The sequence below is a fragment of the Aquarana catesbeiana genome, linkage group LG09 (genome assembly GCF_042186555.1).
Source record: "Aquarana catesbeiana isolate 2022-GZ linkage group LG09, ASM4218655v1, whole genome shotgun sequence".
Classification (NCBI taxonomy): domain Eukaryota; kingdom Metazoa; phylum Chordata; class Amphibia; order Anura; family Ranidae; genus Aquarana; species Aquarana catesbeiana.
Window position 1 is genome coordinate 92300683 of NC_133332.1, and position 144179 is coordinate 92444861.

Consider the following 144179-nt stretch of genomic DNA (forward strand, 5'->3'; position numbering starts at 1 on the left):
GTAGATGAATGTACTCTCTTTTTGGAGCTGAATCTTTGCCCGCCTGGATATGTTTCTCTCACTAACCTAGCAGCCAGTACGCAGCACGAACAAAAGTCTCTGCCACAGACTTGAATGGAATAGAAACCCGTACGATCCTCTGCCACAGGACGTAATGGTTTACGATGAATAGCAAACACAGCACTAGAACCTTTAAGCCGACCCGGTAGTACTATGCGATAGGATTACTTTAGGATATGTCCTCCAACTGAGTCACCAGGCCCCTCTCTAGACCAGCACTCTGCATGATCCTTCCATGACGGGTCCTCCCCTGGGATCTTCTCAGTTGTCCAGCTTCTTCCCTCTAGGACAGACAGCCCAGGACCATTCCCTTGCCGCTGTGGTAGGCCCCAGACAGGCTTCTGGGCCCACCCACATGCTGCAGCAACGTGGGCCTCCACGGTCAGAGGACCACGAGGTAGTACTCCTAGCACATACCTGTCGGCCAGGAGGGCCAGCAGGTGGAAAGAAAACGAACCCTAAAACATGGCGTCTGTCCCATAAATACCCTCTCCCAGAATGCAACTCGGAGGACCACCTCCACCGAGTTATCTCCGGGACAGAGGAGCACTCATACGCTTTAATGTGTTGCCTTTCCAACACCGACCCATAGTGACAATGACACCCACAGGCACAGTGTGAAACTACACGCAACTCAGCCAAGCTGGAACAGAGGCAAATCTGACTATGTATAAACAGATAACCCACTAAATTTACCTATAAGCAGTAGATTGAAAATCTACCAGCGCTACACACATATATATATATATATATATATATATATATATAGCAGTCTGACTGTATATATATATGAAATACACTGCAGCTAACTGAATCTACTGCCTGCCTGAAGTAGATTAGACATAGTACAGCAGGAACGGTCTGCAGTGAGATCTAGCTAAAATGGATCAACTGCCTGCCTGAAGTAGATTAGAAACAGTACAGCATGAACGGTCTGCAGTGAGATCTAGCTAAACTGGATCAACTGCCTGTCTGAAATAGATTAGAAATAGTACAGCAGGAACGGTCTGCAGTGAGATCTAGCTAAACTGGATCAACTGCATGCCTGAAGTAAATTCCTGAAGTAGATTAGAAGTAGAACAGCAGGAACGGTCTGCAGTGAGATCTAGCTAAACTGAATCAACTGCCTGCCTGAAGTAGATTAGAAATAGTACAGCAGGAACAGTCTGCAGTGAGAACTAGCTAACTGAATAAACTGCCTGCTTAAAGTAAATGAAATGACACACTCTCTCTCTATCTATCTCTCTATAACTCCAGCAACACACTACACAGGGCTGATGTGCAGGTGGCCTTATATAGTGTGGGGCGTGTACTTAACCCCCTGAGCCATAATTGGCCAAAGGCACCCTGCCTTTGGCCAATTATGGCTCTGTTTGCTAACAGCGCTGTGATTGGCCAAAGCATGCGGGTCATAGTGCATGCTTGGTCAATCATCAGCCAGCAAACCACTGCGATGATGCAGTGCATTATGGGCCGTGACACACCGCTCGAATTTGGCGCGAATGGCCCATAATGTTCCATCTTCAGCGAATGATCGAACAGCCGATGTTCGAGTCGAACTCATGTTCGACTCGAACAGTCAGCCCATCCCTAGCGCAGAGTATCATTTTAACAGTAAGCATAGAAATGGGAATAAAATAAATAACATGAGGTCGATTTACTAAAGGTGTTGAGAACCTTCAGTCGAACAAATGTGTGATATTCACTTCAATAATCATGTCATGTTCTAAAAAAATTTAAGGCACATTCACAGAATGGTTTTTGAAGTTAAAAGTCGATCTAAGTAAATAAGCCCACTTTTGTCTTCTTTGGTAAAATTCACCAAAGTGGCCTTTTAGTTGCACAGAAAACTAAAACATTTTCTCTTTTCTAAAGCTGAAAAATATTTTTATTAATTATAAAAAATATTAAAACAGAAATAATTGTGGAATTCAGACCAAGTTTCAGCAAAAGAGTTTGAGGTCTATATTAAAATATTGTTGTTAAAACCTAAAGCAATTTTGTCTGTTCTTATACTGAATTGTGGTTTGAACTGTTATGAGCATCTGCCTTGCTGTTTCCTATATATGTGCCATCTTTGCCACTTGTCTTTGTGTAAGAGGCTGAAAAAAAAATTGCATGTATTATTGGAAGTTGCTATTCATCTTTGCTGCAAAGTAATGTGCTATATGTTCTAGAGTAATAGATCTAGTGGTGAGCCTAGTGGCAAGGTTTGATGGCTTACCCTACTCACTTGAAAAACCTCATGGAAAATGTGGTTTTTCAAGTGCAATGGACTAAGGTAGAAGGGGTGGTGCTAAGATAATAGCTCTAAGAGGCAGAAATCTACCATCGATTAAATCATTTTACCTTCGCCTCTCTGCCCAAGACAATGATGATCTGCAAAGCCTCTTTATTTCTAATACTTCTTCGTGCAGTTCCACCAACTGGTAGGACAATAATTAGGGAATTTTTCATTTTAGGAATATTTTACTTTAAAATTGTAGGCTAGATTGACATAGTTTTTCTGAATGTCACTGAATTATTTCATTATGTGTTTTAATTTATTTTATTTTTTTGTTTGCCTAAATATTAGATATTTCAGATGTATTTAATTTTTAGTCCAAGCTAATTTTATTTTATAACAAACACATTTTATTACTTAATGGTCTTTACTGAGTATATATACACATGCTAAACAAATGTTTCTGATTTACTAATGGAGTAGAGAAAGTTAATCTAGCTTAAAAATTTAAATTAATCTCTGTTCACTTCAATTCTCTAATCATGTGCAAGGTAAGATTCTGTATTGTTCAAATTCCCCTGCATATGATTGGGTACTCAAAGTGAAAATAGTGTAACTAAGATAAGTAAAAATCTATTTTTCTAAGTGCACATTCTCTCATACGAATTAACCTCTTTGTTTTGGAAGCCTATATAAAAATAAAGCTCCAGATGCTGTGCTAGATTTGAGTCATGAAATTGTCTAAAAAACAACATTGTTTAATAAACTTAACTAATGGATTAATTCTGGCAATGATAATAGCATACAACACTATACATTTTTAGTAAATAATTTTATACTAAATGATAACAATATCCAAAAATAGAATTCAGAGAAAAAATCTAAACAATACATGTGAGACTGAATCGTTTTTAAGCGTGGTTGTGTTAACATGACTATCAAAAATGTTTTTTTTATAAACCCTATAATTGTTACTGATTCTGAGAAGTCATTTAGGAACTAGAAATAAAATAAGTGCCTGCTTTTGAAATTTTCTTTTCCCTAGGATAAGCTGAGATTTTTTTAAAATATTTTTTAAAAATGTGTCCTTTGGAGGAAAAAGATAATTATATTAAGTAAACACTTTGACATTTGATCCTTTCTGCTCGTGTTTGTCAAATATCAGGGACATTTTTATTGTACTGGACAGTTTTGAATTCTGAACATCTTTTAAATGCACAGCTATTAATGTGCTGTGCCGAAATTATCAAATGGAAATTAGCCCAAAATCCCAATGTTTTTTCACTAGAGAATTAAACTTATATATACCCTGGTATAACCCACATTTAAATACTACTGTTATTACTTTCAGAACAAATTGCTACATTTTATTTTTGTACAGAAATAGTTAAGTTCAGATGTTTAAAAAAAGGTCAGAAAATAAATTGTAGGTGTGCATGCTTTTTTTTACAAGTCCGCAAAATGTTATATATCAGTGTTTAGGTGATTCTAAAATTAAATAACCAAAGACTATAATTTATCACTTCTTTCACTACTACTAATTATTTTATATTTCATCTGACTTTTTTAATTTACTTACATCTACCCTAAAAAAAACACTGTTCTCTTCAAAGTAGACACTTACACATAGTGAATTCTTGTTTCTGTGTGAATATAAAAAATATTTTAACAAGCTAAGGAAAAATACCTCCTTTTACAAATTGCAGCTTAAATACTAACACTAAGGATTTGCTTTGGTGTGTAAAATGTGTTTGTGTATGTTGTTGTTTATTATTTCTATATTGCTCTTATTGCTCATCCACTGTACATAGTATTAGATGTAACAGGGGTGGTGGGTATTATACGAGTACATAAAATACAGAATTGTACATTGTGTAGAAAAATGCAGTAGTGGCAAACATATCAATCTATCTCTTCTCACATTACTATAATTATAATTTATCATTTTCTTTTAATATATCACTTATACTTATGTTTAATTACAGTGAAACTAGCAACCTAGTTGCCAAGAATGGTCACAAATGTGTTGGGGATATATTTGAATACATTTTTAATTGTTATATACTATGTTATTGCCTAAAACCTAAAAAAGATCAAATATACATTTTTAAGTGATTTACATAAGACAAGACAAATGATTATCTAATGATTATTATGCGTGAGATTGTATATATGATAGGATGACCTCCTTAGATTAAGAAAAATAGCACACAAAAAGTTTCCATTTATCTTGACATACAAACATGTACATGGATGTCCCTTTCTGTCATTTCTATGTTTAAAGTGTATTTTGTATGATTATTATTATTATTCAGGATATATATAGCACTAACAGTTGGTGAAGAGCTTTACAAAATAAAGGGTCACAGTATAGTTACAATATAATGCAAGACAAGACAGGAGAGCCTTGCTTGTGGAAGCTTAAAATCTAAAACAAAATTAAAGCCCAAACTTTTTTTTCCTTCTAGATAGAGCAGGGAAGAGTTTAAAAAAAGCCTTCCAATGGGTGCTCAGGTTCGAGTAAGAACTTTTCCAAATTAAAGAGACACTGAGGAGTTGATTTACCAAAACCGGGAAGTGCAAAATCTGGTGCAGCTGTGCAAAGAATCCAATCAGCTTCCAGGTTTTATTGTCAAAGTTTAATTGAACATGCTGAAGTTAGAAACCGATTGGCTACCATGCACAGCTGCACCAGATTTTGCACTCTCCAGTTTTAGTAAATCAACCCCTGTATGCTTTTTTTTTTTTACTTGATGTGTATATGAGAAAAGAAATCGAGAGAAATCTTCCAAATCATACATAGACATCAATGTAGCTACTATACCCAATACAGTGATTTTTTTTTAGTATGCTTTTTATGATGGCAGGCAAAAGATAATTCAAAAAACAGATATATGCGTTTAAAAGCTAAGTCCTCTTTTGCTAAAAAATAATGAATGCACCACCGCCGAGCCGAAGCCCCCTGATTTGCAGACCGTACTCCCATTAAAGACCCATCCTCTCCCTTTACCCTATAACCTATTTATCCTGTTAATGTCCCTCCATTTATATTTCCTTTTGTTTTCTTGACTAAAACCTTGGGTGACATTGCAACACTAAGAACATGCATTCAGCTACTTGTTTGAAATGTATAGCTTCACATCCAAGACTGTTTATATATATATTTTTTCTAATCAGTCGCTTTCATAATCTGTAATATCCATACGCTATACAACATGTTCTTCCTGATGAATACGATCTGTACAACATCTCTCTGCTTGCTGTATGTGATGTAACCCTTTCTTAAATAAAGAATGTAAAAAAAATAATAATAATAAATGCACATGTTATTGCAGGTAGAAAAATATACATTTATTATTTTTTGCACAGGAGGCTCAATTGAGAACGGCAATTCTATTTGCCACGACTGCATAGCACCATGTTACACCCTAAATATGGGTGTAATATGTTGCTAAAGGTGAACCTATCCTTTAAATATTGACCTGTGCATTTCCCACACAGTTTTCACAATCATGCCTTCATTAATACCCGCTCATACCAGTGTAGTTAAAGGCAGGCCCAGTTACTTGATACCCCCACACTCCTCCTTGTGTGTCAAAGGTGCAAAAAAAGAAAGTACAAAATATTGCATACAGCTGTTTTCATTGGGGGCTACTCTCTATATATAATAAAAATGTGCCAGTCTCCCTCCCTAGCTACCTAAATACACTAAGCTGTGCTATGTCCCCCGCAGGTACTTCTTACCACCTCCAATGGCCTCTTGCGCTGTCTGCAGCCAACCAGTAAAAAAAAAAAAAAAACACTGTAAATAGGCTGTTCACTTTGCAAGGAAATTTTAACTTCGCTTAGTGAATAAGATGAAGCTCTGCTGATTTCAATCATCCAATCACACAGTATGCACACACAAATATGTTTTTGTTATTTTCTTTCTTTTTTGTTTTCTTTTTTTATTGTCTCTGCCCTTTTCATTATAACGATTGCCCATTTGTTGTCCACATACTGTCACCACTGACCTTTTGTTGCCCATGCATTTTCAGGGCTGACCATTTGTGTGTATATACACATACATACATACATACTATGTGTGTGTGTGTATATATATATATATATATATATATATATATATATATATATATATATATAATGTGATGATCCGGGTGATTAAGCTCTAGTGGTCCGAGTTGAAGAAATCGTGTCAGTCCCGATTGCATTTTCAAGGGCATGGCAGCCCATTTTTATTCAAAAGAAACAAAGTTCAAAAATAAACATCAGATTCCCTCGCAGGGGTATTCAGCATTACAGTCCTGCTTCAGAACAACCAGCATTCAGCCTTCCTGGCTAAAAACACAGAACTCTTGCTCAGGCCTTACACCTTAGGCCTTGGTCTGTCTTCGCCAGACCTGACGTTCAGCACCTCTGTGCTTGCAGTTTCGTGCTGCACTGGCTCCCTCCTGACTCCTAGGCAGAACTCCTATCTGCCGGGCGGAGCTGTCTCCAAGGATGAGCACTGACCTCTATTCCTGGGATGATTATAAAGCCAGCGCACAGGTGTGCAATTAGCAAGCCTACCAAAATCAGGCATACACTGCTCATATGTACCTGTGACATGGGGTCGCATCTTCACAATATATATATATATATATATATATATATATATATATATATATAAATGTGGGTGTGTGTAAAACAGTTCCATTCAGTCTTCATATCAGTGTTAAAACCGTGTTTTATTTATAGTTTTATTTTTATAAATGTGTTATGTTTGTGGTAAACATTCACCACTATATTTTATACTTTTGTTTGTTGGCTTTCACCTTTCAAAGGAAACCAGTGTTCAAGGAAGTAAGGGGGCTGCTATTGCTGTTCTCATTATAAACATGCTGGTTCCAAGGCTCTCTCTGCATTCAATTGTTTCTGAGTCTGACCTGGAACAAGCATGCAGCAAAAAAAGTCAGCATGAATTCAGCACTTCCAGATCAGGGATTCAGAAATTCTTAACATAAACGTGTACTGAGAAAAATATAAAACTGTATGGAAAACTGGAGTATGAGATACCAGACACTTTAGGGACACTTATTGGGCACGTCTGCTGTGCCCCAATGCCCAGCCACTGCATATATACAGGATGTAGACATTGGACGCTATATTAGCAGATACCCTCCAGAGAAACTGTGCCTTCAGTCCTGAATTTACTGTGCTCTTTATGTGTTTAAAAAAATGCTTCAGCATATTGGTGCCCACCGTTGGAGAAAAAGCACCTTGCCAAAAAAATAAGTTGGTAGACTGCTATCATCTAAAATTAAGAATATTGTGACATATTGTGGGGCATGACCGCACTGGAGGGATATGCTTTTAAGTGAAACCATGATGTTTTATTTGTATGCCTATGTCTAATAAACTTTTTTTTTTTGCATTTTGGTTATAAGCAGTTCATGGTTGTATATCTATACGCCAGTTTTTGTGTATTTAAGTTGTGCAAGTCCATGAAGTAGGTTTCTCTGTTTATATAACACAAGGACTCTGATTTATTTGAAAATAAGTTATGATAATCATTTTTGTTGTTTTAGGTTTCAAGCCAGCTCTGTTTAATATTTAAAAGAGAAGTATGTTTTTTTTTATAGTGACAGTGCTTCTGATCTCCTCTAAGCTGCAGCAATATTTGTAGATGCCATCAATCAGCTCCCAGCACATGATGTCTCTAATAACTTATTTGTGGCTCCAACGTGCCCCATGATCTACTTATGAAAGACACAAGTTATTAATCATACAAGACTTTTTTGTACCAGGGACTGATTGTTGGTAGGGGCCTGCTGGAGGTTGGAGAAGATTAGCAGCACTGTCACTAATTGCTGTATTCAGGTCCCACTTTTTTGGGAGGGGGGGGAAACTTGTACTAGAAGGTGGGGGAGGGGCAGATATGTGCTGGAGGGGCACTGTGGGAGAGGAGTGGACTTGTCCTGGGAGAGTCAGATATGTACTGGGGAGGTGCTTTGGGAAGGGACTGGACTTGTGCTGGGGGGTCAGATATGTACTGGAGGGGTGCTTTGGGAGGGGAGAGGACTTGTTCTAGAAGGTGGGGTGGACGGATATGTGCTTGGAGGGGCATTTTGCAAGGGGAGTAAACTTGTGCCAGGGGGTCAAATACATACTGGGATGGTGCTTTGGGAGGAGCGTGGAATTGTACTGGGGGGTCATATACGTACTGGGGGGTGCTTTGGGATCAGAGCAGACATGCTGGGGGGTCAGATACATACTGGGGGGTGCTTTGGGAGGGGAGAGGACTTGTGCTAGAAGATGGGGTAGGGGGGCAGTTAAGTGCTTGGGGGGGCACTTTGGGAATGGAGAAGATTGGGGGTGCGCTTTGGGAAGGGTGCAGAATTGTGCTGGGGGAGTCTGATATGTACTGAGGGGGCACTTTAGGAGGAGAGTGGACTTGTGCTGGGGGAGTCAGATACATACTGGGGGGTGCTAGAAGGTGGGGTGGGAGGCAGACTTGTGCTAGAAGGTTGGGTGGGGGTGGATATTTGCTTGGGGGGCACTTTGGGACTTATGCTGGGGGGTCATATGCATACAGGGAGCACTTTGGGAAGGGCGCATAATTGTGCTGAGGGATCAAATATGTATTAAGGGAAACTTTGGGAGGGCAGTAGACTTGTGCTGGGGAGTCAGATAGGGGTGAGGATTTGTTCTAGAAGGTGAGGTGGGGGGATTTCAAATTCAATCTCTCCTCCAGCACAAGTTCTCTCTCCTCCCAAAGGGCCCCTCTACAACATATCCTCTAAAACCCTTGTTACCTGCCCCCCTCCATCCCCCCTTCCCAGTCACTGTGTCCCCCCCTCCCCTGCAAGTAACCCACTGCAGACCTCCGATCTGCGTGGTGCAAGTAGAATGTTGTTCCACCTCGCTGGCTCTTCCTCCTGTCTGTGTACAGGAAAACATAAGAATCGGGGAGGAGGAGGCAGCTTCAGTCCAATCATATGCAGTGGGTTTCATGGGCACCGCTTGCCTCTGCCCCAAAGCTTATGTGCGATACCACACACCGCGATTCAGTCTCTGTATTGCAGCCGACATTTCTCTGCCAGCTGTCTGTCATAATGGCAAGTCACTGGGCTCCACTCTGGGACTCAGCCTTGAATCACCGGAACGTACATCAAATCTCGGGATGGTCCCGGCAAATCTGGGACAGTTGGGGGGTATGTGTATGCACAGTAGATCCCCATAGGCTTCTATATGGCCAGGAGACAAACCTACATATAAATCTATGGGGTTCTGATACACACTTACATATAGCAGAAAATAGAAACAACATTGCCTATAGGTAAACATTGTGGCAGAACACTGGTGGACTCAGTGCCAGAACAGTGTGAGTATACAGAGGGAGGGTGGGGTAGATCAGTAGAATGGGAAGGGGAAAAAAGTGGGGGAATGTTCAGAAAATGCTTTTTGAATGTTTTAATCATAGGCAATTATGTACAGTATGTGTTTTTCAATATACTGCACAATGATTCATTTAAAAATAAAAGCGATCAAATTATTAAACTCTGAGCTGCTGTAAAACATATTTGCTCTGATATCAAACATATAATATAGCAGATTACATTTTATAAGCTGGAAGTTTCCTAAAACACATGAAAACTACATACTGCCTGCCATTTTGGGAAGCCCCCTTCTAAGTCCTCATATTCCACACATCACATGGACAGCAGAGTAGAAAAATAGTATTCCCCACTCTATTGCTGTGCACTAGACCAGGCATCTCCAAACTATGGCCCTCCAGTTGTTCAGGAACTACAATTCCCATCATGCCTAGTCATGTCTGTGAATGTCAGAGTTTTACAATGCCTCATGGGATGTGTAGTTCCGCAACAGCTGGAGGAAAAAGATTCCAAGACCTGCAGGATCGAATGTTTAAGGTCACCACATTCCAAAATTAATAGAGAAAACACGGAACACCCTTAGGTGGGTGGGACTTTTTAACTGACCGAAAACAATACTTTATCGAATAAAACAGAAGTTTATTACAAAATAGTATATTCAATAAAGGCTTAAAGTCATCAAAGACAAAAAAGTGCATAAACATTTGTATGGATTATGATACATATACAGACACATGTAGGCTTAATGGATGAACCTGATGTTTCCGGCTTGATGCCCTTCTTCAATAAATACCCAGGTGACGTCCGGACATGCGCATCGGTGCGGGGACGTCACCAGGCAGGCCCAGCGACGAAGGAAGGTCACTGCACATGCACATCCACTGGGTAGCCTGGACCAACTGTTACCCAAGAGCAGGACACCGCCTCAAATAGGCGTGATGGCGGCCTGCTCTTGGGGAACACCAATGCACAGTCACGACCAATTGGCAAAGAGAAGAGCTCAAAAAGAGCCTCGATCAAGCCAAAGCTATGAAAAAAGTGAAGGGGCATCAGCGCAAAAGGTTCTTGATGCCCCCCAGTGCGCCAGGTGAGAAATCATTGAGGACAAGGGCCAAATGAAAAAAATAGCTAGTAGTCAGATGAACGAGAGGGGAAAGAGAGGACAACAAAGGAGATTGATGTAACAAATCTGTAAACCATAAATTACACCTAAAAGGACATAGAGTTATTTCCCATTCAGGGGGAATAGTGTGTTAAAGAGCATATATACCAAAATTCCTCATATTAAATGGTAAAACATACAACAGCAACAGCTGGAGAGTGGTAGTTTTGAGATCCCTGCACTAGACCATACAAGTTAACATATGTTGCATTTGGCAACCATTTTGTCAAGAATGGGCTGCCAATGCATGACAATGAAATCGCAAACAGGCCTACACTTTTTTAATGCAGTGCACCACAATACAAGACCCATGCATTGTGGTGTGCTACAGTGTGATTTCATTGGAACCTACATGGATGGGGGCCATTGTTTCCATTGTGAATAAATGCACATTTCTGCAACTCATAGGTCTAAAGAAGGCATTAAGGCTAACTATACCTTCAAATAACTTTAATCCTAATGATCCCCCCTCCCCATGTTAACTAAACCCCTTTCCTGTTAGATCAGCAGGAAGCTCAGCCAAGAAGCTTATTCCATATCAGGTATCGGAAAAACCTCTCTGCAGGCTTACAAGTAGACAGCTTTTGCAATCAGGCCTATTGCACCCCTGACTCTGAATATCTCTACCTCCCAGCTCCCCAGACACTAGATCTTTCTTCCAGCCAGCACCCTACCTGCCACCAAGCATCCCTATTAATGCATCCCTGACTCTAAACCTTCCTGCCTCCCAGCACTCCTGACACTGAGACCCAATACCCCAGACACTGCAACTTACCAGTAAGCATAAAAGTAGCCTGACACCCAGCAACTCCTCCACTGCATAGTCAGTCACTGCTCCCTCTGTCCCTGCTAACCCTATCATGCTTACCCCTGTCTCCATGCACAGTGGAAGTAAAGGTGAGCCTGGACTTTCTGGGCTCTCTTCCATCGTCCTTCAGTTGACATCACCTGCTCTCCTATACAGACTGTATAGGTCAGTCAGTCCTCTGGATGCTGGGTGCACCAAGCACATTTTGTATGTTCCTAGAAAAAAAAGGACAGAGGTGCACTCCTCCGGACTGAAAGGATGAAGGAAGCCAGACATTGAGATGAAACCCTTCCAATGTGGCAGCCATTTTCCAGAAGTCCAACATTCTAATTTATTCTCTCTTTATTATACTTTCAAGATAAACATTTTATTTGAAACACAAGACCACTATTTATCTCTCCTCCCTATTATTTACAACATGTAATCCCTATATCAGGCACTAAGGGGGAAAACTAGGCAGAAGTCATTCTACGTAGGTAGGAGCATCCTACTGAAAAGGCTGCATGTGGTGAGCCCGCCAGATAGAGAGCTTTATTGTGGAGTGCTCTCTCTGCAAGTTAACGGAAGTTCTTATGACATGGCAAGAAAGTGAAAAGGTGGTCCCTATAAAAAGGATGACCTAAACATTTCATTTGAGGTGTTATTCTGCATATCGAACTGAGGCCTTGTTGGAGTGTGCAGCTCCTCAAGATAGCAGTGAATTGTGGGAGGAGAGTTCTACATGAAAGAGAAGTTTATCTGCCTCCTTGCTGATGCACATGGACACCACATTCACTAGAAACACATTCTGGCACTCGTTCTCTCTTTTTTCCTTTGAGTTCCACTTTCTGCACACAGGTCACTTTATCTATGTTTAGTAGGCTCCTTCACCTGCTCTTAATGGATAATAGGCTTTCCAATCCCATGCATATAATTTCAGGTACTGCTCCTCGGTTTTCACATTGGGGTGTCAAGTCTTCCCCCTACAATTCCCAAGCCAGACACCTGGCGGTGGTTTCCATTTGGAGGTGTTATCTTACATTGCTATATACTGTAGCTGATTTGTGAGTATTGTTCTATTAATTGTCTTGTCAATATTCCTATCGCACACGTTCCATGAACGTATGGCTCTAAAAATGGTGGGTGCTGTAGCGATTACAATTTGGGTCCTGGAAACATCAAGCAAGTGTACATATTCACCAGCACACCATGGATCAACACTTCCATCCAAAGGTTTCTTTTATTGAGAGATCACATCACAGAAATAAGTGCAACATTTCGGAGCCACGCAGGGCCCCTTCGTCAGGCATGCACATCCATGAAAGTGTTGACCCATGGTGTGCTGGCAAATATGTACACTTGTTCTATTAATGGACATCTATATATATAAATATGACAACATCTCCACCCTTCCCTCTGTTTTGAGGGAATTTTTGAACCTACTCTACGAAGCTGTTCTTTGGTTTGCAGATTTTACAATGGGCATCTTCACCTGAAAAAGTAAAATTATTGTTACGAAATGCGTTTAGCTAAAGGATGTGCCCATCATTATGTTTTGTGAAAAATTTTGAAGAGTGGAATTTGTATATGTATCATTATATGAATACTATGTTGACTGTATGCCGATACATGGTAGTGTTTGCAAATCAGCCTGCTGTTTTAAAAATGTTCTTATGTCAAAGATTTTCATCTATTCCTCAATAAATCTTTTAATGCAAAAGTTGTACCTCATTTAAAGTCCCATGGAGGATATTTTTATTTCTTTGTATAAAGGAGATGGAGGCATGACATTATAAGGCACTAGCACACATTATTATTTATTTAGAAGTTTATCTGCCTGTCTGTCCTGGACTCCAGTGGGTCCGCTCACCCCGCCCTTGCTAAATTAGAATTTTAGGGATTCACCCCCCCCCTCACCTCGCCAAATCAAGGGCCTCTGTGTTGTAGTGGAACACTGGAGGCAGGTGCCTGGAGCTGCCAGCTGTATAGAAGTGAGCCCTATGTGAAGTGACTGACTTGGTTTCTGACCTCCCTTAACTGCCTGATAAGGAAAATAGTCCTGGCTTAACAACCTGTTGGAAGGAGTGGTAACATGTTGGCATAGTCGTATCTCAGCCGTCAGGGAAAACTGCCTTAACCACTTGCATGCTGCATTGCCTTCCACTGTCCATTCACAGGCTGGGGAGGAGACAAGACCTAGAAGTGTTACTTAACTGCAGCAGAAAAAAATGGGTTTTCTCTCTTGCAAGACAGGGTTGTGCTGTGTGACAGAACTGTGTAAATTTCAGAACTGGATGGACAGCAATACAAATCTTTTGGCAATTAACAGCTTAAGGACCACCCCACGTATATATACTACGGCAGGGCAGCTCCCAAGCATGAAATCACGTACCTGTACATGATTCCTCTCATCTGCTCTGGGGCGCATGCGCGCGCCGCCGGAGCCCCTCTCCTGCTGTGATTGGACACATCGGGAGCCAATCAGCGGCAGTGATGGCTGCTGGGACCCATGGATCATTCACAGAAGAGGCAGAAGGGCGGCCTGCCTATGTAAACAAGGCAGACCGCCGTTCTGTGAGGTAGGAAAACAGAGATCTTGTGTTTCTGCTAACCAGGACACGGATCTCTGTTTTCGTATAATGTATAACATAGGGGAAAAAACACCCACCCCCCTTCCTTAATCTTTCCCAAACTCCGAGGAGTATCGCTTCCATTCTGCCCATGTATTCTTAAATTTATCTTGTTGGTTTCTAACTTTATGCACCCATCTTTCCGCCTCCATTATTACTTCTACCTCTCTTTTCCATTCCAGGAGTGTGGGGCCTGTGGTTTGTTTCCAATACCTGGGTATCAATGTTTTGGCTGCATTCAGTGGGTGTGGAATTACACTTTTTTTTTATAAGATTTAATAGATGCCGGCATTCCAGGGAACAGAGAATGTAGAGGCGAAAACTCTTTGGGTTTAGTAGATAGCTTCTCAATCCATGGGGCTAGCTCTTCCCAAATTCTTGGGCAAGACTACCATATATGGAGAAATGTACCCTTTTGTTTACAGCCCCTCCAGCAGCTTTCATTTGATGTTGGATATATTTGTGCCAATCGTATTGGTGTTCTATACCATCTGGCCATAAATTTATATAGGTCGAGTGGGTAATCTTCATGTATTCAGAGTCCACACGTAAATATAGGGGGTAAATGCGCTTACCAGAGGGGATGGACACTCTCACCGTACGGCGGGGTGTCATACAGGCTTGTGGATCTACCGATCCTGGGAATGCTTGCTGGAAGGTGCTGGTGGTGGGTTCCAGTAATCACATCCGAGGCAGCCTTGGAAATGGGATGGTTTTTGAATCCTCAATGGATGGATGGATTCCCCTCTTGCAGCAAACAGGTGGTTGAGAAGTGCAGCTTTCACCACATCAAATAGGATCCATGCAAGGAAAAAAAGAATCTCCACATGGTGCATGAACCAGCAAAAAAAGGTTTATTGGAAACATCAAAGAAAAAAGGGATGCTTCACAAACATCAGATAAAATGGATAAAGTAGTGATCACAAATCAGATAAAAAATCGCGTGGTAACAGGGTAACGGCTGAAGCTTATATTGCACTATGGACATTGCTCCTAACAACTGTAATGTGTGTCTTTACGCTATTTATTGTGATTTATAATCATTACTATGCACACGTTTGGTTACTACACACATTATAAACATATTTAGGGTGGCCATTCACCCCTTCATTCATTTTTTTTCCCATTCCACTTAGCGCTGCATTTATTATTTTTTGTTTATATTTCTGCACGGTTACTACACTAGTGATGCCGGCTGCTATTATACTTTGCACATAACCTTTTTTCTAGTAGCGCAACAATATCCATTATCCCATAAATTTATATGACATTTCTTGTGTGGAAGAGTTTATCGAAATAAAGTGCGTTGCCTCCAACAGTTTCTTAACCTGTGATGAAGTAACTGTATAGTTTAGTTCTCTTTCCCATGCTTTAATAAAGTAGGGAATTGGGCTGTTTTAGCCACTGAGTACTATCCTATACATTCTAGATAGCAGATGATTAGGCTCTGAAATATTCATGCATAGATTCTCAAATATGGTAAGAGAGCTCAGAGGCCTTAATTGAGGTTTTAATTTTGTAAAAAAATGTAACATTTGGGCATATCTCCACCTTGCCATAGGTATGCTCCCCAGAGATGACACCAGCTCTGCAAAGGGGGATAGAGTTCCTCGTGGGGCATACCTTGATCATGTTGTATCCCCCTCTGATCCCCACAGGCCTAAGACCCCTACCTCCTCTCCGACCAGGAGTATCCTTCCAGTGGTGCTAATGGTGATACTTGCCAGTTTTGTTCATTCTGTCCATCACCGATAAACAATCCCGTGTTAATGGGGATGTCCTCCTTGAGAGGCCTCTTGATTCCGTCGGTATCCAGGGTGCCCCTGCTAAGTCTCTACCCACCATTATATTCTCCAGTGAGACCCATGCCTTACTTGCGGTGTTATGGCACCAATTTAAAATACGTCCCAAAGACATCGCTCTGTAATACAGGGCCATGTCTGGAAGCCCAATTCCTCCTTCCCCTTTACTTCTGCGTAGCATATCATATGCTATAAAGGATATGAAAGATTTACGTATCTGTTTGAAAAAATTCTGTGGGAGTGGGATGGGAATAGTATATAGGACATAGATTATTCTGGGTATTATGTTAATTTCTTTATTGTACATCATGGGACACAGAGCACCATAGCAATAACTATGTGGGTTATACGCCACTTATAGGTGAATGGACTGGTACACTCCCTATATAACCCCTCCCATACAGGGGAGTACCTTAGTTTTTTCGCCAGTGTCTAAGGTGTTGGTCACGGTTGATGAAGTGCTAGGAGAGCTCCGCTAAGCAATCCCTGACGGGATCAAGGAGCTGTGCAAACAGATCCATCCAAAGTGCCTGAAAGCCAAAATGGATGGAAGAAAAAACAAGGTTTCTACCTGTAATGCATTCTCTTTTGAGAGCTGGACCCTGGGATCCGGCACCTTGGCCATGTTTATACAGCCAAAGAGTTCTCCGGCAGGGTGCTGTACAGGTCCAAGGTAGTGGACCCCGTAAAGGGGGACCCGGTCCTTGAAGGTCTGTCATGGCACGGCCCGCCGTGATGGGTGAAGGCTGGATCTGTCTGTGATAATCTCCAGCAGTCCTGCGGCGGGACGGGTAAGTCAGAAAGATCCTAAGGAATGTATATATATGATTCACTTTTGGACTTTCTTCTGTGAGTAGGCGATGCCTTGCCTGTGTTTTGCCACTAGAGGGTGTAAAAGCAACATACCTGGCTTCCAACATTCCATGCTTCCCCTGTTTTATGCTCAGTGTCAGCAAAGGCTTCTGCGGACAACATTGCTTCCTCTCCGCTCTGTCAGCCATCAGTAGGGGTTTTGTGGGGACCATCCGCATTCAGCACAGCGGTCAGGTTCCCCCCTGCTGAGACCCCTCGCCCCCCACCCCCGGGACCGGCCTGTCCTCCACACACGCGTGGGAAAAGGTTTTCTTTTTTGAAAAAAGGGGTGGAGCCTAAGAACGCGGGGGGTGGCTTAGACGAAAACGGCGTGAAATGTGATACATGGCGCAGGCACAAGGCTTACTAGCTTTAAAAGCATTTCACTTTGAAAGTGTCTGGTTGGCTGACGGAGGGACAGGCATGGATACAGGCATTTTTAAGAGGGCACGTTTTACTCAGCATTTAAACTGAGCATTTATAGCGGCATATTATTCATTTGCTAGACTAAGGCTCAGCAGTAGATGCACTGTGTTAGTACCTCTGCTTTTTGTGCTTAGGACTTCCCATAAAAAGGGGAATACAACAGGAGGGACCGCAAGGTCGCTGCAGTCAGAGTCTGAGGCTCCTAGTCGCACATCCGCAGTTCAAACCTCCCCTGAAAGACCTGGAGCTTCTGGCCAGACTGAGCCAGCTAGACTCTCAGGCATTGTGGCTACCTCCAACATTTCAGCCTCTGCATTTGTCACTAAGGACGATTTGGCTTTGGCTCTGGCTGGTTTGGAAGGGAAAATAGTTGATATGCTCGCATCTTCCTCCCAGGAGGGGAGAAAGCGCCTTGGAACCAGAATGGGCAGGAGGTATTGGGGTGCCTTTGGGGGATCAGGCAGAAAGAAGTTCGGATGAATCTTTTTCTGAGGGTTCAGCATCTAAAGAACCTTTCTCAACTTTGCAATCTCAGAAATTGCTAATCCAATCCCTTACGGAGATGGTCCGTTCTGGATATAAATTGCCCCCTGCAGAGGTGGATGATGTTTCCTTCTCCTCTTTGGGTTCGCTAAGACCCCCACAGGGTTCACATGCTTTCCCTATGCACCCGTTACTGGAGCAACTGATTTATGCTGATTGGGATCACCCAGATAAGCAGTTTTCTCCTCCTAAGAAGATCTCTCTTCTTTATCCTATGGAGAAAAAGTTTACAAAGAGGTGGGATTTGCCAGCGGTAGATGCTGCTATCATCCTCTGTGAAGAGGAGTTTAACTTGTCCAGTGGACAATGTCCAAGTATTTAGAGATCCAGCTGATAAGAAGTTGGAATCTCTGCTTAAAGCCTCATTTGCTGTGGCTGGTGCGGTAGCACAACCTGCAGTAGCAGCAATAAGCATATGTCAATCCCTTAGGGGTGAATTCAAGCAGGTTATTAAAAGAGTTCCTGCTAAAACTGAAGAGGCTGAAAGTTTAGCTGAGCTACCTAGGGCCTTATGTTTTGCAGTGGACGCTATCAAGGATTGTATCCATCAGGTGTCTCGTCTTGCGCTTATGTTGATACATATGTGTAGGATTCTGTGGCTAAAGAACCGTTCAGCCAAGTTACCATGCAAAAAGCTCTTGGCTGGGTTTCCCTTTCATGGAGAGAGGTTATTTGGGGAAGATTTGGATAAATATATCCAAAAGATTTCTGGGGGTAAGCGTACCCTTCTGCCGGCTAAGAAAAAGAATAACCGTCCTTCTTTAAAATATACTCCCCCCCATGCCTCAGGGGCAAAGCCTCATAACCAAACACAGGGCCAGAAGAAGCCCTGGGGTCAGAAGTTCACAAAACAGAATCCCAAGGCTTCCTTGTGAAGGGGCGCCCCTGCTCGATCGAGTGGGGGGAAGACTTCGGTGGCTTTCAGAAACTTGGCAAAAGGAGATCCAAGACAAATGGGTCCTCTCTGTGGTAGCCCTGGGCCACAAACTAGATTTTCAAGAATTTCCACCGTCTCGTTTTCTAAAATCAAACGTTCCCAAGGACCCAGTTAGAAAAAGTCCTTATTTTTGGCACTGGACTGGTTAAGGTCTCAGGGAGTAATAATAGAGGTCCCCTCAAAAGAGAGAACATGGGGTTTTTTTTTTTTTTTTTTTTTTTTTTTTCTTCTTTTTTTTTTTTTTCTTTTTCTCCACTTCAGCGAAAATTTTCCGAGAGACATTATTTCAACTTTATGTGTCAAACTTTATCTCTTCTCCTTTTTCACATCATTGTGGATTGTTTCCGTCACATCTTTATTATTTTTCCCTTCTAGGATATTCTTAAATATTTTTAAAAACCGGCGACAAACCGCCTTCTATAATTATAAACCCTATTATTATCTTATTCTCTCTCAGTTCCTCTTATTTCCCCCCACCCCCCCTCCCCCTCCCCTGTGTCTGGTCCGTTCCTTTATGTTATTTATTTATCCACTTGGCTCTGCACCTGTTCTTTCTTTTATCCTATCTAAATAAATATCCGAGACTTTGTAGTTTTTCCAACTTTCCCATCTACTATTATCCCCTTTCTCTCCTCCTTCCATTTTGTAGTGATAATCTATTTCCTTTAGCCAGTTTCTAATGTCTGGTTTTCCACTTTTTAGCCAATTCTTGGGAATTAAGGCCTTGGCCGCATTCAGGAGGTTAGGTATTATTGATTTTCTATATTGTTTCTTAGGTTTATTGTAGATATGGAAGAGGCATGTCCAAATATTTTGTTCTATTTCTTCTCCAGTTATTTCCTTTATGTTGTTTAACACTTCCTTCCAGTACTCCATTATTATTGGGCATTCCCACCATATGTGTATGATCGTTGCTATTTGGCCACATTTTCTCCAACACAAGGAGGTTCTATCTTGATGGAATCTGTGTATTCTTACTGGGGTCATATACCATCTTGATACTATTTTATAATTCATTTCTATGGTCTTCATGTCCCAGGCCTTATTATATCCCATTTCTATCATTTTTTCCACTTTTTGGTTATCTATTTTTAAATTCATTTCTTTTTCCCATTGATTTATATATTCTGGTCTTTCTTGTGCTTCCAAATCTGTCAGTATACTCTAAATTTTTGATGTTCCGTTTTTTAATGGTGTTTCATTGCTACATAGCTTTTCCAGTGCAGTTAATTTTGTTTCATCTCTCAGTGGGTGTGGTATTGTGCTTACTAGGTGCCTTATTTGAATATAATTCCATTCATTCATCTTCCATCCATTCCTTTCCTCTATTTCTACTCGTGTTCTTATTTTGCCATTTCTAGTGATATCTTTCAGTCGTGGGTTACCTATTCCTTGGATTTCAAATATTTCCCTCCCAGGGGTGAAGAGATTCGATCCTGTGAGTGCTAATAGTGGTGAATTATATTTCCATTCATTCTTTAAGTGAATGGTGTCCCAAATTTTAAATACATTTTTTGTTATTTCGTGCGTGTCGGTGTCCAATATTCTATATTTCCGTGGAATCCAAATATTCTTATGTAGTGTGGCTCCACTTATTGTGTTTTCCATTTCCACCCATTTTTTTTCATTTTTCTCATTTGTCCACTCTAACATTCGTGTTAAAACTATGGCTTTATAGTACCTACTTATATCTGGGACGGCAAGACCCCCATGCTCCTTTTTCCTTGTGATCAGCGTGTATTTAATTCTTGGTTTTTTATTAAGCCATATGTATTTTAGCAGGATTGTTTTAATTATTTTAAAAAAGCTCTGCGGGATTTTTACTGGTAACATCTGTAATCTGTAATTTATTTTAGGTAATATCGTCATCTTAAACATATTTATTCTTCCAATCCATGAAAGTGGCTGTATTCTTAACTTTTTCATTTCTTCTTTGACCTCATTGATCAGTGGAATAAAGTTTGCCTGATAAATTTTTTCGACTCTAGGAGTTATTTTAATTCCAAGGTAATTGAGTTCTTTTACCCAAGTGAATGGGAATTCTTTTTGTAAAAACTGAACTTCCTTTTCCTCTAGACCTATGTTTAATATTTCCGTTTTTATTGGATTAATTTTGAAGTTTGACAGTTCTCCGTATTTTTTAATTTCTTTCAGTATGTTTGGGAGTGACACTCTTGGGTTGGATACGTACATCAAGATGTCGTCCGCGTAGGCAGCGATCTTATGCTCTTTTCCTCCTAGTTTCGCTCCTTCTACCTCTTTGTTATTGCGGAGTGTTACTAATAGTGGTTCTAAGGCCAATACATATAATAGTGGAGACAGTGGACAGCCTTGCCGTGTTCCATTCTGCATCTTAATTTTTGGAGAGAGTCTACCGTTTACTTTTACGACTGCTGTCGGGCCATTATACAAATTTGTTATCCACTTCATCATTTTTGTCCCAATACCCAAGTGCCGCAATGTATCCATCATGAAACCCCAGTCTACCCTGTCAAATGCTTTTTCTGCATCCAATGACAGGAATAGAACTGGGGTCTCATTCTGCACCTTCTTGTGCAACATCAATAATGATTTTAGGCTGTTGTCCCGCCCCTCTCTCCCCGGGACAAAACCAGTTTGGTCCGGGTTGATCCACAGTGGGATTAGTTTTTTTATCCTAGTGGCCAGGATCTTGGAGTACAGCTTCGTATCAGCGTTCAATAGGGCTATTGGCCTGTAGCTTGAGCAGTTAACTTTGTCTTTCCCTTCTTTTGGTAGTATTGTAATATGAGCTAATAACGATTCACTTCTTATTTCTTCATCTTCCCCTAAGGAATTCATATATTCTAATAGTTTTGGAGTCAGCTGTTCTTCAAATTTTTTATAGTATTTGACCGTAAACCCATCTGGTCCTGGGCTTTTTCCTACGGGAGTTTCCTTTAATGCCAGTTTTACCTCTTCATGCGTAATATTTTTTTCCAATTCTTCTAGTTGGTCTATTTTTAGTTTTGGTAAGTTTGCTTTTTTTAAATATTCTTGTATCTTCTTTGTTCTTGTATTCGCTTCTTTCCAACTTTCCTGTCCTTTTATTGCATAAAGGGAGCTGAAGTATTTTTGAAATGTTATCGCTATATCTGTGGTTTTATTTACCACTTCTCCTTTTTCATTTTTGATCTTCTCAATGTAATTCAAAGACTTCTTTTTTTTTACCAGATTTGCTAGGTATTTTCCTGGTTTATTAGCCCATTTATATTTTTCTTGTACTACTCTGTTGTAGTCCTTCCTTTCTTCTTGTTCCATCCAGTCTTTTAATTGCTCTCTCTTTTGAGATAGTAGGCCGAAGATTTTGTTGTTTACTTGATTTTTGTGTTTTCGTTCCAATTCATAAATTTCTTTAATTATTTGTTGCATGTTTGTTTTCCTTTCCTGTTTTTTTCTTGCCCCTATAGCTATTAACTTGCCCCTAATAACAGATTTATGCGCCTCCCATATTGTTGCTTTCGATACTTCTGGTGTATCGTTTTCTTCAAAATATCTTTTAATTTCTTCTATGATGCTTATTTCGGTCTCACTGTCTTCTAATAAAGTTTCGTTGATTCTCCATGGACCCCTTTCAAGGACTTCTCCTTTTATTTTCATTCTCAAGATTACTGGGCTGTGATCTGAGGCGGTTATTATGCCTATTTTTGTTTCTTCTATTTCTTCCAAGTTTCTATGTTCGACCATGATGTAATCCAATCTGGAGTAAATTTTGTGTACTGTTGAGTAGAATGTGTAGTCCTTTGTGCTGGGGTGCTGAATTCTCCAAGGGTCTATTAGTTGTTGTTCATATAATGTTCTTTTTAATTTCTTTAGTTGATTTACCTCTTTGTCCCTTACTCTTGAGGTACTGTCCATTTTATTATCCATGCTGAAGTTGAAGTCTCCAGCTAGTATTAATTTTCCTTGCTTGAATTCCATTAGTATTTTAATTATATCTATCAAATATTTTTTAGGGTTCTTATTAGGACAGTAGACATTGGCCAATGTATATTTTACCCCATGTATAGTTCCTGTAATAAAAAGATATCGACCCTCCGGGTCTATTTTCCTTTGATCTATTAGAAAACGTACATTTTTCCCTATACCGATGGCTACTCCTTTGGCCCTTCTTATTGGCTAGTCTCCTTGATACCATGTTGGTATGTTTCTTGAATAAATTTTGACACTTGAGTTTTGGGTTATATGCGTCTCCTGTAGGAAAATTATTTCTGCTTTACTTTTTTCTAGTTCTCGGAGGATGATGTTTCTCTTCCCTGGGGAATTTAGTCCTCGGACATTGTAAGAGATTATTTTTATGCTGTTTACATTTTCCATTCTTGTGCCTTTTCTTCCCCGCCCGTCCTCCGGCCCCCCCCCCCACGCGGTCCCCCTAGGAGACCGGATGGAGGGGACACCCAGCGGACGCACGGGGTCTCCTCATCTCTTGTCTCAGAATAGGTGTGCCTATGTAACCACTCATGTGACTCAGACCTCTCCCTCCCCTCCCTCCCTCCCCCTCCCCTCCCTCCTCCCACCCTCCCCCTCCCTTTTTTCTGATATGGGTTTTTTACCCCCATATTCTCTAGAGCTGAGAGCATTTTACTTTGTTTTGTGGGGCACGCTCTGCCCCCTCTGCTCTATTTATTGTGAGGCGGAGCTCTGTAAGACACCCTATTACCCCCCTGCCTAAGCACTAATAGGGCGACCCCCTGTCCACTCCGTGAGTCCCTGTCTCCCTCTCCCTGCGTTTTTGTTGTGTTTTACCAATCCTTTCACTTTCCTTTTTTTCCCATCCCATCAACCCCAGCCCCCCCCCCCCTTTCCACTCTAAGGCCCCTTGCACCGTTGTGTGGTATTTTCTCAGATATTAATTTCCTCGAGAGTCCACATCTTGATGTCTGATCCTTGAATTTACTTGCCACTGTAGGTCATCTCTTGCCGTTATTCGCTCCTGACTATTTGCGTATTTTTCCAGTTCTGGGGAGGGGATTTCTAGTTTGTTGCAAAAGTCCGGAATCTCCTCCACATGTCTTAGCCTCGCACTTATTCCGTTTTTCCTTGCTATTAGACATGCTGGAAAACCCCAGTTGTATTGAATTTCTTGCTCCCGGAGGATTTCTAATAATGGCTTTAGTATCCGTCGTCTTTTCAGCGTTTCTTGAGATAAGTCTTGAAATATTTGTAATTTACCTCCCACAAACTCTATTTGTGTTTTCCTCTTTAGGTTTATCCAGATCTGTTTTTTTTCTTCCCATTTTTCAAAGCGTACGATTACATCTCTAGGTGTTTCCCTTGCAAACCTTTGAGGTTTTTTTACTCGAAAGACACTTTCTATTCCTATTGTGTTAGTTGTTTCCTTTCCCAAGATTTGGTTGAAGAGATTGTTCATTTTTTCTATTAGATTTTCTGCTTGTTCTGTTTCCGGTAACCCACGTATTCTCAAGTTTTTCTTTTTATCTCTATTTTCTTGCTCTTCTATTTTATATGATTGTTCCTGTTGTTCCCGTTTTAATTTCTTTATTTCATCTTCTAGTTCCTTTATGTTTTTTTGATGTAGGTCTACTTTGATCTCTACTTCTTCCACTCTGTTTAACATATATCCCATATCTTTATGGAGTGTTGACATCTCTGCTTTTAGGGAATTCTCTAGTGCCGCAAACATTTTTTCCATATCCTGTTTTGTTGGCAACTGTGGCCCTTGTTGTCCTTCCTCCTTTCCTCTGTCTTCCTCTCCCATTTCTGGCTCCATTCTGGGTTCTGAGAGGTGGCTGGTTTCTGTTTGTACTTTATACTGGCCTTTTTTATCCTTGTTGTCCTTCTCTTTTGTATCTATTTGTCTGCCCTTTGAACCCACTTGTTTCTCTCCTTCTCCGATTCCTTGCTGTATATACCTGTTCATAGGGCCTGGACTTGGGCCTAGGCTGGTCCTAGGTGATTTCGGTATTGCTCCCGCACTTCTTGTTGTTTTCCCCTTCATGTTTGTTTCTATGGCTGGATTTATAAGATCTTCAAAGCTGCCTTCCAGAATACCCCTTGATTGGGATTTCTTAATGATGAAAAAATCTCCCAGCCTTTTTAAATTGACTTATTTTTACTAATATTTCTTTTATTCCGTTCTCATACCCGGCATCCTCCCCACAATCCAATAATAGAAATAAATTAATGAGATATGAGTGGTCCCCGTTTTCCAGAAGTTATGTTACTACCTTAAATACATTAAGCATTCCTTAGTGCTGTTCAATTGTTTAAGCGTTCTTAAGCTGGAAAAAAAAAAAAAAAAAAAAAAAAAGGTTCAAAAACGCTCAAAAACGCTATTGCAAAAATGCTGAAAAAAAGCTGGAAAAAGTTAAAAAAAAAAAAAAAAAAAAAAAAGTCACTGCAAAGACACCGGCGTCTTCACAGCGCTTTTCCAGCAGCCCGTGTGCATGGGGGCCCAGGTGCTCAGCAAAATAATTCAAATGTTTTAGCGATATAATGCAATCTAATTCAAGTATTCAGCAAGACGATTTATATATTCAGCAGTATAGTTCCAGTATAAGCTTATTTGTTCCACATTTTGTTACTATGGAATTTCTTCTTATTCTATAGTTTGTACTATCAAGCCTATAATTAGTACCCTTTGCAAAAAAAAAAAAAAAAAAAAAAAAAAATTCACAAGAAAGGGAGATACTGCGGCAGCAGCAGCAGCAGCAGCAGGCAGGTGGGGGCTGGGAGACAACTCTTCCGTTGGCTTGTCTTTCTTTCACCTTCTCCTTCTCTTCTCCCCTGTTTTTATTGTTTTTCTTAGCTCACTTGATTCTACTTTTTCAGCTCTTTCGCCTTTTCCCCTGCTTGTTCACTTCAAGACAATTGCAATAGAAGAGCCAAAAGAGGAGGAAAAAACAAAAACAAAAAAAAAAAAAACGCTCCAAAAACGCTCAAAGACGCTATTGCAAAAACGCTGAAAAAAGTAAAAAAAAAAAAAAAAAAAAGTCACTGCAAAGACACTAGCGTTTTCACAACGTTCTCCCAACAGCCCATGTGCATGAGGGCCCAGGTGCTCATAAAAATAATTCAAATGTTTTAGCGGTATAATGCAATCTAATTCAAGTATTCAGCAAGATGATTTATATGTTCAGCAGTATAGTTCCAGTATGAGCTTATATGTTCCACATTTTGTTACTATGAAATTTCTTCTTATTCTATAGTTTATTCTATAGTTTATACTATCGAGCCTATAGTTAATACCATTTGCAAAAAACAAAAACAAAAAAAAGACCAAAAAAAAAAAAAAAAGGATCACAAGAAAGGGAGCTACTGCAGCAGCAGCAGCAAACAGGTGGGGGCTGGGAGACAACTCTTCCGTTGGCTTGTCTCTCATTCACCTTCTCCTTCTCCCCTGTTCCCCCCCCTGTTTTTATTGTTTTTCTTAGCTCACTTGATTCTACTTTTTCAGCTCTTTCGCCTTCATTTACTTTCGCTTTTTATTCCATTTTATTTCGTTTTATTTCAATATGTTCTTTCCCTTTCCCTTTCTCTTGCTCCATTACTTTTCCTTTGCCTTTTCACTTCAAGACAGTTGCAATAGAAAAAAAGCCAAAAAAAAAAAAAAAAAAAAAATACGGTACTTATCTTTTAGTTGTTGTTGAATTTGGGACAAAAAGGGACGCTCACTACAGCTTGTTGCAGTCAGACGCAGGTACAAACTTCCTCTGGCTTACTCCACAAGACAGCTCAGTGAGTGATGAGCAGGGGGGGCGGGGAGGGAAGCTACCTACACCTTCTCATCAGGCCGATCATTCCTCTCAGCTGCAGGGAGAGGGTTCTCAGGATCCTCACGCCGTGCACAGAGCCATTACCAGGCTCCTCCCTCCCTCACCTGCAGTAGCAGCAATAAGCATATGTCAATCCCTTAGGGGTGAATTCAAGCAGGTTATTAAAAGAGTTCCTGCTAAAACTGAAGAGGCTGAAAGTTTAGCTGAGCTACCTAGGGCCTTATGTTTTGCAGTGGACGCTATCAAGGATTGTATCCATCAGGTGTCTCGTCTTGCGCTTATGTTGATACATATGTGTAGGATTCTGTGGCTAAAGAACCGTTCAGCCAAGTTACCATGCAAAAAGCTCTTGGCTGGGTTTCCCTTTCATGGAGAGAGGTTATTTGGGGAAGATTTGGATAAATATATCCAAAAGATTTCTGGGGGTAAGCGTACCCTTCTGCCGGCTAAGAAAAAGAATAACCGTCCTTCTTTAAAATATACTCCCCCCCATGCCTCAGGGGCAAAGCCTCATAACCAAACACAGGGCCAGAAGAAGCCCTGGGGTCAGAAGTTCACAAAACAGAATCCCAAGGCTTCCTTGTGAAGGGGCGCCCCTGCTCGATCGAGTGGGGGGAAGACTTCGGTGGCTTTCAGAAACTTGGCAAAAGGAGATCCAAGACAAATGGGTCCTCTCTGTGGTAGCCCTGGGCCACAAACTAGATTTTCAAGAATTTCCACCGTCTCGTTTTCTAAAATCAAACGTTCCCAAGGACCCAGTTAGAAAAAGTCCTTATTTTTGGCACTGGACTGGTTAAGGTCTCAGGGAGTAATAATAGAGGTCCCCTCAAAAGAGAGAACATGGGGTTTTATTGAAATCTCTTTACAGTACCAAAACCAAATGGGAATGTCAGACCCATTCTAGATCTCAAAGATCTGAATCACTTCCTAAACATCTGCGACTTTCGAATGGAGTCAATCCGGTTAGTTGTATCCACCCTACGGGGGGGAGAGGTTCTAGCATCCATAGATATCAAAGATGCGTATCTACATGTGCCAATTTTTCCCGCTCACCAGAAGTTTCTGTGGTTTGCGGTAGAGCAGCGCCACTTTCAGTTCATGGCCTTGCCCTTTGGCTTAGCCACCGCTCCCTGAGTATTTACAAAAGTTCTAGGCCCAGTACTGGCATACCTAGAAGACCTGCTACTGGTAGATCAGTCAATAGCACGGTTAAACCATGGGGTGTCCAAAGCAATCAGTTATCTGGGACACCTGGGTTGGATTCTCAATCTAGAGAAATCATCCTTGCAACCAGTAAGAAGGCTGGAGTATTTGAGCCTTGTCATAGACACAACCCAGGAAAGGGTGTTTTTGCCTCAGGCAAAAAGTCAACTCTCTAAGAATGCTGGTCCAGGTGGTCAAGGCATGGAAGGGTCCTTTCATTCGCCTTTGCATGAGATTACTAGGGAAGATGGTAGCTTCCTTCGAAGCGGTTCCCTATGCCCAGTTTCATTCAAGACTGTTGCAACACAGTAGATCTGTTGGCGTCCAGGTTCAACAAGAAGTTGGACAACTTTGTGGCAAGAACAAGGGATCCACTTACACTCGGAATAGATGTGTTAGTGACCACATGGGATCATTTTTCACTGATCTATGCCTATCCTCCAGTTCAGCTATTACCACAGCTGCTCCATAGGATCAGGGAAGAAGGGAAGCCGGTAATCTTAGTAGCCCCGGCATGGCCCAGAAGACCCTGGTATGCACGGATCAGAAGAATGACAGTAGGGGCATCATGGACTCTTCCATTTCGTCTGGACCTACTGTCGCAGGGACCGGTATTCCATCCTGCCATACAGTCGCTAAATTTAACAGTGTAGCTATTGAAGCCCACATTCTAAAGAATCAGGGGGTTTCAGGTTCAGTAGTAACCACCCTGATTATTGCCAGAAAGACGGCCTCCAGGACCATTTATTACAGGGTCTGGAAGGCCTATGTCGCCTGGTGTGAAACCAAGGGTTGGCATCCTCGAAAGTATGTCATAGGAAGAATTCTGGCCTTTCTACAGTTAGGAGTAGAAATGAATCTGGTCTTGCTTCACATTCTTTAGTCCGGGCATTCATACAAGGGGTAACTCGGATAACTTCACCAGTTAGAGCACCCTTGTGCCCATGCAATTTGAATCTGGTTATCTGTTTTTTTCAGTGTTGCAAAGACAACCCTTTGAACCTATATGTAATATTCCTTTGCTCCTTTTAACCTCCACAAGAAGAGTTTCAGAGTTGGCTACTTTCTCCTGTAAAGAGCCATACTTAATCATGCATAAGGATAAGGTGGTGCTGCGTCCTCGCCCAAACTTTTTACCAAAGGTAGTATCTGGTTTTCATCTGAATGAAGATGTTTCCCTACCTTCCTTTTTTCCAGGACCTCGTTCTGCAGAAGAAAAATTATTGCATTCTCTCGATGTAGTGAGAACAGTTAAGGCCTATCTGAAAGCGACAGCTCAGATACGGAAAACTGATGTTTTGTTTGTGTTGCCATAAGGTCCTAGAAAGGGCCAGGCAGCATCGAAATCTACTATTGCTAAGTGGATTCGTCAGATGATTAGTCAGGATTATGGTCTGAAAAGAAAGGTTCCTCCCTTTCAGACTAAAGTGCACTCTACTCGGGCAATCAGTGCTTCATGGGCAGTATCACCAAACCTCCGTGGCTCAGATTTGCAAGGCCGCTACTTGGTCGTCAGTACATACATTTACAAGATTCTATCAAATGGATGTAAGATGGCAGGAGGACACCGCCTTCAGGCGCAGTGTGCTGCAGGCAGCAGTATAGGTCCTCATGCCTGGCGGCGGCTGTTTTGCCTTGTGTCTACCTCCCCTCAGGTGGTATTGCTTTGGGACATCCCACATAGTTATTACTATGGTGCTCTGTGTCCTGTGATGTACGATGAAGAAAATAGGATTTTTATAACAGCTTACCTGTAAAATCCTTTTTTTGGAGTGCATCACGGGACACAGAGATCCTGCCCCTCTTATTGGGATAAGTATATATTACTTTTCTACAAAAACTGAGGTACTCCCTGTACGGGAGGGGTTATATAGGGTGGGGGATTTCCTGTTTTTTTGAGTGTACCAGTGTCCATTCACCTATAGGTGGCGTAAAACCCACATAGTTATTACTGTGGTGCTCTGTGTCCCGTGATGTACTCCAAGAAAAGGATTTTACAGGTAAGCTGTTATAAAAATCCAATTTTTTAATGCGTTAACTCTTCCGAACCATGTCAAAGAGTGGCTTTTCCATCTCTGCAAGTTCATCATTATCCTTGCCAGTAAGGTATCATAGTTAAGTTCATATAACAATTTTATATCTGATGTAATATGTACTCCTAAATAATATAAGGAGTTTGCATTCCAAATAAAAGGATAAGTATATTGCAGAGATGTTGCCACTACTAATGGTACATGGCTAGGTAGTATCACTGACTTCTCAGAGTTTATTTTGAAATTAGATAGAACACTATAGCTCTGTACTTCATCCATCAGGGCAGGTATTGATTCTAGGGGTTTTGAAAGCTAAAATAGCAGGTCATCAGCATATACGGAGACTTTATGTTCCCTAGAGCCAATACCTACCCCGACTATTTCTTTATTTTCCCTCACTTTACAAGGAAAGGGCTCCAGAATCAAGGCAAATAATAATGGGGAGAGAGGGCACCCCTGCCTGGTACCGTTATGTATATCAAAGCAATCTGAGAGGGTGCCATTCACCTTAACTCTGGCCCTTGGGCCTGCGTACAAGGCCGATACCCATCCCCTCATCCGCTCCCCCAGGCCTATCCCCTTCAATACTTCCAACATAAACCCCCAGCTCAGCTCACTCTGTCAAATGCTTTTTCTGCATCCATTGACAGAGCTACTATCGGGGCTTTCTCAAGTCCATTTTCCATCCAATGAAGGATGTGGAGAGCCCGGATGGTGTTTTTTTCTAATTTTGCGACCCTTCATAATCCCTGTCTGATCAAAATGGACTAGTTGAACTATATGGTCCTGTAATCGGAGGGCTAGAATCTTTGCTAGTAATTTGGTATCTGAGTTAAGGAGTGAGATCGGTCTATAGTTAGCACAATATTGTGGATCTTTCCCAGGTTTCGGAAGGACTGTCACATATGCTAACAGTGCTTCTGAGGACAGAGGATTTGGGGCCGTGATTTTGTTAAAATAATTACACAAAGGAGATGCCAAAACTGTATTACATTTCTTATAATATGCATTTGTAAGGCCATCTGGTCCTGGACTTTTCCCCATTGGCAAGTTTTCTGTTGCTTTATTCACTTCTTCGACGGTGACTGAGCACTCCAGATTCTCGATAACCGTAGCGGACAGAGTTGGTAAGGCAGAGGCCCTAAAATATTTCCTAATATTCCATTCTCAAAGAGGTTGGTTGTATATTATAAAGATCTGAGTAAAATCAAAGGAATTCCCCTGCTATGGACTTTGTGTCTACTATCTGTTTATTATTAGTTGATATATTATGCACGTGGCCTAAATCCTGTTGCCTTTTTAATTGTTTGGCCAACAGGCGGCCACATTTATTCCCTTGCTCATAAAAGCGATTCGCGCAAAGTATCTATGCTTTTCTTTAGCTCTTCAGTCCAGGCATCTGGAGAGTTCTATTCCTAATGTCTCCAGATGTCTGGCTACGTCTTGGTCATGATTAGCTTTGTGTTTTATCTCCAACTCCTGTATTTTTTTCAAACAAATCCTCGATTTCTATCCGTTTTTCTCTTTTCAGACGTGAGCCATGTGCTATTAATTATCCTCTAATGACCGCCTTGTGGGCTTCCCAAACCGTCTGCTCTGAGACTTCCCCAGATGTGTTTATTTCAAAGTACTCCAACAATTTTTTTTGTATGTCCTCCGATATCTGCTATCATCCAGCAAAGTTTAATTTAATCTCCACTTCCTCTTCTGATGATCTACAGATAGCGGAAGCAAAGTTATTGTAATAGCGAATAAGAGACAGTAATCGATCCCTATACTACCAACAGGGCAATAAGCCAAGTAAACTGCTCGCAAGGGCTCTATGCCAGCGGGGAAATATATCGTCTATTGAAAAAATCATGTCAGAGACAGGGGATATGAGGTATGACCCAAAAGAGATTCTAAAGGAGTTTCAGACTTTTTATACGAAACTATATAACATACCCAATCATGGAGCAAATAGTGATCCAAAGGGGTTCCAACAAAATATTCACCAATATGTAAAAGAAAACCCACTCCCTGTACTGGCACCGATAGAAACAACACAATTAGACCAAGAATTCACGGTGACTGAGATACAAAGTGTAATAGACTCACTCGTCCCCGGAAAAAGCCCAGGCCCTGATGGCTTTACCCCTAGATTTTATAAAACATTTAAAGAAGAACTTATCCCCATCATGAAGCGGACCTTTAATGCAGTTTCCACTTCGATGCCCTTTGTCTCACAAAGTATGCAGGCGTACAACTCACTTATACCCAAACCTGAGAAGGACCACACTTTATGTGGAAATTATAGACCAATTTCTCTAACGAATATTGACCTAAGACTCTACTCTAGAATAATTGCCAACAGACTCACCCCAATAATGCCTACATATATACATCTAGATCAGGTGGGTTTCATAAAAGGAAGAGAAGCTAGGGATAACACCCTAAAAACACTCACATTGGTAGAATACGCACAGAGTGGTTCCATCCCATCCTGTTTATTAGCAATTGATGCTGAGAAGGCATTTGACAGGGTGGGATGGAACTTCCTTAAAGAGACTTTAATACAATGGGGGATGGGTCCTATAATTATAGATAAAATAATGGCTTTATACCAGAATCCAACGGCTAAGATACAAGCGAATGGTGATATATCGGGGGTTATTCCTATAACGAACGGTACCCGACAGGGCTGTCCTCTATCCCCACTCTTATACTTATTGGTGATGGAGCATTTATTAATAGCGATCCAAAAAAATAAAGATATACAAGGAATTAAAGTGGGAGGTACGGAGTACAAGATGTCAGTATATGCAGACGATGTATTGTTATATATTGCAAACCCCTTGATATCACTACCTAATTTGATAGTAGAATTCAAACGATTTGGGGCAAAGTAAACTATAAAAAGTCTGAAGCTCTGAATATAAACTTGTCAAATACGATGGTGGAACTTCTTAGAAAGGATTTCTCTTTTAAATGGCAGAAAAATGCAATTAAATACTTGGGCACTTTCATCCCCACGGATCTGAATAAACTACAGGAATATAATTATATCCCGATGGTACAAAAAACTATGAGAACATTACAACAATATGAAAAAGGAATATTCTCCTGGATGGGTAGAATCAATATAATAAAAATGGACATTTTGCCTAAAATATTGTATTACCTGCAAGCGATACCCATTTTCCCCTCAACAAGCATCCTGAAAAAATTGCATAGGGAGATAGGAAAATTCATCTGGGGAGGTAAGACTCCCAGAATTAGTAGAACAGTATTAAACAAAACTAAGAGAGATGGTGATCTTGCTCTCCCAGATATAGAAACTTACCTTAGAGCAATACTAATAACTAGAATAGTGGACTGGTTCCACAACAGGGATAATAAAAAATGGGTGAAGTTAGAAGAAACTATCACGACACTAAAACTTAAATCATTACCATGGATCAAGAAAGAGCAAAGACCATCGGAAGGCGTTATGCCCTCTTTGGTGGTGTCAACTTTAAAAGTATGGGACACCATGATAAAGAAGGAGATTGGATCCACCTTTATAGGTCCCATGACCCCACTATTTAGTAACCCAGAATTTCCATTGGCATGTGAAGCCAAAACATTTCTTAAATGGAAGAGAAGTGAAGATACCAGGATAGTGGAAACATTGGAAGAGAATAGACTCCCCCCATTAGAGGCTATGGGGGTGGAACATAAAAAAAATGGATGCAATATGGGCTACTCCAACGGTATATTTCGTCCCTAATAAAGGTGGCCGTAATAGATAGACCCCCAACAACTCTGGAAAAAATTTGCTTACATGAGCATAGACCTATTTACACACTATCGAAGGTTTATAAATATTTAATTTCAGAAAATAAAGGACAAGAAATACCGTATATCAAGAAATGGGAGATAGAGCTAGGCATGGAAGTCCCCAGGGAAGCATGGGAAAAGGCAATGATTGTAACCCATAAACTTTCAATATCTGCCAATCATCAGGAAAGAAACTATAAAATCTTAGCTAGGTGGTATAGGTGTCCCGTGGACTTACATAAAATAAATCCTGATAATGAGGATGTGTGTTGGAGGTGTCAGGAAGCTCAGGGAACAATGTCACATATTTGGTATTATTGCTCAGAAGTCCAACCTTTTTGGCAAAGAATATTCGAGATTTATAGAAACATGACCAGAATTAAATTATATCCAGAAATACAAGTCGTAGTACTATCTATGATCCCGGGATCGGTGAAAAACATAAAAAAGGGAATATTTAAATATTTCTTGACAGCAGCACGAACTATTATAGCAAGAAAATGGAAAAGCACAGATATGCCTTTGATAGAAGAATGGGAATGTGAGATGGCGGAAATGCGTGCCCTGGAAGAAAGAATGGTGATGGAAAAAGGGCTAAAAGAACAAATATCAAGAACTTGGGCTAGATGGGAAGAATTTAGGGCCTCCTCGGGGCTACTGAGGACGACTTAGAAAGCTAATGGAACATAATGGGAGGGGACGTTTATCCTATTTGGGGTTTTTTTTTGGTTTTTTTTGTGTGAATGTTCCTGAGTATATAGGGTAGGGGGGTTAGGGTACGGGTTTTAATAGTAAGGGATCCACATCCACGAATTAATGTGGTAAAGAGTTAAAAGAGATTTGGACAATGTTTTGATAAAGATCACTTAATGTCTTGGATGAGCATGTTTTATTACTAATTGTAAAATTGCTTGATAAATAAAGATTATAAAAAAAAAAATTTATTGTAATAGGGGCGTGATCTGAGATTGTTATAGGTTTGATAGTAGCTGCCCTCATATGGTTCAGATAATATTGGTCTACTAAGATTAAATCAAGCCGGGAATAGACGTTATGAGTTTTGGAGTAATAGCTATAATCTTTCTTCTCTGCATGTGTTATCCGCCAGCTATCTACCAATTGAAGGGATCTGAAAAGTTGTTTCACATGTTTAATTGCTCAAAACGATAATGGACTTTCTGGGGTCTAATGTCACATTAAAGTCTACCCCCAGAACCACAAATCCTTCCCTAAATTTCTCCAAGAGCTTCATAGTCTTAGCCATGAGGCCCACTGTGTGAACATTCGGTGCATATAGAGGCAAATGTATACCAGTATCCATTCAGCATTCCTTTAACAAATAGAAATTGCCCTTCCAGGTCCACTTGTACTAATATAGAGGTCATGGGGCATGTTTTCCCAAAGGCTATCATCACTCCCCTTGCCCTTGAGATGGGGGATATTGAGTGGAACCACTGGTTATATAGAAGTAAGGGCATTTGAGGTATAGATCCCAATGTAAAATGCGTCTCTTGTAAGAAGACCACATCTGCCACAAGATGGTGTAATTCCTGACACAGGCAGCCCCTTTTGTGGGGTAAGCACAAGCCCCTCACATTATAGGATACAATTTTTAATGAGCTAGCCATTGTTTATGTCTTAGGTGGATATGTGACACTCTTAAATCATTACCATGTATCTAATTTTTTCCCTCCCCAGGCACATCTATAAAACATACCAGACATACACAAAAAAAAAGAAACCTTCACACTACAACAAAGCATTCTATCTAGTAGATAATGCCAACTAAAGGGAAGGTAGATCCGTGTGTGGGTACCACAGCCCCCACTCCAGAGCCACCTATCAATCTGCCACCATGCAGAATTTTTAGCCCCTTATATCAGGACCCACTTAATGGAAAAATATATTGTACTATAGACACAAAAAGGAAAAAGAAAAGGAAAAAAGGACCAAAAAAACACATATATATTGTACATGTGGGGATCTAATGGCCCCCGGTGTGATTTCATTTCTTCTTCTATGGCTGTATTTCTAAGTAAAAAAGAAGCAGATAGGAGACCTATAACCTGTAACCCATCATAATGGTGGGTACAGATATAAACAAAGGAGAATGAACCCACCCCCTAAAAAATATTAAAATAAACACCAAAAAAGGGGAAAAAGAATACGGGGGGGGGAGTCTCCATTCTCTCAACAGCTTCTTAATATTTCCTTTTGTGTTTCGACTCATTAAACATGTCCCTGCGCCAAAGATTCATCCCTATTTGAGTGGGTCCTGCGCTGCACTCTAGTGGGGACCTGGAACCAGGGTTCGTGGCGCTGTAGAGGGGGTTTGATGTTTGTCATTCTGCAGTCCGGGAAGTCAACTTTGGGTAACTCCAGTATTTCTAGGAACATTTTTAAGTCATCTTTAGTTCGAAGCACTGCCGTTTTGCCATTTCGTGAGACTAAGAAAGGGAAAGAGAAACAGAAAGGGAACCTCCAATGATATATAATATCTGCTGATCGCAGAGCCTCAAGCAGTGGTCGACTGTTCGGTGCTGAATTAGCATGCAACGGGATATATCAGGGAACAGGGATATTTGAGCTCCCTCGAATTCAATCGTGGGTGTTCCCCATGCGTTTTTCATAATCACCTCTTTCACAGAGTATTTATGCATCTTTCAGATTACATCTCTCGGCCTGTCCTTATTCTGATGAGCATAGGGTGTAACACGGTGGACTCTGTCCACCTCCATGGCTTCCTGCGCTGTTTCCCCCAAAATTAGATGAAATGAACAATGTACTGTAGCTTTTAAGTCACTCGTATGATATGTTTTAGGGAGACCTCGTATGCGTATGTTTTGTCTACGTTCCCTATTTTCAAAGTCATCGAACTGATCCATATAGGAGTTCAGTATTTCTTCCTGATATTTAGTGTTGTCTTGTACATCTGCCACAGCTTGTATGATTTCTTCTTGGCTTTTTTCTACTCCTTCCACCCTATACCCTAATGCCACCGTGTCTTCCTTTAGCTCTTCTACTGCTTGTTTGCATGACTGTTCAACTGCAGCTATCAGTTGATAAATATCTGCCTTTGTGAGGGGAGCTCTTATATGTGCTTTAATGTCCCAATCCAAGTTAGTTGTCAGTGTATCTATCCCGTGGGTGCCAGATGCACCTTGTTCCTTAACAGGTAATATATTACCTCCGGGTTTTGTGACTTGGTGATTTAATTCCTCACACACCATTCCTCCTCCAAGTGTCTTTCCTTCTATCTGATCAGTGCTATTACACCTTAGCAGACCATCTCCAGCCTCAGGGGACACCGGGGTATTATAACCATACCCTATGGGTGTCTCTCCACAAACCGCTGGGTCGCCCCCCCTAATATCATCCAGTATACCTCCCCTATCCCCGGGGATCTGGTAGGGGATATGGCCAGGGGTTAAAGATCTTCCACCAGCTTTTGATGTACCATCACCCAGTACCTGATAACCACGTCCGTGTGCTGGTGATCTCCAAGCTTCTGCCTGGGAGCCACGGCTAGGCATTAGGGACCCACAGCCCGGCGTTGTTTGGCTTCTGCCTGTCTCCGAGCTCCAACACTACCTCTCCTCTTGGCTCTGTGCTTAGTTTGGTCGTCCGTGATCCCCTCTCTGTGGGGTAAGGTAGGCTCTCAGTCCGCCCTCTGAGTTTCTGTTGCCACCCCCCGCTGGCTGGAGCGCCGCACGTCTGCATGTTGTCATGTCCCTCGGGTAACACGTCTCCTCTACTGCTGCTACTACTGCCGCTGCCGGTTTTGGGCTAATTACAAGCTGCTGCATCTGCTGTTTGAGAGCCTGGGGGCATGAGCAGTCTTTTTTTGTTTATAGCGCAAAAAAGTAAAAACCGCAGAGGTGATCAAATACCACCAAAAGAAATCTCTATTTGTGGGGAAAAAAGGACATCAATTTTATTTGTGTACAGTGACCATGCAATTGTCAGTTAAAACAACACGGTGGCCTGGTCAGGAAGGGGGTAAAACCCTCTGGAGCTGAAGTGATTAAAGCAGCTTTATTATACATCATATATTTCAATGGTGTGTATAGATGTTTTGCTGAAGTTCAGCCTTAAACTGGCTTTATCTAAACATGGTCTCAGCTCTACAATTTTTTTGGTTACTGAGTTAGTCAGAGAGAACACAGCCAGGTCTCCTGCATCATAAAGCGGTTTTATTATGCTAAAGTATGAAGCCACCAAAAAAATGAGTATCCGATATATCTAGGTCATCTTTTAGCCTATATTGGTTAGATGTAGACGTACGTAGCAAAAGATCTATAAGCATGATAAGCATCATCGCACTGCCTGCGGTTACTCACTTGGTCTTTGTAAAGGACCTCAGAGAACGCGTAGTCCTCGGCTCAGAAACCATTGCTGTGACATGAATAGATTATGAGATCAGAAGGTCATGTTCCCTAAAGCGTAAAAGCAGCAAAGGTGAGGTGCATAGAATGAGCAACCAAAGGCCAGAAATGATTTTTTCACTCAGTTGTAACATCCCCATAAATATACAGTTTATAAACAAAGTCCAGTTATGGTATATACAAAAGGTAAAAGTCAACTGTCATTTTTTTTTTTTTTTTTAATGTTTCCCTAACCCCAGTACAAAACTCCTATGACCAGCAAGAGCATGCAACTAAAGACCACCTCATTCTGTGCTCTGTAGAGTAGCACACTCTATATTGGTCTGGTACACCTCCTGCTGAGTCAGGGCTACAGCACTGCATTCAGCAGGAAGTGTGAACTTTGTATTGGTGACAAGGCAATGGGGGCATATCAGACCACTGTAGAGAGTCCACTGCGCAATGGCCTTTATCTGCACACTCTTGCCTGCATAAGAGTTTTGTGCTGGGCTTGGGGAAGCATTAAAAAATAAAGAGTAAGACAAGCTAACCTAAGTGTATTTGTATAGTTTATGGGGAAATAATAGCTGGCCTTTAGGTAGACTATTTTGCTTCTCAGCAATGAAACTATAAACAGCTTAGCTGAATATGCTATTAGATAGGGTAGACCTGTGCCTATAGGCAGAGGCGTAGCTTGAAGCTTGTGGGCCCCAATGCAAAAGTTGACTTGGACCCCCTCACTACTTCCAACGTGCCTGCAGATACATCCACCGCACGCCAAGATACTCAAAGTGGCTTAAGAGTTTAGAGTTCCCAGAGCTCCTCTTCACATCAGAGGACAGGGATTACCACTGGAGAATCAGAGGACAGGGATCACTGCTGGTGAATCAGAAGACAGGGACCCCTGGCAGGTCACTTGGCAGAGCTCCTTTCCCATCCCAGCACTGTATACAGCCCCCCCCCCCCCACACACACACACACACTACACAGGGCTGGAATCACATTTCTTTACACACAGTCTGTCAGTCTTCACAGGGCGTATCTTACTTTTATGTTGCCCTTCTGACCTGTGAAATTCTCTGGTCGGAACAGCAGTGTAGTTGCAGTAGGCAGATACACCCTGTGCAGATCATGGCTAACTGGCTGTGTTTTAAAGGAATGTGATTTCAGCCCTGCGGAGGAGGAACAGTATAGAGTGCTGTAATGGGAAAGAAGCTCAGAAGCCGGGCATAGCATGCAGGGTGGAGGGGGTGGTCAGGGGGCTTTGGGGGGGGGACTTAGATCTGGGAGGGCAAAGCCATGTGGCACAAAATCTGGAGCCTGCAGCTCTTCAGGGGCCCCCCGAGGAGGTGTTAAGGAATTTTGTTTTAGCAATTTCTGAAGGTTTCTCTGTCAGTGTTGGCAGGTGTTGGGGGAAGGTCACCTCCCAGAGGTGTGTGTCTTTTCCCCAGTTGTCAGGGAAGTGGGGTAAGTAGACATCACCGGGTGGGGGGTACAGAGAATCCCAGCTGGTGACTAGGAGACACTGAACAGTGCCATACCTCACCAGTAACATCGGTCCCATCGTGGCTACAGGACAGCACTCTCTTCCTCTTGCCTCGCTGAGCTCGGTTACCATGCCATGTTGCCAGCACACAGCACAGACACTTCCCCATCCTGGGCTGTTCTCACCTTGTGCTCCTCTCCATTCAGGAAATTGCTCACAGCTTCTCCCCAGCCAATGGGAACAGAGGGGTGTGGACTGTGGAAGGCAAAGTAAAAGCCTAGTACTGGAGCGTGGCAGTGGGGCCCTAGGGCAGATCGGAGCTGGATTTTGTGGAGGATATGATAATATGACAGGGAGGCTGCAGGGGCCCCCTGGAGCTAGGAGCAAGATTGCGATTGTGACCCCTGCAACCCCTTATGCTACACCCATGCCTATTGGCGTCAAAGGTGAAAGGGTGGCTTTTCCCTGTAGAGCTACTGTATAGGTCACTCATCATTTTTAAACCTTTTGGGTTTATGATCCCAGCAGAGGCGTGCTGTTTTGGCCACCCAAGGTTGTGTGCCTATAGCAGCCTTTCTCAACAAGGGTTCCATGGAATCTTATGGTTCCTCCAAGGGTTCCTAGGTATTCCTTGAGCAATGAGTACTTTCTGCCTCTCAGATAAGTAACCACTGACAACAATTATCTTTTTAGCTATCTGTAAGGGGGATTATTCCCAATGACCACAAAACGTAAGAATCATTCTTTCCAGTAACCATTAAACTAATGACCATTTTCTGTCTTCCAAGGCTATGATGAAGAGGAATCCCCTCGAAACGCATTAGCCATTGATTCAGCCATTGATTCAGCCTATACCCTTGCATGGATTTTTTATTAATTTCCACTATTTTATCAAATGAGAATACTGTAACCTGTTTTTATGAACACATAGTAAAATTCATTGTATTCATTTATTTGTTTAGAATAAATTTTTTTATCAACTTGATCCATGCATTATATCACGCCCCTCCTTTCTCCCTTATCAACCATTAAACGAATGTACAGTGAGTTGTACATATAGTAAATATTAGCAGGGGTTCCCTGAGCCTGGAAAGGTGTTTAACCACTTGCCTATCGGGCACTTACACCCCCTTCCTCCCCAAGCCATTTTTCAGCTTTCAGCTCTGTCTCAATTTGAATGACAATTGCGCGGTCGTGCTACACTGTACCCAAACAATTTTTTTATCATTTTCTTCACACAAATAGAGCTTTCTTTTGGTATTTAAACACTGCTGGGTTTTTTTATTTTTTACAAAAAAAAAAAGACCAAAAATTTTGAAAAAAAAACAGATTTTTACTTTTTTTCTGTCAGTAAATTTTGTAACTAAGTAATTTTTCGCCTTGACTGATGTGCACTGATGAGGCGGCACTGATGGGCACTGATAGGTTGAACTGGTGAGCATTGATGAGGTGGCACTTATGGGCACTGATGAGGCGGCACTTATGGGCACTGATTAGGTGGCACTGATGAGGAGGCACTAATATCCCGCACTTATGGGCACTGATAGATGGCACTGATGAGCACTGTTAGGCGGCACTTATGGGCACTAATAGGCGGCACTGGTGGGCATTGATAGGCGGCACGGATAGGCGGTACTGATGGCCACTGATGGCCATTGATGGGTGGCACTGATGGGCGACACTGATGGGCATTACTGATGGCCATTGATTGACAGCAGTGATGGGCATTGATGGGCAGCACTGATAGGCGGCACTGATTGCTAGCACTGACTGGCATCGCTAATGGGCACTGATTGGTGGCACTTGTGAACAGTGGTGGGCACTGATTTTTGTGACTGGTGGGCACTGATAGCTGGCATTGGTGGGCAATGGTGGGCACTTATTTGTGACACTGTTTTGCAATATTGAAATCAGGGCACTGATGATCAGTGCCCTGATTATATTCCTAGATGTCCCTCTGTGTGGAGATGCCGCTGATCGGCTCTCCTCGCAACACACTCTGTCAGTGTGAGGCGAGGAGCGCTGATTACCGGCACTTCCTTGTTTACATGTGACCGGCTGTGATTGGACACAGCTGATCACATGGTTAAAGAGGTGCAGAAGTGTCTCTTTTCACAGATCGGGGTCGTGCCGTGTCCTAGCAACATGGTGCGGCCGTGATCCCCACTTTGCATGCCCCCGCGGGCGCGAGAGCAGCTGCTCTGGGACGCCGTCATATGACGGCGTCCCAGAACGAGAGCCGCACGACCGTCATTTGACGGTGGGCAGGTGGCAACCAGTTAAAAGGTTCACCTATGCTCAAAAGATTATGAAAGGCTGGTCTAGGGACTCTAGTGATGGAAATTTGGTAGGGAATATTAGGAAGAATGGTGTCCCGAAGCCTTCATTCGATACTGAATTCAACAAATTGCAGGTGGTTTAAAAGAAATCTGTCAAGCTGAGGAGATAATACGGAATAAAACTATATAACAATGTGTTTTTCAGGTTTACAGCATAGTTGACATAAAAAGTATTCCTTATTTATTTGTATTGCTGTTGAAATTACATTTAGAGATGTTACGTGATAGCTTCTACTTGCCATTTAAAACTAAACTCTAGGCAGATATACAAGGCTCAAATTAAAGTGTTCCAAAGGCAGAAGGTTTTTTACCCTAATGCATTCTATGCATTAAGGTAAAAAACCTTCTGAAAGTAGACTACTCCCCAGCCCTCCCTAAATATTTACCTGAGCCTAATCTTGATCCAATGATGTGCACGAGAGCATCTCATCTCCCTCCTTCCTCACTGGCTCAGATACAGCAGTGGGAGCCATTGGCTCATGCTACAGTTAATCACAGCCAATAAGGAGGGGGGCAGGGCCAAGCCACACTCTGTGCGTCTTATAGAAACACAGAGCAGACTTGGGACTGAGCTTATATGAGTGCCCCCATAGCTAGCTGATTGCTATGGGGGCATTCGGCAGGGGAGAGGGGCCAGGAGGGACAGTGGGGGGGGATGCAATAAGAGGAGTAACAGGGCTGCTCTGTGCAAAACCATTGCACAGAGATGGTAAGTGTAACATGTTTGTTATTCAAAAAAAATAAAATGCAGATCTATATTTAATAGACATGTGCATTCCGTTTCGTTCCGAATTGAAATTCGGACGAATTTTTCATTATTCGGAAATTCGGATGCATCCGAATTTCCGAATTACAAAAGTAAAGAATTTAAACGAATCAAAAAAAAAACGAACGAATTTGAAAACATATTCGAATCAAATTCGAAGACAAATTCGAATCGAATTAGAAAAAAATAGAAAACGTTTTTCCAAAAAAACAATAAGATAGAATATAAAGTAATAAAGCAATAGAATATATATATATATATATATTTTTTTTTTTTATTCTCTTCTATTGTTTTTCTATTGTTGTTCTATTATTTTCTATTCTATAATAGTCTTTTCAATTCAAATTCAAATTCATTCTATACGAAATTCGAATTTCGGAACATGGCTTCTGAAGTTTGAATTTCGTATAGAATGAATTCGAATTTGAATAGAAAAGATTAGAATAGAAAATAATAGACTAGACAAACAATAGAACAGAACAGAAAAAATTAAAGTACATATATTTTATTCTATTCGGTACTATTGTTTTTCTAGTCTATTCTTTTCTACTCTATTCTAATCTTTTCTATTCAAATTCGAATTAATTTTATAAGAAATTTGAATTTCGAAAGATGGTTATATATATATATATATATATATATATATATATATATATATATATATATATATATATATATATATATATATATATATATATACATATATATATATATATATATATATATATGTTATTTTTTTTTTTTTTTCTATGCTGGTCTATTGTTTTTCTATTCTTTTATTTTCTATTATTTTCTATTTTATTCTAATCTTTTCTATTTGAATGCGAATTCATTCTATATGAAATTTGAATTTCGGAAAATGGTTATACAGAAAAAGAATGAAATAGAATGAAATAGAATTCTAATAAAAAAGACTAGGACAGAAAAACAATAGAACAGAATAGAAAAAATTATATATATATATATATATATATATATATATATATATAAAACCATCCTCCAAAATTCGAATTTCTTATAAAATGAATTTGAATTTGAATAAAAAAGATTAGAATAGAGTAGAAAAGAATAGACTAGAAAAACAATAGAACAGAAGAGAATAAAATATATATATTATATTTTATTCTCTTCTGTTCTATTGTTTGTCTAGTCTATTATTTTCTATTCTAATCTTTTCTATTCAAATTCGAATTCATTCTATACGAAATTCCACTTTCAGAAGCCCTCTTCCGAAATTCGAATTTCGTATAGAATGAATTCAAATTCGAATAGAAAAGATTAGAATAGAATAGAAAATAATATAAAAGAATAGCATAGAAAAACAATAGAACAGAATAGAAAAAAATATAAAATATTCTATTCTAACCTTTTCTTTTCAATTCATTCCCACCCCTTTCCCTTTCCCTCACTCCCCCCCCCCCCTCGTTTTTCCCATTTCAAAAATGCTCATGAACCATGTGAGCACTTAATACTCTCATACATGGTAAGACTAGTCACACATTCGAGCAATCAAGCACATGGGGTTTTGTTTGAATTTATTTATTTTTTAATATTTTTTTATTTTTCATGTTAGAAACCACCTTTTTCTTTCTTTTGAACCAACAACTACACTTACCCCACCTAATAGAGGTGAACACAGCAAGGGAATATAGAACCATTCACTCATATAAAATCTAAATAGGAACAGCGCCACACCCATACCGGTAACCTTTCCAAATTCATTCTGTACCAAATTCCAATTTCGGGAGATGGTTATTTATATATATATATATATATATATATAAATATATATATATAAAACCATCTTCCGAAATTGGAATTTGGTACAGAATGAAATTGAATAGAAAAGATTAGAATAGAATATTTTATATTTTTTTCTATTCTGTTCTATTGTTTTTCTATGCTATTCTTTTATATTATTTTCTATTCTATTCTAATCTTTTCTATTCAAATTCATTCTGTACCAAATTCCAATTTCGGAAAATGGTTTAATATATATATCTATATAGATATATTTATGGTTGGAGCCCTATGTCCGATATGTACATAGATAACACTTATAGTAAAGATAAGACTTACCATCGGAAATAGACCTGAAAGTGTGGACTTACCATATGAAATGGACCTGAAAGTGTGCCTTGGTCTAATGGCCGGTATGCCAAAATAAGGGGGCATACCCTGGTTTAAGAAATGATTATTCTGTAAGAGAAATGAATGAAATGAGTAGTTTGAGAAATGCTGTGAAATGGGGATGGGAGGGTGGGTATCGCGCACAGGAAACCGACAAGCACCACAGGTGAGCGGGCTGCTTAAGTACCCCCCGGGCTCCTCCCATAAATTCAGGCCACCATACTGGCCTTCCTACTTATGGTTGGAGCCCTATGTCCGATATGTACATAGATAACACTTATAGTAAAGATAAGACTTACCATCGGAAATAGACCTGAAAGTGTGGACTTACCATATGAAATGGACCTGAAAGTGTGCCTTGGTCTAATGGCCGGTATGCCAAAATAAGGGGGCAAAAACATTCAGGTAGGGTTATAATTTTATTGGTTTTCAGTTATTTATTGAGTCAATTTGGAGAATGCCTGTGCCATCTCTATTTGTGGATTGGGGATATACCGGGCGAAGCAGGCTGATTTCCACCTGCCTAGTCTTTTGATGATGTGATCTGGCACCCTGTGGCGGGACGCCGCGGAGGCTGCTCCGATGCGGAAAGAGTGTCCGGAATACTGACTAGGGTTAAGGTGAAGGTTGCTGAGAAGTATCCTTACGTGTTTCACAAACTGAGAGGCGTTTAAGGGTTTGACTGGGAATGGTAGAAGGGGACTGCTGTCTGGTTGCTCAGGCAGGAGAGACAGGAGTCGGTTGAGTACAGCGACTGGACACCAGCTGTTGTTGGTTTTGTAGAGATGAATGTTCACTCCCGAGCCCGTTTGCTGGGTTTTAGAGACCTCGAGGTGCAGGATAAAGTGGTCTTGGTATCGAAGCAAGTGTCGTCTGCATAGTACGTGGTCTGTGGGTTTGTTAGAGGTGAATTCGCCAGGCCGCAAGAACCCATAGTAAGCTAAATATATGGCTGCTTGTAAGACCGTGCTGGGGAGCAGACCGAATGGCGAAGTAGCCAGAATAGTTGACATGTCCCTAAAGATGGGCCCCGTAATGGGCAAGCGCTTAGTGCTGATGACTGGTTGTTGTTTCTGAATTCCCCTTAGAATGGCTCGTATAGCGTGAGATGAGAACAGTGATGGTTTCGTCGGGTCTTCAAGCGCCATGAAATGTTGAACGCCGGCTAGGTATAGCCGGATGGTGTTGTAGGATAAGGCCAGCTGCGTGTGGCAGTGTGCAGTGAAGGCCAGTACCTGTTTGATATCTGTTGGTTCTTTGCGGCAAGACGTGAGGAATTTATTAAAAGCTTTCCAAGCTGTTTGGTAGGCTTTGAGTGTGTTGTGGGAGAGGGAATTATTTATGAGTTGCGTAGCTCCGTGTAGATGTTGAACTAGTCCAGGGTCAGTTGTGACCAGACGGGGATAGGGGCCGACATTGGATCGGCATCGGGAACCTGTTTGAAAAAGGAGGGATAATTGAAACGTGATAGTGCATCAGCTGCTGAGTTGTATCTGCCGGGAATAAATTCACAGTGTATATTGAACTGATGCTGTAAAGACAGTTGTACCAACCTGCGCAGGAAGGACATGACTGCTAGGGACTTGGACCTGCCTCTGTTGATGATGTCTGCCGTGGCCTGGTTGTCGGTGGTGAAGACTACGGTTTGTCCTGTCCAGTGGTGGCCCCAGAGTTGTGCGGCTGCCACTATGGGATAAAGCTCAAAGAGGGCAGATGTTTGGGAAAAGCCGGGTATCAACAGTATCTGTTGAGGCCAGGGTCCTGAAAACCAATGATGGCCAAAAATTGCCGCGAAACCTGTGGAGGCTGCAGCGTCAGTCACCACCTGGGGTGAATGGACCGAAACCATAGGTATAAATAGAGATATGCCATTCCAGGCGGACAAGAATTCCTCCCACATTGATAGGTCCGCTATAGCTGCGGAGTCTAATTTCAAAATCTGATCAGGGTCTTGAGTTTCTGACAGAAATCTAAGCAGGCGTGATACAAATGTGCGGCCTTGTGGGATAATTCGCATAGCGAAGTTGAGCATACCCAGGAGAGACTGCAACTGTTTTTTGGTACAGCCCTTGGTGTGTGTAAACTCGTGAAGGACTGCCCTAATGCGTGTTAATTTGTCGGGGGGGAGACTGGCCTGCATTGCGCGGGTATCCAAGCTGACCCCGAGAAAGGTGATGATGTTAGCTGGACCATCGACTTTGTGCTCGGCGATAGGAACATTGAGGTTTCCAAAAATTACTCTAAGTTTGTTGAGATCTCCTGGGGGCTTGCTGGGCGGTTCTATCAGTAGGAAGTCATCCAGGTAATGGATGACTTCATGGCATTGACCCTTGTGTAATAGTATCCAAACGAGGGACTGTGCGAACGTGTCGAAGAGCCACGGGCTACTCTTCGAACCGAAGGTGAGTTTCGTAGCAAAATAATACGCTTCCTTCCATTTGATGCCATGCCAGCACCAAAGGGATGGGTGGATAGGCAGGAGCTTGAAAGCATCCGAGATGTCGGCTTTGGAGAGCCAGGCACCTGTGCCTGCTTTGATGATCGCTTGTATTGCCATGTCAACGGAGGAATATTTTAGGGAAAACTCTTCGGAGGGGATCAGGGAATTAAGACTGGGTATGTGCGAAGAATGAGGCGCAGACAAGTCGTACACCAAACGCAATTTATTAGAGAATTTGCCCTTGACAAGCCCAATAGGGCTGACTCTCCATGTGCTGAAAGGGGGGCAAGTGAAAGGGCCTATTACGTAGTCTCGATCTACCTCTGCCTGTAAGAGCTGATCTATGGCTTGTTCGTCGATGGCTGCCGAACGAAGATTGGCGCATTCGTGAGTACTGTGGGGCAGTGAAATGAGGCCGGTGTGAAAGCCTACTGTGAAGCCTTGGATAAGGTAGGTGGCCAGGGAAGGGGTGGGGTGTGAAGTGAGATACAGTCCTAACCATAAGATGTTGATTCGGCTTAGTCATGCCCTCTTGTGTTGCTTGACTTCACACAAATTCCTGGGGTGTGCTCTTTGGCATAAAGTGCAGATGTGAAGTAGACGGCATTGGCTGAAGTTGCAGGACCCATAGTTGAAGTTGTTACAGATGGCTGCCCCTCCCACGGTTCGGACTGGGCGTCCGAGTTTGTCCACCTGAGGCGTTGGTTCAGGGATCGACTGGCCCTGTACTGTACCTGAGGTAGAGGGGAACTCGAAGGGCCGTCTGATCGCCGTATTGGCGCACCAGGTGGCAGTGTGGGTGGAAGACTGGCAAATTGCACACAGAGGTGAGCGTAAGCCGGCAAAGTGGCGGCAGAAGAGCTCTGTGTCCATGAGACTCCAATCTGTCGTGATCTGGAATTGTATGAATCTGGCGGCGGCCTTGGCTGAGAAGGAACGATGATAATCGTAGAAGGCGAAACCTCCATACTTGTGGCCCAAGTCTACCACAGTATGGAGATATAAGTCCAGCTCTTCCCGCCTGCTAGGAGTGGCTGAGCACAGGACATCTCTGAGCATGCCAAAGGCCAGGGTAAATTCGGGGACTGATAGCTTGCGGTTCAGCCTGGGGTCTTTGGCTTTAAGGACCACCGATATATCGCCCCAGGAGTAGGCCTTATTTTCTGCCAAATCATGCACGGAGATAAGGAGAGAGGCCAGGTTGACGTCCTTGCCATCCAAAATGTCCTTCCTGATACTGGTTGAGACCAGATGGGAGGGGTAGACAATGGCGCTTGAGCCTGAGGTACCTGTAGGAAGAGGTGTCAAGGTCTGAGTTGCAGTTGGGTCGGGGACAGCCGTGGCCGGTCGGGCCTCCAGAAGTGCAACCCTGGCTTGGACGTCTGCAACTGAGGTGGATAGAGATGACACCATCGTGTGTAATTGCAAGATGGCCGATGATATGGACTGGAGGGATGCCTGTTGGGTACTGGGTCCTGCTGCTGGTGGGGGAAAGAGGAGTTTGAAGAGCTCGCCTTTCCTCGCTGTGGCGGGGAAGGGGACACCTCTGCGTCTGAGCTCTGCCGTCAGTTTGGGGATAGTCCATCCCCTGAGGGATTGCACGCTGCCGCTTTCTGAGACCGGAGTAGGTGACAGAGGGGCCGTGAAGTCTTCACTGCCGGCCTGGGACATGGTTGCTCTGGTGAGGATCTCTCGAGCTTTATTTCCTGGTTGACTGTAACCTATTGGGGGTGAGATGAATTTCAAGTTTTTTCTTTGATCCGCTGAGTCATACTTACCCGACTTATTCTCCCTTTCCCCCTTTTTTTTTTTTTTTTTTTACCTGGGGGGATATCGTCCAACCTGGTGCAGGGAGGACCTACTGAACTTTGACTGACCTGAGAAAAATGAAAGGTGACAATTCGTGAAGGGATTGCTAAGTAACTTGAAGCAATGATTTGTATGGTGCTTGCAATCTTGTGACAATGAAATGATTCGAAATGTTTGCCTTGATTGTGAAATGAATGAACTGCATGACAGAGGTCCGGCCTGGTCGTGTCACGATTTGTTCGACCGTGAACCGGGCTCTGGAGCATGTATTGAAATGAGGCAACTGAAAATATTGGTGCTCCTGGGACGAATCGGTGCTTGTTTGATGCATCTGGATTCGAATAGGAGTGCAATATTAAATGAAAATGAGAGAAATGATTGTTTTGACCGAGGCTCGAATTGGTTGTGCCGTGTTAGCGACTGGCAACTAACCGAGCTCTGGTATAGGTATAAAATGCGATCGGAACCAGTGATGCATGCCGTGACGAATCGGTGCACCTCAGATGCGACTGGTTTCGAAACGGTGATGCGTTGTGGGAGTGAAATGGTAGAAATTGCATGACAGAGATGTGGATCAATCCCCCGATGTCTGCGATTAGCTATGATCCGGACTCTGGAGCATGTATCAGAAATGTGGCCAATCCTGGGCACGCCGAGACGAATCGGTGCATTTTCATGCGACTGAATACCTGTCGGAACGTGATACGTGGAAATGAAATGATAACCATGACAGAGGTACAAATGACTGATAACGTAACTCTGGAGCATGTATAGAAATGAGGCCAATCCTGGGGCACGCCGAGATGAATCGGTGCATTTTTTTTTTTTTTTTTTTATGCGACTGAATTCATGTCGGAACGTGATACATGGAAATGAAATGATAACCATGACAGAGGTACGGATGACTGATAAAACGTAACTCTGGAGCATGTATAGAAATGAGGCCAATCCTGGGGCACGCCGAGACGAATCGGTGCATTTTTCATGCGACTGAATTCATGTCGGAACGTGATACGTGGAAATGAAATGATAACCATGACAGAGGTACAATTGACTGACAATAACGTAACTCTGGAGCATGTATAGAAATGAGGCCGTAATAACTGGGGCACACCGGAACGAATCGGGGCATCTTTGGTGCGACTGGATTCGAATCGGAGCGCGGTAGGTGACTGAAATGAGAAATGATTTGAAATGTCAGAAATGAGTTTAGAAATGTTTCAGAAATGATTTGAAATGTCAGAAATGAGTTTAGAATGTTTCAGAAATGATTGAAATGTCAGAAATGAGTTTAGAATGTTTCAGAAATGAGAAATGATTGGTATCGAACTAACTTGCTTTGATGATTTACAACTTGCGACTGGCTATGGCTGTCTATCGATACCGACATGCTAGAAATGAAGCGACGTCAGTGTCGCTGTGCTGTCGAATTTGTAACATATCGAAAGTACGAGCGATATACATTGCAGTTTGTGAGATGCGGGTGAAACGAAATTTGAACTCACGGTTTTGTGACATGATATGAAAACGAAAAGTCCGACGGGACCTTACCTGCGACAGCCAAGCCAGACGCGTGGTACAAACTAGGAACGAAAAAACGCGGACTTCGAAAGTTTGAGTACGGAGTATCGAAAACGGGAACTTGCGAGGCAAGAACTTGCGGACGCTGCTATATCGAATAGTCGGCCTAGTGACGTATATCGCGCACAGGAAACCGACAAGCACCACAGGTGAGCGGGCTGCTTAAGTACCCCCCGGGCTCCTCCCATAAATTCAGGCCACCATACTGGCCTTCCTACATATCTATATATCTATATATAGATATATAGATATATATATTATTTCTTTCTGTTCTATTGTTTTTCTATTCTATTCTTTTCTATTAGAATTTGATTTCATTCTATTTCTATATAACCATTTTCCGAAATTCGAATTTCGTATAGAATGAATTTGAATTCAAATAGAAAAGATTGGAATAGAATAGAAAATAATAGAAAAACAATAGAACAGAATAGAAAAAATATTATATATATATATATTATTCTGTTCTGTTCTATTGTTTTTCTAGTCTATTCTTCTTTTCTATTATTTTCTTTTCAAATTCGAATTCATTCTATACAAAATTCGAATTTCAGAAGCCATCTTCTGAAATTCGAATTTCGTATAGAATGAATTCAAATTCGAACTGAAAAGTTTAGAATAGAATAAAAAAGAATAGCATAGAAAAACAATGAAACAGAGTAGAAAAAAATATAATATATATATTATATTTTATTCTCTTCTGTTCTATTGTTTTTCTAGTCTATTCTTTTCTATTATTTTCTATTGTAACCTTTTCTATTCAAATTCAAATTTATTCTATACGAAATTCTAATTTCAGAAGCCATCTTCCAAAATTCGAATTTCGCATATAATTGATTCAAATTCGAATAGAAAAGTTTAGAATAGTAGAGAAAAGAATAGCAAAGAAAAACAATGGAACAGAATAGAAAAAAAATATAATATATATTTATAACCATCTTCCGAAATTGGAATTTGGTACAGAATGAATTCGAATAGAAAAGATTAGAATAGGATTTATTATATTTTTTTCTATTCTGTTCTATTGTTTTTCTATGCTATTCTTCTATATTTTCTATTCTATTCTAATCTTTTCTATTGGAATTCGATTTCATTTTATACGAATTTTAAATTTCGCAAAGTGTTATATATAGTTAACTTTTTCAAATTTAGTTAATGTTTTTTTCGAATGTGGTAGAATTTTTTCGAACTTGATAGTTTTTTTTGAATGCGGTTGAATTTTTTTGAATGCGGGCGAATTTTTTCGAATTCGAATACGAAACGAATTACGAAAACGAATGTAACGAATGCAACTAATTTAACTAAATGAATTTAGTTAAATAACAAATCGAAACTAAACTAAACTAAACTAAACAAATTTTTTCATCCTGCACATGTCTATATATTACTAGACATGTGCAGAATGGGAAAATGCCCCCCCTCCATGACTTTTCCTTTAAAAATCAATAATGCAACCACCAATCCCTCCCCTCATGCCAGGGTACTAGGTGTAATCCTAGACTCTGACCTGTCCTTTCAGTCCCAAATCCAATAGTCAAAAGCTTGTAGATTTCACCTCCGTAACATCTCTAAAATTCGCCCCTTTTTAACTAATGAAACCCCCAAACTACTCATTCACTCCATTGTTATCTATCGCCTTGACTATTGCAACGCCTTTCTCATAGGCCTACCTCACCATAGGATATCCCCTCTTCAGTCTATCATGAATGCTGCTGCCAGACTCATCCACCTTACCAACCGTTCAGCGTCTGCTACCCCTCTCCGCCAACACTCCCTACGCTGGCTCCCGATCGCCCAGCAAATTGAATTCAAAATACTAACCACAACATACAAAGCTATTAACAACTCTGCCCAGAACTACATCACCAATCGTGTCTCCAAATATCACCCTCTCTGCTCCTCTCAAGACCTCCTACTCTCAAGCTCCCTTGTCTCCTCCTCCCATGCTCATCTCCAGGATTTCTCCAGAGCCTCTCCCATCCTCTGGAACTCTCTACCTCAACCTCAACCTGTCCGGCTATCTCCTACTCTAGCTGCCTTCAGGCAGCTTATCTTTTACCACTTCCATCAGCTCATTCCCCACAGTTACAACCTTTTGTACCACTTGCTCTGTGCAAAACCACTGAGCACAGAACAGGTAGATATAACATGTTTGTTATTTAAAAAATTAAAAAACAGAGCTTTAATACCACTTTAGGGTCCTTATTTAGTTACTTCCTGCCAAGCCTCTACATTGTACACCGTTAATCTGAACAGACACACACATATGTACTTCATCTGTGTATTTCGCTGTTTCCCTGGAGTTCACCTTTAATTATATAATTAATACATGCTTTTAAAATAAATATTTGGTAAAAGTTTACTAGGGATAATAACCTTTTAGATGTCAGGGAGACTTTAGCAAAGCAATTTCAGGTTGCATTAAGTTGACAATACCAGACATCTCAAGTCTCCCGCGACTCACGGGATACTCTCGCATTTGACGGCGGGCTCACGGACACCCATGAGTGCAGCACGATCTCCTGGCTGAGCCTGCACTGCCACTCAGCCTGGAGTAATCACAAACAGCGGGTGTCTCCCGCTGTGTCATGCAGCTGCAGTCTTAACTGTTAACTGTTCAGCGGCCGTCCACTGTAACAAAGCCCCGCCTCCTCATCCATGATAGATGGAACACTGATTCAATTTACCAGCATTGTATCAGTGTTCAGTTGACCGTCTATCATGGATGAGGAGGCGGGGCTTTGTTACAGTGGATGCCTCCAAACAGTTAAGACTGCAGCTGCATGACACAGCGGGAGACACCTGCTGTGTGTAATCAAGGTACTGGCGAGGCTGCAGATGGGCACTGATGAGGATACAGAGGGCACAGCGAGGCTGCATTGTTGGCACAGTGAGGCTGCAGATGGGCACAGTAATGCTGCATATGGGCACAGTGAGGCTGCAGATGGGCACTGATGAGGATACAGATGGGCACAGTGAGGCTGCATTGTTGGCACTGATGAGGCTGCAGATGGGCACAGTGAGGCTGCATTTATGGCTCAGTGAGGCTGCATTGATGGGCACAGTGAGGTTGCATTGATAGGCACTGACAAGGCTGCAGATGCGCACAGTGAGGGTGCAGATTGGCACAGTAAGGCTGCATTGTTGCCACTGGCACTGGCTGTATTGTTGGTGAGTGTGACACAAAGTTATCTTTTAGTCCTCATGCACACGGACGTTTTTACAGCCGCGTTTTTTAGCGTTTTTTACAGCTTAAAAACGCCTGTCTATGTTAGTCTATGGATTCATGCCCACCTAGACGTTTTTGAGCTGCAAATAGCCTAGGCGTTTTTAAGCTGTAAAAAAAACCCAGGACCAGTGCGTTCCGAGGAGCGGCGCTAGAGCTGTAAAAACGCGAAACGCGCAAAAACGCGCAAAAACGCGACCGCAGCGTTTTTTCGCGTTTTTTAACTCCGGCGTTTTTTGGTTAAAAAGAGATGATTGGACACTGTAATCTCTGTAAAAACAGGAATTTCCTGTCTGGACATTAGATTACCCAAGAGTCCTTTGCACAGCCGTGTGACTGTGGTGATATTGGCACCAAGATGGCTAGTGCAGTCTCTCAAGTCGAATTAATCAATGCGGTACAGGCCCATCCAGAATTGTGGGATGTGGCACATCCACTGCATGGAGACCACGTCCGCAAGGTGAAAGCCTGGGAGGACATATGTGCTGCGATTACCCCTGGCTGGGAACAAATCAGAAATTCTGAAAGAAAGGAGATAAGTAAGTCTATTTTCCTTGAATGCATGATCTGTTTGTGTGTAATGTAAATGAAGATTGCATATTTAACCCTTTGTTTTCCATGTTATTTTAGGTAAAATTATGCAGCGGCGCTGGAAGTCCCTACGTGACCGTGTCAGGAGGGACCTCACGGACGAAGACAAGGCGGCACGTAGCGGAGCACCAGCGCCAACCAAAAAAAAGCACGTTTACCACACCAATCTCCAATTCCTCAGGCAAAATATGCAGAGCCATACCAGACCGTAAGTTTTTGCATATATTTGCCTATGTACATTGCTTTTCAGGCAGTATGTTCCATGGCTATTGTAACCACTTTCCGAACGCCACATGTACATATTCGTCGGCAGAATGGCACGGCAGCACAAATGGCCGTACCTGTACGTCCCTTTTAAGTTGCCGCCTTGGCGGCGCGCTTTCCCATTTTGAGGTCCATGAGTCTGACAGCGGGTCCTGCGGACTCAATGTCCGCGGGCACACCGGCGATCGTCTCAGGGAGAGGAAGAGGTCAATGCCAGTGTAATTTTTACAGTATGTCATTGCAATTTTAATCGCACTGATCGCTGTAAAAATGTAAATTTTTCCAAAAATGTGTCCAAATTGTCCAATGTGTCGGCCGTATTGTCGCAGTCATGCTAAAAATCGCTGATCTCTCCCCCATTACTAATAAAAAAAATTTGCAATCATTGCAATTTTAATCGCACTGATCGCTGTAAAAATGTCAATTTTTCCAAAAATGTGTCCAAATTGTCCAATGTGTCGGCCGTATTGTCGCAGTCATGCTAAAAATCGCTGATCTCTCCCCCATTACTAATAAAAAAAAATTGCAATCATTGCAATTTTAATCGCACTGATCGCTGTAAAAATGTCAATTTTTCCAAAAATGTGTCCAAATTGTCCAATGTGTCAGCCGTATTGTCGCAGTCATGCTAAAAATCGCTGATCTCCCCCATTACTACTAAAAAAAAATGGTCGGGGCTAAAGTAGTTACGTTTATACAATTTGTATTGTTTGCAGGACAACTTCAAATTTTAGACTTGGAGAGGTGGCTGAGGAAGATACAGAGCTTCAGAGACCAAACAGTCCAATGACCACCTCTGGATCTCCACGACCGATCAGCGAGGGAGTTGTTGAGGGCACAGATGAGGTAACTGCTTCGGTCTGCCTGTCTATCTCATTGTCTGTCTGTCCATGTACATGTCAATGTAAACATTTTTGTTCTTTTGCAGGAATCGAGGGCTGTGGAAACACCGTCTCCTGCCAGTTTACAAAGTGGAGAGCAGCGCGGTCGTGGCGGTGTTCGTGGCCGTGGGCGTGGACGTCAGGCGAGGGGCGGCTATAATCCCGAGGCTGATGACAGGGTGCTAGCACTGCTGCAGGAAGTGCGGCAGGAGAGGCGCAGTATGGATGCCTTTTTAGACCCCAATAACCCACGCGCCTACTTCTGCCGCAGCCTTTACCACATCCTGGAGGACATTGGGGGAGACCAAGAGAAACTTTGTATGGATCGCATGTACGGTATTGCAATGCAATACAGACATGCAAAATTGAGTGGCGGGCCACCTCCATGCGATCCATATAATGTTTCTCATGATCCCCCAATGGCCCCTGGGACCTCAGCAGTGCTAGCACCCCACTCTCACTATCAGCCCCCTCCTCCACGCCAACCACCACCTATGCCGTCCCAGACCTCATACCATAGCCTGCAAGCGTATGCTGATTGTCCACCTTCCACCTCCCATTTTCAGCCCTCATACCCTCTACCCCGCTACCAGCAAGATTTTGGGAGTGATCGCCAGGCCCAACCGTTACCCCGTCCCCAATCCCCACATCCCCAATGCAATCAACCATCCACCACCACCTATCACCATTTGTAATCACAAAATAAAATCTTTTTTTTCTTGAAATACCAGTTGTGATCCCAATCCTTTATTTAATTTTTAATTTTTTTTTAAAAGTCTTTTATATGATGCACAACAGCACTCCTTTGCACTCTGCTTGCCCTGAAGGCAGAGTGCAAAGGACTCTATCGTACTCTGCCTTCGGACAAGCGTAAGCTTGCTCTTTTTTGGGCTTAGCCTAGGCTTACCCCGAAGGCAGAGTCAAATTGACTTGTAGAACAATCGTTGACAAATGGACCAAAAAATAACAAACTTAAATTTTGAAATGCTTTATTTCAAAAAACACAAGACAGCAAAGGTAGATGTATTGCAAATATTTTTTAGACATAATCATTCTGCCATGATACCTCTCCATCAGGTGTTTCAAAAAATTCTGCAAATTGGTTTCGAATGCTCATGACACGTGCAGTTGAACGCAAGTCCATAAATTGAACCCTCTGAAGTTGTCTAATGGGCTCCTGTTCAACATTATTTCTGTCACTGTCCCGCAGAAAATTGTGCAGAACGCAGCATGCCAGGACGACTTGAATGGCGTTGTCAACATCCAATTGCATACATGTCAGCAAAACTCGCCATTTGGCCGTGCACACCCCGAATGCACATTCAACAACACGGCGTGCACGGCTGAGCCGATAATTGAAAATTTTTTGTTGTCGGCTGAGACCAGTGCCACTGTATGGCCTCATTAGATTTTCAGCCAGTCCAAAGGCCTCATCTGCCACCATGACTAATGGCAAGCTGGGTTCTTCAGTGCAGGGTAGAGGCCTGCTTTCAGGAATATTGAGTCGTCCCTCATGTAGACGACGTCCGAAGGCCGACTCGCGGAATATGCGGGCATCACCTTGGCTTCCATATGCTCCCACATCTACAAACAGAAATTTGAGGTGTGCATCGGACAATGCCAGGAGGACCACCGAAAAATATTTTTTGTAATTAAAATATGAAGATCCAGAGTGGGGAGGCTTCTTCACCCTGATGTGTTTCCCATCAAGGGCTCCTATACAATTTGGGAACTGAGTTTTTTCCCAAAAAGTGTCCACAACTGATTCCCAGATGTCTTCGGTTGGCCCTGGCATTACAACGTTATGCAATTCCTCCCATATTGCCACACATGTTTCCTTTATTATTTTTGAGACCGTTGAGAGGCCAAGGAGGAAGTAGTGATGCAAGGAGGCATAACTTTGTCCCGTGGCAAGGAACCTAAGATAACATAATAAATTTAGTTATTGAAAGAGTAAAGCATAAACATAAGTCCTAACCCTACCCATAAACCTAACCCTATCTCCTAACCCTAACCCCTAACCCTAACTCCTAACCCTAACTCCTAACCCTAACCCTAACTCCTAACCCTAACTCCTAACCCCTAACCCTAACTCCTAACCCTAACCCCTAACCCTAACTCCTAACCCTAACTCCTAACCCCAAACCCTAAACCCTAAACCCTAACCCCTAACCCTAACTCCTAACCCCTAACCCTAACTCCTAACCCTAACCCCTAACCCTAAACCCTAAACCCTAACCCTAACCCCTAACCCTAACCCCTAACCCTAACTCCTAACCCCTAACCCTAACTCCTAACCCTAACCCCTAACCCCTAACCCTAACTCCTAACCCCTAACCCTAACCCCTAACCCTAACTCCTAACCCCTAACCCTAACCCTAACCCCTAACCCCTAACTCCTAACCCTAACTCCTAACCCTAACCCCTAACCCCTAACCCTAACCCCTAACCCCTAACCCCCTAACCGTAACCCTAGCCCCTCCTCCCATATGTGTATTCACTTACCTGAGTGTCACTAGCATCCGTTCCTCCGGTGACACGGAGCTACGCATCACAGTGTCCATCCTTGTGAGCCTTGGCCTGAGCCTCTCCAACAGGTCATCAAAGAGCGGCACTGACATCCTTGTAAAGTTGAAGAACTTTGTTGGATATGAGCGCAGTTGGGAATAAATATTGCCAAAGTACCCCGTAGAAAACCGATTGGATACCATTGGATGCACCCAAAATCGACGTCTGCTGCTTCTCTCCTCCTCCTGTCTCATTCTCCTCTGCCTCCGCAACACAATCAGAAGGATTGCCTCATCGATCTTTTGCATGACAGGATCCATATTTCTCAGAAAAATACTGAAAAATACTGAAATATACTGAAAACTCTGAAACACTCTGAAACACTCTCTCCTCTCTCTCTCTCCTACCAAAATGGCACCGACACATGCTCATTAACATATTTTCTTTGGTTTCTGTGGCATTGTGGGAAATTTGGGAGTGTATATAGCTGAGAGATGTGTTTTTCATTGAAAAACGCTACTTAGCGCTAATGCGGAAAAACGCGCAAAAACGTGCAAAAACGCGCAAAAACGCTAATGCAAAACGCGGTAAAAATCGCGTTTTTAACGCCGGTTTTTCCAGGCGTCGAACCTAGCTTTACAGCTCGTTTTTTAAAACGTCCATGTGCATGAGGACTTAAAGTAATATTTTATTATGGCATTATATTATTAATAATCGTTAAAGTATTATTTTATCATAGTATTTTATTATGAATGGGGGGAGGGGGTTTGTTGGCACGGAGCGTGACCTCCCTGAAATGAGCTTGCCACCTCCCTGAAATTAGTTTTTGCAGGTTGGGATGTCTGCAATACTCACTCGAATTACCATAATTTCAGTTCTCGGTAACCCACTGCATCCACAGCACACACAGACCACCTCACAGGGTCAGTAGGAGGGCAGTAGCAGTGTACTTCCTGAAGCCAAAGCAGTGTCATTTCTTTCTCCCTCAGCTTTGTGGATGACCGTTTATAATCAACATTTTAACAGATCACAACCAAACTTCCAAGGCCAGTTTAAAGTTGAACAGATGCAAAAGCAGCAAAAGCTGTTTTTGTTATTTTATCTATTCTCGTTCAATAAATTTATTGGTATTTCAATAAGAGAAATACATAACCAATAAGCCCTCACAATGGCTAAAGCCGGCTATAGACAGATCGAAATTTGTCTGGTTCAGCAGGAACTGATCGATCGACTTCAGGACAACCAGCCTGTGGGTTTTTTGTTCATGTGATTACTGCCACCAGCTATAGCCGGTGACAGTAATCATTGTATTCTGACATAAAACCTTTCCCTGTTAGCATACAATAGCGCAGCGTGAGGGATTCCCCCATCAACACTGAATGTATTGATGGGGAAATTGAGCGATTTTCTTTCCTTATATCCGTGGTTGAAGGAAAGAAATTTGCTTAATGTATGGCCAGCCAGTAAGGCATCAAGAGAAAACAGGTCATAAACAACAAAGACAACAGGATTAACAAAGTGTTTTTATCTTGTAGCGATGTGGGAACCAACGCAGTTCCCGCATCTTATCTCTCCCGCGGGCAGTTTACACTGCCCTCTGCGAACCGCTGTGGGTGTCAATACAATGTTAATGACACCTCCAGATCGGTTGGCAGATCACAGTGCGAACTGTGAATTCAGACAGAAATTGGATCGCTTGGGTGTGAACACCAATCCAATCCGATTCCAGGGGAAAAAAGGGTTCCTGCACTACTTTCGTGCAAATCCAATGCGAGTTCAGCCATACAACTGTATGGCTGAACTCGCATTGCACAGACATCGCATGTGATCTGCACAGCAATGTGGTGCGAATCACATGCAATGGCTGACATCGCATATGTGTGAACTCAGGCTCAATTGACTATTTAAATTTATGGTTGTTTTTTTGTTCTGGGATGGAGTTCTACTTAAAATTTGATTGGTGGATATAAAAAATGTCTTAGTGCTTGTACTTTTACATCAGGCATTCTGTATAATAAAGGCAGCAATGGGGAATTTTCCTGTATCACAATTTACGCTTTCCAAAATCAATTGATTACTAGAATAACAAAAAAGCAACATGGTGTACTGGAGTAGTACTGCAATGTCTAAAAAAAAAAAAAAAAAAGGAATGAAGTAATAAGCAGGAAGGGTATGTTTACGCTATACATCTCAAGGCTTCATTGTCAGTTTTGTCTGGAGTGTAATTAAACGCTGCACAGACCCTTTAGTACCGGTGTAAAATGAGAGAAAATGTATTTACATAACTGTCTTTTACAAATAATAAAAAGACACATGGGCCATATTTATAAACTTATTAATGTGACTTTTGTGAAGCATTCAATGGTGGTTAATCAATCACTGTCATTTCAAGTACATGTACCAGGAAGATTCACCTGCAGTGAGTGTTTGGTAAATGTTAGATTAAAGCGGAAGTAAACCCATCCATAAAACGGTTTAATTTACGGCACGTGCCGGAAATGTAACCCTCCCATTGGTTATGCTCTCAACCAAACTGTCAAACCATCCAATGGCTGGTGTCGTAACTGATCACATGTGCAGCATCATTGCAGTTGTAGATTAAACAGAGGCTAAGATGACAGCTTCCTTGGCTGAAAGCGATAGGGGGGTTTACTTACACTTTAACTGCTTTAAAAATAATCACAACAGAAAAAGATCTAAGAACTCTCTGAGATGGCAACCAAGGACACAAGGTCAACACATGAATGTGAAAAAGTATTTCCAGATTTATTAATCACATAACATAAAACAATCATATAATATGAATACAATATTCTTTTTTGACACACTACAAAGACCACATACAGTATATTTGCAATATATACTTAGTGTCCAGATTCACAGATAAGAGATTGTGGTCATAAGATGCATATATTAGACAAGGATAATATAATACAGTTTAAAGCGGAGTTCCACCCAAAAGTGTAACTTCCACTTTAAGGAGCCCTAACCCCCTAACATTCCACATTTGGCATGTCCTTTTTTTTTGGGGGGGGAGTGGGTACCTAGTTTTGACAGGTATCCAGCTCCCACTTCTGCCCACGCTGCCTAGGAGACTCCTCCTCTCCCCCTCCCTCCCTGCAATGTTCTGGGACACGTCACAGGTCCCAGAAGATTGCTCAGCCATTCAGGACAGCGCAACTCACGCATGCGCAATGCGCACCCGGCTGTGTAGCTTGGCGGCCGCATCGCTGGACTGTGGGACAGGTGAGTGTATGTGTATTAAAAGTCAGCAGCTACACTTTTTGTAGCCAATAAACAAAACAAAACAAAAACTCTTGCGCATAAGTGTGTAGGCCGGACAGTTCAATGTTCAAGATGGACGGAAGCTTTCAGCCTTGCTGCCCTCAAGGATAGGGGTATCCTAACAATCAGACAAAAAACAGAAAAGAAAGGGTGCACCAGCCTTGTGCATTATCCTTAAAAAAGTTTATTACAAAAGAACACATAAAAAAACCTACTCACAAGGGTAGATGAAAATCACGCATAAATGGTGGTGGTGATGAGTGTACCGATAGCAGTCTCCAGACCTGAAGACGAGGCGTGCAGACAGCTGCTGGCTAACGCTTTTCGAAGGGGGTCCCTTCTTCTTCTTCTACACTTTTTGTAGCTGCTGACCTTTATTAAACTGAAAAACGAGTGGAACTCCGCTTTGATTTGGTAGAAAAATGTGATATAACTGTGTGCGAATTTCTTTAACCCATAGTTCTTTTTTCACTTTGTCTTTCAATAGATGCCAAGACAGTTCTAAACATCACACAACAGGAGATCATGAAAGTTGAAGCTGGGCAGTCAGTGAACATCACTTGCTCCTTTGTCTATGAATCACCCTCTTTTACTGTAAAATGGACTCGAGGCTGTAATCACAGTGTGTCTCTTTCTGATCAAACATGTTACAATGGCAGAATCAATAATTCTGATGTAGAATTTACCAATATAACAACTGACTCAGGAACATTGTGCTGTAAGAGAAATTCTATACTTACCATTGTCAATGTGATGGAGATTGACTCCGGAATATACTGCTGTCATATACAGACTGTTCGTGGGCATAAGGGAGATGGATCTGGAACCAGATTGGAGGTCATACCAAGTACATACAAAGCAGGTATTTTGTTTCTAGTAACATACAGTAGCTGTTACCGACACATATAACCCATCTTTATAGTTTCCTATATCGTTTTACGATGAAGTCCTTCTTGTCTACCTCTCTAACCATTACTGTTGCCTAACATTTTAACCACCTTTATGTTTACTACAATTTACTCACCTTGAGACAGTCCTAGACAAAGTACAGCTATACTAATTCAGCTTTTATGCCCATTCACAAGTTTTATACTTGCATGTATTCATAATACCAAGATTTTACACTGTGTGCTCTGTGCTGCTCATCCTCTTTGAAATTTGCACTCATGAATCTTCATTCTCCCTCACATGTCCGCCACAAACTTCATTTAATGCTATGGAGAGTTCCTAGTCTTGCTGGATTACAAGCTCTCTATCGGTGTGACCTAGGCAGCCTAAATCTCGGATATTCTCAGGAGTATTGTGGATGTTTCAGGTCATTGGTGACAGCAGATAATCTTTTCTTTTTTTTTGTTTCAGTCCAATAGGCCCTGTTTGGAAGACTTTGTTTTGCTTCATTCAAATAGACCCCCTCTGGTAGACCTACAATGAAATGAGAATTAGCAAGTTATACAGCCATTGTGCAGCTCTGTACAAAGAGGATTGGTGGAAGATCATTGACACTACATCCCTTATGACACCAAAGATATACAATATATAATTCAATTGGACTTTTTTGGTGCCAGGCATCAACAACAAATACAATAATACTTATTTCCATATGAAATAAATATATATATATATATACTGTATATATATATATATATATAAATGTGTGTGTGTATGTATATAAAAATTGGCGTCAAAAAGCCTACCCAGCCAGAAGTCAGAGGGCTCCTCCTGGGCCAGGTGTGGCTAGTGTTTAAGCAGCAGCATTGTGACAATGGCAACAGAGCAGTTGGACAGTTTGTCAGAACTTCCAGTGCAGTGGGTGGAGGTGGGGGGCCTCTCCGTTACCTGGCTTTACCAGTTTAGTTAGTACTTGGACATGGTGATTGGACCTAATTACATAATTAGCACCCAACTTGTTTAGACTACACAGCTGGTACTGTGTGTACCTATCACTTAGCCTCTGTGTTTTCTTTATTTGAATATGGAACATTTATACATTATATTGCCAAAAGCATGCGACGCCTGCTTACATGCACATGAACTATAATGACATCCCAGTCTTAGTCCGTAGGGTTCAATACTGAGTTGGCCCACCCTTTGCAGCTATAACAGCTTCAACTCTTCTGGGAAGGCTGGAAGGCTGTCCACAAGGTTTAGGAGTGTGTCTATGGGAATGTTTGACCATTCTTCCAGAAGCACTTTTGTGAGGTTAGGCACTGATGTTGGAAGAGAAGGCCTGGCTGGCAGTCTCTGCTCTAATTCATTCAAATGGGGTTCTATCGGGTTGAGGTCAGGACTCTGTGCAGGCCAGTCAATTTCTTCCACCCCAAACTCGCTCATCCATGTCTTTATTGACCTTGCTTTGTGCACTGGTCCAAATCATTTGGTGGAGAGGGGATTATAGTGTGGGGTTGTTTTTCAGGGGTTGGGCTTGGCCCCTTAGTTCCAATGAGGGGAACTCTTAAGGCATCAGCCTACCAAGACATTTTGAACAATTTCACGCTCCCAACATTTTGAGAACAGTTTAGGGATGGCCCCTTCCTGTTCCAACATGACTGTACACTAGTGCACAAAGCAAGGTCCATAGAGACATGGATGAGCGAGTTTAGGGTGGAGGAACTTGACTGGCCTGCACAGAGTCCTGACCTCAGCCCGATAGAACACCTTTGGAATGAAATAGAGCAGAGACTGCAAGCCAGGCCTTCTTGTCCAACATCGGTGCCTGACCTCACAAATGCGCTTCTGGAAGAATGGTCAAACATTCCCATAGACACACTCCTAAACCTTGTGGACAGGCTTCCCAGAAGAGATGAAGCTGTTATAGCTGCAAAGGGAGGGCCAACTCAGTATCGGATCCTATAATAATAATTCTCCATTAAGGGGGCATGGCAGGGGGTGTGTCCTATGCCTACATACTTTTGCTTAAAGGGTTCCTCTCGTTCACATCTCAAAAAGTTGGGTGGTATGCATATGTAATCAGCAAATATGGCTGTCCTCATGTACATTTACATACTACATGTTACTTTTTTGGTTTACACAATTGGGAGCCACTTGTTCCTCCTGTTTAGTGATTTATCACGACTCTTGCAATTACTCTTTAAGACATTTCAAAATGAGATGCAACACTATTCACTGATGTTAAACTGGCTTCTGTCTCCAAGTTTCCTTTTGTGCTTTTGTAAAAAGGAAATGGCAGAGAGAGTGTTATTATGTTCTTATTGTTTCCCCTTTCCCTCTTTTCTCTTAGATACAAATACAATTAAAACTGATGGAAATATGCAATATGTCCTGTATGCTGTGATAGGGGTTGAGGCATGTATTATACTGGTACTGCTCGTTGTTGTCATAAAATTTTGTCACAAAGGTAAGTTATTCTGTAACTCTTTTTGATTTTTGTAAATAGTGAGGAACTGAGCAAAATGTTATCTAAAAGCACTGCAGGAAGAAAGTGTAACATGCTGACGTACACTTACCTCCAGGCCATCCACTAAGACTTCAGATACCGAGGCCCTTCTCACCATGTATGTTGTGTGCTTCCAGCTCTACCTATAATTATAGATTTCTTCAAGGCCAACTACTCTTATTGAAATGATGAGCTAGGACTGAATGTGTGCAGTATTGGAGTGATAGAGAGAGAGAGAGACATGTTTTCTGAGCTATCAATCTAGAGGTGTGTGACATAAAGCTAACTAAAAAAACAAGTTCCATTTACTTCATGTACTGCTTTTAGTTAGGGCTTTGTGGGGGTTATTCTTTAAACCTATAGGAGGTCCTTAAAGGGTAGCTATACTTTTGTTTACATTTGCATATTTATTCACTTGACCTCTGGACAATTTACCCTTCTTCATGACCAGGCCATTTATTTGCGATACGGCACTGTGTTACTTTAACTGACAATTGTGCGGTCGTGCAATGCTGTACCCAAATAAAATGTATGTCCTTTTTTTCCCACAAATAGAACTTTCTTTTGGTGGTATTTGATTTTTTTGTTGCGCTTTAAACAAAAAAATAAGACAATTTAGAAAAAAAATTATATATTTTTTACTTTCTGCTATAAAACATATCCAATAAAAATTTTTTTAAAATGTCTTCAGTTTAGGCCAATATGTATTCTGCTACAAATTTTTGGTAAAAAAAAATCCCAATAAGTGTATATTGATTGGTTTGCGCAAAGGTTATAGCATCTACAAACTATAGGATAAGGGACTAAGGGACATTTTTTTTTTTCACTAGTAATGGCGGCGGTCAGTGACTTATAGCGGGACTGTGATATCGTGGTGCATAAATCGGACCTTAACTGACACTTTTGACACTTTTTGGGGATCAGTAACACTAATACAGTGATCAGTGCTAAAATATGCCCTGCCACTGTACTAATGAAAAAATAAAGTGAACAAATACACATGCATGGAACAAAAACAAAATAAATTACATAAAAGTGAAATAAAAAATATATTTTTTATTTCACTTTTATGAAATTTATTTTGTTTTTGTTCCATGCATGTGTATTTGTTCACTTTATTTTTTCTTGTTTCATGCAAGTTTATTTTATCCATCACTTGTGTATACAGATTGTAAGTGCACTTTTTTACATAGTTTTGAATTTTGTACACGGATATTGGTGTTTTATTAGTGCAGCTATCATTCTGTTCTCTATTTAGGCTCCGTAGCGCGTTTTTTCCAATTAGTTATAATTTTTGCCACACTGTACTAATGACACTGGCTGGGACAGATTAACATCAGGGGTGATCAAATTTATCTGTGTGCCTAGTCAGTGTTTGTGTACTGCGTGGGAGGTGCTTTTACTAAGAGAAGGCATGGGTCCATGTTCCTGCTTCGCAGGAGCACAGGATCCTTGCCTTCTCTACTGACAGAACAGCAATCTGCCTTGTTTACATAGGCAGATCGCCATTCTGCCTCTGTGCTAAATGATCGGCAAGTGCCATGTGACATGTATAATCACAGTGGAAGCAGGGCAGCTGCGGCGCACATACGCGCCACAGACACAAAAGTGCAGAATTACGTACTAGGTACGTGATCCTGCACAGCAAAGTTGCCCTGCTGCCATATATGTAAGTTATACGGTCGGCACGCGGTAAAAGAACAGACTTCAAATGATCTGTTTTGCAAATACAGAACTGCAAAATTTGTAAATGAATAGATGTGAACAGAACACCATCTAAAGCCGCGTACACACGAGCGGAATGTCCGACAGAAAAAGTCCAACGGAAGCTTTTCATCGTTTATTCCGATCATGTGTATGCCTCATCGGACTTTTTTTTTTGAAAATTCTGACGGACCTAGAAATAGAACATGTTCTAAATATTTCCAACTGAAGCAATTCCTATCGGGAAAACCGCTCGTCTGTATGCTGTTTCGATGGGCCAAGTACGAGACGGAAGCTATTGGCTACTGGCTTTTGAACTTCCTTTTCTAGTCCCGTCGTACGTGCTGTACGTCACCGCGTTCTTGACGATCGGATTTTCGTGTGATCGTGTGTACACAAGACAGTTTCAGCGGAATTCCGTCAGAACTCGTACACACAACCGGTTTTCCCGTCGGAATAAACTCTGAAGGTTTTTCCGACGGGAAAACCGGTGGTATGTACGCGGCATGACTTTTCCCAGAATAATCTTCTGTCTTTGGCCCCTCAAGCTTCTGAATGGCCTCTATGGGGAGGGGGATAATTTGTTGGATAGGTTAAAAAAGAAATATGGGTTTCCTTTTTTTTAGCTTACACCTATTCTATGTGAGCTGCTAATATCTAAAAATCTTTCCAGCCCTCTCAGAAGTGTACCCTTTCTGTTAAAATTGAGCTAAATACCTGTGGGAGGGGCTACAGACTTTTTTGGAGTGTCATGCCGACAATTTGGTCTGGATCCACCCCCTTTCCTCTCCTCTGTTTGATATCGGGTCTGGACTGCCTACTCGCTCCAGAGACTTTACTGAGAACAGTAGCTCTCCCCCTCCCTCCTCCTGTTCAGGCTGTTCCAATCTTCAAGTGTTATTAAACCCACAACAGTAAAATCAGCCCCACTAAGTTGAACGAAAAAAATTGTGGTGGTGATGGGGGGGGTGATAATAAATAGTGGTGAATAGAATAAATAGAAAAAAAATGGTGGTGTGCACTAGACTTTAGGGTAGTGGTGATGAGGGGTGGGGGTGGAATATTTAAAGAGGTAGTGAACTGTATTTTTTATTTTTAACCCTAAAAGACAATGGCATAATGTGCTAGTATGCATCGCATACTAGCACATTATGAAATACTTTCCTTAGAATGAAGCCCTCCAGCTGTGCACTGTCACCGCAAAAGGTGCTTCCATCATCACCTTGTCTTCCTTCCAGGTTCGCGTCCTCCGGCCATCTGATTGGCTGCGATGATGGCACTCGCACGCATGCATGCGGGAGTCACAGACCGCGGCATGGGGCTCTGAAGGGACGGCACGAGTATGCAGTCCCTTCAGAGTGCATGCGCCCGTGATGTCACCGGCTGCATGCAGTGTGAATAAATCTTCTAAACCATGCAGGTTTATAGGCTTATTATAGGCTTACCTGTAGGTGCAAGTGTCAAAAAATTATAATTGTACAAAAGTACAGTAAACTCATTAGAAAACAAAAAAATTCTCAAAATCATTATAGTTTACTTTTTTAACCAATACATGTATGTGTATGTAATATTGTATCACTGAAAGACATAGCTAATATTAAACTATTAAACTATTAAACTTGTTTATTTTACAGGCTCAACTCAGGTTGTGAACCAGGTGGGTTTCTACTTCTGAAGCATTTTTTGTATATTTACTACATCTACTGTACATATAAAGTTTAAAGTTTATGAGCAATCGCCAATAGGAATAATTACCATAAAGTGAACTCTTTTTTTTTACCTTTAGTTGACCTCCAAAGGTAAATTATAGGGAGAAGTCAAACACCACACAGTTCAGTTTGCACCAGAACATGCGAACAGACAAATAATTTGTGCGAACAGGCGAACACCGTTAAAGTCTATGGGACACGAACGTGAAAAGTGTTCATTTTAAAGGCTTCTATTCAAGTTATTGCCATAAAAAGTGAATGGGGACCTGGGTCCTGCTCTAGGGGACATGTATCAATGCAAAACAAAGTTTTTAAAACGGCTGTTTTTTCAGGAGCAGTGATTTTAATAAGGAAAAAGTGAAACAATAAAAATGAAATATTCCTTTAAATATCATGCCTGGGGGGGCCACCTTAGTCTGCCTGTAAAGTAGCGCATCTTTCCCATGTTTATAACAGTAGTGCAGCAAAATGACATTCCTAAAGGAAAAATGCCATTTAAAATTGCTTGCGGCTGTAATGTATTGCTGGATCCCAGCAATATACATAAAATATCATTGAAAAAAAACGGCGTGGGTCCCCCCCCCCCCCCAGTCCATACCAGGCCCTTCAGGTCTGATATGAATATTAAGGGAAACTCCACGACCAAATTTTTTTTTTAAATGACGTGGGGGTCCCCCCAAAATCCAGACCCTTATCTGAGCATGCAACCTGACAGGCCGCAGGAAAAGAGGGGGACGAGAGAGCTCCCCCCCTCCTCAACCATACCATGCCACTTGCCCTTAACATGGGGAGGGTGCTTTGGGGTGCCTCCCAAAGCACCTTGTCACCATGTTGATGGGGACAAGGACCTCATCCCCACAACCCTTGCCCGGTAGTTGTGGGAGTCTGCGGGCGGGGGACTTATCAAAATCTGGGGCCCCCAGATCCCGGACCCCCCCCATGTGAATGGATATCGGGTACATTGTACCCCTACCCATTCTCCAAAAAAAGTGTAAAAATGACAGGAGACAGTTTTTGACAATTCCTTTATTAGAAAGAAAAAAGTGTCCCACGATGTAAATCCATCGTCAATCACGGAGTCCGGCGGTCCCGTAAAAAGAGATTAAAAAAAAAGGAAAAACTCCGCCTCCATGGGATGCTTCCCCGCCGACTATCTTTTTGCTTTGACAGCTGTTATATAGGCAAGGGTGGGGCCACCTGGTGATGTAAACGTGTGACTCTGCCCCCTCTGACATCCCATGCATTAAGATAAAAAACCTTCTGTGTGTAGCAGTGTCCCCAGCACCCCCTAATTACTGAGCCCCTTCTCTCTCCAGCGATATTCACGAATGTCTTAGCTGTTCTTCTGCTTGATTCTGAGCATGCGTGGAACTTTGTGCTTCGTAATTGTGTACACATGATCGGAATTTACGAGAACGGATTTTGTTGTCGGAAAATTTGAGATCCAGATCTCAAATTTTGTGTGTCAGAAATTCCGATGGAAAATGTCAGATGGAGCCTACACACAGTCGTAATTTCCGACAACAAGCTCCCATCGAACATTTCCTATCGGAAAATCCTATCGTGTGTACAGGGCATTCGGGTTCCTGACCATCCTTCTCTACTGCAGAGAGAGCAATGCAACTTGGTCAAGGACTTGCTTCCGGTCTATGACTGGATAGTGAAGGACCAGCAGATCAATAGTTAGGTCACCTTCAATCCAGAGCTGTCTCCCATATACATTATTTCCACCATTAGATGTCAATAGCCTTCAGGATTAAATGAAAGCCAACATCACTGAACCCAGGCTAAAAATCGACCCACCTCTGAGGGGCATCAGCACACAGCCTGAGCTCAGAGTATTACTGCACTGAATGGTGGTCTATATATCATTACATACTGTAAGTGTTATTCAGTGCAATAGTACAAGAACACCCACCACTGCCATATCCAATATATCCTTATGAGACAGCACACAACAATTTTGGTTTTAGGTTTTTAAAGTTTCTCAACCTAATAATATAGCTAATTTTATGGGCTTTGATAAATTATTTTGCACTTATTCCTGCAAACAGTCTGTGAATAGGTCTCTCATTTCATTTGTCTTCAGCCGTTTAATAACTTGCCAGTTGTCTATGTAATACATTCTTCCTCTATCAATCTGCTATATTGCAGAGACCTTGTCTTATTTATTCCTTTGACTGAATATGTACAACATAGGTGCATGTCTTTGTCATCATTGATGTCATTACTTAATGCTCATTTCAATACTGTACTAATAAAAACGCTTTTGGTTTTAAAGAAAATAAAAATAGTTGAAATCATCTGATGAAAGGCATGCCACATTTTTTGTATAGTCTTAACCATGTAGCAAGAGGCTGATTATATTATGAGCCAACACATGTATTTTATAAGATTATTTTGATGTTTATAGAACTCAGATTCGACTATTAATAATTTGTTATTGTGGTTGCCTGAAATTATAGGTCTTTGAAGAGGAGTCGGTGTGTGAAGCAAAACTTCATTATGCTGAGATCTGTCAGTCGAAACAATCAAAGCGTGTGAAGGGTAGACGGTCAGAGGAGAAAGTTACCTATGCTCCTGTCAAGCTGCACTAGTAAATAAATCCAAGATTTTTTTGTGACAAAAAACATTTATGAAATAAACAAGGTGCCTTAAATTAGTGTAGTATTGTATTGATTTATATCTCATAAATGTTACACTATTTAACCACTTGCCTACTGAGCACTTTTACCCCCAGGCCAATTTTCAGCTTTCAGCACTGTCACACTTTGAATGACAATTGCTTGGACATGCAACACTGTACCCAAACAATATTTTTATCATTTTATTCACACAAATAGAGCTTTCTTTTGGTGGTATTTAATCACCAATGGAGTTTTAATTTTTTGCTAAATAAACGAATAAAGCCTGAAAATTAAAAAAAAAAATACAAAAACTTTTTCATAGTTTGTTATAAAATTTTGGAAACAAAAAAATTTTACTCCTTCACTGATGGGCACTGTTGAGGCGATACTGATTAGCACTGATGGGCACTGATAGACTGCACTGAGGGGCACTGATGAGGCGGCACTGGTGGGAACTGATGAGGCGGCACTAGTGGGCACTGATGAGGAGCCACTGGTGGGCACTGATGGTGCTGCACTGATAGAACTGATAGAACCGTGCTAGCGTGTCAACAAAAAATCATCAAAAGAAGAAGCAGCATCTTAATGTGAGATACACAAGTAGAATAGATAAGAGAAGCCGCGCTAGAATATTCCCAGATAGTGAATCAGGATAATTGATTGAAAAACATGGTGATATGTTTCAGTATTTGAAGATGGTGGGATAAATCCTTATGATAATGACACCACAGTGATCCACTCCAAGAAGTGCACCGCCACTGTAAGAAAAACTTGCTTACCAGATAGCAAGCAAAACCAGGCATGTCGCTATAGCCTAACCAAGGCCTTTACTTGCACAGAAGATCTTAGGGATAAATAGCACTGGATAGATGGCTGCAATGATTTCTCACACATCGGCACCACTGTAAAGTCCGTAATCGTCTCATTCAGCAAAGGACCCAAAAAGAGAGACTGACCATAGCGTAATACTGTCTAACTTTTTTTATTATAGAAAAAAGTATTAAACTTACATTTTGTATATTTGAAATCGCGTGTAAATACAGAGCAGGCCGGCTCGCAACAAACTCCCGTCCTCCTAGTAAGACAGCGTGGTGACGTCAACACATACCCTAGGCTCGCAACAAACTCCCTTCCTCCTAGTAAGACAGCGTGGTGATAGGCGGCACTGATGGGCAGCACTAATGGGCACTGTTAGGCAGCACTGATGGGCGCTGGTAGGTAGCACTGATAGGTGACACTGATGAGGGGGCACTGATGGGTACAGATTGGCAGCACTGGTGGGCAAACATTGGCAGCACTGTTTGGACTGGACTGATAATCAGTGTACATGTCCTTTTTAGAGAAGCTGGTTATCGACACTCTTCTCTGATCCTCATGCTGTCAGCATGAGAAAAGGAGTGCCGATAACCTGCTTCTATTTACATCCATGATCAGCTGTGATTGGACACAGCTGATCACGTGGTAAAGAGACTCTGACTGGCTCTTTACCTCAATCTGTGATCAGCAATGTCCTTCGGACACTGTGATTACAGAGTGCAGCGCCCGCGGCTCGCAGCAGGCACACGGCAGACCCGAGCACGGGAGGCCGTCATATGATGGCCTTCCAGAACTAGCCTTCCGCGCTGTAGCCGTCATTCGGCTATAGCGCGCTTGGCAAATGTTTAAAGTCTATCCAAAGTCAAACCTTTTTTTTTTTTGCTGTCCAGTCATCCACAGGACAATTAGAGTGAATTTACCTAGCTGGCACACATACAGTTGTAGGTACCTGACAGGTTGTAATAGGAATAAAAGTGACACTGAGCTCGCGTGCAGAAGCGACCTCATATGTGAGTAGCGCCTGCATATGAAAACGGTGTACAAACCACACATGTGAGGTATCGCCACGATCGATAGAGCGAGAGCAATAATTCTAGCCCTAGAACTCATTGTAACTCAAAACATGAAATTTGTAGAATTTTTTTAAACGTCGCCTATGGAGATTTTTAAAGGTAAAAGTTTGTCGCCATTCCACGAGCGGGAGCAATTTTGAAGCGTGACATATCAATTTACTCGGCATAACATTATCTTTCACAATACAAAAAAAATTGGGCTAACTTTACTGTTGGCTTTTTTAATTTAAAAAATTTTATTTTTTCCAAAAAAAAGTGCGCTTGTAAGACCGCTGCACAAATACGGTGTGACAGAAAGTATTGCAACGACCGCCATTTTATTCTCGAGGGTGTTTGAAAAAAAATAATATGTAATGTTTGTGGGTTCTAAGTAATTTTATAGCAAACTGTGTAATAACTGTTTTTAACTTGTAAACAACAAATCTCAGAAAGAGGCTCGGCCCTTAAGTGGTTAACTAAAATATAAAACATAAAAGTCAGTAAAAGGGACATAATGTACAGTCGATGCAATGTGTCCCTTGTGCTGATTCTACTCCTTTTAGGAGAAATCTTTCTTCATCCTACTCACCATCTCCCCCACCCAACCATACTAAAGCCTCTATGAATGACACAGGATATTGGGGAGGATGTATGATTGATAACTCTTCCTCTCCATTCTTAGATCCTGTGTCATTCAAAAACCTGTAATTTGGCTTCTATGAATTGCAGACCTGGCATGAACGATCCGGACAGCTCTTTAGTTGTATGGGTGGGGGCAGTAGGATTGAGGAAGATTTCTCCTAAAACAGTGGTTCAATCTCAACTCCTGTCCTCAGGGCCCACTAACAGGCCAGCTTTTAAGCATTACCTTGGGGAGATGCAGACTAGAATACTGTAATCACTGAGCAACAAATTATATCACCTGTGATATATTTCAGTTATCTTGCAAACCTGGCCTGTAAGTGGGTCCCGAAGACAGGAGTTGAGAACCACTGTCCTAAAAGAATCAGCACAAGAGACACATCATACTGACTGTAAGTTATTGTAAATTAACTGATTTTTATTTTTAGCTAAACTTAGTCTATAAAGTATTGAAGCAGCGCACAAAAATAGGATTGTCTGAAAAAGGAGCTTTCAATGAACCCAATCAAGTTCAAATTTCTATTGTCTGTCATTTGTGTGACATTTTTTAATTTCATGAGAGGCTAAAGACAATAAAAATAGCTGTCATTTCAGACTATTTGATAAATGATGCCTATAAACCTTTCCACCAAAAAAAATATAAAGTTTAACTAACTTTTGTATTAAAATAAATGTATAGTTTCTTTTCTCATATATTTTCTTTATTAATGCATGATGTATTTTTTAGTGTTTTTGTTTTGTCTGGTAAATATGAATTACTTCATAATACTATTTAATATTTGTATTTACTTAATTAAAATTTGGTAAAAATTAAGTTGACATCTTTAAAAAAAGAATACATTTACAAAAAGCAGCCATTATTGTTATCCCTGAGTCCATAGAACCCTGAGTCAAAATTCAACTCCAGCTAAAACTTTTTTTAAATTTTGAATATGGGTTAAAACTTTAATCAGCTTTTAAATGGTATCTTTGTTCCTATAGAAGGGATTTGTCTTCTCTTCTTGTTCTTCTTCATTTACTATTCCCTCTTATTCTGTCTGATACCCATGAAATCAACAGTCAGTAAAGAGAAATCTTAATGGAGGACACAGAGAACAAACCTAACAGGGGTTCTAGCCTTTACCTATTCTATAAAAAACATAAAAATGCCTGCAGTTGAACGTTAAAGCTTTTCTAGTTTATATTCTGTAAAAATGCTTACCAAATATGTTGTATTTTAAGTTTTATTAAATGCTTAAAAATTGTTTTTGCCCAATGCTGATTGTGTTTGTCATATATTACCTACTGTAAATAATAAAGAGTCTGATGCATTTTTGAAATTCAAATTACTTTAAAGAAAAACTTTATTTTGAAGTCGCTGAATAGTGTCTTACATTGCTATACAACATACAGTCTCTTTGAATGTCAATTTGACAGAATAAAACAATATTATTATTGGGACCTTTAAGGTAACACTTTCTACAGTATATAAAGATGCAATAGGGTGGATTTACTAAAGGTACATTTGCAAGGGATTTTTCACTTTGCAAGTTTAGTGAATAAAATGCTTGCAAAGAATACCTAATTGCATGCTGGAGAAATTAAAAAAGAAACAGCATTTTTGCTTCGTGAATAAAGTGAAGCTCCCCTGACTTCTATCATCCAATCACATAGAAGCAAAAATACTCCCTTATTTTTAATTTCTATGCAATTGATTGGGTACTTTTGCAAAGCGAATTTTCACTGAATTCACTAAGCTAAGGGAAAAGGTTAAAAAAAAAAAGCATTTTTGTTTGCACATGATTGGATGATGTTGATGGGGAAATTATGTAAATTTCCTTCCTGCAACCCATGGTTGCAGGAAAGAAATGTGCACCGTCTATAGCCTGCGTAAGCACAAATATATATATATTTTTTTATCTTCCCTACACACAATTAAGTATTCTTTGCAAAGTGAAATTTCACCACATTCACTAAGCTAAAGGAAAACTCCCTTGCAAAGTGAAAGGTACCTTAAAAGTCCTGATAATAATATTGTTTCATTCTGTTATAGTGACTAGTTTGGGGTGTGGTATCAAGACAAATTACCAGTCCCTCAATCTGCTTTTAAAAAATGTAATGCTGCAAACTTCAAAAAAATTTGAAGTGAATGCATTTTAAAACCAAAATAGAATAATTAATAATTAATAAAAGCATAAACTAAAAAATAAATAAAAAAGTTCAACCGAAAAGCAGGACCTGTATTTTCTTGATATTTTTTTTTTTTTGTATTGTTGTAAAGGAGATCAGCCTGGTAACAGAGGAACTGGCTCAGTTAAAGCTTAATAAAGTAGTGGGCCCTGATGATATTCATCCCAGAGTTCTAAGAGAACTTTGAAGTATAGTTCTTCTAACAGGAGAAGTTCCCCGTGACTGAAGGAAAGCTAATATTGTACCTATCAACAAGGAGGGCAGCAAAGTAGAAGCTGGCAATTACATGCCAGTAAGTTTAACATCAGTTGTAGTCAAGTTATCACTCCTGAAAAGAAGGATCATTGATCACTAAAAAATACACAACTTGCTGGACCCAAAGCAGCATGGCTTTACCGAGGGCAGATCATGTCAGACTAATCTGATTACATTTTTGAACTATATTACCAATTTGGACCAGGGTGGTGCTGTGGACATAGCATTTCTTGATTTCAGCAAGGTATTTGATACAGTTCCACATAATGATACAAAAGTTGTACAGGCTAGGACTTAACCCTTGGATGGTTCAGTTGATATGCAGTTGGCTAAAGGATAGATACCAGAGAATGGTTGTAAATGGGGTTCACGCAGAACAGAGAGAAATCGCTAGTGGTGTACCACAAGTCTCTGTACTAGGTCCTGTTCTATTTAATCTATTTGTAAGTGATATAACTAAAGGTTTGTTGGGCAAGGTATGTCTTTTTTTCTGATGATACAAAAGGTGTATAGTAGGGTTGATATCCCTGGAGGTGTCTGTAACATGGAACATGATTTGGCATTGCTGGAAGATTGGTCAAAGCAGTGGAGATTGCAGTTCAATGTTTCTAAATTGAAAATAATACGCCTAGGGAAAAAGAATCCCTTGAGAGAGTACAATATTGGGGGTACAGTGTTGGCCAGCACTACAGAAGATAAAGATTTGGAGGTTCTTATTTCAGATGATTGCAAAATGAGCAAAAGCAAAAAGAATTCTAGGATGCATCACTAGAGGGATCACTAGCAGGAGGAAGGATGTTATGATTCCCCTATATAGGTCTTTAGTTAGACCTCATTTAGAATACTGTGTCCAGTTCTGGAGACCTCACTTACAAAAAGACATTGATAAAATAGAACGAGTTCAGAGACGAGTAACAAAAATGGTGAAAGGTCTGGGGATAAAACATATCACTTCAGGAACTTAACATGTACAGTCTGGAGGAAAGAAGGGAAAGGGGAGACATGACTGAAACCTTTAAATACATGCAGTGCATAAGGTTCAGGAGGGCAGTTTTTTCAATATGAAACCAAAATCAAGAACACAGGGACATGACCTCAAACTAACTGGAGGAAAGTTCAAAACTAATCTTAGAAAGTATTATTTTACTGAAAGGGTAGTTGACGCTTGGCAGTGGCGAAACTAGACCTTCTCTTACCCGGGGCAAAGCCTCAGACTCAAATTGCCTGTTGCCTCCAAATTCCCATCCTTGACATTATTGAAATCCCTCTTTTAGAACAAGCCCTCCATCCTCCCCCCCAGTATAAAACCTCTTCCCTAACCAGCACATTACCCAACCCCCCAGCTGTACAAATGCAAACATACATCCTTCTGTTTTCCTCCCCTCCCAACACAGACTTTAGATACATTGCGGCTCCATGCAGGGTGAGAGATCCCTGGCTCCTCTGCGTGGTGATCTGTTATAAGACAAAACAGAGCTGAGGAGGAGCCTAGGGAAAATTGCCTGGGGTGACAGATAAAACACCAGTGGGGGCGGCAATGCTGCGGGTGCCCTGTGCTAGCGATGTCATCGGCGCCCCTCTCTCTTACAGTACATCAATGACACCCGGAGAAGCTCCATTAAAGCTGCCCAGAGAGCCGCAGAAAGCACGGGTCTGCGTCAGGACCTGAGACGCTGCTTGTGTGAAAGAGAGCCAGAAAATAGGGCTGTAGATCTGACTTCAGAGAAAGGAGTGGCATCAGTGGAACTGTTAGTGGCGGAGGAGAGGAAATCAGAGAACAGGTGTGGCAGGGGAGGAGAGAAAGATGAGACCAAAGAAAGGAGAATAGATGAGCTGGACTGCATCGGAGGGGAGAGATTGTCGGGGAAGAGAGTGTAGCGAGAGCAGAGACATCAGGAACCTGTCAAATGGCGGAGAGTGTAGCTGGAGCAGAGACATTGGGAACCTGTCAAATGGCGTAAAAACAACATGTCAGGGAGTGGAGGTTGCAGTGGCGCCCCTCCCACTGTGGTGCCCGGGGCACATTACCTCCCTGCCCCCCCCTCTAGTTTCAGCCCTGACGCTTGGAATAAACTTTCAGCAGATGTAGTGAGACAGTCAACAGTAAAAGGCTTCAAACATGCTTGGGACAAACTTAGATCAGACAGAAACAAAACAAAAAATAACAAATTGGCAGACCTGATGGACTACTATTTTTATGCCGACAGTTTTCTATGTTTCTGATGTACTATAATGTTATCAATGTGTGCATTTATAAATCATTGTCTCTATATATTTTGTAATTATATATATACTTGGAGATAGCGGCATTTACACATATATAATTAAAAAGTATACGCAGACACAATTTTATTAGCACCCTTTGACAGCATTATTTACATCAAGCTGTCCTCTTTCTACATCTTAATCTTAATACAATAAAAAGACTGTTGATCACTTTTGAACACTGGCTGTTAATGGCTTTTGTACTTTGCACACCATTATTTTTCATGTTCTGCTTAATTGAATGTGCCTGTTAGTGTTTGTAGTAATCATCCGGTACATAGATTAATAGCTGTTGTATATTAGATTAAAGCCTACTCTTAAACCTGTAGATTTATTACTCAAAAGAGGGAGAGATAATTTGGCCCCTGTACAAATCGTTAGTAAGACCTCATCTGGAATATGCAGTTCTGTTTTGGGCACCAGTTCACAAAAAGGATATAGGGGAACTGGAGAAAGTGCAGAGAAGGGCAACAAAACTGATAAGAAGCATGGAGGAGCTCAGCTACGAGGAAAGATTAGTTGAATGGAATTTATTCTTTCTTGAGAAGAAGAGATTAAGGGGGGATATAATCAACATGTATATAAATACCTAAGTGGTCCATATAGTGAACTTGGTGCAGAGTTTTCCACTTTGTACACTTAAGGACCAGGCCTATTTTTCAGTCTTGGTGTTTACAGGTTAAAATCATTTTTTTTTTGCTAGAAAATTACTTATAACCCCCAAACAGTATATATTTTTTCTTACCCCCTAAAGAAAAAAATGGCGGTCATTGCAATACTTTCTGTCACACTGTATTTGCGCAGCGGTCTTACACACTTTTTTTGGAAAAAATACACCTTTTTGAATTAAAAAATAAGACAACAGTAAAGTTAGCCCAATTTTTTTATTTTGTGAAAGATAATGTTACACCGAGTAAATTGATACCCAATATGTCACGTTTCAAAATTGCACCCGCTCGTGGAATAGCGACAAACTGTTACCCTTAAAAATCTCCATAGGCGACATTTAAAAATGACTACAGGTCACCAATTTGGGGTTACAGAGGGGATCTAGGGCTAGAATTATTGCTCTCGCTCTAATGATCGCTGTGATACCTCATATGTGTGGTATGAACTCAGTTTTCATATGCGGGCGCTACTCAAATATGTGTTCACTTCTGCGCACGAGCTCAGCAGGATGAGACGCTTGAAATTTATTTATTTTTTTCTTATTCATTTTACTTTTTTTTTTTTGACACTTTTTAAAAAAATGTTGGGTCACTTTTATTCCTATTACAAGGGATGTAAACATCCCTTGTAATAGAAAAAAAAAACATGTCAGGACCTCTTAAATATGAGATCTGGGATCAAAAAGACCTCAGTTCTCATATTTACACTAAAATGCAATAAAAAAAATGGCATTTGGAAAAAAAAAAAAAATTCTTCTTTAAGAGCAATGGGTGGAAGTGACTTTTGACGTCACTTCCGCCAGTCGATGCTATGGAGCTGAGCAGGGGCCATCTTCCCCTCACTTCTCAGCCAGGCCACCATGGGAGAGGATGCGATTGTCTCCGCCATTACCAGCGGGTCCGGTAAGTGTCGGAGACCCCTGGAACATGGCTGGAGGGGGGGCACCTCTCCCGCCGCTGATAAAAATCATCTTGCAGAGACCACTTTTATCTGAAAGCGGACCGGCTGCTGAAGAAGAGGATACCGGGGTTATGGCAGCTAGCTGCTGCCATAACAACAATATCCCTTTTCAAAGAGCCGTAATTATACGGCGGGCAGCCTGTAAGTGGTTAAGATCATTATAAAGGACAAGGGGTCACTCCATACATCTAAAAGAAAATAGATTTAACTTTCACGTACAGAAAGGCTTCTTCACATTAAGCCGTGAAAATGTGTGATAGACTTCCTTGAGGACTAGTTCTGGCCAGCTCAATAGATTGTTTTAAAAAAGAGCTGGGTGCATTCCTAAACGCACAAAATATACCTAGCTTTTAACATTTATAGGTAACAACACCAGAGATTGTTGATCCAGAGAATATCTGATTGCCTTCTAGGGGATCAGGAAGGAAATTATTTTTCTTTGTTGATGCAAATCAGACCATGCTATATATAGAGAGAGAGGTTTTGTATCTATTTTTTTTGTATCCATTGCCTAAAATAGATATGTGTCTTTTTTTCAACCTAACTATGTAACTATGTAAAAGGGATTTTTTATGTAGTCTTCTACATCTGCTGCTTTTGTAATAAAAGTGACCCTGTGACTGTGATAAAATCCTGCACAAAAGCTGTCCCTAAAATAAAAACAGTAAATACCTTTCCTGCTGTCTGCACCACTGAATCCTGCTCTAATGCAGAGAAATAGAAACCTGAAGTCTCCTCAGAAATTGACACTTTCCAGAGGGTCAGACTCCTAGTGCTTCACTGCACTTAGGGGTTCCTCCCACTGAGCTCTGTGTCACTACTCTATCCTGTACTGGGAAAAAATACTGAGTGCAGCGGGAAACAAGTGATTGACACTCTCAGAAATGTTGGTTCCTAAAGAGACTTCAGGCAACAGTTTCTCTGCACTGGAGCAGTGTTCAGTGGTGCAGAAATTGGGGAAGGTATATATTTAAATGATTATTTCCAGGACTTTATTTTGGATAGAAAACAAGTATGTACCTGTTCTGACTTACACACAAATTCAACTTAAGAACAGACCTACAGACCCTACATTGTTTTGGACTGCCTGTATAGTTCTGAAGAAGTCCACAGAAAGCAAGTATAATTAAAGCATAACTGAAGTAAAAAAAAAATAATTTTCAGTTCTCAGTTGTTTCATCCGGGTATTTTCATCTTGAAAGCAGAGATTAAAAGTGTACTTAATGAGGAGTGATGAGTCTGAGTTAAAGAACACATTCATGGCATTCCTTTAGACAATCCTATTCCTCCATGCCGGTCACTGGACGATAGAGACTTTAGCTGTGCTGATAGTTGCTTGTTTAATCTTTCAGAAACAGATCTAAAGAATGCAATAAAGCAACTGATGGACCTACTGCATAAGTAAAGTCTGCACCATCCAGTGACCAGCTTCCCTTACAGAAAATTCACATATAAATGGCGCTTGGGAATTTGTTCTTTTACTCTGGCTCAGACATAATAACAATACAGTGACTGGGGGCACTGCAAAGAATGATAGAACATGTAGTTCTGTAATCAGTAGGAAGCTGATGTCCATGCTTTCTGTTAGCTGCTATAAAGAGCTGCAAATTAAAAAAAAAAAAGCAACTACGGTTACAGGGAAGGACAGGGTTTATGCACATATTTTCAAAGTAAGAAAAAACTATGCCAACAATACTAATCCAATGTTCTCAGGCAGCGATTCATACCCTTTATTAACACTTACTGTAACTAATATGACTTTAGTGTTCGTTAAACTAAGGTTGCCACATGAAGGTTTTGGTTTTTAAAGGTGGTGAAGCCGGTAAGCAGTAACATGCAATTGCAAAGACGGTAGGTGGTGAAGTTACCTGACCACAGTTTCCATGACATCATATAGTACTGTACAAAAGAAGCTGCTATAGGTATAAGGTTTTATACCCTACTTGCAACAGTTATCTTCTGCAACACAAGATGAAGGCCTCCCTTCTGAAGATTATTATTATCCAATGCCTGACCTTCCACTGGAGTGCAGGTAAGTGAAAACAAACCGCTATCTATGTGGTCATAGGGTGGGTACGGACATCCTAAGACTGCTAAATGTTTGAGGAACTGCATATATTAGAATTAGTTGTTGAAGGTGACCTAGCCATGCTTACTATACAGTAAAATGCTTTAAAAATGTGTATGGGTGTAACAGTATATTTTCCCACCACAGATAATTCCTTATAGATAAGAGCTTTATTTCTCAAATATATAATGATATTTAATATATTAAGTCCAAAAACAGTTCAACTTAAGAGGACAGGGAAAACATGTATATTACATACATAAGCATTAATGTAAACCAATAAATGTACATTATATTTTATTTATATAAATAACAGTAACAATACAAGTCTTTTTTTCAATAATTTAAATTACAGTGAATTTTAAAATGAAAAATTAGTCTATTATGAATCTTTCATTTGCAACATTTGTCTGTTTGTACTTTAAGTATGACATGTTCTACAGTTGAGAATATTTCACAGTTGTCCTTAAAATACTATTATTTTTTATGACAACTAATATATAAAATAGTCTATGAAAATGAATGCGCTACCAAATGTGTAAGATAGAAAAGGATAGTGTATGAACTTTTTTATGGTGTCTCACTATTGCTACACTGGATTTTTTTAATCACTACTTATTTATTGTACAGATCTCTGAAGTGTTATTCACTGTTTAAATTTATTAGATTTTTTGTGGATTTTTATTCGTCTGTTGCACTGCATTTTCACTGCATATACATATGTATTATTATATAATGATATGGTGAATATCTAGAAGTGACACTTATATTTTGTTTGCACTTAATATGTTTTTTATTTACACATCATTATTGTTATTTAATTTATACTTAGAGATTTAGCGCCACTACATTTATCGAATTTTATAACTACTATATAAAGATTCAAAAACATCTTTAAGCTGATGTTTTTTAAATAAATTGTGTAAAAAACAGCTCTGAAAATGTTGAATGTTTTGTGTTTAAACAAGTTGCAAGGACTTGTGTTTTAAATATCTTTTTAACATTTTCTTTAATTTCTGAGTAATAGTTCAAATTATAGGATACATTATATGTCTGTGTTATGTTGTATCTTTATATTTGCTTCTTTTCATGATTATGAATACACAAACTTAAGGATATATTAAATCTCCAAATTTATATAAGAGAATAAAGAAATTAACACTTATATAATGGTTGCTAAAGTAAAAAAAAAATTTAAAAAAAAATTAAATAGATGGTTTTCCTTTAAAATACAAAAAAGAGGTAAATCTAGGAAACAAAAGTGAATCTATTCAAGTTATTACATTCTGTTTAGTAGTTTTGAAAATGTTATCAATGATGAAGACAAATTAACCAATAGAAACAAAAAAAATACAATTTAAATAGATTAAATAACTTTAAGAAGGTAGATAATACCAACAGTAATTACTACATTATTTGAATAAAAAATAAATAAATGAAACCATAGAACTGTTTAAAAGAAATTAGAGATTACTTTCATTTTAGCTCACATACTCTTGAATACATTAAATAAATGAATGTTGATTTTTGTATTGAAAGCTTCAATAATAACAATAATAAATAATAATATATGTTAACCAAGAATAATAATATATACTGTGTTTCCATAATCTGTCTATATACAGTACTGTGCAAAAGTTTTAGGCAGGTGTGAAGAAATGCTGTAAAGTAAGAATGCTTTCAAATATATATATATATATATATATATATATATATATATATATATATATATATATATATATATATATATATATATATTTGTTTGCTAGATTTACCTCTTTTTTGTATTTTAATGGAAAACCATCTATTTAATTTTTTTTTACTTTAGCAACCATTATATAAGTGTTAATTTCTTTATTCTCTAATATAAATTGGGAGATTTAATATATCCTTAAGTTTGTGTATTCATAATCATGTATCCTGTAAAAAAGAAATGAAAAGAAGCAAATATAAAGATACAACATAACACAGACATATAATGTATCCTATAATTTGAACTATTACTCAGAAATTAAAGAATATATTAAAAAGATATTTAAAACACAAGTCCTTGAAACTTGTTTAAACACACAACATGCAACATTTTTTCAGAGCTGTTGTTTACACAGTTTATTTAAAAAATATCAGCTTAAAGATGTTTTTGAATCTTTATATAGTAGTTATAAAATTCGATAAATGGAGTGGCGCTAAATCTCTAAGTATAAATTAAATAACAATAATGATGTGTAACTAAAAAACATAATAAGTGCAAACAAAATATAAGTGTCACTTCTAGATATTCACCATATCATTATATAATTATATATATATATATATACACACACAGAGTATCTCACAAAAGTGAGTACACCCTTCACATTTTTGTAAATATTTTATTATGTCTTTTCATGTGACAATACTGAAGTAGGATGACCACATTTCCAAACAGCCATTCAGGGACGATTTTTTCAAGGACCGGGGGGGTGGATGTTGAATGTAGTCTCCGGGTTGACAGGGATTTTGGCAGCAGGGGTGACTTGTCAGGTAAATGGCTGGTTTTAGCACTTATTTCATTCCAACACCATGCTTGATATGGTGTCAGGGTGATCAAATCATATTATTTATATTACTACATTGTAATATATAATGAAATAGTTCAACTCACCATAATGCAGAATCACTGGGAAACCTGAGTTATCACTTGCCAACAGATGCAGCGTGCCACTGTTGCCTGGCACCAGATGCAGTGTGTCACTTTCCACCGTCACCTGCCGCCAGAAGCAGTGTGTCACTTGCCACTGTCATCTGCCACCAGATGCAGTGCCACTTGCCACCCATAGCCTGCCACCAGATCCGGGACACGTGGGCACCATACACTGAACGGATAAAAACTTTGCTACAATGTAAAGTAGTGAGTGAACAGCTTGTATAACAGTGTAAATGTGTTGTTATAAAATAATTCAACACACAGTCATTAATGTCTAAACCACTGGCAACAAAAGTGAGTACACCCCTAAGTGAAAAATTTGCAAATTGGGCCCAATTAGCCATTTTCCTTCCCCGGTATCATGTGACTCGTTAGTGTTACAAGGTCTCATGCGTGAATGGGGAGCAGGTGTGTTAAATTTGGTGTTATCGCTCTCACTCTCTCATACTGGTCACTGGAAGTTCAACATGGCACCTCATGGCAAAGAACTTTCTGAGGATCTGAAAAAAAGAATTGTTGCTCTACATAAAAATGGCCTAGGCTATAAGAAGATTGCCAAGACCCTGAAACTAAGCTGCAGCATGGTGGCCAAGACCATACAGCGGTTTAACAGGACAGGTTCCACTCAAAACAGGCCTCACCATGGTCGACCAAAGAAGTTGAGTGCACGTGCTCAGCGCCATATCCAGAGGTTGTCTTTGGGAAATAGATGTATGAGTGGTGCCAGCATTGCTGTAGAGGTTGAAGGGGTGGGGGAATCAGCCTGTCAGTGCTCAGACCATACGCTGCACACTGCATCAAATTGGTCTGCATGGCAGTCATCCCAGAAGGAAGCCAACAAATAGTTTGCTGAAGACAAGCAAACTAAGGACATGGATTACTGGAATCATATCCTGTGGTCACGCTCTGCTTCAGTATGTCACAGTACATGTTGGCATTCATGGTTCCCTCAAAGAACTGTAGCACCCCAGTGCCGGCAGCACTCATGCAGCCCCAGACCATGACTCTGCCACCACCACGCTTGACTGTAGGCAAGACACACTTGTCTTTGTACTCCTCACCTGGTTGCCACCACAAACGCTTTACACCATCTGAACCAAATACGTTTATCTTGGTCTCATAAGACCACAGGATGAGCACGCAGAAGAAAAATCTGAATCAAATAATCAAATATTTTGATATATCAATATTTGGTGTGACTGTCCTTTGGCTTCAAACCAGCATCAGTTCTTCTAGGTACACACAGTGCTTGTGCACACAGGGTTTGAAGGAACTCAGAAGGTAGGTTGTTCCAAATATCTTGGAGAACTAACCACAGATCTTCTGTGGATCACAGACAGACCTGATTGTGTTGAGATCAGGGTTCTGTGGGGGCCAAACCATCACTTTCAGGACTCCTTGATCTTTTTTATGCTGAAGATAGTTCTTAATGACATTGGTTGTCATTGGCTGTTTCAGGCCATTGTCCTACTGCAGAATAAATTTGTCTGTCTGTATTTCTCAGCATTGAAGACACCATTAATTGGGCAACGCTAGGGACCGTAGACACAGTGGTCAGCCAAGGAAACTTAATGCAGAAAATAAAAGACACATCATGCTTACTTCCCTTCAACATCAGAAGATTTCTAGCAGTGCCATCAGCACAGAACTGGCGGAAACCAGTCGGACCCAGGTACACCCATTCACTGTCCAGAGAAGTCTGGCCAGAAGTGATCTTCATGAAAGAATTGTGGTCCAAAAGCCAAACCTCTGCCATGGAAACAAAGCTAAACAAACCAATTATGGATGAAAACATAGGAACTGGGGTGCAGAAAAATGGCAGCAGGTGCTCTGGACTGCGGTGTCTGCAGGCAACAGTGAAGCATTGTGAAGGTTCCTTGCAAGTTTCTGGCTCCATTTCTGCAAATAGAGTCAATTGTTCAGGATCAATGGTGTCCGCAATGCTGAGAAATACAAACATACAGCCAATGTTTTTTTCACACCTGCATACAATGTTTGCACAGTCTTGTATGTTATCACTAGGAATGTGAATGTGTGCATTGATTTTGGCTAAATTGACAGTTTTTATCTTTAGCAAATTTTCCCCAAAACATAAACATCAAAATGTGTTGAGTTATTTAGGTGAAATTTTCTTGAAAAAACCTATGTACTATTTTTTTGAGGGGGGGTATTTAGAGTAGTTAGGTTATTTCATTTACCGTATATACTCGAGTATAAGTCATTCCGAGTATAAGTCGAGGTCCTATTTTACCACAAAAAAATGGGAAAAACTTATTGACCCGAGTATAAGACGAGGGTGAGAAATGCACAGCTACTGTAAGTGGAAAAGAGGGTCAACAATGCCCATTTGCAGCCTCACTGTGCCCATTTGCAGCCATACGTCCCCCGAACTTCAAACTCGGTAGTTAAGGGTTCCTAGATGCCCCCTAGCTGCAGCCAAAATTTGGGGCCTCTGAACCCAAAGGGTCCCAACATGACATTGCTGCAGATGGACACAGTTGACCGAATTTGGGGCCCCGCATCTTGGGGCCACTTAGTGTTAAGAACCCCAAATTTGGTGTGCAAACCCAGTGGAACTAGCATCATAAAATATCTAAAGCTGGGGTTTCTAGCACCAAGTGGCCCCGAGATACAGGGCCCCAAAAATCGGTTCAGAAAATGTCAAGCACTTTTCTGTAGCAGAGAATGACATTTTCCGAACCGGTTTGGGGCCCCGTATCTCGGGGCCACTTGGTGCTAGGAACTCTATCTTTGGATATGTTATGGTACCAGTTCCACTGGGTTTGCACACCAAATTTAGGGTTCCTAGCACTAAGTGGCCCTGAGATACGGGGTCCCAAAGTCGGTTCAGAAAATGTCAAGCACTTTTCTGCAGCAGAGAATGACATTTTCTGAACCGATTTTGGGGCCCCGTATGTCGGGGCCACTTAGAGCTAGGAACTCCATCTTTGGATATGCTGTGGTACCAGTTCCACTGGGTTTGCACACCAAATTTGGGGTTCCTAGCACTAAGTGGCCCTGAGATACCCCAAAGTTGGTTCGGAAAATGAAATTTTTTGCTGCAGAAAAGTGCTTGACTCCAGTATAAGTCGAGGGGGGCACTTTCAGCACAAAAAAATGTGCTGAAAAACTCGACTTATACTTGAGAATATACGGTAATGTTCTTGTATTTGTGGGGTGTTGTTTTTTTTATCTGTATTTAATCGATATCTGTGTACTCTCAATTTACCGTTTTTATTTTTTTATTTTTTTTGTTTCTGTGGGAAAAAATGTAAAACAATGAGGTCAACGAGTGTCCATTCATTGGCCCAAAAACAGGTCCAGGATAGTTAAAAGAAGCTTTTGTATCCCTCGGGGTCAATTTAAAGCCCAATGTACCCTTACAAACCACTGTAATTTCCCCTTCCCTATTATCTCCAGTAAAGAAGTAGAGAATGTCTACTTTCCGATGCGTTTAGGTATCTGTGAAAATTGTAAAAGTGGTGAGCTAATGAACTGAGGTGTTGTTGGAAAAAACAAAAATGCAGCTTAAATGCATTGAAGCACAAATGCATTCACATGCATTGGTGCACAAACACACACATAGGGGTTGATTTACTAAAACTGGAGAGTGCAAAATCTGGTGCAGCTGTGCTTGGTAGTCAATCAGCTTCTAACTTCAGCTTGTTCAATTAAGCTTAGACAAAAAAAAACTGGAAGCTGGTTGGTTTCTATGCAGATCTGCACCAGATTATGCACTGCCCAGTTACAGTAAATCAACCCCATAATGAATTGAAAGGAAGATTTACTAAAACTGGAGCATGCAAAATCTGGTGCAGCTCTGCATAGAAACCAATCATGTTTCAAGTTTTATTGTCAAAACTTAATTGAACAAGCTGAAGTTAGAAGATGATTGGTTACTATGCACAGCCGCACCAGATACTGAGTGCCCCAGTTTTAGTAAATCTCACCCTATGGCTCATCGACAATGTCTAGAATCTTGGATATGTAAAAACCATAGCCTAGCCTGAATCTTATAATTGATGATTCCTTCTTTAAAAGGTGCTTGGACAAACATTTTGACAGTGGAACAACCATCATTTCTCAAAGTCACTGTCGGGAAGTCTGCGACCTTCAACTGCTCCTTTGTGACTGTGTCTCCCACATTCACACTGAAATGGACACTGTGTTGTGGTGACAATACGCCTCTTGAAAAGCACTTGGTTTACAAAGACAGAGTGATCCTAGGTCCTTCTTATAAAGAGATCACCATCATTAACCTGAGTGAACAAGACACGGAGAAGTATTGTTGCCATGTTCAGACTGGGCATGGTGAGGAGGGGAATGGAAATGGGACCCTCTTGCAAGTCGTACCGGACATAAAATACCCAGCTGGACCAGGTATTGATGGGGAAAAATGAGAGCTTTATGTAAATCAAACTGGAACAATTTGACTGTGTCTTTCTGTTTAATGGTGCAACCCATGAGGTTGTCAACCTTGCTGCACTATTTGGTGAATTTCTGACCAAAACCAAGTATTCAAATCAGAATTAATGACTGCATACTTGATTCAGGTCAATATTTCACTTACTATTAAATAACGTACATTAAAAAAAAAGCTTGTGCTGTGGAAAAAATTTAATGTGCCTTTGGGTTGTTCTATCTGAAGTTTAAATTTTCTCTGACACAGTTACTTTTTTCTGATGGATTAAAACACCTTTAAAGCATTTAGTAGATGCTCAGAACTTCTTCCAGTCATCTTCTCAGATGAAGCAAAATGAACATCTACGAAACACATTGAAGTTGTTTTAAGTCATCTTACTTGGCTATAAAAGCTACAAACCAGAGAAAAGGTATATCCAAAAAACACCAATAGCTGTGCTTTGGCTAGAACACCCCAAGAGTCCATAGGATTTTTTCCAAAATGAAAGTTTCGACAATTATCGAGGCCACACACGTTGGTTCCTTCTGGCAAAGTCTAAGGACCTTACAGCTCTAGAGGACTATCCAAATGCAAGATCTGTATGAACACATATATTCTCCGCAGCGCAGCTACTGGTTGATAACCTTTATAGTTCTAAGTAACCATGCATATGTAAGTACAGATTCACATGTTCAAAGTATAAAAATAGCAAGGAAGGCACACACTCATACAAAGTGATTCATATGCATGAATTATGTAACAGACATATAAAAGCAACCATATGTGCAAAAAACAACAAATGAAAAATCAAAAGAAATCTTAAAAATTTCAATAAAAAGTCTGTAAAGAATTTCCAACACCATGAAATCTTCAATATAGGAAACACTTTACTTCTGCACTTCTTGTGCCCAAAAGGGTGACTAAAAACTCACCAGACGTTTTTGAACCCCTTTTCAGGTAAGTCAAAATGCGCAATTGGCCCCTTTAGGGCTGGTGTCTCATGGTCCTAGATACCCGACCGCTTCTCCAACAAGGTTTCATCAGTAATGAAGTGACCCATTAGGAGACATATTAAAGGGTATCATAGCGTGATATTGTTTATCAAAGGATAATTTCACCTTTGTTCACTTTTTTTATTTTTTATTCCAGCTCCCCTATGTACAAATATAGCATTAATGTACTTATTTTGCAAAAATATAAAAACTTTACATTAAATCTACACTTACTTCACTTGTCCTCATCAATGTTTCCAAACGTATCCATTAGTAATGCCTTACTTCCTGATCAGACTAGAGGGCATGACACAGGAAAGAGTTTATCAGCTGACCTCATTAGCATACACCCTGCCTCATCTACCCTCCTACCTACCCACCCATTCCCAGTTGCAGTTTTTTTAAACGAAATGCAATCAGTGATCACCCTTCTCACTAAATACACAATATACAATCAGATTGCATAGTGTATGGCCATCTTTATACAAGTACATAGGAGGGAGTGGACAGAAACACTCAGCTGTCAAGCCCCACTTACATCCCTGCATAGCGGGAGCTCTAATTCCCATTTGGAGCATTTTCACTCATCACACATAGACAGCCCACCCACATGAATGGGCTGCCCTACAAGCAACAATCGCCCCAAAGAAGCTTCAGAATTTTTTTTTTTTAGAGCGGAGATTGGTGCATTTTTTTACTGAGTATTTTGGTGCAGCGCATTTCTGAAATGCAAGGAAAAGCACAGATGTGAATGGAGCCTCATTGGTCTTGTGTAAACGCACCAATTTCACTTTCAGAACCCATTCACATGGAGCATAGTGGGAGCGCATGTTTCATGGCTCGTTTTTCTGTGACATGCATAGGGCAGCCTATTGATTTCAATGGGCTGCACTACATGTGGTTAATGGCACATTTTGACATTTTGTAGGTTGCGTGTTTTTTACTGTGTGTTTTGCAGCATTTGCCACTCGTTTTTTTCACATGGCAAAATGTGTGTTTACTTCTGTGTTTGGTGTGCCATTAACAATTAATGGCACTGAAAGCAACTAGTAATTTTAGATGTGTAAAGGTGGCCATACACTATACAATCTGATTGTACAATCTCCTTTAGATTTACTTAATTTTTATAATAGGAGGAAACACTTATCTAGCCAATCACTCCGTATCCAATCAGGATAGCCCTTGCACTACATAATTAGTGGCAGATCTCAAGGAGATTGTACAATCAGATTGTATAGTGTATGGTGAACTTTACAGAACCCAGGACACACTTCTCCTGTTTTACTACAGCTCTATCCACATAGGCTGTAATCTCATCTCTCATCTCCTGCACACTTCAAAATGCCAAATGAAAGAGCTATGCAAGATTAAAGTTAAAAGCTAAGTTCACCCTAAATTCCTGCCCCCTATGTACCAATATAGCATTAATGTACTTTTGTAAATAATGAAAGCTTTCCACATTCTACAGACACTTACTTCACTGTCCTCATGGATGTCTGTACAATCAGATTGTATAGTGTATGCCATCTTTATACATCGTGACAGAGCAGGAACCAGGATCTGTGTGTGTAAACACACAGATCCCGGTTCTTTCAGGGGAGAGAAGACAGATCGTGTGTTCATACTATGTATGAACACCAATCACTCTCTCCTCCTAGAAAGTCCCATCCCCCCACAGTTAGAAACACACATAGGGATCACAGTTAACCCCTTGATCGCCCCCTAGTGTTAACCCCTTCCCTGCCAGTGACATTTACACAGTAATCAGCGCATTTTTATAGCACTGATCGCTGTATAATTGTCAATGGTTTAAAAATGTGTCAAAGGTGCCCGATGTGTCTGCCATAATGTTGCAGTCCCGATAAAAATCGCTGATCGCCGCCATTACTAGTAAAAAAATAAATAAAAATAATAAAAATGGCATAAATCTATCCCCTATTTTGTAAACGCTATAACTTTTGCACAAACCAATCAATATACGCTTATTGCAATTTTTTACCAAAAATATGTAGAATACATATTGGCCTAAACTGTGGAAAAAATGTGTTTTTCTAATAAAAAATGTGGGATATTTATTATACCAAAAAGTAAAAGTTATTGTGTTTTTTTTTTCAAAATTGTCGCTCTTCTTTTGTTTATAGCGCAAAAAATTAAAAAAGCAGAGATGATTAAATACCACCAAAAGAAAGCTCTATTTGTGGGAAAAAAAAGAACGTCAGTTTTGGTTTGTTTGGGTACAGCGTCGCACGACCACGCAATTGTCAGCTAAAGCGACGCAGTGCCGAATCGCAAAAAATGGCATGGTCATTGAGCAGCCAAATATTCCAGGGCTGAAGTGGTTAAGGAGCAGCAACTCACAATTATAGTTTTGCTTACTTATGTTTTAAAGGCGCCATACACTGGTTATTATTTCATCTGGTTCACATGTTCAAAGGATCATCTTTTTTACGCTTATATTAAATACAATACTATATTATAAGGCAATCTCTCCTATTTCTAAACAACCCCCCCATTTTATTTACTTTTATTTTATAGAAGGATTACAACATTTGCAATATCGGCTCCCATATTTTTGTCCTGGAAGGTTATCTTTTTTTAAGGAGTATTTTCTGGAAGGTTCTCTGTAATACAGCAGCCAATCAATGTTTAGGTTTTAAGAGAAAACACCAGATTGCTGTTTGGTGATATCGGTTTGGTAGCTGTGGGTTGCAAGACATTTTAACTCCTCAAACTGTACAATGTTTAAAGGATATTTATCATAATATATGACTTCTGTGAAAACTCTACACAATTTCATGTGCTGGATTTTAAAGACCTTTTTTGTTTTCTTTTCCACTTACATGTGTGATTTAATGGGTTAAACCTCTAAGTAAAAAGATATTATAATTGTTGCTGTAGCCCAAGCTTTGTTACAATTGGACTTAAATATATACATTTGATAGAAGTATTCACAAGAATGATGTAATGACAGTCATACTGGTTTCCCACATCTTACACATAGTCCATGATACAGTCTAAATGGAGGGCTCCACCTGCTGGACACATAGGGAGCTGCAATTCTTTTCTTAGGACAACGTTCAAGCTCCAGCCCAAATACAGTACTTACCTAAGCATTGTCATGAGTGGGCTTCAGACATGCCAAACAGTGCATCTACCAGTATTACCAGTATTTTACAGCCTGTTGGCTGTAAGTGTAAGCTTTTAACCGTGTTAGCTTCTTACTGTGCAGAAGAACAGCAGCTAACCGTTCGCTATTTCTGCTTAAAACAAACCTGTGCTTTCCTCATGTAGGATTAGGCCAGTGGTTCTCAACCTTCCTAGTGCCGTGACCCCTTGATAAAATTTCCCAAGTTGTGGGGACCCCTAACAGTAAAATTATTTTTGCTGGTCGCGTTTGCTGGCACAGTGGCGGCGTTTGCTGGCACAGTGACAACAATTGATGGGCACAGTGGCTGCACAGTGGGACGTTTGCTGGCACAGTGGCTGCGTTTGGCACAGTGGTAACAATTAAAGGGCACAGTGGCTGCGTTTGATGGCACAGGTGGCAACGTTTGCTGGCACCATGGCGACAATTTATGGGCACAGTGGCTGCGTTTGGCACAGTGGCAACAATTAAAGGGGTCAGTGGCTGCATTTGATGGCACAGTAGCTGCGTTTGATGGCACAGTGGCAACGTTTGCTGGCACAGTGGCAACGTTTGCTGGCACAGTGGCGACAATTGATGGGCACAGTGGCTGCCCTTGGCACAGTGGCAACAATTAAAGGGCACAGTGGCGGCATTTGCTGGCACAGTGGCGACAATTGTTGGGCACAGTGGCTGTGTTTGATGGCACAGTGGCGACAATTGATGGGCACAGTGGCGACGTTTGCTGGCACAGTGGCGACAATTAATGGGCACAGTGGCTGCGTTTGGCACAGTGGCAACAATTAAAGGGCACAGTTCCTGCGTTTGATGGCACAGTGGAAGCGTTTGCTGGCACAGTGGTGACAATTGATGGGCACAGTGGCTGCATTTGATGGCACAGTGGCGGCGTTTGCTGGCACAGTGGCGACAATTGATGGGCACAATGGCTGCATTTGATGGCACAGTGGCGGCGTTTGCTGGCACAGTGGCGACAATTGATGGGCACAGTGGCTGCATTTGATGGCACAGTTGCAGCGTTTTAATGGGGGTTTTTTTCTGATTGTTTCAGTTTGTTTGCGCCCCCACCACTGATTTATATATAAACGTTGCGGTTGATTCCTCAAAAGTGGTTATTCCGTGCCAGTGCTAGATACACAAAGTGTATAGCTTCCAAACATGTATCTAGCACTGGCACGGAATAACTACTTTTGAGGAACCAACTGGGACGTATATATATATATACGACGTATATATATAAGAACACCTGTGACTTCTGGTAAGTCAGACACACAGGAAAAGCTGACAAGACAACATTTTTTTTATTATGGAGATATATATATATATATATATATATATATATATATATATATATATATATATCTCCATAAGAAAAAAAATTTTGTCTTGTCAGCTTTTCCTGTGTGTCTGACTTACCAGAAGTCACAGGTGTTCTTATATATATACGTCGTATATATATATATATATATATACGTCCCAGTTGGTTCCTCAAAAGTAGTTATTCCGTGCCAGTGCTAGATACATGTTTGGAAGCTATACACTTTGTGTATCTAGCACTGGCACGGAATAACCACTTTTGAGGAATCAACCGCAACGTTTATATATAAATCAGTGGTGGGGGCGCAAACAAACTGAAACAATCAGAAAAAAACCCCCATTAAAACGCTGCAACTGTGCCATCAAATGCAGCCACTGTGCCCATCAATATATATATATATATATATATATCTCCATAATAAAAAAAATGTTGTCTTGTCAGCTTTTCCTGTGTGTCTGACTTACCAGAAGTCACAGGTGTTCTTCTTCTTCAGCAAGTTTCGTTGCCTCCCTCTTGGTACACTCGTCCGCAGCAAGCGGATTTCGGTGGGTGTACAAAGATGTCCGCTTGCCGACTTCTAAGTCTAAGCCTTACTGCGGACGAGAGTACCAAGATGGCGGCGACGGAACGTCACTTCCGTGTAGTCCCTCCTCTCCAGGAAGTGACATCTCGCTGGCCGAGACGGACGGACTCAGGCAGTAACTTCGGGTCTGTCCCAGCATTCGCGACCCCCTGGAGAATGGGCAATCGACCCCCCAGGGGGTCGCGACCCCCAGGTTGAGAACCGCTGGATTAGGCGCTTGTAGAAATGTTCCACATTTAGACACATAATGGGGTGGATTTACTAAAACTGGAGAGTACAAAATCTGGTGCAGCTGTACATAGTAGCCAATCAGCTTCTAACTTCAGTTTGTTCAATTAAGCTTTGACAAAAAAAAAAACTGGAAGCTGATTGGTTTCTATGCAGAGCTACACCAGATTTTGCAATCTATTGAAAGCTGTGGGCTATGGGCATCACCGGGTTATTACCCTTGCATTGTACACTTACCGGCCACTTTATTAGGAAGACCTCTTCAATAGCTTGGTAACACAAATTGCTAATCAGCCAATCACATGGCAGCAACTCAAGGAATTTAGGCATCTAGACACGAGGAAGGCGACTTGATGAAGTTCAAACTGAGTATAAGAATGGGGAGAAAGGGGATTTAAGTGACTTTGAACTTGGCATGGTTGTTGGTGCCAGACAGTATTTCAAAAAATGCTGATCTACTGGGATTTTTGTGCACAAACATCTCTAGGGTTTACAGAGAATGGTCCGAAAAAGAGAAAATATCCAGGGAGCGGAAGCTGTGTGGACAAAAATGCCTTGTTGATGTCAGAGGTCAGAGGAGAATGGGCAGACTGGTTCGAGAAGATAGACAGGCAACAGTAACTCAAATAACCAAGACGGCAGGGTGACCAGATGTCTTTCCCGGAGCTCTGCTGGAGTGTTCTCCTAAAATCATCCGTACCTGAGTCTAGTGGTGTCCTGCGCTGCTGGGTGTTCGTGTCCCATAGACTTTAACAGTGTTGGCATATTCGCACAAATTTTTTACCCTGTCCGTATGTTGTGATGCAAACCAAACAAGAGGGTGTTAGACTCATCCCTACAGAGAAGAGTATACAATAGACAAAAGGAGGCCAAACACATTATCAGTACTGCCAAAGCACAGAAAGAGGAGGAAATTGCTAAATCTATTAAAAAAGGAGATACAACCTTTTTTAGGTACATTAGTGATAGAAGGAAAAATTACAATAGAGTCACTAAAATGAAAACTGGGCACAACACATATGTTGATGGAGACCTGGATGTAGCAAACCATTTAAACAATTACTTCTGTTCAGTCTTCTCCGAAATAAATTGCACTAATAATAACAATTTGAGGAATTATATTGGTTCTAGTAATGAAGGTTCATTTTAGGATTTCTGGAAACAGCGGTAGCAGAGGAACTGGCTCAGTTAAAGCTTAATAAAGGAATGGGCCCTGATGGTATTCATTCCAGAGTTCTAAGAGAACTTTAGGATATAGTTGTGGGACTATGAACAGATCTTTTTAATCAATCTCTTCTAACAGGAGAAGTTCCCCATTGATCAAAAATACACAACTTGCTGTACCCAAAGCAGCATGGCTTTACTGAGGGCAGATCATGTCACACTAATCTGATTGAATTTTTTGACTATATTACCAATTTTTTGGACCAAGGTGGTGCTGTGGACATAGCATATCTTTATTTCAGCAGATACAGTTGCACATAATGATCTAATACAAAAGTTGTACAAGCTAGGACTTAACCCTTGGGTGGTTCAGTGGATATGCAGTTGGCTAAAGATAGATACCAGAGTGTGGTTGTAAATGGGGTTCACTCAAAACAGAGAGCAGTCACTAGTGGTGTACCACAAGGCTTTGTACTGGGTTCTGTTCTATTTAACCTATATGTAAGTGATATAACTAAAGGTTTTGGAGGTACAGTGTTAGCCAGCACTACAGAGGAAAAAGATTTGGGGGTACTTCTTTCAGATGATTGCAAAATGAGCAAACAGTGTGACCAGGCACTGGGAAAGCAAATAGAATTCTAGGATGTATCACTACAGGGGTCACCAGCAGGAGGAAGGAGGTTCTGATTCCCCTGTATAGATCTTTGGTGAGACCTTATTTAGAATACTGTGTCCAGTTCTGGAGACCTCACTTACACAAAGATGTTGAACAAATAGTACGAGTCCAGAGACGAGTAACAAAAATGGTGAAAGGTCTGGGGGATAAAATATATCAAAAGCAACTTCAGGACTTTAAGGAGGGAAGTTCAAAACTAATCTTAGAAAGTATTATTTTACTGAAAGGGTAGTTGATGCTTGGAATAAACTTTTAGCAGAGGTATATATATATATATATATATATATAGTCAGATAATAATGTTAACAAAAACAAAAAAAGAAAAAAAAAAAGAAAAAAATGGGTAGACTCGATGGACTACTCTGTCTTTTTCTGCCGTCACTTTTCTATGTTTCTATGTAATGCGGTCAGTGAGTGTATGTGATTAGGAGAGCTTTCCAGCAGGGCCCAAAGAATCCTACAGAGGACTGGATGGAGGGAGTCTACAAAGCTAAGAATAAGGTAGGTATTACACCTTATCCTTGCATCCCTAAACTAAATGATCATTTTGATTTTTTCCAATTCTTGAATTTTATCTTTAATTCCAGATGTCTCCTGGACAGTCTGGTGACATCTTGGGCCCTTTCACCTTCTGATCTAGTAGAAGTCCTTACTTCAGCATAGGACATTGATCAAATTGTGAAATGTGAGTAACATTCTGTGCATTACTACTGTGAGCCCAGGCCGGTGGAATGACTGGCCATGACAGCCTGGGCTCATAGGTAGCTGGCCATGATTTACCTCGGAAAATGAGTTTAATCTACTGGAGGAGAGGACTTTAGTGTTACATTGAAGATGATACAACAAAAGATACTTTTTTAGTGCTGGGCAACTGAGAATTCTTCTTTAATTTCAGACTTCTCTTGCAGTCTCAGGATTGTGATATTACTATAATATAATATGTTTGATCAACATGAAAGAATGCAGCTCATATTGCACATTAACTCTGTCATACCCAAAGACATGGCAAAGTGCAAATAAATATTTAAGTCTTATTGTTACCACATTAACCACTTGCCGACCGGCTCACGCCGATATACGTCGGCAAAGTGGCACGTTCCTGCAAAATTCCGTATGGGCACATTGTCCCCTTTAAGACCCATAGCAGGCGCGTGCGTGCCGCCGGAGGCACGAGAGCCAGAACGGGGATATGTGTGCCTCTCCTCCCCTGCTGACAGGGGAGGAGAGACAGATCGTCTGTTCCTACCAAGCAGGAACAACGATCTGGCTCCTCCTCTAGTCGGTCCTATCCCCTCACTAATAGAAACACACCTAGGGAACACATTTAACCCCTTGATCGCCTACCGTTAACCCCTTCCCGGCCAGTGACATTTACACAGTAATTACAGTCCCAAAAATGTGTCAAAAGTGTCCAATCTGTCCGCCGCAATGTCACAGTACCGCTAAAAATCACAGCTCACCGCCATTACTAGTAAAAAAAAAAAAAAATTATGATAAAAATGCCAAAAATCTTTCCCATAGTTTAGAGACAATATAACTTTTGCGCAAACCAATCAACATACTCTTATTGCGATTTTTTTTTTTAATCAAAAATATGTAGAAGAATATATATTGGCTTAAACTGAAGAAATTATTTTTTAAAAAACATTTTTGGGCATATTTATTATAGCAAAAAGTAAAAAATATTGTTTTTTTTTCCAAAGTTGTCACTCTTTTTTTGTTTATAGCACAAAAAAAAAAAACGCAGAGGTGATCAAATACCACCAAAAGAAAGCTCTATTTGTGGGAAAAAAAGGACGCAAATTTTGTTTGGGTATAGCATTGCATAACCGCTCAATTACCAGTTAAAGCGACGCAGTGCCAAATTGTAAAAAGTGCTCTGGTCAGGAAGGGGGGAAAATCTTCCGGGGCTGAAGCGGTTAAAAACATGACTGTTTGTGCATGTGCCTCTGTCTCCTGTTAATTCTTCTTATAAGTATATCTCTACTTTAATTAATAGGTATCGGTGACTGTACTGGGAATCTGTGGCTATTGATGGAGATCCTTCGCCTTGTCCTTCTCACTTTCATCATCATTCTGCTGAGTATCATTGTCAAGAAATTGTCTTAACATCACCTTCTTCCAGCTTCAGCCCCTCTACAGCCCAAACTTTTTTTTTCACTTTTGCATAGTGTGGAAAAGTCGACAATGTTTTGAATGCAGTCTGTGCCCTCTGTGGGGGATTTCTGCTCACTTCCTGTTATGTCTGCTACCCAACAAAAAGACAGGAAGTGGTGGGAAATCTTCCCAACAGGGACATGGACAACAATAAACACCCAACAGAGGTTCTAGCCCTTTCCCCACTGTCCAAAACTAAAGAAACAAGTTTCTGGGCTATAAAGTGTCAGCATTTCGGTACTACTATACTGGAATGAACATTTACACTTTAAGGCCTAGCCACATCCAGCTTGTTTCCTAGTTTTGGATAGAATGAGGAAGGATTAGACAGACCCTCCAGCAGGTGTGTATTGTAACCTCAGTCAGGGAGTATAACAATGGCCCTCACTCTCCAAAGCACAGGAACCCTAAATATGTCAGACCCCATATGCAGACACACCTTGTTCTTTAGGCTGCCTTTTTTTTTTTAATTATCCCTCTCTCACTGTCTTCTCCTGCTGACTGTGCTATAACATTTATGTTCTACAGACAAATAGGACCATCTCAATGGACACATGTCCAAGCATGGCCAGTGGGAAGAAGCAAATGATATGAGGGATGTAAACAGAGCCTCAGTCTTTCTGCCATTTAGATCTGGCATAGTTAGTGCACCTGCACCTTCACCTACACTTTGAAAGGTACTTAAGTGGACTGTACATGAATACTTGGTTACATTCAGTGCAAAATGACAGGTTGTCTTGTTAGAACAACCCACCTGCTGATTTTCTAATTCAACACATTCTCCCCAACAATATGTGGCTCAATCTGAGCCTTTAGTAAACACTTAGGGGTTGATTTGTTAAAGGCAAATAGACTGTGCCCTTTGCAAGTGCAGTTGCTCCAGAGCATAGTCATTTCCTAAGCTCTGGAGCAACTGCACTTGCAAAGGGCACAGTCTATATGCCTTTAGTAAATCGACCCCTTAAGCCCCGTACACATGAACCGAATGTCAGGTGAAATTGGCCAGTTCAATAAAAAAGGCCAAAGGCTAAGAGTGCTGACCAGAGTGTTCCGGCGGGGGGGCGCAACCCCCATCAGAACACAAAAGAACAGCAGGGGAGATCGCTGTACTAACGTTGGATCATTAGTTCAGCAGCTTCCACCAGAGCTGGGTTGGACAAAAAAAAAAATTAGAGGTGTGTACCAGGCATTAGTCTTTTTACAAATTATTCATTGGACAAATGTCTAAGGCATTGGCCCAGCTGTAACAAATTGTCATCATATTTTGTCTAATATGATTATTTCCTATGATCGTCAGCTCCATCTAGTAGCCATGTGGTATTTTCCTAATTGAGGTATTTCAGTAAACAGCAAATTATAGCCCCTTGATAAAGCTGGTGATCATAGGAAATACTGTAATCATATTAGACAAATATGGGAAAACTGAAAATTGTATCAAATACTTACAATAATTTTCCTTTCCTGGCGCCAATCTATGACAGCATCCATGTGGCACATGTGGTAGTAGCCCCACCTACTTTCGCTCAAAGGACCAGTGCAAACTATAAAGAGTTAACGCCCACACAACAGCCCATTCCCTGCACATCCATAGGAAGAACTGGGTGCATTGGATTGGTGCCAACAAAGTAAAATTATGGTAAGTATTTGATACAATTTTCCACTTTCCTGGTACCAACATGGCAGCATACATCTGTTAGATCAATAACTAGCTACCTCCATCAGAAAGGCTGTTAACTTGACAGCAGATTCTCTCTTTCTAATTGTTATATTATATAATCTGTTTTCTTTAAGGAAGTGTAACAATGTCAATGTCTTGTCTGCTTATGTTCACGCCATTTGCAAATGCGTAATATGGGTCCATATCAGCTGCAGAGGCAATATTTTTTTATTTTCCTTGACACTTTGCTTATGTAAGAAGGCAGATGTAGAACTGGTATGGCAGACAATGTACCTGCAATTGGGCCCAAAGAATAAAAGTGAACCCTTAACCAAATGACTCATTCAAAAAATGTTAAGAGAGAGTTTTTATAATCTCTGTATTATTGTACATTTTTATTTCTTGTTTTTTAGCTATTTGAATAATAATAAATGTTTTTTTTCAGCCACCAAAGCCTGTGGAATGTTCTGTAAAGTTGAAATTTTGTGAAAAAAAAACAAATATAATAAAAACTTCAGAGTACAGCAAAGGGTTCTACCCTGCCCAATGATACGGTACAGGTATACATGGTACAGTAAAAATGTTTATTTTTGTTTTTCCTGTTACTCCAGGTACACCAGGAAATGGAATTACGAACTATTAGCATCATGAGTAAAAATTTGTAAAAAGTAATTTGTACATTTGCTTACTTATTTTTGCAATCACTTCCTGCTCCTTGAATGTGAGGGTTTTCATGCTCTAGCCACATCAATTAGTCAGTTAGCAGTTTTTGGCAGTTTTACAAAATCACTGCTGTCTGCATTCTGAACTAGAAATGTCATTTTATGAACACTCCATGTCTTCACTCCCTCACTTCCCCTTCTGTCTGGATGGCATAAAGACTTTAATTGTCTGCCTCTGCCTAAATTAGCTACCTCTGCTAAGGCTATCAGAAAGAACAACAAGATAAGCATAGGCCACTGGGACTACAGAGCATTTTGTTCCAAGTTGTTCCAAGACATGAGTAAATATTAGGGTGGGGAAGGGTCCAAGGGGCATTTTGGTAATGGAAGCCTGAAGAGGGACCAACAGACCGTAATTCCAACCCATTTCATCAGATTTACCTGACAAACTTTTGCAGAATTTGCACACTTTACTGAAAAAATGACACAGCGATTTAGCATAAAAAGCCCAAACATACTATATACTTTGGTATACAGTCAGTGACAGTACTAAACATAGGTGTAAGAATGCACATACTTTTGAGCTCTGAAAAACAGTTTCCATGCATCAATAACTGGCCACTTTGACCAAAGAGGTGTTAGTTTTAAATAGTACGTATACACAAGCAGTAGCGGAAACAATACTAAAACTGATAGCGTGTATTTTATTTTCGTCTAAATGCATAAACCAACATCTTTGTATTTGGTCTAAAGTGTCATATCCTGCCACCACCAGCATAAAGATAGCAATCTCGTTTGTCTACACATAGACAGCTTAAACACCGACATTAATATGACGCATTACTTGAGGTCAAAATCTGTTCTCAAAATATAAAGATAAAAAAATTATAAAAGAATTGGCATACCCTTTCATAAGAAACACATAATTTTTAATGGTTTGGAGTTAATTGTGTTTTTTTTTTGTTTTAAAGTTTTTAAATCAATATTTTATATAATTCTATTATGTAAAATAACATTCCTCTTACAAATTAACTTTTAATATTCTAGTGTCATGGGTTATCTTAATATCAAGTATTAAGGTTATAGGTATAGGAGAGAGCACAGCACGTGCTGCTTACTTTCAGACTCTCCCTCCTTGACTGACAGTCTGTAGAAAGCTGTATAGAGCAGGACGGCTGAGGGGGAGGAGCCTATGCTCTGAATCATTTAGTTGTGTGTTTAAAAAGTTAAAAAGTCTCACAGATGAAGGACAGGCTTAAGTTGGTCATAAACAAATTGAAATTCAGCCAGTTTCTGCTCAAGCAGTGCGTGGCCCACCCTGCTCAATAGAAGTCAATCGTTTGATCACGTTCTGTTGAAAGGACATGCTGGAAAACCTTTGTCAATCAGTGCCTGCAGCCAGTTGGTGGAATCATGTCAGCCAAACAGTGCCTGCATCCAGTCAGATACAGGCGCTGCTTGGGTATTTTGACAGCCAGCACCGATAGCTGTCAGAATACAATAACTAGGCATTGAGATTCCTCAATCATGTTCTAACTTGGCTGACATGCAAGAGATCAAGATGGTAATATGGAATGCAGTTCACAGTGCCACAGTGCCACACACTGTATTCAACTCCAATGTAAGGTAAAAAAAAATACAGACTTCAGCTCAGATTCCCAGCCCATCGGTCACACCCCTCTGACAAGTTTCACCCACATTGGGTTTAATGGTAAACTTCTACGACTAAGCCCAATGTAGGTGAAACTTGTAAGAGGGGTGTGACCAGTGGGCTGGGAATCTGAGCTAAAGCCTGTCTTTCATTCACCTTACATTGGAGTTGAATACATTGTGTGGCGGTACCTGCATGCCATATTATATTTTGAAGCTAGATGTGTTCTATATTCTCCAGCATCTGAATACAGAATGTGAACCTGGGAGACTGATACTGCTTGGAGCGGCGCCGATCTATTATGGTACATGGTATAAGATCTAGATGGTATTCCTGAGTCTGGCCCTTTGGCTCCGGTGTGCTTTCCTGTCCCCTGCACACTAATCCTACCTAACACAAAAAAAGAACAGGGCGCATCGGCTCCTAGTGCAACACTGTTCTATTCAATCCAAGTGACAGATAAAAACACAATGCACTCACAAGGGTATAAAGGATTGAGCATCCATATATATCTGTTTGTCCTCCCAAATGACCGGCACTCCAGACATGGTCTTTGATGAAAGAACAGAGGGCTGGTGGTGGATAGGGATAGATGTCAGCGTGCAGCCGCCAACAAGCTGCACTCGAGCCTCTCGTCCTAGCCAGCCACAGAATGGCTGAGACCGCCCTCACAGTCACGTGACTCGAGGCAGCACCAGCTGACAGGGTACACTTGTGGTTGCCAAGACAATGCATTTCAGAGGGCATGGCCTCTTTCTTCAGGTCGATTCACTGATCCTACCTTCCTATTTCTACTCTCTGCCTTGTCCCTTACTCCATTTGCTTCCTGGACTCCCTCTTTCCTGTAATTCACTCTCTAACTATTCCAATGAATGTTGACATCCATGCTGGTTTCTGGCTCTTGATTCTAGTTCACAAACATACACTCCAGCTTTATGTACATAGGCACTGTTTATCTTAGGGGCAGTGCCATATACAAGATCTAGCTTCTCTATATACGTGTATGTATAGGCCTATGTCTATACTGCTTGGTTGGAATTACACATAACCATCTCTGGATGTCTGTAATTCCTATTACCTGTCTGCTTTCAGTAAAGAATTTCAAAGCTAAGAAAAGAGTTTTGGCTGGACTTACAGTTTAAAAAATAGCTGGTCTTTTTGTTGTGTGGGTCTTTGTTTAGGCACTTCCTGTAAAGGGGTGACAACTGTCTCCAGTACTCTTGTGTTGCCACCCTGTCACACACATGTACCTCTGGTGGAGACTGTATGCGATCTTGCTGACTCACATTGCAGAGGTTTGGTCCACTGTAGTCAGGTCCAGAGCAATGACGTCTATCTCATGCTGGAGCAAGTACAGTGCATATAAACAGAAAGTGACTCAAAAAGGTCGAAGGAGATCAGCAGCACTAAGATTCAAAAAGAATGTTTTAGAAAAACCATGGAAATTTTCTTCTGATACACAGGAAAAGGTTTAGCAAACTTAAAGCGGAGTTCTACCCAAAAGTGGAACTTCTGCTCGTTGTACTCCTCCCCCCCTCCGGTGCCACATTTAACACCTTTCAGGGGGGAGGGGGGACAGGATACCTGTCTTTCACAGGTATCCTGTTCCACTTCCAGGAGCCTCAGCCGCAGGTATTGACGTCACCGCCCATGCTCCCTCCTCCTTCCTCCAGGCCAGTAGGAGAGAGGAGCAGAGCCTCACGCATGCGCAGTAGTGTTCCCAGCAGGAAGCCGTAAGGTTTCACTGCTGGGTTCCCTTACTCACAATGGAGGCGGCATGCACCCGGCAGCTGATGGAAACATCAGCTGTGGTGCCAACATCGCTGGACTCTAGGACATAAGTGTCTGATTATTAAAAGTCAGCAGCTGCAGTATGTGCAGCTGCTGGCTTTTAAGTTTTGCAGCAGTGGGCGGACCTCTGCTTTAAGCTGGGTACACACTATGAGAAAATCGGAAGAAATATTCTGTATGATCCACGATCGTTCGACTTTTGTATAGTGTGTACACAGCTTTCGACATCCGATTCAGACGTCCAAACAAAAATTTCTGAAGGGACAAACTCCAAAATTTTTGTTTAATGTGTACTGTTTTTATATGAGAAAAATCAGATATGAAAGACTGCACAAGATCAGAAACAATAAACAACAAAAAAACCCTTGTCGTACAAGAATTTTTGTACATTATTTACATCCCCGTGACTTGCTTTGAAACATTAAAGAAAACCAAATGATCGTTCAACCGATTTACTTATAATGTGTACCCAGTTTTAAAGTCATCCAATTATGGCTTACATCTACTATACTTTCAAGTCCACCGCTTTAACATTCATTTTTGGATAACAATTTTTCTTTTTAATATTATTTATTGAGGTTTATTTTATTTTTTATATAATATATTATATTCTTATATAAAGAAGTACAACAAAAAAAACATACATTTTACTTTTACACTTCGATTACAATTGACCTCATCATCATAACCATGTAGCTGTCAAGAGTTATTAGATATTTGTATTACATCAATAAGACATAGCAAGCATAGCTCCCAGGGACGGGGTAACAGTTAACTTCTCCTTGATCTATCAGGGAAGCTGGAGTTGAGCATAGTTTGGTAATACATTTGGTTCTCTTAGTATGTCTTCATAATTTTGGTCTTTCATGCTCCTTCGTATTTTAGTTTTTAAAAAATGCGTCTCAAATTGGAGCATTTTTATACTTGGTTGATTCGTTGAAATATCAGTAGTCAGTAAATAGTTAATGTGAAAACAACTTATAAAATGGGGAGGAAGAAGCACAGTGAAGTTCAGATCTACCTAGTGGTTAGCAGGTACAGTAGGTGTGAAACAGCTTGTATTAGGTCACAGATGACCACAGTAAATTGTTTCTGGGAACAAACCAATCAGTTTACCTCGTCCGGACATTGTCCTCTAAACAAAATTGACATTTCATCTCTGAAGCTTATCTTCACACATCTATCTGATTTTTCTGATTATTGCAGGTAATACAATACCACCATAACACAGATATTTACCTTGAACAGCTTGAAGGAAATTAACTTTGCTGAATTAGAAGTCTATTACATTTGTTTAGGTGTCACTTTAATCTGTGTTGGAATTATTGCATAATTGATTGGGGACAGCACTAAAAAAAAATTCATACATAAAATAACATAAAAATCACATGTATGTAATTGGTGATCAGTGGAAACATTGCAGTATTTATTATCTTTATATCTCCTATCTTCATATATTCTTTTTTTTCTCTCTTCCTTTTTCTCTAGAACCTTCCTAATTGTTTTCCACCTGAATATCCTTCTATAGCAGCACTTTTTTTCAAGACTGACAATGTTAACCACTGACTCAAAATTTCCATCAGTGTTATCAGCCTTCCAAGTGTGCTCCTTTAGTTGGTGTTGGATGGTGATGATATGATGATAATGTTGATGCTGATGATGGCGATGATGATGAAAATGTTAATGATAATGTTATAGTGATGATTTAATTAAAAGAAGATAATTATAACATTATGATTAAGATTTTAATACAACGGGGGGGCGTGGCCAACCGGAGCTGAAGATGGACGCTTAATTGCATAGCTCAGCAGCCAGGGGACACAATCCAGCGTAATCGGCCCACACCACGACTCCATCCGCACCCATCCTCGCCCCAGGCACTCAGGAGACAAAGATGCAGCCATCCAGAAAAAGATTTACGGAGCACAAGCCCCAAAAACTAACTGAATTCGCTTACAAGCCGGCGGGCTGGGATTCCCAAGATGGCGCCGACCAGGCCGCGCCGTCCGAATCATACACGGACCTCCCGGATGACATCCAGGACGCACAACACTCCACAGGTACGATCCCTGACAAATACCAAGCCCCAGAGAGCGACCCTCTCACCAGCAGCCCAGCAAAAGCTAGGATGAGGCTAGACACACTGACGCTGCACACACAGCGCCAGCTAACTGAGGCCCAGGCTTCCATCCCCTCCTCCATAGACCAGGCCCTACACTCCTCCATGGCCTCCTTCCCCACATCAGGGCAGCCAGTCATGGACACAACTCTGAAGGACATGCTTCTGTCCCTCCAATCCTCCCTCATGAATGATCTTTCATCCATGTTTCACAGAGTCACTTCTGACATTCACAAGCTTGATGACAGAATGACTAATGCTGAGAGGGGAATACAGGCCTGTACTTCCACAGTAAATGAAATGATTGATTCTTATGACAATATAAAGGAGGAACAGGCATGGATGCGCGCCAAAATGGCGGATTTAGAAGACAGGTCACGCAGGAACAACATTAAGCTGAGGGGAGTCCCAGAGTCCATACTTCCAGTGGACTTACCACGCTACGCGAAAGAGTTAATACATCTAGTGTTACCTGAAGCTTCCCCACGAGACGCCATTATCGACAGAATACACAGAATTGCCAAACCGTCCCACCTGGCGGCCTCAGTCCCTAGAGATGTACTGATGAGGGTTCATTTCTATCAAACCAAAGAAAAGCTCCTTCTGGGCCTTAGAGCAAAATCTCCACTACCTGGCCCCTATACTGGGATACAACTTTTCCCTGACCTGTCCAAGTATACCCTCCAACTGCGACGGCAACTGAACCCAATAACCAAAAGTCTGCAGAACCACAAGATACCATACAAATGGCGCCACCCAGCTACCATCCTTGTCGTCCGTAATGGTCAGACACACGCAATAGGAGACCTAGATAAAGGCCTAAAGCTCCTCCACTCCTGGAGCATAATCCCTGATATGGCTGCCCCTTCCGCACCAACCACCGGTGCCATTCCTCCTCGTAGACAACAAAATCATCCTCTCACCTGAGGATGCTCGCATCTCCTCAACAATGGCCGACAACTCATCCCACAGTTCCCCTGAGCTCTGACAGTCTGACACCTAAACTCTCTTCCTCCGATGATACTGACTCTGTTACCCCCACGTAGAGGATTTAACGGTGTCAAACACCCCCTCTAATCTTCGCTCTAGCTGAAATATTCAGCAACATCATACCCAGCAACAGCAAACAGAAAATCCAAGTTCGTTTTCCACTAGTTTTCATACTTTATACCAGTGATCTATCAATGCATTTCTTTATTGGTTATTGACATATTGCTCTATCCGCAGCACTCTAGTCCACTTCTATTTCAGACCCTTGGACTGTCACTGGAACATCTCTGCGCTCTACCTCCAGGACTCACCTACAGACAGAAGCATCAACACCCCTATTCTGGTACCTCAACACATCTGCACTCGAACTTCCGCCTCAGGATCAAAGTAGCCGACCACATCTAACATCAGATTCATCCTCCAGCAACGAACCGTGAGTGTTACACTCATCACCCCCACGGATACAAAATGCCATTCACTATACTGTCATTAAATACCAACGGCCTCAATCATCCTGCCAAGAGACACTCACTATGGAGATCCGCTATAGATCTCCACAGTGACATCCTTTGTGCCCAGGAAACACATCTGCTCACCACTGATACACCCCTATGCAAGAACAACCGCTTTCCCCAGGTGTTCCACGCCACCCATTCCACTAAAACCAGAGGGGTCATGATCGCAATCAGAGACTCACTAGACTTCCAGCTTTTAGATATTGAAAAAGACCCCGAAGGCCGCTACATCATACTCGCTTGCAAAGTCAACAAAGTGACCTATACCATAATCAACATCTATGCCCCGAATTCTTGCCAAACTAAATTCCTCCACAAAGTCTTGCGTCAAGCCAAACACATTCAAAAAGGCCACCTGATACTATGTGGAGACTTTAACCTCGTCCCCGAAATAGCCATCGACTCAACATCATCGGCAACTAGAAGAGTCTCACCTCTGAAAAGATTCATCTCCTCCCAAGACCTCTACGACGTTTGGCGCTGCTACCACGGTTCCGAACGGGACTATACTTTTTTTTCCTCCAGGCATCGCTCATATTCAAGAATTGACCTGTTCTTGACCGATAAGTTTATTCTACAAAATGTATCTGCCTCCACAATCCACGCCACGACATGGTCGGACCATGCCCCAATCTCTATCACGATCCAAGACTCTAACTTACAAAAAAATACATTTATATGGCGAGTAAACAACCATATCATCCAACACAATCAATATGCGCCATCTATAATAGAACAAATAACTGATTTCTTCTCACTAAACAAAGGCTCGGTGCCCGACCCTGCCGTGGTGTGGAGTGCGCATAAAGCATACATGAGAGGAATGTTAATTAAATTAAGTTCCCACCATAAGAAAAAGAGGACGCAACGTATAAACGACCTAACGACCCAAATAGCAGCCCTAGAATCGAAACACAAATCTGACACCCGAGACCAACTGACAAATCACCTATTGTCCCTTAGACAGGAACTTAGAACACTACTCCTTCACTCTTATGAATTCCTCCAGAAAAAATTTAAGGCGACATCGTATTCTACCTCCAACAAAGCAGGGAAGAAACTAGCACAAAGACTAAAAGGTAGACGCACCAAAACCAAAATCTCTCAACTTATCCACCCTCATACCAAAGCCCCGCTGAGCAACCCCCAAGACATAGCCAATGCCTTCAGTGCCTATTATGAAGACCTATATAATTTAAAACAAGACCCGCTCACACCTCAACCCACCCCAGACGACATTGACAACTTTCTTAGGACAGTCAAGCTACCTACATTGACAACAGACCAACTGAATACCTTAAATGCCCCCTTCACAGAAATAGAAATAAAAAAGACTATTAACTCACTACCTAGCGGCAAAGCCCCAGGCCCTGACGGCTTAACTGGGGAATATTACAAGCAATTTTCACCCCAATTGACCCCGTACCTAACGGAATTATATAACCACGTTGCCTCCTCTTCTGCTTTCTCTAAAGAATACTTGAATACGTTGGTGATCACATTGCCGAAACCAGGGAAACAGTCGAATGTACCTCAAAATTTCCGCCCAATCTCTCTACTTAATCTCGACCTTAAAATTTACGCAAAAACCATAGCAACAAGATTGATCAAAATTATGCCCACCCTTATTCACCATGACCAGACGGGGTTCACAAAGGGCAGACAATCGTCTGATGCCACCAGACGGATGATAAACCTAATCCACCATGCTGAATCCACCGGAACGCCTTCTCTGCTCCTATCCTTGGATGCAGAGAAGGCGTTCGACAGGGTACACTGGACCTATCTAGAAAAGGTACTCCAAAAGTTTGGATTCCAGGGTCAGATTCTTGGAGCCATCATGGCACTATACTCCAATCCCGAAGCTCAGGTTTACACAGAAGGCATGCTCTCCTGCCCATTCCCCATAACCAATGGTACCCGCCAAGGCTGCCCTCTATCTCCCCTTATATTTAACATGCTCATGGAGCCCCTAGCAGAAAGTATCCGTTCTCATCCCAACATCTCTGGCTTACACATTGGAACTACGCACCATAAGATCAGCTTATTTGCGGACGACATCATTCTTATCCTATCCAACCCGACTGTTTCCCTGGCTGAGGTACACCATATGCTCCAATGGTTTAGTTCGATTTCCTACTACAAGGTGAACACATCCAAATCCTTCATCCTAGACATAAACATAAACGCCACCATAAAAAATCTTCTACAACTCCAATATTCCTTTGTATGGGCGGACACTGATATTTCATACCTGGGCATTAAACTCCCAAGAAACACTAAAAACCTCTATTCAAGTAATTTTCCCTCATTACTCCAGACTATACAGCAAACGACACAACAAATAGCAAAACATGAACTATCTTGGACAGGAAGGCTTGCGGCCTTTAAAATGATATGCCTACCCCAAATACTCTACTATTTCAGAACCCTACCAATCCCATTACCTGCTACGTTTTTTAGATCCCTACGCACAATGTACAACAAACTCCTGTGGAACGGTAAACGTCCCAGATATGCACACCATCAACTGACTAAACACAAGCAAGTGGGGGGCACGAGCTCTATAGATTTTGAAGATTACCATATAGCAGCCATTCTGGCCCAGCTACCCTGCTGGTTCCAACCATCTCCAACTACTCTATGGGGGCAAATTGAATGCTCCTCAATCACAGGGTCAGACCTGAAAACCTGGTTACTAAGCACCCCACTGGGATCATTGATCCCAAAGTCCTTATCTCCGACCATTAAAGCATCAGTGCAAGCCTGGAAAAAATTGTCCACCTCAATGAGTGACACCCCCCATGAACCACAAACACACATCCCTCTAGCCTCCTTGAAACACATCTCACCCGAACTACCAGTAACCTCATGGACACACAAAGGCATAGGGCCCCTACAACATCTACTGCAAGACAACTCCCTCAAACCATTCTCCCAATTGCAATCTGAATATACAATACCCACATCTGAACATTTCACCTACCTCCGTATACAACACTGCCTCAAAACGATTCCCCTCCCTCTGTACAACATCCACCCCACGACTTGGGATTATCTCACCAACCCTAACACAAGTCTCAGAGGAATCTCATACTTCTACAACTCCCTAAACCAAAAACACACCTTCACCAAACTAAAGCCACACAAGAAATGGGAAATAGATCTGAAACACGAATTCACAGACAACCAATGGCATCAAGCCTTCAAGTACATATACAAGGCCACGAAATGCGCGGCCCTTTGGGAACTGGCGCAAAAAATTTCTCTGCGTTGGTATATGACCCCAGCCAAAATCGCGTCCATTAACCCTCAAATCCCCAATATCTGCTGGAGATGTAATACATCCCCAGGGGATGTTCTCCATGTCTTCTGGTCATGCCACCTTCTTAAAAAGTACTGGGATAGTATTTTCCAGTTAATCTCAAGCATCATCCACATCAAAACTCCCCCCTCTCCAGCACTTGCGATCCTGAATCTTACTATTGAGGATCTTCCTCACCCCTTTAGAATAGTGACCACCCACATCCTGCTGGCAGCTAAACTAAACATAGCTAGACACTGGAAGTCGGACACATCTTTAACCCTAACCCAAGTCGTAGATATGGTATCACTACACTACAGCTATGAGCACACATCTGCTTCTGACACAAACCATTACAAAAAAATACAATCCAGCTGGCAACCATGGACCACCTGGACTAGACACTGCGCAATTCACGTCTAAGTTACTGCATAACATTTCTTTCCTCTTGACCGAGCAATACTATAATAAAGTATGTTTACATGTATGTTTTTCAACTGACAACCTTCTAGAAACTTCTTTCTTCGCTCTTTGGAATGCATCAAAAATAGCTGGTCCACTTCGCTCCTGTGACTCTAGAGATCCCACTTGGGGTGTCACACTAGTGAAGTGGTCCAGCAACGTCTACAATATTACCGATGCTAACGTTACTGGTTACTATGTACTAAATGCATTAATTCATTGTGTATAGACAAAGTTTTACTCTACCCAATGTGGAGCTATTTTCCATGCATTGTCCACCTATACGTCGTTGCACGACGTACAATGTTCAATTGTACAATGTATAATCTGTAAAAATTAATAAAAATTATTGATCAAAAAAAAAAAAAAGATTATAATACAACATCTGCTCATGATATGGAGAGGATATTGATGATGAAGATGATGATAACAATAATGATATAATGATGATTTAATGATGATGTAATTATGATGACTATGCTATAATGATGATGATATAATATTGATTATACTGATGATGATACAACGATGACATGATGATGATGATGCTGATGGGGATGATGGTGATAATGGGGATAATGATATCATGATGATTTGACCATAATGATGATATGATGATCATAATAATATAATGATGATGATCACAACTATCATGATAATAATCATAATCTCAGTGCTTAAAAAGGCCCACCGCTCAGCACTCAGGAAAAAATGAAGTTCCCAAAACATATATGTAGAAAGCATATATATAATGTGTCAGGTCACCTGAGACCAGGTGACAGATGCACTCCGTAGGAATCGGAAGTGCACCACTAAGATGGCGGGCCCAAGGACTGACTGTTGCGGATAAAACAAAAAAACACTCACAAGGAGTGTAGCTCCTCTGATGGGACTTTTGAAAAGGGTCACTCACAATGGAAATACAAAAGTTGAGGAAAATATTAAAATATATGATATTTATTGAAAAAAGTTAAAAAAGATCACCATGACCTAATGATTATGCATAAATTAAAATGGATGCACATAGATGAAGGAATATTGTAAACACAGGACAACAACCAATTCTATTGAGAAAATTGATTTACAACAATAGATATATAACCCGACGTTTCAAGGTATAGTGGGTAGACCTCTACTTCAGGGGTAGCGAATTTGGTCACGATCAATTTTTTCCATCTAAAAAGTTGTAGAACAGAACAGGAATAAACATGTCAGTCTAAAAAATGTTGTACTCCATATTACATAATTCGAGCCATGTTATACAAGTTTTCTACTTACTGTATATGCCTATGAAGATGTCCTGTTTCCGTTTGTTTATTCCTGTTCTGTTTTACAACTTTTTAGATGTAAAAATTCATCGTGACCAAATTCGCTATTCCTGAAGAAGAGGTCTACCCACTATACCTTCAAACGTCGGGTTATATATCTATTGTTGTAAATAAATTTTCTCAAAAGAATTGGTTGTTGTCCTATGTTTACAATTTTCCTTCATCTATGTGCATCCATTTTAATTTATACATAATCATTAGGTCATGGTGATCTTTTTTAACTTTTTTCAATAAATATCATATATTTTAATATTTTCCTCAACTTTTGTATTTCCATTGTGAGTGACCCTTTTCAAAAGTCCCATCAGAGGAGCTACACTCCTTGTGAGTGTTTTTTTGTTTTGTACTATTTAGGGATGTGGGTTCACTCTCAAATTTAAAACTCATGCTGGGGTGACACCTCTCATTTACGACTGTTGCGTATAGTACTCAGGGAGGTTCAGGAAGCAGGTCTACTGGATCACAAACACAGGTCCCAGTGGGAGCTAGAGCAAAGATTCTCCAGGGCGCGGAGTCTAAGAGCCAGCAGGTGTTCACCAGAGCCTCTAGTTTTGAGGATGCACTGGGCTGCAGTCTGGCTCCAGGCCGCGGCCCCTAGGGTCCCACAGCTCACGCTCACGGTAGACTACAGGAGAAGGAAGCTACAGGCTGGAACAACAAGGATAGTAAAGGAATAAGGCAGAGGTCAGGGCGACTAGCAGACAGGAACAACAGAGTACACGCCAAAGGTTCAGGGTATTAGACATACAGGAATAGTCGGGGACACGCCAAAAGGTCAGGGTCACGAGCAGACAGGAATAGTTGGGAACACGCCAAGGTCGGTAACAGAGACAAACGAAGAGCACACGGCAAGCAGGAACCAGGAAGCCAAACACATAATGGATGATCAGCACCGCTGGCTTGCAGGGCACAGGTTAATAAAGGGTTCCCTGATAGGGCCTGGGGTGGGGCCATGCCTAGAGGAAAGGTTATAAAACCAGCCAGGTGTGAGTGGCTGGCCTCTTAGTCTGAACACATGAGGAGAAGGTAAGCTGACAGAGAAAGATTACTGCATAACCAAGGGCGCATGCGCGGAGCCTGGAAGATGGCAGCTTAAGCCAGGAGCTCCACACCACCCCAGCCCAAAGGCGCCCATATCTCCGCATCCAGCGCCCCAGGAACGAAATTAATGCTCCCCATGGTATCCCCGAGCATTCCGGACCATACCTATCTGCCTAGCACCACGTTCAGGAGGAATCTGGAGCCAGAATCTACATTTACTGATCCGGCCGGCAGATCCAAAATGGCGGCCGCGCTGAAGCCTCAGGTTCACAGTGCTGAGGAATTAGCAGAGGGGAGGCCGGTAATCCACACCAACTCAGCACCTTACAGTACCCTGACCCATGTGAGTAACCCCCAAGGTCTAAATGTGTCCCCAGTCTACACAGAAACAATGGCAAACCGTTACCCAGAGGAATATGCTCTCCCTCCCTCAGGGCCTAACAGAGCCAGACAGGCAGACACACTCCATGCGGATTCCCTGACTGCAGCGCAGACCTTCTCAGTGGCAGACTTATATCAGAAATTCTCAGAGCTCCTGGACAGGGGATTATCCCAAACTGCTGCTAAGATCACAGGAGACTTAAAGGCAGATTTTCAGAACCTAGGCTCTAGAATAGAGGCCATCGAAGATAAGCTAGAGCACACAATAGCTAACACCAACCAGAACTCGGATCACTTGCAAACACTACAGTAGCAACTAGATGTGGCCACGTCCAGGATCGATGATTTGGAAAACCGATCGAGGAGGTATAACCATCAAAGATGTTCACGCAGCTGTACAAAATGTGATCCAAAACCTGATCCCAAATATTTCACAACAGCGCCTGGAATTGGATAGGGCCTACAGATCTCTAGGACCCCCTAGAAAGGATGGAACGCCGAGAGACATTATCGCCAAACTCCACTTCTACGCAGTTAAAGAAGAGATCATGAGACAGGCCCGTACTGCCCCCAAAGTGCTTTGCCAAGGACATGTTGTCCAAATATATGCAGACCTATCGCCATCTACCATGCAACGCAGGCGATCCCTTAAACCACTACTCCTAGCCCTGTCACGAAAAGATATTAAATATAAGTGGGCCTTCCCCTTTGCCGTAAAGTTTTCGGATAACGGGAAAAACTATTCATTCTCCAGCTTCCCTGAAGGCGAAAAATTGCTCCTACGACTACGCTTTATATCGCATGAAGCAGATATGGACACCTCGCACAGCACCCCAGGATCGTCCAAGAGGCCAACTCCCACCAGCCCCCAATCCCCCTGTGGAGCGGGACGAAGACCAAGAAGGCTAAAGACAACGGTCCCCCGTGATATCCGACGAGATGACATAAACTGTCCGGTTCGATCCACTTACATCTGATCCCAGATCATTTCTGGGCTAGAAGACTGAACTCTGCATTCTATAGTCCCTAAGGACTTACTTTCAAATTGTTTCGTTCAAATTACTTACTAAACAATAGAGGGGATCTCCCTTGCAAAGGGAAGATCCTTCTTCTCCCAATCGAGGGCCCTCCCTCCTCGACTCCACTTGGAGGGAAGATGGAGGGCCAAGAGTTCTTGAAATTAATCCCAGGCAGTTATCACACTTTGTCAGTTGTTTGTTCCTGGTTACTGAGACTTATATTAGGGAAAAAAAAATTTTAAGTATTTTCTTTTTTTTTTTTTTTTTTCTTTTTTCGGGGCGCCCTAGCTGGGGTGGGCCCTATGCGCCAACACCTCTCCCTCAGACTCCGGCTGGTTTCTGGGGGACGGGCTCCCTGTTCCCTTACATAACAGGACCTACCTGTCATACCTAGGTAACGGTTCTTGGAGGGCTTCTCCCCCTCCGGGAACACTTTCGATTCTCTAGGAGAACTTTCCCCCCTCTTTCTTTACCCTTCTACATTTCTCCCAACCCTATCCGGTTCACATGTATATATTTTGGTTACTAATTGCAGATCACATGACCATTATAAGACGGGGATTCTGCTGGAAGCTGAAGAAACGCATGGGGATCCACAAAGAGTGGAAGACCAGAAACCGTCAAAGGGTGAGTGACGAGAGACACGAACATAGACCCTATCCCATACCCCATGGCTGACCCCACACAGAGCTTCATCAAAATTGCCACACACAATGTGCAAGGGCTTAATTCCCCCATAAAAAGAAAGAAAATATTTAACCACTACAAGTCCCTTAAACTTGACATCCTCTTACTCCAAGAGACCCATTTCCCCAGGCAATACAACCCAAAGTTTGTTCACTCACAGTACCCTCACATTCACCTAGCCAACGCAGAAAACAAGACCAAAGGAGTCGCTATATTTCTTTTCAAAACATGCAACTTTGAATTAATCTCGGACCTTAAGGACCCTGATGGGAGGTTCCTCCTAGTCAAGGGGAGAATAGGAGGATATATGTACTCCTTAATCTCATACTACTGTCCCAATAAAGGGCAAGAAAAGTTTTTCCGTCACATCTTGGATACTCTTACCCCTATACTGGAGGGTACAATTATATGGGGGGGAGACTCCAATGTGGCCTTCGACCAAGGCCTAGACAAATCTAAACCCACACTGCCCCAATCTACCAGACCCACCAAGGTTAGCCTTAAAATTGCCAAACTTCTACATGAAAGGGGTCTAGCAGATGTTTGGCGAGAAACTAACCCATCAAAAAAAGACTACACACACTTTTCCTACCCACACAATACATATGCAAGGATAGATCACATTCTGGCCCCCCCAAACATTCTCCCATCAGTCATCCAATCACAAATCAAGGACACGGTTCTGTCTGACCACTCTATGGTGATCGCACACGTCTGCTCCAGTCATTCGCAGGCAAATAGGGGACATTGGCGTCTTAAAGAATCCATTCTAGATAATCCTACTCACAAAACAATACTTAATAAAGAGCTTAGAGAATATTTTACACTTAATAATGTAGAGGGCATTTCAGCCGAGACCCTGTGGGCGGCACACAAAGCCTTCATTAGAGGCAAAATTATTCAGCTTACTACACAAATTAAACGGGAACAAAAGGTGGACGTGGAGCACCTGGAGAGGTCATATAGGTCCATGAAGAAACAACACAAAAAGACTCCATCCCCAGAACTACTTGCCCAAATAGAAAAGATCCGCCTAAAGCTTAACCTTTCCCTCACAACAACAGCGGAGAACTCGCTTCGCTGGAGTAGTAATAAATTCTACACGCAAAAAAGATAGGATCAGCACAATGTTAGCAGCCAAACTTACCCCTAAACCAAGAATTTCGGCCTTCCCCAAGATACGCATTGCAGGCCAAGACCCCACAGCTAATCCAACCAAAATTTTAGAAGCCTTTCATAAATTTTACTCCGATCTTTATAGCTCCCCATCAAAGCCCACTGAGAAAGCGATTACCGATTTCTTAGATGGCATCAAAGTTCCATCCCTAAAAACAGAACATAGAGACATCCTAGAGGCTCCCTTTCAAGAGGAAGAAGTGGCGGCGGTAATCAAAGGCCTGCTCACGGGCTCGGCTCCAGGGCCTGATGGCCTATCGGTCCCGTATTATAAAACCTTTTTAGACACCCTCACCCCACATATGACAAAGTTTTTCAACTCCAAAGTAAAGGAAGACCCTTTAGAAGCCCAACTCAATACAGCATATATTACGGTCATTCCAAAACCTGACAAAAACCCAGAAGAGGTGGGTAACTACCGGCCCATTTCGCTTATTAATAATGATCTCAAAATACTCACTAAGAATCTAGCAGACCGTATGTCCTCATTTATAAGCAAATATATACACAGGGACCAGGTTGGATTTATACCAGGCAGACAAGGCCCGGATCAGGTAAGAAGAGCAGTGGATATTATATCAATACTGCAATCCAATTGGGAGGGGGCTACTAAACAACAAGGCTTCATCCTCGCCCTTGACCTTCAAAAGGCCTTCGATTCTGTATCCTGGTCCTATATATTTTCCCTTCTTAGGAGATGGGGCTTTGGTCCACGTTTTCTAGGGGTGATGCAATCACTTTACTCTTTACCCAAGGCCCTGATTCGCTTACAAGGATATTACTCAACCCCAATCAATATAGCTAGAGGTACAAGGCAAGGCTGCCCACTGTCCCCTATTATATTTGCCATAGCAATAGAGACCCTGGCTACATCTATCCGACAGAATAAGGACATCCAGGGGGTGACATGTGGTGACCAATCACACAAATGCGGTTTATTCGCAGACGATATTCTCCTGTTTTTAACTTCTCCTGTCACCTCACTACCGAACCTGCATAAAACGGAATTCTCTAAAATATCTGGGCTATCGGTAAACTATTCTAAATCTCAGGCCCTAAACATCTCCCTCCCGCCATCCACGGTTGCTCTTCTTCAACAATCCTTTAAATTTGAATGGAGCCCCAACTTCATCAAATACCTAGGGGTTAACCTCACAGCTAGAGTAGAATCCCTCTACGCAAACAATTATCCCCCCCTATATAAAAAATTAGAAGCAGACCTGAAAACCTGGGCCAGAGGCGATCTATCTTGGATGGGTAGAATAAACTCTATTAAAATGACACTTTTGCCTAGAATACTATATTTCTTCAGATCTCTCCCCATCTCCATAAGAAAGGACCACTTGCGATCTCTACAAAGTAAAATCCTAAAATATGTATGGGGCAATTCAGGATACAGAATCTCCCAACACACTCTCTATATACATAGAAATAAAGGTGGGGTAGGCCTACCTCACCTTTACAAATATTATATAGCTGCCAGAATAGCCCAGCTCTCTACAGTTTATACACGATTAGAAAAACCTGATTGGGTCCAGATAGAGAGGCAAGCTATTCCCCTACACACACACGATTTTCTTCTATAGTGTCCCCAAAAACATAGACCATCAATTCTATCGCCCTCCTTATCCCAATCCCTCAAACTTTGGGATGGCATCCGCAATCTACCTTCCTTGACCTCCAAAATACAACCCCTGGCTCACATTTTCCATAACCCAAACTTCCCTCCCGGACTAGATATTAAAGCCTTTAAATGGTGGCTTGATAAAGGCTTATACCGCATAGGACATTTCTTTACAGCCAAAGGTCCGCTCACATTAAGCCATTGTATAAACACACTAGATCTACCAAATTCAGAGAAATTCTGGTTCGGACAGATCTCACATTTTTTACGCAAAATTTGGATGGAAAAACCACTCCCCCCCAAATTCACGGAATATGAGCTCTGGTGTGGACAGGCCATGGGGCAGAGGGGCAGGGTATCAATCATCTACTCGTCACTCACCCTTCCGACAGAGAAACCTACCTATATGAAGGCATGGGAGGATGACCTCCAACATGAGTGGGACCTGGAAACCTGGCAAATAGCGTGTTCTAGAGCCTTTCAAGGTATTAGAAATACTTCACTTATGGAAGCGAATTTAAAAGTTCTCATGAGGTGGTACATGACCCCCACCAGGCTTGCTACTATCTATCCCACAGCTGACCCCAGCTGCTTCAGGGGCTGCCAACTCATGGGATCGATGATACATGTTTGGTGGGAATGTCCCAGAATCAGACCGATTCGGAAGAAACTCTTCAATCTAATTCACAAAGTCACTGGTTGCGAGGTTCCCAGGTCAGCATCGGTAGCCCTACTTAATGCCCACATTCCCCATGTTTCCAAACCCAACCGTAAGTTGATACACTTCATGCTCACTGGCACCAAAATTACCATAGCCAAAGCCTGGAAACAACCGAAGGTATCCTTTTTAGCTATTCAACGTAAAATATCATGGATAATGACCCAAGAAAAACTAGCCAGCATCGCTTCGGACACGCTCCACAAATTTGATTCTATATGGTTGCCTTGGGCAACATACTGTGGAATATCCCTAGAGGTGATAGATACCCATATCACTCCCGTAATATCCGAATAAAGTCAAACATGTGTTCATGACCCTCCCCTTCCCTACCCCCCCCTTCTTTTCCCGCCCATTCCTACTTCCAACTCTTTTCTACTTACTTTACTTTAAGTTCTTTTGCTAACTTCAGTTAGACATGATGTCTCATCATCACTTGTGTGTTTATGAGCGTATTAGACTAAATAGAAATCTCTCTGGACAAATGAAACTCTATCTGAGTCATTAGGGGCAATACACCCTAGGCATTCGATAGGGCGCAGTCTAATGTGAGGCGAGCAGGGAAAGGGGATCCGGCCGGGGCACAGGAAGATCCCATTAGGGGTGACCTGGTTAGGCGATTCCCCCCTGTCTCGCAAGTTACGTTTTTTCTTATGACGGTTACAAATTACCCCGTGATGATCACAAAATATATACTGAATAATCTGGGTCTAATCCCTCTGAAGAGATCCAAAAGCCTCTCTCCAGAAGAGGTTCTTTGATACCAAACATAAATGTTCAATGCTCATAAATTTATGTAACTCTTGATGTTTAGGCCTATGTTGGGCCATCTATTTGATTGATCTTTATCTTGTATTATGGTGAATATTTTGAAATAAAAAACATATTGAACAAGATTACTGCATAACCATGACATAATGTATATGATGTATATGACATAAGTCTATGTACATAAAAGCACATGTACATGTACAAATAAAACATGTACAAATAAAACATGAATATACAAATATAAAATGTACAAATAAAACATAAATATACACGTAAATAAAAAAGTCCTTAGTCCATATAGACAAAGTTCCAATACTCAAAGCAGCGCTCCAATCAAATAAATTAAATATGACCAGCATTCACATGTAAAGACATATGGGAAATAAGTAGTATGTTGATAGGTGATGAGACAGTTCAATTGATAGGTGAAGGTTTCTACTTAATAATTGATAGGTGTATACCATCCACACCATGTAAAACACAGGCTTACCTCTAGCTACCCTGGATATCTCCTAAACCTGCATGGTTTAGGAGATATCCCCTGTATCAGCATGTGCCATTGTCTTCGGCACATGCGCACTGAAGCAATGGCACGTTCGTGCCGTTGCTTCAGCTAGTGTGCCGTTACCGGCGGCTCCCGCACACATGCGCAGGAGTGATGTCATCGCGGCTCCGGCCAATCACAGCGAAGGAGCCCGCAATACCCAGAAGTAACTCTGGGAGAGATGTCGCCGGCTGTGTACAGGGAGCGCTACGGAGCCTTCTATCTAAGGTGAGTATTTGTCTTGCAGGTCTTGTTTTTTTTGTGGGTTTACAACCACTTTAAAGAAGCATTAAATACCAGAAGTGCATAGAACAGTACACAGAGTGCTGAGTTCGGGGGTGCCCTACATACAGGGTGCATAACTCAGGGGCGCACTACACACAGAGTGCAGATCTTAGCCTTCTTCCACAGATGCTTACCTCTGCATACCCCATCCACATCTCACTTTCACCCCTCCACACACTGTAGGTGGCTCCACCTCTTTCACTTGAAAGGAGATCACCCAGTGGGGGTGTTGGCATCCGCACTACACCCCGGGCACCTGCATCTCCCTTGTCCCCATCCTGCACTCAATGAGAGCCACTCAGGGGATCAGATCTGTGAGAGCCGTTGTGAGACAAGCTGTCACTTGTAAACACAAAAGCCAGACTTCTCTGTTTAAAAGTGATATTGGTAAGCAGGGAGCAGAGGAACTGAACCAGAGGTGGTGGTACTGAATTTAACCAAGTTCCAGCTGGTAAAAAGGCCTGCTTCCTGAAATCCATCAGCCCTTAGCTCAGGCATGCAGGCAGGAGGGTGTGCTTAGCTGATAAAGCCCCTTCTCCCCTCCTCCAGACTCCTGGGATGTATGCCATCTTTTGCCTAGACCTGGAAACCAGGAAGTAACTGAAGAAATGTAAAAAAAAGTTTAAAATAAGTGTAGCGCTTAAGGAGCCGCTTAAATATGTTTAGTCCCGTAAAGCAAATGAATATTTGCTTTTCTAACACTGAACCACCTCTCAGCCAATCAGGAAGCGTGGATCTAATACCCATCACCTGATTGGCTGAAGGCACAGGCACCCTGATTGGATGCCTAACGGAACAGAAGAAGACACACACGGGAGGACAGGGAACCATGGAGGACACAGGAGCTCGCCGCTGTCACCTGCTGCCTGACCTGCCACCAGGATGGGGTAAGTGTGTGTCGGTCAGATGGCGAGCGGGGGGTCACAGAGGCTGCATATGATGGGCACAGAGGCAACATATGATGGGTCACAGAGGCTGCATATGATGGGTCACAGAGGCTGCATAAGATGGGCGCAGAGGCTACATATGATGGGTCACAGATGCTGCATATGATGGGTCACAGAGGCTGCATATGATGGGCACAGGCTGCATATAATGGAGGACACAGGAGCTCGCCGCCGTCACCTGCTGCCTGACCCGCCACCAGGATGGGGTAAGTGTGTGTCGGTCAGACGGCGAGCGGGGGGTCACAGAGGCTGCATATGATGGGTACAGAGGCAACATATGATGGGTCAGAGGCTGCATATGATGGGTCACAGAGGCTGCATAAGATGGGCGCAGAGGCTACATATGATGGGTCACAGATGCTGCATATGATGGGTCACAGAGGCTGCATATGATGGGCACAGAGGTTACATATGATGGGCACAGGCTGCATATGTTGGGCACAGAGGCTGCATATGATGGGCACAGGCTGCATATGATGGGCATAGAAGCTACATATGATGGGCACAGGCTGCATATGATGGGCACAGAGGCTGCATTTAATGGGCACAGGCTGCATATAATGGGCACAGAGGCTGCAAATGATGGGCACAGAGGCTGCATATGATAGGCACATAAAAAGGAATCCAAATATTTCTACCAGGATTCAAAAGGTGTCTACTTCCGCAACAGAAAGTCTAGGTCAGAATTTGGTTCTAATAAAATTACAAAATGTATTAATGCCAGTATGGGCACAAGCTACATGGATTTAAAGTGCAACTAGTATAAAAAACACACACAACTTCATTCATCATACTTTTCAAGGTTCCCTCCGATAGGAGAGATCACCCAAAAAGAAGATGATGCTTGGAGACACACAAAAAGGCAAGAAAAACACATATACACAAAAATACACACAAATAGACAAAATATTATGGGCACGGGCTGCATATGATGGGCACAGGCTGCATATGATGGCCGCAGGGGCTGCATATGATGGGCACAGGCTGCATATGATGGCCATAGGCTTGTCAGGACTATTGGGGTTAAAAATAATTAAATCCTGAGGCCTTTATATTGTATATTTTCCATATATATATATGTACAGTATATATATATATATATATATATATATATATATATATATATATATATATATATATTATGAACAACTCAGAGGCCATGTTGTTAAATTTTTTTTCCTCTCTCTAAAGTTGAAACTAAGTTCACTGTCTTTAGAGAAGATATTATTTTTTAAGAGAATCTAATGCCCTGTACACACGGTCGCACATTCCGACAACAAAATCCTTCGGATTTTTTCCAACGGATGTTGGCTCAAACTTGTTTTGCATACACACGGTCACACAAAGTTGTCGGAATTTCTGAACGTCAAGAACACGGTGATGTACAACACGTACGACAGGACTATAAAAGGGCAGTTCAATACCAATACCAGTGCGTTCTTGTCCGCTCGTTGCTGGTTTTCAGGTCGCTCTTCACAGGCCTTGCTGTTCTTCAGCGCGTTCTGTTACTTCGTTCTGATCAGCCGACCATTTTGAAGCCATGTTGTGTGTACATACTCGTCGTAGAGTTCGTGCTGTGCAGGGACTTGGTGTTGGGCTTTTAGCTTTGACACAAGCCCAGTCCATGAACAGGGCGAGGAGGAGTTCATGGACGAAGAATTGGTTGCTCCAGCGTGACCAATTCTCTCATATGCCTTTGCTGCGTGAGATCCGTGAGAATAATCCTGACAATTTCAGGAACTTTCTCAGGATGACCGTTTTGTTTCACCGTTTGTTGGCTTTGCTGACCCCTTATATCAGCAGGCAGGATACTTGCATGCGGAAAGCCATCACTTCGGAGCAGAGGCTAGTCACCACGTTGCGGTATTGGCGACTGGGAGAAGCCTGCAGGACCTCAAGTTCTCGACAGGCATCTCCCCCCAGGCTCTGGGGATCATTGTCAGCTGATACCAATCCTCTATCTGCTGACTTTGCTAAACCCATACACACTATACCTACCTCTTATGTGGTCATATTTATGGATGAATTCCCCAAAGCATGTAGTGCAAGGGCCTGCCTGAATACATTCTAATGGTAAGTTTTGTCTCCTATTATTATCTTGATAGGTAATTGCAGAATGTAAAAATGTGCTTACATTTGTACAGTGTGCATTTATATATTTGTATTATGACACTTACCTGTCCAGTGGGCTGCCAATAGTGTAAGTAAGGAGGGTCTGGCCAAAGTAACATTATGTATACATTCATCTCTCAATGAAGTGGAGAGGGTTACCTGTCCAAAACATCTCCCCCCCTAAAATATTTTCAATGGGCCATCAGAGGAGGTGAGGAATCTGATAGGTGGACCTTATACTTTTGTGTTTAAATACTCCATAAAATAAATGTTATACTGATGCTGGCCAAGAATGTTTGTGTCTAATCTGCTTTCAATGTTTATGTGCAAAATTACTAATTTATTTTTTCTTGTTTGACTCCACAGTTTCACACTTTGCCACCCATTGGGACTTTCCCAGCTGCGGAGGGGCAATTGATGGGAAACATGTCCACATAGTCCCACCCCCCAACTCGGGGTCATACTATTATAATTACAAGGGGTTCAATAGTATTGTGATGTTGGCGGTGGTGTCGGCTACTTACTAATTCCTGTATGTGGACGTGGGTAAGAATGGCCGTATGTCGGATGGTGGAGTCCTCGCCCAGACTGAGTTCTACAGGCATCTCCGGAATGGCAGCTTGGGCTTGCCACCTCCAGAAGACAATGTGGAAGAACTCCCATTCATCTTCGTTGTGGATGAAGCATTTGCGCTGCGGGACCAACTTATGCGGCCATTCCCTATGAGGACCCTTACCCCGGACCAGAGGGTTTTTAATTACCGGCTGGCCAGAGCCAGAAGAGTTTGGAATAATGGCCAGCAGGTTCCGCCTATTTCTTACACCCATACACATGGCGGAATATAAACTGAATCACATTATCTTTTCTTGCTGTGTTCTTCACAACTTTTTAAGGAGAAATTCTTTGAACTATTTTGCCTCAGTTGGGCCTGAGGCCGGACTTATTACTGAACAAACCCTGACGGTGCTTGAAACTGGCCATCCTGGCTTGACCCCCAGAGTGCCCGCGAGGTCAGTATAAGATACCTGGAATACTTTGCGGGTAGGGGGGCCATCGATATGCCAGACAATGTCTGAGACATTTTTAACACAAAAAAATATTTGAAACTGAACAAATATTTGCTTTGATTTACTGCTTGGCTTTCTTTTAGCTGTCTCCTCGGTTATCTTTTAATGGTATTATTTTTTTTTGCCCTTTTTCTTCAACAGTGCAAACGAAATTTCTTTGAGACATGAGGTGACAATCTCTTCTTCGGCTAACTATTATTATTATGTTGTGGGTCTGCTACACACCTTGTTTTTGTTGTTAATGTATGTAATGCATTACTGACAAATATATTCATCACTTCCAGCACCATGACAGAAATTTGTGGAGTAATGAAAATGGTGTGATTGTGTAAAATTAGAAAGCACTGTGGGTGTTATTTACTAAAGGCAAATCCACTTTGCACTACAACTGCACTGCAAAAGTGCACTTGAAACTGCACTTGTAGTGCAAAGTGGATTTGCCTTTAGTAAATAACACCCATTGTCACTGTAAACAACGACTTTACTTCAAAAACTGCTTTTGAGCATTGAAAGAGGAAGCCACACATTGTTCATTATCAAAATTTTTATTCAAAGCACAATCACATGTGCGTTTATAAAAGGGTTTTTGAACAAACCAACATCTTTGGTGTATAACATTTTTTTAGGTCACATTAATAATAAATGGCCTTTTATTGGTAAAACAGGCATGTTTAAAACCATCAAACAATACACAACTCTGGAACTTTTACAAAGTTCAACTTTTATAAAGTGAAGGCAATATCAGACATTAGTATGTCCAAACTGGGTTGATATTGCCTTCATCAGATGGGGTGATGTCACCCTTGTAAAAGCCAAATTTTGAAGATGCACACAAATTGGGATTTAAATGGGGATTTCCCTCCTGATCCCATGCCTAATGTCAACATGTGCTAGCTCCCATCATGGGGGATCAATGGATGTGTTTTGGGGGTGCAACCCTTTCCTCTCAGCTACTTTATTATCGAGGAAGGGGTTGCACCCAAAAAACGCCTACATTGATCTCCCGTGATGGCAGATAGCACATGTTGACTCACTGTGTGCATCTTCAAAATTTGGCTTTTAAAATACGTAAAAAATTATTACTAATATAAAAAAAAAAATGATAAAAAATTTACGGATTTTTGGGTGTTTTATATTCTCCCGAAAACATCAATGATGTTCTTCATTTTTTTTTTTGGAACATCATTGATGTTTTCCTTTAGCTGTTCCAAATCGCGATTGCACCCCATTATCTCCCTGATGAGGATCTGGGCACTTTCACTGGTGAAATTACATTTTTCTTCCACAACATCCCCATCACCTAAAAATAAATAAAAAACACACCATGTATTATAAATATGCAGGCATCCATCTATTACCTGAAGCTGTGGTTGCAAACAATCACCTGTTGTGGTGACAATTTCGCCAATTTCAAAGACGTCTCCCTCCTCCTCCTCTGCTTGTGTTAGTGGTATTTCCCCTTCTTCCGGGGGTGTGGAGTCCCTGGTCTCTGATATCCCAAGTCTTTTTCTCCCCTATGTGAAAAAAGGTATACTTAGCACACAGATATTTGATGGCAGAAATAGGAATATGAAATATTGCTTGGAAGTGTCGGGCACAATTGTCTGTTTTGGCAGAGTTCCAGCTGAAAAAAATATTTTTTTCCCTTTCTAAAGCTGGAGTACTTACCTGTTTTGTGCAAGTTTCACAGATGGAGACACCTCTAGTATCCACTGGAGCACCTGTGTGGGACACCCTAATAAAAAGGGTGTTCTGGTGTCCCACACTAGTGCTCCTGCGTCCAGATGTGTAAACAGCTGCTGAGAGACCTCTCCTTACACTGAATCATGTTTGCATTTCATTCTAGTTACAAACCCATCTAGACAACAAACTTTTTTAAATTGAAGTAGGCCCGAAAAAATGTATTGAACTGCATCTGCCCAAAACATTGTATTTTAGTGGCCGAACGAACAATGTTTCCTACGAACGATTAATGTGCCCATGAACATGAAAAGTGCCATTTTAAACTGTACAACAGTAAAGAAAAGCACATGGAGCAGCACAAACGCAATAATAATAAAGAATAGGAACACAGGACAACTACTTACTTTTTTGCAGCACTCTCCTGATCCTTCTATACTGATCGTGCTCCCTTGGATCGTCGTACCCCAAAATTCCTGTGCAGACTCTTCACAACTTTAGGCATGATCTTGGCCTTTGTCACATTTGGGTTTGGGTAAGGTCCATACTTCCTGTCATAGTTGGCCCTCTTCAAGATGTCCACCATCTCTACAAAGGCCATATTTGAGGCCTTCAATCTCCTCCGGGATCGTGAGGTTCGGGGCTCCGGCCTTTTGTCTTTGCTGCTGCTCTCCTCTACATGCACATGTTGTATTTCCGCCATGTTCTCTCCCACTGCACCAAAAGAGAAGGGGCGGGGGATAGACTAGAAAGAACGTCAGGGGCGGGCGGAGTTTCACCCATGCGCAGTGTATATAAAGCGTAGCACGCATGCGTCGTACATACAATCTGTGAGCGGAGGAAGGAGTAGTGGAAGCGCCGACCGTTATAGCGAAGGTACAATTTTAAGTTGGTGCATCAGTGGCCTATACTGCTTATAGATTGAGGCCTATATTGTGTCAAGATTAGGAGAGTTTCACCTCACATTAGGTTTGTCTTGTGTTGTGTCTTGCAGAGAAAATGGATCTATTTAACAATGAGGACTTTATGCCCATATTCATTGTCATGTACAGGGAGCTGCCCTGTCTGTGGCAGGTAAACCACCCCTATTATAACAATAAACCAAAGAGGAAGGCAGCGCTGGATCAATTGTTGGAATTTGTGAAGCTGGTGATCCCCACGGCAGACATCCCCTATTTGAAGGCCCTAATTGGTGGCCTGAGGAGCACTTATCTTAGTGAGTGCAAGAAGGGCCAGGATTCCCAGAGATCAGGAGCAGCAGATGATGTTTATGTCCCCAGGCTGTGGTACTATGACAGACTGCATTTTCTGTCAGACCAGAGGGAACCCAGGTCAGCAGTCTCCAGTTTTCCTTCAAGGCTTCCTTCCACCTCAGCTGAGGCTTATGACAACCAACCTGGGCCTTCCAGGCAGCAACATGTGGAGGAGCCCAGCTTGAGCCAGGTATAGAATTCTTCTAAATATTTCTGTTTGTCAAATTTATGATGTTAAATATATTTAGTTTTGATAACTAATTTCTGATTTCACAAAGTGTTTTACATATCAATAGACAGTAATGGACACAAATGATTGGGACGAGAATGAAAAATGCTGGGGTCAGAATGATGGTCTTTTCTATTTATTAACATTCAATTTGCAACAGTCAGGAGCTGAAAATTGTGTGTGATTGATGAACCAAAAACTAAAACGATGTCCCTTTTTCATACACAGGAAAGTCTCAGCCAGGAGGTGGCTGGCCCAGTAGCCTGCCAGAATCGCAGGTCCCTACCCTCGGCCTTCCACAAAAAAGTGTCAGGAAGAGGAATAACCTGGAGGCAGCAATTGGCCTATTTATGAAGGCTACTGTGGCCCTCAGAACCCCCCCCCCCGAGTCTTCAAGATTACTATGCCTACATGACAGCATGCAAAATGCAGGAAATGGAGGAGGGCCAACGCCTCTTATGTGAGGAAGTTATATTACAAACCTTAAATAAGGGGTTAAAGGGCAAACTCAGAAGCCAAAGGCACGTTTGTGAGTTCAACCATGGTCCTCCTCCTCCAGGTCCTCCTCCTCCACCTCCTGCCACACCTCCAACACCAGAGCCACAGCCTGGGAGGAAGTGTCCAAGGAAGACCAGAGAGTGATGGCCTGGGTTCAGTCTGGTCTGACAAAAGATGCAGGCTGTTGTATGACCACAGCTTGGGGACATAGATGTCATCTGCTGCTGTTCCTGACCTCTTGTAGTCCTGGACTGGATTGTGCTCACTATTATAAGGACTCCTCAGGCCACCAATTTTGACTGTAAAATAATTGATGTCTGCCCTGGGGTACAAAGGCTTGGCAAATTTCACCACTTTCTCCAGCGTTGACTTCCTCTTTATTTTGTTATGACCCAGAATAAATAGCAATTTATTTTTCACAAATACTTGCCTATGTGTTTTACTTCAAAAAGGACAGTTTGTGTGTAGGCAGGTACATTTCAAAAATACAATGTCAAACAAGGGACACCAACACCAACCAATTTCCTTGAGGTAAAAAAATACAAGATAATAATGGTGTTGTGGTAACTTGACACACAACACGAGAAATAATATTATGGAGAGCACTAGAAAAATAAACAAATGCAGATCTTGATAATAAATAAATAAATAAACATTATTATGGAGATGTGACGAAAAACAAAATTGTTATTATTATTGAGATCACGAGAAATAATAAAGAAATCAGTTTGTGAGAACTGTGTGTGAATATCAGCAGCAAAACAACTTAATTCTTCTAGCATTATAAAGAAGAAGAGAATGCGCTGCATTAAACAATTTAAAACATTGCAGCGTGACGAATGTGCTATATCCATTATGAAGGCTAGTTTTACCAGACCGAGCACTTCCGTCTCATAATTTATTCTGAGCATGCGTGGCACTTTGTGTGTCGGAATTGTCTATACACGTTCGGAATTTTGTTGTCGGAGAATTTTAAATCCAGCTCTCAAACTTTGTGTGTCGAAAATTCTGATGGAAAAAGTCCGATGGAGCCCACACACGGTCGGAAATTCCGACAACAAGCTCGATCGCACATTTTCCGCCGGAAAGTCCGACCGTGTGTACAGGGCATTAGGCTCCTTGCATTATCCCAGGTTGTAAATTAAGAGCCTTTGACACTTAAAGATAATGAGAGGGTCTATTGCTAGTGTTTAGACTAGAGACTCATATTTCAAATGACCTCACAGACCTAATTTTTGTTTCCACGACTGAGCAACAAGAGAGGGCTTATTCACAAATGAAACATATTGTTTTCTATACTGCAAAAGCAATCATATAATCCCAAATATATAGTATTGTTATCACATGACATTAAAGTAATTCTATTTAAGTGAATCATTTTACATATATTGGGTTATGTATTTTATTAATAATTTTCTTTTATAATATTTTCATAATGTATTGTTTGGATAGTCATAAAACCCATTAATGCATATATATTATTATGATAAGGGTTGCAAATATGAGATCCTATGAAATGTTTGGGAGTTCTATTATTGAGAATATTCATGAATAGCTGTTATACTTCTAGTCAGAACCATGACTTCAGTCTCAAGGTACTGTATGTAGAACACCCGTTAGTTGTGTGGGTTAGATTCACTTATGCCACGTACACATGATCAGGATTTTGGACGGAAAAAGATATGATGGCTTTTCCGATGGGATTCTGCTCAAGCTCTTGCCTTGCATACACGTTGTCACACAAAAGTTCGCTAAACTTTCGACCGTCAAGAACGCAGTGACGTACAACATTACGACAAGCCGAGAAAATTAAGTTCAATGCTTCTGAGCATGCGTCGAATTGTTTACGAAAATGCGTAGGAATTTTGCGCATCGGAATTGCTACAGACGATCGCATTTTCGGATAGGAACTTTTTCCGACCGAAAAATTGAGAACATGCTCTCAATCTTTTGCTGGTAGGAATTCAGCCCGCAAAAGTCCAATGGAGCATACACACGGTTGCATTTTCCGACCAAAAGCTCTCATCGGCCTTGTGCTGGCCGAATTTCCGATTGTGTATGTGGCATAAGAAGAAATAAATCTCAGGAATTGCCACAATCTCTGAAGAAAATGACAGAATTTAGACAGTTTTTGATAGTTGATGGCTTTCTGCTAAGCCAAAGTCAGAAGGCCATTAAATTATTAAATAAAATCAATTCTAATACAACACTGCCCCCCCCGGTGAAAATATTAAGAGTCCAAATGGCCACCCAGACGAGGTTGTCATAGTCACATGGAAACAACCCGTGATTTTACATCATCAATTATGTAGTAGTGACAAACACACCCATTTTTTGGGTAAGATAAAAGAGTAAACACATAGCAGAGAAAGGAGAATCTTGAGGGAGACTAAAAAGAATTTTGGGATGGAAAGAATCTTGGAAAACGAGAAGAGAAAGACAGAGTGCAGAGATGTAGGAATGTTGGAGAAGTCCTGTGGGACACCTAACTTGATGCTTCTCAAAACAACAGAGTTCTTAGGCCCTGGTAAACTATTGATCTTTTATTTGTACCCCTTTAGGTAATTTAAGTTGTTTGAGCATATGCTAATCCAATCAATATTGGCAGTTCAGTTTTGAAGTGAATTTTAACTTCAGTATGACTTTGTTTTGCTTTTAAACCCAGGGAGATACATATCTTGTTATATCTCACAAAACTGACTTCAAAGTCTTAGAATTGGATTTGTTATAGTATGTGTTGAACCATAGATTCATTCTAAATTAAAAATATGAATCTTGGTTAAATTACCAAGTTTGTATGTGGTTAACAAAATTGTCCATATACTGTAAAAGAGGTTTGATTTAGTAGGTCTGTTTGTTTTGAAAAGGAATTACAAGTGTTAATTTCAACACCTAGTCTGTTTATATAAGTCTGTGGAGCCACGGAAAGCTATTCACTAAGTGTTACCAAGTCTAAATTTACCAAGTTATCATTCAAGTATTGAAATATGGTATTTTGTAATAAGAGCTTGTGGTAGAAATGTGATTATCATCTGTATCCCCATATATATTTGATATTTGAAAGTATATCAATATTTTTATCACCAAATATATCTGATATTTTAGACTGAATTTTTAGTTAATAAATATATATTTTTAGTATATCGTTGTTATCACTTGTCTTCAAAATAGCACGGATAAACAAACTTGAATTACTTGGTTGTATTTGTGGAAAAATTTTAAAATCTCCCTAAAACCACAGATATTTGTATAATTCCATATATATAATATCGTTGTAATACTTTAGTATAAACATTCTGACAGGCTGCATATGATGGGCACGGTCTGCATATGATGGGCACAGAGGCTGCATATGATGGGCACAGAGACTGCATATGATGGGCACAGGCTGCATATGATGGGCACAGAGGCTACATATGATGGACAGAGGCTGCATATGATGGGCACAGAGGCTGCATGTGATGGACACAGAGGCTGTATGATGGGCACAGAGGCTGTATATTATGGGCACAGAGGCTGTATATGATGGGCACAGGCTGCATATGATGGGCGGGTAGGCTGCATATGATGGGCACAGAGTCTGCATATTATGGGCACAGAGGCTGCATAATGGGCACAGGCTGTATGTGATGGGCACAGGCGCTGCATTTTATGGGCACAGTGGCTGCAATTGATGGCACAGTGAGGCTGCAAATGATGTTTTTTTTTCAGTATTTTCCAGAATTTTTCAGTTTGCTTGTGCCCCCCCCCCCCCCCCCCCCCAAAAAAATTTTTTTGAGCACCAGCCACCACTGCCTGAGTATGTGTGTGCATGATCGTATGGCACCAGTTACTTCAGTCCCTTGGAAGAAAGATGAGTCCTTGGATCTTTGGCTAGCCACTTTAGTTGGTGCACTTAAACTCCTGAATAGCAGGGCCAAACAACACAACTGGCCTGGATTATCAAGTATGATAGAATTCAGGATCTTTCTCAGCAAGGTGAAAGGTCAATGGTGTCTGTATACAGTGTCTCTGTATCTGAATTGCCTTGTGTCCTGTGGCACTACAGGTCTCAGCAGGGTGACTAAAAGCAATGATGTCTGTATACAGTGTTCATAAACCCGGTTGGGCAAAGTAAAACAACACTGTCTGTGTGCAGTGTCCTTGTTTCCTGCAAATGGGCAAGTGCCCCCTCACCAAATCCTGCGGTCAGGCTCAAACGAACGTCCTAGAAATGGGCAGGCTCTTCTGGTCACCTCAACTGGTCACCTCACACTGGAACGCTTCACCACTGTCGATGCAGGTGCACCTGAATGTGCACCTGGGATCCCCCTCTCTCAGTATGGATGTCCCTGACTGGCTGTAGAGCTTGTACATGAGCTGTGGAGTGACGCAGGAGGCAACACCTCTTCCCTGAGTCCAGTCTCTTCTCTTGCCTCATGGGGACTGACAAACCTCCTCAGATCAGCAAGATAGAGTCTCTAGTTCCTTTGCCCCCAGAGCATGCTGTCTCTTGTAGTTCCTGCCCCCATACAAGGCTATGGGGCCCTTAGGATAGGGAATACATATTCCAGAATCCTGTACAGCTGCTGCTGCTTGTTAAAGTCCCTCTGATTGGATTCTGTAACTGCTCCTATAATTGGCTCTCTTCCTCCTGCCAATTGGGACACAGGGGAGGGTGCAGAGTGAGCAGTGTGTGTCTCCAGACAGAGAAAAGAGGAGAAGGAGGGGGGGCCGGGGAAATTCCAGCGCAGCTGCTGGCAGTCTCTCTCTCAGTGGATAGACTGTGTACTTGTGGCAGCCAGCTTGGCAAGGTCGCGGGTAACAGAGCAGGGCACCCGCTACACAAGTAAATATGATTACTTTCCTATATATTTACTAAGGCTGGAAGCATAAGGATTAAAAATAGGCAATAGGCAATATTGATTGAGAGAGTGAAATTCCACCGATGATGATAAGATGATGTTAATGATGATAATCACAATGATGATGATGATGATTATGATACAATAATCATCCTTTTTCTTACTCGCAGAGTCTCTTTTCCATTATCGCCGCGTATGATTACCCTTTGTAGCTTGCTTTATCGCACTCTGAAAGATAACTAGGGACGGGCCAAACACCCCCTGGTTCGGTTCGCACCAGAATATGCGAACAGGCAAAAAATTTGTGCGAACATGCAAACTCTATTAAAGTGTATGGGACACGAACATGAAAAATCAAAAGTGCTAATTTTAAAGGCTTATATACAAGTTATTGCCATAAAAAGTGTATGGTAGTTTTTAAAACTACCGTTTTTTTCAGGAGCAGTGATTTTAATAATCCTTAAAGTGAAACAATAAAAATGAAATACAGCGGGGACGGAAAGTATTCAGACCCCCTTAAATTTTTCACTCTTTGTTATATTGCAGCCATTTTGCAGCCATTTGCTAAAATCATTCAAGTTAATTTTTTTTCCTCATTAATGTACACACAGCACCTCATATTGACAGAAAAACACAGAATTGTTGACATTTTTGCAGATTTATTAAAAAAAGAAAAACTGAAATATCACATGGTCCTAAGTATTCAGACCCTTTGTTGTGACACTCATATATTTAACTCAGGTGCTGTCCATTTCTTCTGATCATCCTTGAGATGGTTCTACACCTTCATTTGAGTCCAGCTGTGTTTGATTATACTGATTGGACTTGATGAGGAAAGCCACACACCTGTCTATATAAGACCTTACAGCTCACAGTGCATGTCAGAGCAAATGAGAATCATGAGTTCAAAATGAACTGCCTGAAGAGCTCAGAGACAGAATTGTGGCAAGGCACAGATCTGGCCAAGGTTAGAAAAAATTTCTGCTGCACTTAAGGTTCCTAAGAGCTCAGTGGCCTCCATAATCCTTAAATGGAAGACGTTTGGTACGACCAGAACCCTTCCTAGAGCTGGCCATCTGGCCAAACTGAGCTATCGGGGGAGAAGAGCCTTGGTGAGAGAGGTAAAGAAGAACCCAAAGATCACTGTGGCTGAGCTCCAGAGATGCAGTCGGGAGATGGGAGAAAGTTGTAGAAAGTAAACCATCACTGCAGCCCTCCACCAGTCGGAGTTTTATGGCAGAGTGGCCCGACGGAAGCCTCTCCTCAGTGCAAGACAATGAAAGCCCCCATGGAGTTTGCTAAAAAACACCCAAAGGATTCCAAGATGGTGAGAAATAAGATTCTCTGGTCTGATGAGACCAAGATAGAACTTTTTGGCCTGAATTCTAAGCGGTATGTGTGGAGAAAACCAGGCACTGCTCATCACCTGTCCAATACAGTCCCAACAGTGAAGCATGGTGGTGGCAGCATCATGCTGATGGGGGTGTTTTTCAGCTGCAGGGACAGGACGACTGGTTGCAATCGAGGGAAAGATGAATGCGGCCAAGTACAGGGATATCCTGGACAAAACCTTCTCCAGAGTGCTCAGGACCTCAGACTGGGCCGAAGGTTTACCTTCCAACAAGACAATGACCCTAAGCACACAGCTAAAATAACGAAGGAGTGGCTTCACAACAACTCCATGACTGTTCTTGAATGGCCCAGCCAGAGCCCTGACTTAAACCCAATTGAGCATCTCTGGAGAGACCTAAAAATGGCTGTCCACCAACGTTTACCATCCAACCTGACAGAACTGGAGAGGATCTGCAAGGAGGAATGGCAGAGGATCCCCAAATCCAGGTGTGAAAATCTTGTTGCATCTTTCCCAAAAAGACTCATGGCTGTATTAGATCAAAAGGGTGCTTCTACTAAGTACTGAGCAAAGGGTCTGAATACTTAGGACCAACAACAACAAGTCTGTGTTTTTCTGTCAATATGGGGTGCTGTGTGTACATTAATGAGGAAAAAAAATGAACTTAAATGATTTTAGCAAATGGCTGCAATACTGTATAACAAAGAGTAAAAAATGTAAGGGGGTCTGAATACTTTCCGTCCCCACTGTATATATATATATATATATATATATATATATATATATATATATATATATATATATGTATATACACACACTACACGTTATATATACCATATATACACGAGTATAAGCTGAGTTTTTTAGCACTTTTTTTGTGCTGAAAGTGCCCCTCGGATTATACTCGAGTCAAGCACTTTTCTACAGCAGAGAATGACATTTTCCGAACTGACTTTGGGGCCCCGTATCTCGGGCCACTTGGTGCTAGGAACCCTAAATTTGGCGTGAAAACCCAGTGGAACTAGCACTACAACATATCCGAAGCCAGGGTCCCTAGCACCAAGTGGCCCCGAGATACGGGGCCCCAAATTCGGTCAACTGTGTCCATCTGCAGCAATGTCATTTCGGGACCCTTTGGGTCCAGAGACCCCAAATTTTGGCTGCAGCTAGGGGGCATCTAGGAACCCTTAACTACCGAGTTTGAAGTTCGGGGGACCTATGGCTGCAAATGGGCACAGTGAGGCATGCAAATGGGCAGAGTGAGGCTGCAAATGGGCATTGTTGACCCTCTTTTCCACTTACAGTAGCTGCGCATTTCTCACCCTAGGCTTATACTCGAGTCAATAAGTTTTCCCAGTTTTTTGTGGTAAAATTAGGTGCCTCGGCTTATATTCGGGTCGGCTTACACTCGAGTATATACAGTGTATATATATATATATATATATATATATATATATATATATATATATATATATTTTTTTTTTTTTTTTTTTTTTCATGTGACTAACACTGAAGAAATGACACTTTGCTACAATGTAAAGTAGTGAGAGTAAAGCTTGTATAACAGTGTAAATTTGCTGTCCCCTCAAAATAACTCAACACACAGCCATTAATGTCTAAACCGCTGGCAACAAAAGTGAGTACAACCCTAAGTGAAAATGTGCAAATTGGACCCAAAGTGTCAATATTTTGTGTGGCCACCATTATTTTCCAGCTCTCTTGGGCATGGAGTTCACCAGTGCTTTCAAAGGATGCCACTGGAGTCCTCCATGATGACATCATGGAGCAGGTGGATGTTAGAGACCTTACACTCCATCCACCAGCTCTGTGATGTCATCACGCAGGAGTGGAAGAGGACTCCAGTGGCAACCTGTGAGGCTCTGGTGAACTCCACGCCCAAGGGGGTTAAGGCAGTGCTGGAAAATAATGGTGGCCACACAAAATATTGACACTTGGGGCCCAATTTGGACATTTTCACTTAGGGGTGTACTCACTTTTGTTGCCAGCGGTTTAGACATTAATGTCTGTGTGTTGCGTTATTTTAAGGGGACTGAAAATATACACTGCTATACAAGTTGTACACTCACTACTTTACATTGTAGCAAAGTGTCACTTCTTCAGTGTTGTCACATGAAAAAATAAAATAAAATATTTACAAAAATGTGAAGGGTGTGCTCACTTTTGTGAGATACTGTATATACTAAACTGCCTGCATGCCACAAACTAACCTGCTTCTAGCTAATGTCCTCTCAATCATAACACTATATACGGCCGCCGTGTAAGCAGCCTTATATAGTGTGGGGCGTGGACTTAGCCCCCTGAGCCATGATTGGCTAAAGGCACCCTGCCTTTGACCAATCATGGTTCTTACAGCAGAGTGCGCTGTGATTGACCAAAGCATGCAGGTCAGGTACATGCTTTGGTCAATCAGCAGCCGTCAATGCACTGCCTTCTCGAATATGCTGCAAACGCCCCATATGTTCGGTTTGTTTGCGAGCAAACACCCGATGTTCGAGTTGAACTTATGTTCGACTCGAACATCGGGACCATACCTAAAAACAACACCTCTCTCTTTTAATTTCTTCGACATAGATCATTTTTAATTATTCTGTAGAGAACTGTAATGACTCCTATACTGGCAATACACCCCTTTTTGTTCAACTTTGAACCACAGCAATTTGCCACCCAAAGTCTGAATTGTTTTTCAAAATATTGGGATTGCAATGTAATAAGTTTCATGACTGTATTTGTTCACTAATAAGTGGGAAACCATTGAAACTATGGGTGGTCAATTGCTGTGGTTTGAAGCTATTCGAAAATTCTACAATTGCCAGCTGTATACACGGTACTATTTAGGCAAATTTTAGTACATTTTAACCAGACATGCAAAAATGTTTTCTTTGTGGCCACATCCTCTCCAGCACAGTAAGGGTGTGTATGAAAAAAAATAGTAGCTAACCTGGTTTTAGCAGGTTTCCTGTGTAATAGAGGCTATTGAGGATGTAGTATAAGTCAACTTTATCATTCCTGCATAAAAAACAAGTTTGCCCTGGAAGCCAGGTTAAAGTACAGTGGAACCTCGGATTGCGAGTAACGCGGTTAATGGGCGTTTCGCAATACGAGCACTGTATATCTAAAAATCCTAACTCGGTTTGCGAGTGTTGTCTTGCAAAACGAGCAGGATTCAGGCCAAAGCAGTGTGCAGTACCGCTTTTGGCCTGAGGTGGGGGGCGCTGGAGCTGAACAGCGTCGATCGTCGCCGTTCAAAAATGCATGGAAAGGCCAGAGGACAGTTTGGCTGACCTCGGCAAACCTTGGAAAGGCTCGTGAACAGAGTCTTTCCGAGGTTTGCCGAGGTCAGCCGAACTGTCCTCAGGCCTTTCCAGCCATTTCTGGCTTTCTGGCGCCCCCCCGCCTCTGGCCGCATGCGGTATTGCATCCCATTGAAGTCAATGCGGAACAAATTATTTTCGTTTCCATTGACTTCAATGGGAAAACTTGCTTTGATATGCGAGTACTTTGGATTACGAGCATACTCCTGGAACGGATTATGCTTGTAATCCGAGGTTCCACTGTAATAACATTTTATATACTGTAATATTTTGGGGTTTCACTCAAGACAAATGCCCCGTACACACGGTCGGACTTTGTTCGGACATTCCGACAACAAAATCCTAGGATTTTTTCAGACGGATGTTGGCTCAAACTTGTTTTGCCTACACACGGTCGCACAAAGTTGTCGGAATTTCCGATCGACAACCACGCGGTCACGTACACCACGTACGACGAGACTAGAAAAGGCCGGTTCAGAACCAAGCGCGGCACCCTTTGGGCTCCTTTTGCTAATCTCGTGTTAGTAAAAGTTTGGTGAGAGACGATTCGCGCTTTTTCAGACTCGTGGCTTTCAGATCGTTTTCTGCCGTTCAGTTTGTGCTTGTGGGTTTGTATCTGCTCTTCAGTGCGTGCAGCCAGTTCGTATCGGAGTTTTCTGTGTGATCTTGCCTGCTCGTTGCTGTTTTTCAGGTCGCTCTTCACAGGCCTTGCTGTTCTTCAGTGCGTTCTGTTAATTCGTTCTGAGCAGCCGACCGTTTTCTAGCCATGTTTCGTATACATACTCCTCGTACAGTTCGTGCTGTGCGGGGGCTTGGTGTTGGGGTCCTGACCTTCACACAAGTCCAGTCCATGAACAGGGTGGGGAGGAGTTCATGGACCAAGAATTGGTTGCTTCAGCGTGACCAGTTCTCTCATATGCCTTTGCTCCGTGAGATCCGTGAGAATAATCCTGATGATTTCAGGAACTTTCTCAGGATGACGGACCCCATATTTCACTGTTTGTTGGCTTCCCTGACCCCCTATATCAGCAGGCAGGATACCTGCATGAGGCAAGCCATCACTCCGGAGCAGAGGTTGGTCGCTACCCTGCGGTATTTGGCCACAGGGAGAAGCCTGCAGGACCTCAAGTTCTCGACAGGCATCTCCCCCCAGGCTCTTCTTTGTGGACATTTACTGCTTGTGTTTGTTTGAGCTGACCCTGACAGAAATGTGTGGAGTACAGAAAATGTCGTGATTGTGTAACCTTATACAAAGCACTGTTGGCTATTATTTACTAAATGCAAAGACACTTTTCACTACAAGTGCACTTGCAACTGCACTGAAACAGCACTTGTAGTGCAAAGTGGATTTGCCCTTAGGAAATAACCCCCATTTTCTCATAAAACAACAATTACATCACCCCAAAAGTGTTGTAGTGTTGAGACAATAATCCACACATTCTTGATGAACAATCTTTTTAATACCTGCACAATCACATGTGCATTTACCAAAGGTTTTTCTGACAAACCAACATGTTTGTTGTATAACAATTTTTGTGGTGTCATTATCCAAAATCAAAATGTCCATTTTATAGAAAACAGGCCTGTGTAAAACCCACAAGAAAGACACAAATCTTGATCTTACAAAGTTCACATTTGGTAGAACTTGAAGGCAATATCAGACATCAGTATTTAGGAACTGTGTTTGATATTGCGTTCAGATGGGGGGAAATCACCCCTGGAAAAGCCAAATTTGGAAGATGCACACAAATTTCACAACGTCAACATGTGCGACCTGCCATCACGGGGGATCAAGGGACGTGTTTTGGGGGAGAAAGCCCTTCCTCAACGCGACTTTATAATTGAGGAAGGGGTTGCACCCCCAAAACGTGTCCATTGATCTCCCGTGATGGCAGATAGCACATGTTGACACATTGTGTGCATCCTCCAAATTTGGCTTTGGGAAAAATCACAAAAACATTTCGCACATTGTAGCAGACAAAAGAAGAAAGTGATTTGGAGGGGCTTTAAACTCGCCCCAAAACATCAATGATGTTTTTATATTTTGGAATAACATCATTGATGTTTTGCTTGATGTTTTCCAATTGTAAATTACACCCCATGATCTCCCCGATCAGGATCTGGGCACTTTCGGATGTGAAAGGATCTTCATCCACAACCTCACGATCACCTAAAAAGAGAGGAAACCCAAAATAAATTAGGTTGAAAAAAAATGCCGCCATCCATCTCTTATCGGAGCCTGTGGTCGCAGACACTCACCTGTTGTGGTGACTACTTCCACCACGTCTTCTTCCTCCTGCTCATCTTGTGTTGGGGGGATTTCCCCTTCTTCCAGAGGGGGGGGGGTCTCTGGTCTCCTCAGATGAGGGGTGTCCTCCGAGTCTTTTCTCCCCTATGTAAAACAAAAATGGTATAATTAGCACACAGATATTTGATGGCAGAACTAGAAAGATGAAACATTGCTTGGAAGTGGGGTACAATGATCTATTTTAGCAGAGTTCCAATATGTAGCTTTTTTAGTGTCCTTTGTCAAGCTGCAATACTTTACCTGTTTGGTACAAGCTTCACAGATGTAGCCCCCCCTATAGTATACACTGGAGCACCTGTGTGGCCCCCCTAATAAAAAGGGTGTTCTGGGGTCCCACACTAGTGCTCCAGTGTCCAGATGTGAAAACAGCTGCTGAGTGTCCTCTCCTTACACAGAATCTAGTTTGCATTTCATTCTAGTAACCAAGCCATCTACACAACCCAATTCTTTGAAGACAAGCAGGCCCGGACTGGCCATAGGGCAGACCGGGCATTTGCCCGGTGGGCTGGGACCTCCAGCTCCATAGCCTGTTGATGATCAGGCCGCACAGCGGGAGGTAAGCGGCGCCCGCGGCCTGGACAGGGTTAACACAGGCCACGGCCGCCGCTCACCCACCGCTATGCGGCCGTGCCTGTGTCATCTCTGGGCTCCGGCGCAACTACGATAGCGGCTGATTGGCTGAGCGGCTGAGCTGTGTGTCTCTCTCACACACAGCTCAGCCAACGCTGACAGTTCCACTGCTCCTCCTCTTCCCATCACTCTACTCTATCTGCTCCGCCCATACCCCTGTGTCTGCCCCGCCCATACCCCCTGTGTCTGCCCCGCCCACACCCCCTGCGTCTGCCCCGCCCACACCCCCTGCGTCTGCCCCGCCCACACATTTATGGGGTGAAGGAAGAAAAGATTTAAAAGCTGCAGGCAGCCCGCTCCTGAGCCTCATCCTGGGGTGAGTAAGCTCACCCTCTCTCCAGCCTTCCAATGTGTATAGAAAACTAATTTAAGGGGTGTTCTGTGGACTCTGATACAAGAGGGGGACTTTGGTGAGCAGAGACCCCCTTAAATCAGTGTTCCCCTTTACATTAGAGTCCACAGAGCTCCCCCTTACAGTAAGTGGGGGCTCAGTGCGGACTCTGATGTAAGGGGGCTCAGTGTGGAATCTGATGTAATGGGGCTCAGTGCGGACTCTGATGTAAAGGGGCTCAGTACGGACTCTGATGTAAGGGGGCTCAGTGCGGACTCTGATGTAAAGGGGCTCAGTGTGGACTCTGATGTAAAGGGGCTCAGTGCGGACTCTGATGTAAAGGGGCTCAGTGTAGACTCTGATGTAAGCAGGCTCAGTGTGGACTCTGATGTAAGGGGGCTGAGTGCGGACTCTGATGTAAAGGGGCTGAGTGCGGACTCTGATGTAAAGGGGCTGAGTGCGGACTCTGATGTAAAGGGGCTCAGTGCGGACTCTGATGTAAAGGGGCTCAGTGCGGACTCTGATGTAAAGGGGCTCAGTGCGGACTCTGATGTAAGGGGGCTCAGTGCGGACTCTGATGTAAGGGGGCTCAGTGCGGACTCTGATGTAAAGGGGCTCAGTGCGGACTCTGATGTAAGGGGGCTCAGTGCAGACTCTGATGTAAGGGGGCTCAGTGCGGACTCTGATGTAAGGGGGCTCAGTGCGGACTCTGATGTAAAGGGGCTGAGTGCGGACTCTGATGTAAAGGGGCTCAGTGCGGACTCTGATGTAAAGGGGCTCAGTGCGGACTCTGATGTAAAGGGGCTCAGTGCGGACTCTGATGTAAAGGGGCTCAGTGCGGAATCTGATGTAAAGGGGCTCAGTGCGGACTCTGATGTAAGGGGGCTCAGTGCGGACTCTGATGTAAGGGGGCTCAGTGCGGAATCTGATGTAAGGGGGCTCAGTGCGGAATCTGATGTAAGGGGGCTCAGTGCGGAATCTGATGTAAGGGGGCTCAGTGCGGACTCTGATGTAAGGGGGCTCAGTGCGGACTCTGATGTAAGGGGGCTCAGTGTGGAATCTGATGTAAGGGGGCTCAGTGCGGACTCTGATGTAAAGGGGCTGAGTGCGGACTCTGATGTAATGGGGCTCAGTGTGGAATCTGATGTAATGGGGCTCAGTGCGGACTCTGATGTAATGGGGCTCAGTGCGGACTCTGATGTAATGGGGCTCAGTGCGGACTCTGATGTAAAGGGGCTCAGTGCGGACTCTGATGTAAAGGGGCTCAGTGCGGACTCTGATGTAAAGGGGCTCAGTGCGGACTCTGATGTAAAGGGGCTCAGTGCGGAATCTGATGTAAGGGGGCTCAGTGCGGACTCTGATGTAAGGGGGCTCAGTGCGGACTCTGATGTAAGGGGGCTCAGTGCGGAATCTGATGTAAGGGGGCTCAGTGCGGACTCTGATGTAAGGGGGCTCAGTGCGGACTCTGATGTAAGGGGGCTCAGTGCGGAATCTGATGTAAGGGGGCTCAGTGCGGAATCTGATGTAAGGGGGCTCAGTGCGGACTCTGATGTAAGGGGGCTCAGTGCGGAATCTGATGTAAGGGGGCTCAGTGCGGACTCTGATGTAAGGGGGCTCAGTGCGGACTCTGATGTAAGGGGGCTCAGTGCGGAATCTGATGTAAGGGGGCTCAGTGCGGACTCTGATGTAAGCGGGCTCAGTGCGGAATCTGATGTAAGGGGGGTAACCATTACAGTGCAGTCCCCTTTATATTTATATCAGTGTTACTGCACATTACAGCGTGGAGGACCGATACACCCCCCCCGGTCCATGGAAAAATTGGCTGCTCAGTCTAAAATGCCCGGGCCTATTTTTTGTCCCAGTCCGGGCCTGAAGACAAGTATAGGGCCTCAAAATGGTGGCCAAATGCATATGGCCTAAACAATGGTATTTTATAG

General features: G+C 41.8%; 2 protein-coding genes across 2 annotated transcripts; both read left to right on the forward strand.

Annotated features, from left to right (window-relative positions):
* The first annotated feature begins 2339 nt into the window (after positions 1–2339).
* LOC141107920 (uncharacterized) lies at positions 2340–70723 on the forward strand. Its single transcript, XM_073598984.1, has 5 exons — positions 2340–2489; positions 61745–62119; positions 64496–64612; positions 67990–68012; positions 70530–70723. The coding sequence occupies exons 1-5, from the start codon at positions 2432–2434 to the stop codon at positions 70659–70661; spliced, it is 705 nt and encodes a 234-aa protein (XP_073455085.1). The 5' UTR covers positions 2340–2431; the 3' UTR covers positions 70662–70723.
* LOC141107220 (uncharacterized) lies at positions 54064–56189 on the forward strand. Its single transcript, XM_073597945.1, has 4 exons — positions 54064–54267; positions 54359–54527; positions 55300–55429; positions 55512–56189. The coding sequence occupies exons 1-4, from the start codon at positions 54087–54089 to the stop codon at positions 56157–56159; spliced, it is 1128 nt and encodes a 375-aa protein (XP_073454046.1). The 5' UTR covers positions 54064–54086; the 3' UTR covers positions 56160–56189.
* Positions 70724–144179: the final 73456 nt, after the last annotated feature.

Coding starts and splice junctions, on each gene's coding strand:
- LOC141107920 (XM_073598984.1), top strand. CDS start 2,432: ATGATGATCTGCAAAGCCTCTTTATTTCTAATACTTCTTCGTGCAGTT. Junction 64,613..67,989: donor CATAAAATTTTGTCACAAAG/GTAAGTTATTCT, acceptor TTTATTTTACAG/GCTCAACTCAGGTTGTGAAC. Junction 68,013..70,529: donor CAACTCAGGTTGTGAACCAG/GTGGGTTTCTAC, acceptor CTGAAATTATAG/GTCTTTGAAGAGGAGTCGGT.
- LOC141107220 (XM_073597945.1), top strand. CDS start 54,087: ATGGCTAGTGCAGTCTCTCAAGTCGAATTAATCAATGCGGTACAGGCC. Junction 54,268..54,358: donor TTCTGAAAGAAAGGAGATAA/GTAAGTCTATTT, acceptor ATGTTATTTTAG/GTAAAATTATGCAGCGGCGC. Junction 55,430..55,511: donor TTGTTGAGGGCACAGATGAG/GTAACTGCTTCG, acceptor GTTCTTTTGCAG/GAATCGAGGGCTGTGGAAAC.